Source organism: Salvelinus fontinalis, chromosome 19, assembly GCF_029448725.1.
Source record: "Salvelinus fontinalis isolate EN_2023a chromosome 19, ASM2944872v1, whole genome shotgun sequence".
NCBI classification, from domain to species: Eukaryota; Metazoa; Chordata; class Actinopteri; order Salmoniformes; family Salmonidae; genus Salvelinus; species Salvelinus fontinalis.
The window spans coordinates 22,330,229-22,439,522 of NC_074683.1; the positions used below are offsets into that span (position 1 = coordinate 22,330,229).

At 42.8% G+C, this 109,294-nt stretch overlaps 2 protein-coding genes across 5 annotated transcripts; one reads left to right on the forward strand and one right to left on the reverse strand.

Annotated features, from left to right (window-relative positions):
- The first annotated feature begins 8,828 nt into the window (after nucleotides 1-8,828).
- Nucleotides 8,829-86,140, forward strand: LOC129816495 (TSC22 domain family protein 1-like). 4 transcript variants are annotated; one of them, XM_055871046.1, is made up of 3 exons: nucleotides 8,839-12,189; nucleotides 83,152-83,203; nucleotides 84,526-86,140. In XM_055871046.1, exons 1-3 carry the CDS (start codon nucleotides 9,557-9,559, stop codon nucleotides 84,793-84,795), a joined length of 2,955 nt encoding a protein of 984 aa, XP_055727021.1. In that variant the 5' UTR covers nucleotides 8,839-9,556; the 3' UTR covers nucleotides 84,796-86,140. The 4 variants fall into 4 exon arrangements, with proteins under 4 accessions (XP_055727022.1, XP_055727021.1, XP_055727023.1 ...); XM_055871048.1 differs by lacking the exon at nucleotides 8,839-12,189 and adding an exon at nucleotides 70,295-70,581; XM_055871050.1 differs by lacking the exon at nucleotides 8,839-12,189 and adding an exon at nucleotides 82,272-82,612.
- An 8,280-nt stretch (nucleotides 86,141-94,420) lies between these two features.
- On the reverse strand, nucleotides 94,421-99,753 carry LOC129816496 (stress-associated endoplasmic reticulum protein 2). Its single transcript, XM_055871051.1, has 3 exons — nucleotides 99,521-99,753; nucleotides 95,096-95,168; nucleotides 94,421-94,891 (listed from the first exon to the last, which is right to left on the reverse strand). The coding sequence occupies exons 1-3, from the start codon at nucleotides 99,602-99,604 to the stop codon at nucleotides 94,851-94,853; spliced, it is 198 nt and encodes a 65-aa protein (XP_055727026.1). The 5' UTR covers nucleotides 99,605-99,753; the 3' UTR covers nucleotides 94,421-94,850.
- Nucleotides 99,754-109,294: the final 9,541 nt, after the last annotated feature.

Genomic DNA, 109,294 nt, shown 5'->3' on the forward strand with positions numbered 1-109,294 from the left:
CTATGAATTACTCATGATTTGGGTCTGACCCAATCATGGGCTGGTACCACCAAGTGTAAAAGTTGGTGATACCAGTGGAAAATGTTAGTCTGGAGCCTTGTAATAGTAATTAACACTCATGGAAGGTGTTGATTCAGGGGAACATATATGACAGGCACTAATTTGCAATATTGCCTAAGTCGTTAGCTTGACGTTGATAACGTATAAGGCTTAAGCAGACAGGCAGAGAACAAGAAGAAGTACATAGTGACAGCAGAGAATATGTTGAGACAGACAGCACAACAGGGAGGCAGACAAACTGTCTAGAGCAGAGGAACAGTTATAGTTGTGAGCTGTATCTCCAGTGGTGTTTTTACATATTGTATTAGTTTTAAACATGAGCTAGATAAAAAAGTGGAGGTCCCTCTCACCAGTCACTTGTACAGAAATGGTTGAGAAACACTGTACAGTAATTTTATGTGTCAGCACTACTGCCTGTGTCTAAAGGCGTATAGGGTCAGGGTGTATGTGTGGGGATGGGGTGTTTGTGTTTGGCTGGTGGCCCACCGGGGGTATGGAGGTGATATGAGTTGACGGTGCACACAGTGATATGGGATGGTGTAGATAAAATGCTGAATTTTTGTCCCAGTCCGCCCCTGTGCTATTCAACTAAAGAATTGATAAAGATACCAAATATTTTAGTATATTCTGTAGCACTGTAGCAGTGGTGCTCTATATACTACACTAGTCAGGGCTATAGCCTACTTGAGAAGAAAAAGTAATGAATGAATATGCGGGGCTATAGGGTATTTAAAGTACTGAGTACAACAGACACATTTTCTGGTAGGCGGACTGCTCAACGAATAAGACATTGGTTTCCATTCTCTCTCTCTCTCTCTCTCTCTCTCTCTCTCTCTCTCTCTCTCGCTCTCTCTCTCTCTCTCTCTCTCTCTCTCTCTCTCTCTCTCTCTCTCTCTCTCTCTCTCTCTCTCTCTCTCTCTCTCTCTCTCTCTCTCTCTAACACACACAACACACACACACACGAGAGAGGTTGAGTGCACACAAGGTCTAGACAGAGGGCCTGGGACTGGCACTGACACTCTAGCCCATATCACTGGGCATTGCCCGCTCTTCTCCCGACCCTAAGCCCCTGTTGTTTCAGGAATTCCTCTTCTGTTCACCAGTATGCTGAACTGAACTACATCCACAACAGCCTCCCTAATATCAAGAGCTGTGAAATGCAGTAAAGCCTATTGGTTTGCCTTTGAACACATTGAGGTGTTATTTCTTGTGTCCAGCAACGTGTTGATTGACTGACTGTCCTGTGAAGGTTAAAAACCTGGGTTACAGAGGTGCCCAATTTACAGTAGACCTACTGTTGTGTTGCATGTTGAGTAATACATCACAGAGAGATCATACATGTACAGCACAGGAACACCTTTGCCATTCCTATCAGAGAAATTAGTGTTTACAAAATGAAAGCCGTGCCAGGTGTATACATTGAGCATTATTGTTAGGGCAGGACAATAGTGCTCAGTGTGTTTTGTTGTGGAGTGCCAGTGTGATTTAAAGCTGCTGACTGCACCAGACGCTTACATTGCACTCGCCTCTCACTGGCTCTCTCTCTCCCTCCGTCATTTGTATGGATGGACACAGTCTGTCTGCCTGCACGGTTTGGTCATAGCCTGCTGTTGCCTGCCTGCCTGCCAATCACCCACAATGGGCACATGTTCTCTCCCTCTCTTTCTCTTTGTCTCTGTCTCGCTATCTCCCCCATATTGCATTTCTCTGATTCTCTCATTATTTCATTCACTCACTTAATCTTCCTCTCTCTTCTCTCTCCTCCAAACACATACAGTATCTCTCTCGACAACTCGCTCATATGCTCCATAAAGCATCCCACAGTGTAACAATCCAAAAGGCCTTCTGGTGTTTTAATTAACTAGTTGGTGGCTGTGACTGAGTCAAGGAGTTAGGGATGGGAGGAGGTGAGAGGAAAGAGAATAGGAGGAGGAGAGGAGAAGGAATAGGAGGAGAGGAGAATGTCTTGACGAAACAATAGTCAGAGAGGGTTGCCAAACAAAGCACATCCAGATGGGATCAGACTATCTGCTGTTATTCACTAAGACATTCACAACAACAGGTGGGCCTGTTCTGATAAAGCAGAAAGCACAGGAAACCAGGGAGGTTGAGGCACACATACACACACACACACACATACACACACGTACACACACACACACACACATACACACACACACACACACACACACACACACACACACACACACACACACACACACACACACACACACACACACACACACACACACACACGTACACACACACACGCAGGCACAAATACACACACAACCAGAACACACTTCCTGGTAATGGGAGGGGTTGTTGACCTGGAGTACCTACACAACACACACACACACACACACACACACAATACCTCAGCCTGGTCTCATAGACTACACATAACATAGTAAATGTAAAGCCGAGATGCTCAAATTAGTATATGTTACGTTTGGTTTTGTTACATAAGCTCCCGCTGGGCTCCCGAGTGGCGTAGCGGTCTAAGGCACTGCATCTCAGTGCAAGAGGCGTCACTACAGTCCCTGGTTCGAATCCAGGCTGTATCACATCCGGCCGTGGGTGGGAGTCCCATAGGGTGGTGCACAATTGGCCCAGCATTGGCCGGGGAAGGTTGTCATTGTAAATAAGAATTTATTCTTAACTGACTTGCCTAGTTAAATAAAGGTTAAATAAATAAAAATATATACACTGCTCAAAAAAATAAAGGGAACACTTAAACAACACAATGTAACTCCAAGTGAATCACACTTCTGTGCAATCAAACTGTCAACTGAAGCAACACTGATTGACAATAAATTTCACATGCTGTTGTGCAAATGGAAAAGACAAAACGTGGAAATTATAGGCAATTAGCAAGACACCCCCCAAAACAGGAGTGATTCTGCAGGTGGTGACCACAGACCACTTCTCAGTTCCTATGCTTCCGGGCTGATGTTTTGGTCACTTTTGAATGCTGGCGGTGCTCTCACTCTAGTGGTAGCATGAGACGGAGTCTACAACCCACACAAGTGGCTCAGGTAGTGCAGTTCATCCACGATGGCACATCAATGCGAACTGTGGCAAAAAGGTTTGCTGTGTCGGTCAGTGTAGTGTCCAGAGCATGCAGGCGCTACCAGGAGACAGGCCAGTACATCAGGAGACGTGGAGGAGGCCGTAGGAGGGCAACAACCCAGCAGCAGGACCGCTACCTCCGCCTTAGTGCAAGGAGGTGCACTGCCAGAGTCCTGCAAAATGACCTCCAGCAGGCCACAAATGTGCATGTGTCTGCTCAAACGGTAGGAAACAGACTCCATGAGGGTGGTATGAGGGCCCGACGTCCACAGGTGGGGGTTGTGCTTACAGCCCAACACCGTGCAGGACGTTGGCATTTGCCAGAGAACACCAAGATTGGCAAATTCACCACTGGTGCCCTGTGCTCTTCACAGATGAAAGCAGGTTCACACTGAGCACATGAGCACATGTGACAGACGTGACAGAGTCTGGAGACGCCGTGGAGAACGTTCTGTTGCCTGCAACATCCTCCAGCATGACAGGTTTGGCGATGGGTCAGTCATGGTGTGGGGTGGCATTTCTTTGTGGGGCCGCACAGCCCTCCATGTGCTCGCCAGAGGTAGCCTGACTGCCATTAGGTACCGAGATGAGATCCTCAGACCCCTTGTGAGACCATATGCTGACACATGCACATTTGTGGCCTGCTGGAGGTCATTTTGCAGGGCGCTGGCAGTGCACCTCCTTGCACAAAGGCGGAGGTAGCGGTCCTGCTGCTGGGTTGTTTCCCTCCTACGGCCTCCTCCACGTCTCCTGATGTACTGGCCTGTCTCCTGGTAGCGCCTGCATGCTCTGGACACTACGCTGACAGACACAGCAAACCTTTTTGCCACAGTTCGCATTGATGTGCCATCCTGGATGAACTGCATTACCTGAGCCACTTGTGTGGGTTGTAGACTCCGTCTCATGCTACCACTAGAGTGAGAGCACCGCCAGCATTCAAAAGTGACCAAAACATCAGCCAGGAAGCATAGGAACTGAGAAGTGGTCTGTGGTCACCACCTGCAGAATCACTCCTGTTTTGGGGGTGTCTTGCTAATTGCCTATAATTTCCATCTTTTGTCTATTCCATTTGCACAACAGCATTTGAAATGTATTGTCAATCAGTGTTGCTTCCTAAGTGGACAGTTTGATTTCACAGAAGTGTGATTGACTTTGAGTTACATTGTGTTGTTTAAGTGTTCCCTTTATTTTTTTGAGCAGTGTATATACAAAAATAAGAGATGGTTACGAGTGTGAGTCTCATCACGGACAAATGTAGCAATTTAGCTAATTAGCACCTTTTCAATTACTTATTACCTTTTTGCGGCTTTGCAACTACTTGCGACTTTTGCAACTACATGTTAGCTAAACTTAACCCTTTTAGCTAACCCTTCCCCTAACCTTAAAACCTTTTAACACAGGGGTGGGGAATTCCAGTCCTTGAGGGCCTGATTGGTGTCACAGTTTTGCCCCAGCCCCAGCTAACACACCTGACTCCAATAATAGCCTAATCATGATCTTCAGTTTAGAATGCAATTTGATTAATCAGCTGTGTTTGCTAGGGATGGAGAAAAGGTGTGACACCAATCAGGCCCCCGAGGACTGGAGTTGCCCACCTCTGCTTTAACCTATCTCCTAAACTTAACCCTAACCTTAAAACTAACCCCTAGCCTAGCTAACGTTAGCAATCTGGCTAGAATTCATAACATGATACTTTTTCAAAATTTGTAACATATAGTACTTTTGCAAATTTGTAACATATCATACGAATTGTAATTCGTAATATATTATACGAAATGGGTGATGGACATCCACAAATGAATACATACCATACGAAACTTAATATATCTACCCAAGGACGTCAGAGGACAAAAATCAGTTAATCGCCTAACTGAGGAACTCAATTTAACCTTATGCAATACCCTAGATGCAGTTGCACCCCTAAAAACTCAAAACATTTGTCCGAAGAAACTAGCTCCCTGGTATACAGAAAATACCCGAGCTCTGAAGCAAGCTTCCAGAAAATTGGAACGGAAATGGCGCCACACCAAACTGGAAGTCTTCCGACTAGCTTGGAAAGACAGTACCGTGCAGTATCGAAGAGCTGCCCGGTCATCCTATTTTTCCAACTTAATTGAGGAAAATAAGAACAATCCTAAATTTATTTTTGATACTGTCGCAAAGCTAACTAAAAAGTAGCATTCCCCAAGAGAGGATGGCTTTCACTTCAGCAGTAATAAATTCATTAACTTCTTTGAGGAAAAGTTCATGATCATTAGAAAGCAAATTACGGACTTCTCTTTAAATCTACGTATTCCTCCAAAGCTCAGTTGTCCTGAGTCTGCACAACTCTGCCAGGACCTAGGATCAAGGGAGACACTCAAGTGTTTTAGTACTACATCTCTTGACACAATGAGGAAAATAATCATGGCCTCTAAACCTTCAAGCTGCATACTGGACCCTATTCCAACTAAACTACTGAAAGAGCTGCTTCCTGTGTTTGGCACTCCTATGTTGAACATAATAAACGGCTCTCTATCCACCGGATGTGTACCAAACTCACTAAAAGTGTCAGTAATAAAGCCTCTCTTAAAAAAGCCAAACCTTGACACAGAAAATATAAAAAACTATTGGCCTATATCGAATCTTCCATTCCTCTCAATTTTTTTTGAAAAAGCTGTTGCGCAGCAACTCACTGCCTTCCTGAAGACAAACAATGTATAGGAAATGCTTCAGTCTGGTTTCAGACCCCATCATAGCACTGAGACTGCACTTGTGAAGGTGGTAAAGGACCTTTTAATGGCGTCAGACCGAGGCTCTGCATCTGTCCTCGTGGTCCTAGACCTTAGTGCTGCTTTTGATACCATCGATCACCACATTCTTTTGGAGAGATTGGAAACCCAAATTGATCTACACGGACAAGTTCTGGCCTGGTTTAGATCTTATCTGTCGGAAAGAAATCGGTTTGTGTAAAGGCTGTCTCTCTCCTCATCCTCAGACGAGGTGAGGAGAGAAGGATCTTCAGACCAAAATGCAGCTTGAGGGAAATAAGCCATCTTTTTATTTATAACGCTGATGGCAACACGAAAAAACAAAACACTTTCAAAAATACAAAACAAGAAAACGACGTATACGAAACCTGAACATAAACTTACATAACTAACACGTAACACTTACGGACAGGAAACATACTACATCGAAACGAAACGAAACGAACAACCGAAACAATCCCGTATGGTGTAAGACATAACACAGACACAGGAGACAATCACCCACAAACAAACAGTGAGAACGCCCTACCTAAATATGACTCTTAATTAGAGGAAAACGCAAACCACCTGCCTCTAATCAAGAGCCATACCAGGCAACCCAAAACCAACATAGAAACAGATAACATAGACTGCCCACCCAAAACTAACGCCCTGACCAATTACACATACAAAAACAACATAAAACTGGTCAGGAACGTTACAGTTTGTCTCTGTGAATGGTTTGTCCTCTGACAAATTAACTGTACATTTTGGTGTTCCTCAAGGTTCCATTTTAGGACCACTATTGTTTTCACTATATATTTTACCTCTTGGTGATGTCATTCGAGAACATAATGTTAACTTTCACTACTATGCGGATGACACACAGCTGTACATTTCAATGAAACATGGTGAAGCCCCAAAATTGCCCTCGCTAGAAGCCTGTGTTTCAGACATAAGGAAGTGGATGGCTGCAGACGTCTACTTTTAAACTCGGACAAAACAGAGATGCTTTTTCTAGGTCCCAAGAAACAAAGAGATATTCTGTTGAATCTCACAATTAATCTTGATAGTTGTACAGTCGTCTCAAATAAAACTGTGAAGGACCTCGGCGTTACTCTGGACCCTAATCTCTCTTTTCAGGAACATATCAAAACTGTTTCAAGGACATTGTTTTTCCATCTACGTAACATTGCAAAAATCAGAAACTTTCTGTCCAAAAATGATGCAGAAAAATGTATCCATGCTTTTGTTACTTCTAGGTTAGACTCCTGCAATGCTCCACTTCCCGGCTACCCAGATAAAGCACAAAAAAAACTTCAGTTAGTGCTAAATAAGGCTGCTAGAATCCTGACTAGAACCATAAAATGTGATCATATTACTCCAGTGCTAGCCTCCCTACACTGGCTTCCTGTTAAGGCAAGGACTGATTTCAAGGTTTTACTGCTAACCTACAAAGCATTACATGGGCTTGCTCCTACCTATCTTTCCGATTTGGTCCTGCCGTACATACAGTGGGGAAAAAAACTATTTAGTCAGCCACCAATTGTGCAAGTTCTCCCACTTAAAAAGATGAGAGAGGCCTGTAATTTTCATCATAGGTACACTTCAACTATGACAGACAAAATGAGAAAAAAAAATCCAGAAAATCACATTGTAGGATTTTTTATTAATTAATTTGCAAATTATGGTGTGACCTCCAGCAGGCCACAAATGTGCATGTGTCAGCATATGGTCTCACAAGGGGTCTGAGGATCTCATCTCGGTACCTAATGGCAGTCAGGCTACCTCTGGCGAGCACATGGAGGGCTGTGCGGCCCCACAAAGAAATGCCACCCCACACCATGACTGACCCATCGCCAAACCGGTCATGCTGGAGGATGTTGCAGGCAGCAGAGCGTTCTCCACGGCGTCTCCAGACTCTGTCACGTCTGTCACATGTGCTCATGTGCTCAGTGTGAACCTGCTTTCATCTGTGAAGAGCACAGGGCGCCAGTGGCGAATTTGCCAATCTTGGTGTTCTCTGGCAAATGTCAAACGTCCTGCACGGTGTTGGGCTGTAAGCACAACCCCCACCTGTGGACGTCGGGCCCTCATACCACCCTCATGAAGTCTGTTTCTGACCGTTTGAGCAGACACATGCACATTTGTGGCCTGCTGGAGGTCATTTTGCAGGGCTCTGGCAGTGCACCTCCTTGCACTAAGGCGGAGGTAGCGGTCCTGCAGCTGGGTTGTTGCCCTCCTACGGCCTCCTCCACGTCTCCTGATGTACTGGCCTGTCTCCTGGTAGCGCCTGCATGCTCTGGACACTACGCTGACAGACACAGCAAACCTTTTTGCCACAGTTCGCATTGATGTGCCATCCTGGATGAACTGCACTACCTGAGCCACTTGTGTGGGTTGTAGACTCCGTCTCATGCTACAACTAGAGTGAGAGCATCGCCAGCGTTCAAAAGTGACCAAAACATCATCCAGGAAGCAGAGGAACTGAGAAGTGGTCTGTGGTCACCACCTACAGAATCACTCCTGTTTTGGGGGGTGTCTTGCTAATTGCCTATAATTTCCACCTTTTGTCTATTCCATTTGCACAACAGTATGTGAAATTTATTGTCAATCAGTGTTGCTTCCTAAGCGGACAGTTTGATTTCACAGAAGTGTGATTGACTTGGAGTTACATTGTGTTGTTTAAGTGTTCCCTTTATTTTTTTGAGCAGTGTATGTTAACCACATAAAATGTTATCCAGTAAAGTTGCCCAAGGATAATTGGAATATTCTGCAAGAGTCATTTAGTCCCATCGTCTGTGTTCATCGGTATTTTCCGGAACATGATCTATTCTAGGTCTTCTGAAGCGAGTTGCCTGCCTGTCTCTCCCCTGTTCTCCCCCACCCTCTTATCCCCAGACTGCTTTATGTCTGGCTAGTCTGGGCGTCAGTGAGCATGCGCGGTCGCCATGTTAGCAAGTTCTCTCCTCCCCCTTCGGTCTCGTCACACTCCTTCAGCTCGAGTCACAGTGCAAGAAGGCGGACTGGCTGTAGATAGCTCTTGGAACAGGGAGTGATACAGCAAACATTGGACTATAACAAAGACTTGTCTGAATGGATTAAACTGTTTTGCGAGACATTTAAGTGGATATATTCTCCTAAGGATAACCTTATATCGGTAAAAGATTGCTTGTTACATTTTTTTGCTTCTGAGAAATTAAATAATGCGACTCTCCACAGTGTGTGGATAGTGATGGAGCGAGCTAACGTTACACTTCTATCTCAGCTCTCGCTTTGGATGTGTACTGCATACTCTCTTTGTGTTATTATAGCAATTTATTTTAGATAGTTACCTATTGAGATAAGATATTAAACGACGAAATGCTGGCTTGTGTGTGAGAACATACGCGTATGTGACTGGATAACAAGCCCATCAGCTGACGTTAGTCCAGCTAACTAGCTTGTTAGCATTTCTGCTCGCCAATCGACTGTCAAACGCGAGCATTCTCCGTCACGAGAGGGGACGTTTATATACCCATAAAAGCTAAATAATCGAACCTTGTATTTAAGACGGATTTATTTATTGTCAGCTGATATTATATTGTTAAATATCAGTCTTTTGACCCAATCTTTGTCAAAACGGCGGCCCCAAAACATTGTAACGTTAGACGAGACTATCAGAGGCTAGCCGCTACCCCCTGGAATCTTTCAAAATGCACCATCCTGATTCTGCAGGAGACTCTGGCAGCGTCAGAAAGATGGCGCACCCGGCGAATTTTCCTAGAAGGGGTAGTAACATTAACACTGGCGCCGGGAGTGGCCCCATGTCAACACCAGCTAATTTGGCTGTTAGCAACAGCCACGTCCCCGCTGAAGACTACCAATCACCCCTCCTGATGCAGTCTCAACCCCTTGTTGGATCATCCTCCCCCGGGCCTCAGCACCCTCCCCACAGCCTGAACCTGCACTCCCAGCCACAGCCCCAGGCTCTGTCCTCTGGGTCACAGGTGAAGAAGAAAAGCGGCTTCCAGATCACTAGCGTGACCCCAGCCCAGATTTCTGTGAGCACCAACAACAGCATAGCAGAAGACACAGAGAGCTATGATGATCTGGATGAGTCTCATACGGAGGATCTTTCCTCTTCAGAGATCCTGGATGTCTCCCTCTCTAAGGCCAATGACATGGCTGGAGGTGAGAGGAGTTCCTCGGAGGAGACACTGAATAACTTCCATGAGGCGGTCACACCCGGGGCAGTCTCCCCCAACCAGCCCCCCCACTCCTTAATCCAGGGACCCCAGCACGGAGGGATGGTTAATGGGAATGTGCACCACCACCATCATCACCACTACCAACATCAGCAGGGGCAACATAATCATCCTCACCAGGCCCTGGCTCAGCCTCCTTCCTCAGCCCCCCACTCAACCCCCACGTCTGGAGGAGCTGGTGGTGGCTCAAAGATGCCTTCTGCCATGGGGGTCCTTCTGGAGAATGTTTCAGTGGGTTCTGCCAGTGTTGCTGCTCAGCCTGTAGCAGTTGTCCCTCTCCCTGGAATGCATGACTCTACTGCTGGTGCTACCATTAGCATAGCTAATCCCCTGACCAGCAATATTAGTATTGTGGATATGTACATCTCTTCCAATGTGCCTGTGATGGGGGGTGTTAGCACCAGCGCTAGCAGCAGTGGTGGTGGCTTCCCCCCTAGTGTGATGAGTAGCAGTGGTGGGGTTGGAGGTTTGATGGGGAGTAACTTTGGCAACACCAACCCCAATATCAATTTGATACAAAATCAAAGCTCTGGAACTGTGAACTCGAGCATCACTATGAATTCTGCTGCTGCCACTGCCTCCGTGGTGTTGGGGCCCTCCAGTGGCACCCAGGGTGGAGGAGCTGCCATGCCCCAGCCAGGGAAGAGCTCTGGCATGGCTTCAGCCTCAGTCCCCTCCCAGCCAGCCCCAACACTAGCTCCTGCCACCACCAGCTCCCGTTTCAGAGTGGTCAAGCTTGACTCCAGCTCGGAGCCTTTTAAAAAGGGCAGATGGACATGTACTGAGTACTATGACAAGGAGACCCCAGGTTCAGCCCCTGCCCCCTCGTTCTCTGAGGTTTCTCTTCCTAGTGGACGGGGTGTGGAGAGCATGCGACCGTGCGGGCCTGAGATTGTGACAGGGGGGTCGGAGAGAGAGGGCATCAGTGGGAGTTCAGTGAACAGCACAGTCAGCACACTGAGTCACTACACAGATAACGTTGGCAGTGGAGAGGCCGGAGGCACCCCATTACTCCAGCCCCAGTACCAGGATTACTCCAACCCCCCTAAGGCCTTCCAGACCTCCCACCCCAGCCTCCCCATGGGGGTGTCCCAGCCTCACCTGCTGACCACTGTGGCTCCCTCAGTCCCCGCCAGTGCTCATCACCCTGCCCCCATCAACATGGCTGGCCTCAAGACCACCCTAGGCCACCCTACCACTCCCATGCCCCAACAGCCGCTCACCTACGCCCAGGCAGCCTCTATCCAAGCCCCAGCCTCAGCTCAGGGACTAGTGGGGGTGCATCAGCAGCAGATGAGCTATGCTCTTCCCCAGCAGCCTTCTGTCCCTTCCCATGCAGCCCCAGTGCACAGGCTGAGCCAGGTTGGAGGTATGCATCCAGACTACCCTCATCCCCAGGCAGGCCTACCCAAACCTGCTCTCCCACAGGCCCTGCCTGGACCTGGGCAGATGGGAGTCCCGCAGCAGCAGGTGGTTGGCTCCATACTCCAACCCCAGGGTCTTCAACAGCAGCCCCAGCAGACCTCTCTCCAGGTCTCTGCAGCAGGAACGGGGCTAATGCCTCAGATGGGCCCAGGAGTGCCCGGGTTTGGGCAGCAGCCACAAGGACACCCTCTCTCCCTGGACCACCAACATCAACAACAGCAGCAGTCACTCCCAGGCCAAGCCCAAGGACTTGCCACCCAGCTGCCTGTCCCCCCTAACCAGGGCTGCCTAGCCTCCATTGTGCCTCATTCTAACCCCCAGAACGACCCCCAGCCCCAGAACAGCAGTGGACTGGCCCAATCTCAACTCCAGTCCCAGCCACCCAGGGTCAGCATGCCCCAGGCTGTGGCTACCCAGGCCAGTGCCCTGTATGCCAGCCTGCCCTCCTTCACCACCACCCAGCTGGAGGATGCCCAGCGCCTGCTCTTCCAGCACCAGTCTGCCTTGCTGGCACAGGCCCTGCCCAAGCTGGCTGGGGAGGGTGGCTCTGAGATGGGCACAGGGCTAGGGACTGAAAGTAACCCTGCCGCCACCGCGGTCAGTGCCTTAACCGCTTCTGCCGGACTCTTCAAAGCTGTGGACGGAGACGATGACGGGTGAGTCCCAAATATAAGCCTTTAGTATAGGTTTTTGATCAATTGCTTGATTTGATTTTGGGGTATAGAACAATATTTCTTAAACATATCCATTAATCCACTACAGTAGTAGGCCTGCTGATACAGACAATATAACTAAAGAGATGGTCCCATGTTTTGTCATTTATCCGCAGCAAACAGTTTGTTCCCTAGTGTTGTTTCTGATGTGCTGAATGGCATTCAGACCATAAAATGTTTAGTCAGTGTTGGCCTTAAAACACAGTGTTCTGATCATGACATTGCATTCTAGCCTTGTAGCAGTGAGTGCACTTTTTAGAGAGGAATAGGGCAACCAGGGTACTCCCAATTATGTATATTTACACTAGATGACTGATTGGGCACGCTGTGTTGAAGCCACGTGCCTCCATCTTGGCACTCCCCCACCGTTTGTAATTAAAAAAAAAAAAAGACAAATGCAATTGTCTACTTTAGTTTTTGCCACATGTGTTCTATTACAGACACCTTAATGCATGCTTTAAAATGATATAACGTGAGCTAAACATCAAATAAAACACATAATATATAATAACATTTTCCTTAAGTATTTTGTTTATTTTACTGTCCCCAATACAACAACAAATACTTAAATACATGTAATTTTGTCCTTTAAATGTTGAACTGAAATACTGTAGAATTCCATTAATTCCTACTGGGGAGTATCAATATGGCTGACCGGTGGTTTCAAAGCCTCTCAATGGCCAATATATGGCTTTGACAATCCAGGGTTTATATACAGTACTTTCGGAAAGTATTCAGACCCTTTGACTTTTCCCCAAAAATTTTATGTTACAGCCTTATTCTAAAAGTGATTAAATTAAGTATTCAGAGCCTTTACTCAGTACTTTGAAGCACCTTTGGCAGCGATTACAGCCTCTACTTCTTGGGTATGACGCTACAAGCTTGGCACACCTGTATTTGGGGAGTTTCTCCCATTCCTCTCTGCAGATCTTCTCAAGCTCTGTCAGGTTGGATGGGGAGTGTCGCTGCACAGCAATTTTCAGGTCTCTGGCTTGGCCATTCAAGGACATTGAGACTTGTCCCGAAGCCCCTCCTGTGTTGTCTTGGCTGTGTGCTTAGGGTTGTTGTCCTGTTGGAAGGCTAACCTTCGCCCTAGTCTGAGGTCCTGAGTGCTCTGGAGCAGGTTTTCATCAAGGATCTCTCTGTACTTTTCTCCGTTAATCTTTCCCTCGATCCTGACTAGTCTCCCAGTCCCTGCCCCTGGAAAAACATCCCCACAGCATGATGCTGCCACCACAATGCTTCACCGTAGGGATGGTGCCAGATTTCCTCCAGACGTGATGCTTGGCATTGTCTTGGTTTCATCAGTCCAGAGTAGAGGTCGACCGATTGTGATTTTTCAACACCGATACCAATTATTGGAGGACAAAAAAAGCCGATAGCGATTAATCGGCCGTTTTTTAAAATATATATATATCATACACACACACACATTTTTGTAATAATGACAATTGCAACAATACTCAATGAACACTTATTTTAACTTAATATAATACATAAATACACACACACACACACACACACACACACACACACACACACACACACACACACACACACACACACACACACACACACACACACACACACACACAGAGCTCTGAAGTGACAATGATACTGAAGAGTGCTTAGGAGACAAATACTCTCAACTGTTTGAATAAAAATACAGTTTAAGTTAATTGTGATGAATGTTGAAAACAAAAACTGTCATTTCTATATGCAGGAAATCCTATTTTAATAATGGGCATGGTAAGAATTGACAACCAAAGTGCGAGTCATAATTCCCATGACACCTTCTAGCAAAATCTGAAAAGTGGTTCCTTCATTTATTCCATAGGATATTTTTAGATTCACTTAAAAGGCGGTTTAAGCCTGCACGAAACACAGACCTTATTTGAAGTAGATCAAGACATTCTTTATGGAAGACATGAACGGTAAAATAACGAAGGAACCCCTTTCAAGTTCAGCCGCAAGTTATTACAGGAATTATAACGCGTCGACTATTTCTCTCTAAACCATATACCTTTGACTAATCCGGAAACTATCACCTCGAAAACAAAACGTTTATTCCGTTCCATATTTTATCTAACGGTTGGCATCCATGAGTTTAATTATTCCTGTTACATTGCACAACCTTCAATGTTATTTCATAATTACGTAAAATTCTGGCAAATTAGTTCGCAAAGAGCCAGGCGGCCCAAACTGTTGCATATACCCTGACTCTGCGTGCAATGAACACAAGAGAAATTACACAATTTCACCTGGTTAATATTGCCTGCTAACCTGGATTTCTTTTCGATAAATATGCAGGTTTAAAAATATATACTTCTGTGTATTGATTTTAAGAAAGGCATTGATGTTTATGGTTAAGTACACATTGGAGCAATGACAGTCCTTTTTTGCGAATGCGCACCGCATCGTTTATATGCAACGCAGGACACGCTAGATAAACTAGTAATATCATCAACCATGTGTAGTTAACTAGTGATTATGATTGATTGATTGTTTTTTATAAGAAGTTTAATGCTAGCTAGCAACTTACCTTGGCTTCTTACTGTGTTCGCGTAACAGGCAGGCTCCTCGTGAGGCAGGTGGTTAGAGCGTTGGACTAGTTAACCGCAAGATTGAATCCCTGAGCTGACAAGGTAAAAATCTGTCGTTTTGCCCCTGAACAAGGCAGTTAACCCACCGTTCCTAGGCCGTCATTGAAAATAAGAATGTGTACTTAACTGACTTGCCTAGTTAAATAAAAATGTTTTTTAAAAACTCTGCAAAATCGCAGTCCAAAAATACAGATTTCCGATTGTTATGAACACTTGAAATCGGCCCTAATTAATCGGCCATTCCGATTAATCGGTCGACCTCTAGCTGTAACGTAACAAAGTGGACAAAGTCAAGGGGTCTGAATACTTTCTGAATGTACTGTACATCATTGGGTACTTCCTAGTGGAATGGTGCAACCTGCTGAGTGTCTGTGGTTGCTAGGACTTGTGCTGTGGTGGTTGAGCTAGTTTGGATTGGGGGAATCCAGGTCGCCACAGCAGCACCGTGTGTGGGTGAATGAGACGGTAGAGAAAACATTGTGTGTGCGCACCCACTGTCTGAGAGAGCTTTATGCTAATCTGCCCCTCCTTCACCTTAGACACTAGACAGTGCAGTGCTCAGCTGGAGGTGACATTTTGACTACTTCAGACTGCATTTAGTGTATGTATGTATATTTCTATTTTTTACGTGTCAGCTTTTGACAGACATCACACACACACACGTGCTTACACACTCATAGTGCCCCAGTCGTGTCAGCTTTTGACAGACATCACACACACACACGTGCTTACACACTCATAGTGCCCCAGTCGTGTCAGCTTTTGACAGACATCACAGACAGATCCATCCTTGTCTGCTGCACAGACCACTTTCTGCTACCACAATATTGTTTTCACCCTTTCCAATCAGTGCAGATGAGAGGAAACAAGGAGAGGTTTGATTGCCATACACACTCAGCACTTTGATGTCTTACTGCAGGGAAAAGGTGGTTTAGGGTCCATGAACATTTAATGATCTGATACAAGCCATTTAATGATCTGTTAGAGGTAGGATAATGCAGGTGGATGCAATACTGGAGGGAAACTTGCTACTTATGTTATGTTAAATAATGTAATGTTGTTGATTTGAATGTAAAGGTTTGCACACTAGCAGACAATCTTTCCTGCTTTATCTAGAAGACCATTGAATTAAAAGGTGGTCACTCAGACCATTGGTCAGTGAGAGCGGTATGAGTGGGAGGGAAAGTAAATGGAATTTCACTCTTTAATACGTTTAGAAGTCCGTGTTTGAGATTAGTGTGGAATTATTTGTTATGTGCTTTGCAGCTGAAATTTAACAGATTTTAGGTTCTTAAACTTTTTTACTTTGTCTAGAGCCGGAGTTTAGGTGATGGTTCTGGAATATGGTACCTCAGTGATCAGTTTAGAGCACGCCAACTTTGTAGAGAAGTGTAGTGAACCAGTGTTTTGGACCAACAATACCTTTGTCTTAATCGTTTTGAGTATTCTACAGCCAGCTAGACGTGGTCATATGGAGGTCTTTGCTACTGTTAGAAACCCCTGGGCTGCGGCTCACCTCCCCAGCCGTAGCTATATTGGACCTGAGGGATGGCTACTGCTGTCACATGATGGTTACTCTGAGGAATGTGTAATCTAGGAGGATAATGTGGATTATAGTCTTTAATAAACGCAGCATTTGAGCTCGCAGCCCAAAGCCCTTTTCACAAATGAGCAGATTGTCTTGGTGAATTAGCCTCCTAACCAGCGGTTTACCTTCTGTAAATAATTAATAACTTTACATTGACTTGTATTGAGTTTAGCCTTAGTCACCTCCAGGATAATCAAGGAGTTTTTGACCAATAAATACAATTACATTTTCTGCAAATGGGGGTAGGATGGTCATTGATGTTGTTTAGATGTATAGGCCTAGTTTTTTTTCAGTACTTGACAGAGCTCACTGTAACAGATGTCAGTAGGATGATGTTGTTGATAATGATGACTGGCTGTGTCAGTGACACGCCTAAACAGCCCAGGCAGCTCCGCTGTCAGAGTTAATCAGCACAACCAACCAGCGCGGGCAGCGGGAAGGAATGAATGCTCACTCAGTGTAGGGTTGGGCGATGTCAAACTTTGTCCCATTGTGATTTGTACCCATAAAACATTGATATATGAAGGTATCGCCCTATATTGGCCAATATTTGTTTGGTTAAAAACGAAACAGAAAAAGACATCTTAAAAGGACCGCTAGCACAAGCTCACATGCTACGGGCGGGACTAGAAAAATCATGACAAAATATATTTTGGAGCCAAATCTTTTTTTATTAGCCTTCCTTCTTTTGGAGCTGTGGCACGAAAGAGGTGTGTGTCTGTGTGTGCTGACCTGCAAGTGACAGTCAAGAAGCCTAAATGGCTGTGTGATGGGTTGTAAATCATCAAGGTCCCGGGTGCAGGCAAACAACTCTGATTTCCCCAGAACTGGATAATTATTCAATGATTTGCATTTCCTCTCTTATCAGGCCTTATTGCCTAATTCTATACGTGGTAGGTAGGTTGTAGCCTATATTACTAATAGTAGGCTATGGAAATAGGCTGTGTAGAGTTGGTCTTTAATCAACAAAACATTTTTGTCACATGCTTCGTAAACAACAGGTGTAGACTAACAGTGAAATGCTTACTTACGAGTTGAAAGTAAAGATAAAAATAATAATTGGGCCTCCCGGGTGGCGCAGTGGTCTAGGGCACTGCATCGCGGTGCTAGCTGCGCCACCAGAGTCTCTGGGTTCGCGCCCAGGCTCTGTCGCAGCCGGCCGCAACCGGGAGGTCCGTGGGGCGACGCACAATTGGCATAGCGTCGTCCGGGTTAGGGAGGTTTTGGCCGGTAGGGATATCCTTGTCTCATCACGCTCCAGCGACTCCTGTGGCGGGCCGGGCGCAGTGCGCGCTTACCAAAGGGGGCCGGGTGCACGGTCTTTCCTCCGACACATTGGTGCGGCTGGCTTCCGGGTTGGAGGCGCGCTGTGTTAAGAAGCAGTGCGGCTTGGTTGGGTTGTGCTTCGGAGGACGCATGGCTTTCGAGCCCGTACGGAGTTGTCGCGATGAGACAAGATAGTAATTACTAGCGATTGGATACCACGAAAATTGGGGAGAAAAGGGGAAAACATTTTTTTTAAATAAATATACAAATAATTGAAATATTGACACATGGAATAAATACACACTGAATAACGAATAGCAATAACGAGTAAAAACATGGCTATATACAAGGCGTACCAGTACAGAGTCTATGTGCAGGAGTACGAGATAATTGAGGTACCTATGTTCATACGGTGCCTTCAGAAAGTATTCAGACGCCTTTTTGCAAATGTATAAAAACAAAAAGTTATGTCAAAATGGCATGTGTATATTGATTAGGATTTAAAAAAAATCAATAACATAATACCCCATAATGACAAATGTTTTTAAACACATTTGCAAAAATGTATAAAAAAGCAAAAACAGGTTCATTATGGGGTTTTGTGTGTGATTGTTTTCTTAAATCCATTTTAGAATAAGGCTGTAACGTAAGAAAATGTGGAAAAAGTCAAGGCGTCTGACGGCTTTACTTTTTCCACATTCTGTTTTTCTCAGAAATATACCCACAATACCCCATATTGACAAAACATGTTTTTAGACAAAAAAACATACCTTATTTACGTAAATATTCAGACCCTTTGCTATGAGACTCAATTTAAGTCGGGTGCATCCTGTTTCCATTGATCATCTTTGAGATGTTTCTACAACTTAATTGGAGTCCACCTGTGGTAAGTTCAATTGATTGGACATTATTTGGAAAGGCACACACCTGTCTATATAAGGTTTCACAGTTGACAGTGCAGCATTGAAGATCCGTAAGAACAGTGGCCTTGATCATTCTTAAATGGAAGAAGTTTAGAACCACCAAGACTCTTCCTAGAGTTGGCCGCCCGGCCAAACTGCGCAATCGGGGGAGAAGGGCCTTGGTCAGGAAGGTGACCAAGAACACGATGATCACTCTGACAGAGCTTCAGAGGTCCTCTGTGGAAATGGGAGAACCTTCCAGAAGGACAACCATCTCTGCAGCACTCCACCAATCAGGCGTTTATGGAACGTCAGCCCGTTTGGAGTTTGACAAAAGGCACCTAAAGACTCTAAGACCATGAGAAACAAGATTCTCTGGTCTGATGAAACCAAGATTGAACTCTTTGGCCCGGATGCCAAGCGTCATGTCTGGAGGCAACCTGGCACCATCCCTACGGTGAAGCATGGTGGTGGCAGCATCATGCTGTGGGGAGGTTTTTCAGCGGCAGGGACAGGGAGACTAGTCTGGATTGAGGCAAAGATGACCGGAGCAAAGTACAGAGAAATCCTTGATGAAGACCTGCTCCAAAGTGGACCTCAGACTGGTGTGAAGGTTGACCTTCCTACAGGACAATGACCCTAAGCACACAGCCAAGACAATGCAGGAGTGGCTTCTGAACAAGTATCTGAATGTCCTTGAGTGGCGCAGCCAGAGCCTGAATTTGAACCCGATCTAACATGTCTGGAGAGACCTGAAAATAGCTCTGCAGCAATGCTCCCCATCCAACCTGACAGAGCTTGAGAGGATCTGCAGAGAGCAATGGGAGAAACTCCCTAAATACAGGTGTGCCATGCTTGTAGTGTCATACCAAAGAAGATCGAGACTGTAATCCCTGCCAAAGGTGTTTAATCAAAGTACTGAGCAAAGGGTCTGAATACTTATGTGAATGTGATATTTCACTTTTTATTTATTTTACATTTTTATACATTTGCAAAAATGTGTAAAAACGTGTTTTTGCTTCGTCATTATGGGGTATTGGGTGTAAATTGATGAGGGGGAAATAAAAAAGAATAATTTCAGAGTAAGGCTGTAATGTAATAAAATATGGAATAAGTCAAGGTCTAAATACTTTCCGAATGCACTGTAGATAATAGAAAGTAGAAGCAGCGTATGTGGTGAATGTGTGTGTGGCGTCAGTATGCATGTGCGCGCATGTTGTGTGTTTCAATGCAGGTATCCCGGATAGCCATTTGATGAGCTATTTAGCAGTCTTGTTTAGCAGTCTTATGGCTTGGGGGTTAGAAGCTGTTCAGGGTCCTGTTGCTTCCAGACTTGGTACATTAGTACCGCTTGCCGTGCGGTAGCAGAGAGAAGTCTATGGCATGGGTGGCTGGAGTCTAGGGCTGGGCGATATATTGAATTAATTCGCACAACAACCACGACGAAAGATCACTTCTTCCTCTCTGACAACAAGCAGTTTAAACTCTATTTGCTTTTGAGGTTTGGTCCAACAGAAACAGTCATATGGACACTGAAACAGAGACATTATTTTACTGTAATAGAGAAGTTAACCTTTCTAATGATACCCTTTTTATGTAGAGCAGACATACCAAAACGAGAGTATGAATGAACATGTTTGCGGAAAATGTACTCAGTTTCTGTTGCGCGTGGTATTGCGGTACCACTAGCAGCATTTTTGCCATAGACTTTTTTGCTAGCTGTCTAGTCAGTGTTTTTATAAATATGCAATGAGCAATAAAATACTAGTTTATATCAGGAATTGGAAATCTGTTCCAATTCTGAGAAATAAGCATCTTCTTATCCAGGTAGGCCACTTGATTTCAACAATCTAAACAAAGTAAACAGGCTATGTTGTTCGAACAGTTGGAGACCGACAGGAGGATGTAAGCCTATTCATAACAGTTCAACTGTTCTACCTTGTTAGCAAGCGAATATATCAAAGTTGGCTTGGCTGGCCCATCACTAGCACGTTAGCTTGTGCTTTAGAGATTGTTTGAGACCTGTGTTCATTTTCTATGCCTGCTACAAGACGTTGGTCATCATTAGTGGATGTGCATGGTTCTGGTTAAATTTGTAATAAAAATTGTCCTTTTCATAGACTTAAAAGTAAGATCAGTGATTATTGAAAAAAAAGCAGGTTAAGCTATTTTGGTAAAATCATTAAATGATTAGTGGGTCTTATGGTTGAAGGGTTATATTTAGCCTAGTTATAATTTTACAAGCCCTGAATTCATTACATTATTTCTGACTGTTTGAAATGCAGTGTATTGACCTTTTTAATTGTGCAACAAAGCTTATTTGGAGCTAACGTTAAAAATCTAGATCCAGAAAGTATTCATAACCCTTGTCTTATTCCACATTTTGTTGATACAGCCTGAATTCAAAATGGATACAATTATTTTGCTCACCCATCTAAACACAATACCACATAAGGACAAATTGAATTTTTTTTTTTTTTCAAATGTTTGCTAATTTATTTGAAATGTAGTAAAGAAATCTAATTTACATAAGTTTTCACACCCCTGAATTAATACATGTTAGAATCACCTTTGGCAGCGACTACAGCTGTGGCTCTTTCTGGCTAATTGTCTTAAGAGCTTTCCACACCTGGATTGTACAATATTTGCCCATTTTATTATTTTCTAAGTTCTTCAAGCTCTGTCACTCAGGAAGATTTTCTGTCTTCTTGGTAAGCAACTCCAGTCTAGATTTGGCCTTGTGTTTTAGGTTATTGTCCTGCTGAAAGGGGAATTCATCTCCCAGTGTCTGGTTGAAGGCAGACTGAACCAGGTTAACCTCTAGGATTTTGCTTGTACTTAGCTCCATTCTGTTTCTTTTTTATCCTGAAACTCTCCTGTCGTTAACGAATGCAAGCATACCCATGTCATAATGTAGCCACCACTATGCTTGAAAATGTGGAGAGAGGTACTGGCCCCAAACATAACACTTTGTACTCAGGACAAAAAGGTAATTGTTTTACCACATGTTGGCAGTATTACTTTAGTGCCTTGTTGCAAACAGGATGTATGTTTTGGAATATATATATTCTGTATAGGCCTCCTTCTTTTTACTCTGTCAATTAGGTTAATATTGTAGAGTAACTACAATGTTGTTGATCCATCTTCAGTTTTCTCCTATCACAGCCATTAAACTCTAACTGTTTTAAAGGCCACGATTGGCCTCATGGTGAAATCAATGTGCGGTTTCCTTCCTCTCCGGCAAATAAGTTAGGAATGATGCCTGTGTCTTTGTAGTAACTGTAGTACACCATCCAAAGTGTAATGAATCACGTCACCATGCTCAAAGGGATCTATTCTAATCAATTTTAAATTCATGCTGTAACACAACAAAATGTGGAACATTTCAGGGGTGTGAATACTTCCAGAAGGCACTGTATATATTGTGAATTACTCATAAATTTGAACAAATTTAGATATGATTTTCAGGCCATATCGCCCAGCCCTACTGGAGTCATTGACAATCTCTGACATCGCCTGGTATAGAGGTCCTGAATGGCAGGGAGCTCGGCCCCAGTGATTTATTGGGCCGTACTCACCACCCTCTGTAGCGCCTTGCGGTCGTGTGCCTTGCAGTTGCCGTGGTGATTCAGCAAGTCAAGATGCTCTCAATGATGCAGCTGTAGAAGTGTTGATGATCTGAGGGTCCATACCAAATCTTTCCAGCCTTCTGAGGGGGAAGAGGCGCTGTTGTGCCCTCTTCACAATTTTGTAGGTGTGTTTGGACATTAGTGATGTGGACGCTTGAAGCTCTCGACCCGCTCCACTACAGCCCCATCGATGTGGATGGATGTGTGCTCGCCCCTCCGTTTCCTATAGTCCACGATCAGCTCCTTTGTCTAGCTGACATTGAGGGAAAGGTTGTTGTCCTGGCACAACTCTGCTAGGTCTCTGACCACTTTAAAGAAAATGTATATGCTGCCTCGTCGTCGGTGATCAGTCCTACCACCGTCGCATCGTCAGCAAACTTGATGATGGCGTTGGAGTCCTGTGTTGTCATGCTGTCGTGGGTGAACAGGGAGTACAGGAAGGGACTAAGCAAGTGATGAACTTGGAGGGGACTATGGTGTTGAATGCTGAGCTGTAGTCAATGAGCAGTGTTCTTGCATAGGTATTCCTTTTTTCCAGGTGGGTGAAAGCATGTGGAGTGAGTGAGTCATCTGTGGCTCTGTTGGGGTGGTATGGGAATTGGAGTGGGTTCAGGGTGTCTAGGATGATGGTGTTGTGAGCCATGACAAGCCTTTCAAAGAATTTCATGGCAAAAAATGTGATTGCTATGAGGTGATAGTCATTAGGCAGGTTACCTTGGCGTTTTTGGTCACGGGGACTATGGTGGTCTGCTTTGAACAAATTGGTATTACAGACCGGGTCAAGGATAGGTTGTCAGTGAAGAAACTTGCAAGCTTGTCAGCGCATGCTTCAAGTACCCATCCTGGTATTCCGTTTGGCCCGCGGCCTTGCGAATGTTAAGAAATGTTTTTTTCTCTTTCAATGTCTGTTGATCTGGGCCATATAGCTGAAACCTATTACATGTTTTTTTTTTATAGTGGACACTCCAGAGTCTAATTATTTGAAATGCCTAATTTTGTCATTTTTATTATAGTCTAAGCTTTGCTTCATAAGCTTTGCTCAGCTTTTACTTGTCCATATATTTTTCTATCTTGATATTTTTTGCTCAATTTCACATCTTGTTGCATGTGATATTTGTCATTCAGAATAAAGCTGTGATAGAGAATCGCCTATAGACTCTGACTTTCACCCCCATTTGAAAGCTGCAACTTGAAGACACTAAACACTATTAGAATAGACTATTTGGGAAATGCTCTTAACTTTACCTTGTCTTTATGCTTTTGATAAGCTATTTTATTTAGTATGGCTTTTGGCCATTTGGTTTGCAACGACAAGAGGGATGCATGCATCATTTCTTGTATGGTAGACTGTGATTTGCTCAACTGTAAGGTTTGTTCAAACTACTCGTTAGATTTTTCTATCTTTCTGGGGTTTGTTCTACTTCTCTCATTATTAAGGGAAAGGGGGATACCTAGTCAGTTGTACAACTGAATGCCTTCAACTGGAATGTGTCTTCCGCATTTAACCCAACCACTCTGAATCAGAGAAGTGTGGGTGGCTTCCTTAATCGACATCCACGTCTTCAGTGCCCGGGGAACAGTGGGCTTAACTGCCTTGCTCAGGGGCAGAACAACAGATTTTTACCTTGTCATCTCAGGGATTCGTTCCAGAAAACTTTCGGTTACTGGCCCAACGCTCTAACCACCAGGCTATCATGTTTTTAGGTTATTCAAAAGCGACTTAACTTTCTGAGAGCGCATAGCTCGCCGTTAGATAAATGTATTGTTTGATCATGAGGTATCACGGCCGGAGAAAGTCAGCATGCATAACAACTGAAGTCATATTCGTATCCAATGGAGATAAAATACAAAATTTGACTTTTAAAATAAGTAGACACTTGAGCGTCCACAAAACAAACAAAAAAAAGGTTCCAACTATATGGCCCAGAACATCTGACATTGAGAGAAAAACAGAACACATTTTCTGACTGGAAATTTTGCGCTGCTTTGGTGAAAATCTTAGCTCGGTGTACATTGTTCTGTTGCATTCTGCTCTTTACTGCATGGTGCCAGTCAAGTTGAAATAGGCTATTCATCGTCTGTCACATCACAATGTCGTCACCATCGACGATGGCTGTCAATAATCTTTGATATCTGAAACTACTATAATATTGTTCAACCCTAAGTCAGTGGTAACCTCATTACATTTGCTGTACACTCAACCAGGCTGTTAGTGTTAGGAGAGAGACAGCAAATGACTGCCTACTAGGACTGTTCTGCCTCTATTGTACTAGATGACTGTTCTGAATGACTGTTCTGCCTTGATTGTACTAGGCTAATTGACAACATGCCTTCCACCGTTTTCCCTCTTGTCCTCGTAATGCTCATAGTGGCCTGATGTTTACCACCGTCAAATGCAAGGCATATGGAGTCATTATTGCTGATGTTTTTTTCTTAGTTGGACCCCATTCAAAACACAAGGTTTCATCGCGTTATCGTCTTTTTGGTTGCAAATCCTGCAAGTACCCACAGCTCTTGTCCTTAGCCAATAATAGACACATTGGATTGTTCTTGTGCCGGCAGATTCCTCAATTTCACTGATATGCATCACTTTATTAGGACCAGGATTTTTCCCACAACATTCACAGCCCTAACTCTGTTGGACATAATGATGATAACCTCTCACAGTGAATTGCGGTGTTGTTAGGTTGGGCTATTTTGAAGTTTCTTCTAGTTTACCATGACTGATACAAGTGGCAGTCATTGTTTTGTAAAGGACATGTCACTCCTCTTCCATGTAGACCAGAGCTGCCCAACCCTCTTCCTGGAGATCTACTGTCCTGTGGGTTTTCAGTTCAACCCTAATTTAACACACCTGATTCTACTAATTAGCAGATCAACAAGATCTTAACAAGCTGAATCAAGTGTGTTAAATTAGGGTAGGACTGAACCTCAAGAACAGTAGATCTCCAGGAAGATGTTTGAGCAGTCATGATGTAGGCTAATGGCGCTGTGAAAACCAATTTAAGGCATAAGAAGAAAAGGTCACCTGAAGAAGACGTCTGTGATGCAAGTGTTTCTCCATGTAGACTATAAATTACTGTCGTAGAGCAGCCAGCAACACTGTCATAGGCCAGGACTCCTCTTTGTTCTAATGAGCAGAGCCAGGCCATTCGGTCTTTGTCCGGTCCAACAGATTAATGACCGCTAGACAGCCAGGCAGGACAGGGCAGGCAGCTTGTAATGTTTGTTTTAATGGCCTGCTCTAACCTCACTGTTGCTCATCTACAGTCCACTGTTAGTGTCTTGTCTTCATGTGGGGATCTCTCCTCTCGCTCTCTTTCTCTTCCTCTGAGCCACTATGTAGATTTGTGAGTGTTGCATGATGTGTGTGACTCTTAATACTACATTAAGAGGTGGTTAATGGAAGATGTTGTAGACTGAAAGTGGTATGTAAACTCAGCAAGAAAAGAAACATCCTCACTGTCAACTCTGTTTATTTTCAGCAAACTTAACATGTGTAATATTTGTATGAGCATAAGATTCAACACTGAGACATAAACTGAACAAGTTCCACAGACATGTGACAAACAGAAATGGAATAATGTGTCCCTGAACAAAAGGTGGGTCAAAATCAATAGTAACAGTCAGTATTTGGTGTGGCCACCAGCTGTATTAAGTACCTGCAGTGCTTCTCCTCCTTATAGACTGCACCAGATTTGCTAGTTCCCGCTGTGAAATGTTACCCCACTCTTCCACCAAGGCACCTGCAAGTTCCAGGACATTTCTGGGGGGAATGGCACTCGCCCTCCGATCCAACAGGCCCCAGACGTGCTCAATGCAATTGAGATCCGGGCTCTTCGCTGGCCATGGCAGAACACTGACTTTCCTGTCTTGCAGGAAATCATGCACATAATGGGCAGTATGGCTGGTGGCATTGTCATGCTGGAGGGTCATGTAATTACACTTAATCATGGAATTACTGAAAAATCTTAATGTGTTCGTTTTCTTCCAGACCCCCCCAAAAATGTAAGCGTTGACATGAAATCAGAAAATCCAATTTCATTGTTTCACTATGAACAATTGTAATTTTAAGAGTGAAAAACAAAATCTTAAAGCATATATATTTTCCCAAAATATGTTCAGTAAAAATGTAATATAATTTTTGGCGATATGGCCAAAATATATGGTGTTTTTCAAATTTGACAGTATTTTATGTTTTTGATTAATTAAAGTTCTACATTTGCTCTGAGGCACGTATTGTGACAGTGTGCATTTCCATCAATTTCTGCATTTCCTACACTCATTTGAGATCATTTCCACACTGTCACAATATATATATATGTATTCTAAATTATTTCAATGGAACTTTCTCCATTCAGCTTGTTTTATACTGTTAAATTCAACTTCAACCTCAAATCATTTCATGCATTTCCATCAATTTCTGCATTTCCTGCACTCATTTGAGATAATTTCCACACTGTCACAATATGGGCAAAAATACTAGGCCTTATTTTTAACCAAATGTTGCAATTGCGTTTTAGATTAAAAAAACACTTGGGTGAACTTTTGGAATCATGAAAATATAATGTTTATTATAATTCTATAGTTAGAATATAAATAATAGTTGGCACTTTGAATATAGTGTTTGACATGAGAAGGAATGAAAATACCATGGATGAGTTATTGTGAGAGGGTAGGAACCTTAGTGATGTTCAGTGTTTCCTATGGGACCCTATAGTCTTTGGCTACATTAAATCTTTATTCATGCTTTGCCTATTCCTCTTTGATTTAGAAGATACTCTTGCACAAACAACATGCTTGATTTAGGCCTCCACCAGTACTGGTGTCAGGCTGTATTAGCTAGCTACGTTTGCTCTGGCTCAGTAATTTTATTAGCTAGCCAGCTAACTAGCGATTAGCATTAATGGCTAACACGATTTAGCTTAACTTGCTAAGAAAATACAATCTAGCTGTTTGCAGATGTAAGAAACACAAACTAATATTGTAATTATAGAACGCTTGTCGCATTATATTAAGATCAAAGTGGAAACAACATTGTTGTCATCAACATTCTTGCATGTGCTGCATTGACCATGCAGACTGAACGAAAGTGTCTTGTGGTCAAGCAACAACATGCGCTCCTTGAGTGATGAGGTGGGACTAGGTCTGTGTGGAAAGCTGCTTGGAAAGAGAGGGAACGGAGAGGATGACTCAAGTAGCGTAAACTATAAAAATGGACGTTACATACGGCGTATTACATTTAACAAACCAAACATTTAAAATACCGTTATAGAAGGTAAAGTAGAAACCCATTCTTTTACTAGGTATATTGACAGAACAGTGCGCTACTTTCTCTTGTACATTAAGGACATGGGAAGAGATGTAGAGGAGAAGAAAACAATGTGCCTATTTGAAAGCTAGATACAAATAGGTAGCGTGCGACGTTTCATAAAAAAAAAAAAGTAGCTTCCATGCTAGAGAAGGTTGGAGACCCCTGGTCTAGTGTGTGCGCGTAGTTCCAGTGCAATATGGTCAGTGCAGATAGTTTGGGTTCCGTTAATTGACTATCAGTTTATGGCTTGGGGGTAGAAGCTGTCTCGGAGCCAGTTGGTCCGAGAGCCGACGCTTCTGTACTGTTTCCCGGGCAATAGCAGAGTGAACAGTCTTGCTTGGGTGGCTGGAGTCTTTAGAAATTTTTGGACATTGCCTGGTATAGAGGTCCTGGATGCCAGGGAACTCAGCCCCAGTGATCTACTGGGCTGTCCTCACCCCTCTGTAATGCTTTGTGGTCTAGGGCAGTGAATTTGCCATAAGAAGTGGTGATGCAGCCAGTCATGATGCTCTCGATGGTGCAGCTGTAGAACTTTTTGAGGACCCGAGGGCCAAATCTTTTCATCCTCCTGAGGAGGAAGAGGCGCTGCCGTGCCTTCTTCGTGACTGTGTGGGGGTGTGTGGACCATGTTAAGTCCTTACAAATGTGGACACTAAGAAACTTGAAGCTCTCTACCTTCTCCACAACACCCCAGTTGATGTAGATGGGTGCGTGCTCTAACCTCTTTCTCCTATAGTCCACGATCAGCTCCTTGGTCTTAATGACGTTGAGGGAGAGGTTGTTGTCCTGGCACCACACTGCTAAGTCTCTGACCTCCCTGTAGGCTTATTCATCGTCATCAGCACACAGCACACAGTCCTGGGTGAACAGGGAGTATAGCAGGTGACTAAGCACACACCCCTGAGGGGCCCCCGTGTTAAGGGTCAGCATGGTAGAGGTGTTATTACCTACTCTTACCACCTGTGTCCGACCTGCCAGGAAGTCCAGGATCCAGTGTCAGATAAAGGGGTTCAGTCCCAGGGTCCCAAGCTTGGTGACAAATTTGGAGGGGACTATGGTGGTGAATAGGGAGATGCTTATCTGTGTTGTCTCTGTTGTGAATGTGATGTGGCAGTAGGGCAGGGAGCCATAGGAGTGAGTCTCTTTGAGGCTGTCATTGTGTGGAGATCATCTAGATTAGCTCCCAAATTAACACCAGGGACAGAGAAAGTGGCTCGGGTCAGCCCAGTTTGGACCAGTTTAGTCCAGTACTGAGAACTTGGAATAGACTGGAGTGAAGTGGGGAGCATGTCATCAGATGGTCACTAACTGAAATATGCTTCTATTAGCCTACTAGTTGGTGGGTGTCGCCTACCATAAAGCTTTGCGGCTTCACCTACCACCTAGCTCTGAATCACTTCCACTCTGTCATTCAACAGATAAGAATAGATGATCTGACCCAGCAGTAATTGTCTGACTGAGGCCACAGCCTCATCTGTTTCCCTTTTTAGAACGCTAATCCAGCAAATGAAAATGTATTTGTCATATGCTTTGTAAACAAGTGTAGACTAACAGTGATGGAAGAAAAAAATAATAACACAAGGAATGAATACGGAGTAAGGAAAACATGTATACAAGAGGTAGCAGTAACGAGTTGCTGTACGAGGTAATTGAGGTAGATATGTACATATACAGTTGAAGTCGGAAGTTTACATGCACTTAGGTTGGAGTCATTAATACTCGTTTTTTCAACCACTCCACAAATTTCTTGTTAACAAACTATAGTTTTGGCAAGTCGCTAAGGACATATACTTTGTGCATGACACAAGTAATTTTTCCACCAATTGTTTAGAGAGATTATTTCACTTATAATTCACTGTATCCCAATTCCAGTGGGTCAGAAGTTTAAATACACTACGTTGACTGTGCCTTTAAACAGCTTGGAAAATTCCAGAAGATGTCATGGCTTTAGAAGCTTCTGATAGGCTAATTGACATCATTTGAGTCAATTGGAGGTGTACCTGTGGATGTATTTCAAGGCCTACCTTCAAACTCAGTGCCTCTTTGCTTCACATCATGGGAAAATCTAAAGAAATCAGCCAAGACCTCCACAAGTCTGGTTCATCCTTGGGAGATCAGAGGTTTACAGTTTACATTACTTAAGCCATTTTGCCACAACTTTGGAAGTATGCTTTGGGTCATTGTCCCTTTGGAAGATCCATTTGCGACCAAGCTTTAACTTCCTGACTGATGTCTTGAGATGTTGCTTCAATATATCCACAATTTTCTTTCATCATGATGCCATCTATTTTGTGAAGTGCACCAGTCCCTCCTGCAGCAAAGCACCCCCACAACATGATGCTGCCACCCCCGTGCTTCACGGTTGGGATGGTGTTCTTCGGCTTGCAAGACTCCCGCTTTTTCCTCCAAACATAACGATGGTCATTATGGCCAAACAGTTCTATTTTTGTTTCATCAGACCAGAGGACATTTCTCCAAAAAGTACAATCTTTGTCCCTATGTGCAGGTTCAAACCGTAGTCTGGCTTTTTTTATGGCGGTTTTGGAGTAGTGGCTTCTTCCTTGCTGAGCAGCCTTTCAGGTTATGTCGATATAGGACTTGTTTTACTGTGGATATAGATACTTTTGTACCCGTTTCCTCCAACATCTTCACAAGGTCCTTTGTTCTGGGATTGATTTGCACTTTTCGCACCCAAGTATGTTCATCTCTAGGAGGCACAACATGTCTCCTTCTTGAGTGGTATGACGGCTGCGTGTTCCCATGTTGTTTATACTTGCGTACTATTGTTTGTACAGATGAACGTGGTACCTTCAGGCGTTTGGAAATTGCTCCCAAGGATGAACCAGAACTGTTGAGGTCAACAAACATTTTTTCTGAGGTCTTGGCTGATTTCTTTTGATTTTCCCATGATGTCAAGCAAAGAGGCACTGAGTTTGAAGGTAGGACTTGAAATTCATCCACAGGTAACCCTCCAATTGCCTCAAATGTTGTAAATTAGCCTATCAGATGCTTCTAAAGTCATGACATCATTTTCTGGAATGTTCCAAGCTGTTTAAAGGCACAGTCAATTTAGTGTACGTAAACTTCTGACACACTGGAATTGTGATACAGTGAGTTACAAGTGAAAATCTGATTCTAAACAATTGTTGGAAAAATTACTTGTGTCATGCACAAATTCGATGTCCTAAATGACTTGCAAAACTATAGTTTGTTAACAAGAAATTTGTTGAGTGGTTGAAACACTTAGGTTGGAGTCATTAAAACTAGTTTATGTTAACTTCCGACTTCAACTGCACGTACGGTCACTGTAGGTCGAGGCACCGATAACTGACTGATTTGGTGAACTCCTCAATGTTATCTGATGAATCCCTGTACATATTCCAGTCTCTGCTTGCGAAACAGTCCTAAAGCTTAACATCCGCTTCATCGGACCACTTCCATTTTGATCGCGTCACTGGTACTTCCGGTTTGATTTTTTTTGTTTGTAAGCAGTAATCAGGAGGATAGATTTATGGTCGGATTTGCCAAATGGAGGGCGAGGGAGAGCTTTGTATGCATTTCTGTGTGTGGATTAAAAGTGATCTAGAGTATTTTTCGACTCTTTGCACAGGTGACATGCTGATAAAATTGAGGTAAGACAGGTTTCAGTTTCCCTGTGTTATGGATACAGGTATCCTGGGGATATTTGTATTTCTCCTCTGTCCTAGTAACATGTGGCAGTCATCAGTCGCATCAATCTGAAGACACCTCCTCCTGTTTCCCTTACCCAATCACATCCCCTTTCCCTTGGTTTAAAAACCCAGTCAGTTGTTTTCCCAGAGTCTCTCGCTCTTTTAATTTGCTGAAGACCACATTCTTTCATACCCCACAGTTTAGTTTGTTTGTGTGGATACATCTCACATTGTCTGTTATCATGTGAGTATGTACTGCTGTGGTGTATTATTGTTGGTTTGTTGGTGGGAAAAGGGGATAACCAGCCAAGTCGCCCTTGGGCATACATTACCCGAAGGAAAACTTTGTCTAAATACCCTAGTTAGAACTGGGCGGACCCACCCACTGTATTTTATTGGTTAGTTAGCTAGCTGTTCTGTACCCAGTAAGACTAGCTTAGGGGTTTTTGGATATTTATTATTTCTTTTTCCCACACCCCATTACCGTGTGTTTGACAATAAACCTAAAGTGTTTGACGGTAGGTTTAGATTGTCTGTAGTTTTCTTTCCGTTCTCACTGTTGTGATTTGCATGAGATATGTTACGGGTCTCGTTCCCCCCCCCCCCCCCCCTAGACTACTGGGAAAAGGGGGTTCGTAACACCCTGCTTTAAAATCACCGGCCACCAGGAGCGGTGGTTCTGGATATCCTTTTTCTTGTTTGCTTACGGCCGTATACAGCTCGTTGAGTGCAGTCTAAGTACCAGCGTCTGTTTGTGGTGGTAAATAGACGGCTATGAAAAATGTATTTCTCTGTAAATATTATGGTCTCCAGTTTATCGTGACGTATTCTAATTCAGGCGAGCAAAACTGAGACCTTTAATTTTAGAGATTGCGCACCAGCTTTTGTTAACGAGATACACACCTTACCTGAAGCTGCCGTTCAGTCTTGACGAGACATAGAAAAACCAGCTAGATGTGTATTATCCATTTCTGTGTTCAGCCATGACTCTGAGAAACATAGGATATTACAGTTCCTTACGGTCCTGTTAATTAATAGGATAGTCTTGAACGGAGCTCGTCAAGTTTGTTCTCTAGTGATTGTATGTTCGCCAGTAGAACAGACGGTGGAGGCAATGTTTTTACTCAAAGTAGTCTCGTCAGGGAGGCCGCTTGTTTGCCTCTCTCGCTCCATCTCTTTCGAGTCCTTTCGAGTCCTAGGGATTAGGGCCTGGTCCAGGATAAGCAGTACATCCTCAACTGCCGAATCGTTGAAGTAGAAACCAAATCGAGGTTAGCGATCGCTGATCTGATGTCCAGAAGCTGTTTTTGGTCATAGAAAATTATAGTGGAAATATTATGTACAAAAAAGTTGATCAGCGTAAAAAACACAAAATAGCAGAATTGTTTAGGAAGCCTGTAAGACGGCAGCTAACCATCTCTGCAGCGCCATCTTTTTTTAGTCAGTGGGAATGTCTTCAGTCATATTCACATTTGTTTCACTCAGAGGGGGTTGAAGTCATCTCCCAATGATGCAAATGTGACTGTCTGAATGTGTGTCCATGTTTTCACCTCCGCTACAGACACTCTCTGTGGGTCTGAAAAGAGCTTCCTGTCTCTGCTCTCCCAGGAGCCTTTGCTTTTCAATGATGTCATTGGGTCAATCTCTTCCTGGTGTCTTTTGTTCCCGCTGCTCTGAGGTGTGTGTTCGTGCGCGCCATTAGCTTTCAGAAATCAACATTTTCAAAATGCAGACCATCAGAATAACATTTCACCTGCGTTTCATATTGAAAGTCAAGTGTTTTTTTGTTGCTTCAATAGAGTGATAAGGTGTATGCAACTAGTTTTTCTAATACATTAGTGAAATGCATTTGGCAGATAATCGTGTTCATAAGATGACAACAGAAGTCCAATGCTATTTGGCGTTCTTCGCAAAAACAGTGCATGGCCATCATAGAAAGAATGTAGCCTGCTCCATGTCCTAATGTTTCCTTGAAGTTAATCTTGCATTTATCTTGCTACCGGAGAAAACTAGCCTAGTCCGAGCGCTGTCTGGTGATCCAATGATGAGAGAAAATATATTTCATCTGAGTGGAAATGTGCAACTGAAGCACAAAATGTGTCCTTTTACATGTATGACTTGATTTGGAGACTGAAGCAGAGTCGAATTTACAATAAGAAGCATTTTAGATCTGCGTTTATCAAACACAGCAAGTTCTTTTTTTCCTCCGAATTATCTTTCCTTTTCAGCTTGAAAACACAGAATCCTGAGTTAGGCTAACACAACCCATGGTCTGTGTCTGGCTGTGTGTGTCTTTGTTCCTGGAGCGCTCTAAGACAATTGACTGCTTTATCAGGACTGAAACATGATCTGGGACCCAAAATGGCATCAGCAGTCTCTCACTGTCACCTGTCCTGACTGTCTTGTCCCAGCTGTGTGGACCGCAGTATTGGATTTTATAAGCTGATTTATGTGTTTACCTCTTGTGTTTAGATCCCTGGCTTTATACTAATTATTTCCTCTGCTTTATTGGATACTAAAAAACTTGTCATGGTCTGCAAACATTGATTATAGGCCTTCTACTAAGCTACCATAGCAGCATGCACATTGTGCTTGGTAATACAGGGTGTAGTGGCTAGAGACTCCCTCATGCTATATTTATGGTCCTAGTTGGGAAATAGTTTTGGATTATTTATCTTCATGCAGCGTACGTGTTGCTCTCTGTAAGTATTCTACCAGTTTCCGTTTGCCAGTAATAGCCGGCTTTTGGCCTATTAAAAAATAAAATGGCGAACAAAGTAAATTGCCGCCGGCCAATTGTCCGGGAGAAGAAAAAAATCCCATTGCAAAATAATGCTTTTTTTGCCTATTAATTGATGGAAATACCAGTCGATGTAAATACATTTGTTTGGTCATGCTTATCAGTCTATAGGTTAATTTGCATAATTTAGTGGAATTAAATTGGCATGTGTGTAGGCTACAGTGTATCTTATTTCACACCCATAAAGCAAACAGAGCCTTTGAGTGGAAAATCTGTCAGACAGTGATAGAGCTGCTGCAGCATCTCAAATGGCAGCAGAAGGCAGTCTTCATCAATGCGTCACGCACCACTTTGCAATGAGCTGCTGGCAGTAGGCTATGCATTTTGAAAATGTATACTTATTTGTTTGAAACCTGCATGTTTTCATACATATTATGTGGCATGTCTTACCTTGCTTCAAAGTAACCTATTATTAGATATCCTCTCTTTCTAAACACACGTTATTCAATCATTGCATCCAAACTGCTTGCGCGTGTCAATGAGCATCTGCGTAGCCAGGCGCTAAAATGGTACTTGGTTTTATTTTTGACGCTGCAAGTCCCACCTCTCCCATCTCCTCATTGATTTTTAGGAGCATATACCCACGTGGCTGATTGAAAGTTGAACTGAGGTTCACACTCTAGTCCAGTTGTTGGTGGTAATGCACCTTAAAGTTGGTTGCCGACCGCCATATTAAGTCCAAAGATTAAGATTTGAATAAGGAGAGATTACTAGAAACTAACTAGGTTTACTGTTTTATCTGTGGATTAATTGTCGGAGTAGAGGACCTTGTGCATTTCAGGTAAAATAACGACCCGGTGTTTATATCCCAGGACAAATTAGATAGCAACAGCAAGCTAGATAAATTGCCATGAATGTTTCATGTGTTTTGACTTGTCCCCAAATTAATATAGTTGGTTCAGAGTTAGTTTTGATATTTCAATCTGCGTGTCCTGGTTGCATCTGGTGTGGATGGACAAAACAACATGCGTGCGATGGCGCATGCGTACGGGCGTGCGTGCCCGGTCTACGCGGCATGTCAGCTCGTCTGGGCATGGACTCTACAGGGTGTTAAGTATTCCACAAGGATTCTGGCCCATGTTGACTCCAATGCTTCCCACAGATGTATCAAGTTAGCGGGATGTCTTTTGGTTGGTGGACCATTCTTATTATAAGAGTGCGCAAAGCTGTCAAGGCAAAGGGTGGCTACTTTGAAGAAATATATTTTTTTAATTTGTTTAACATTTGTTTCGATAGTACATGATTCCATATGTGTTATTTCATAGTTTTGATGTCTTCACTATTATTCTACAGTGTAGAAAATAGTAAAAATAAAGAAAATCCGTTGAATGAGTAGGTGTGTCCAAACTTTTGACTGGTACTGTATTTGTTTACATCCCTGTTAGTGAGCATTTCTCCTTTGCCAAGATAATTCATCCACCTGACACGTGTGGCATATCAAGAAGCCGATTAAACGGCACACTAATTACATAGGTGCACCTTGTGCTGGGGACAATAAGGCCACTCTATAATGTGCAGTTTTGTCACACAACACAATGCCACAGATGTCTCAAGTTGAGAGGGAGTGTGCAATTGACATGCTAACTGCAGGAATGTCCACCAGAGCTGTTGCCAGATAATTTAATGTTAATTTCTCTACCATAAGCTGGTTTTAATTTAAGGTATCTGTGACCAACAGATGCATATCTGTATTCAAAGTAATACAAAATCCATAGATTAGGGCCTAATACATTTATTTCAATTGACATATTTCCTTATCTACTGTGACTCAGAACAATTTCAAAGATTTTACTATGTTTCTATTTTTGTTCTGTGTGTGTGTCAGAGATATTGATATTATTTTTTTAATGGGTTGGGGTCACCCCCGCCTCATGCTACGCACCTGCCTATATCAATAAGGTAATTATAACTAAGAAATCTATAAATTATATCCAGCTCAGGGCTCCAGCTATGCATTTGGTTTGCCAACTCAGCCTTTTTCTTAAAGTATGGGTCGCAACCCAAAATGGATTGCGACAAGTCAGAGTAAATTAATAATTATTTCATTTATTACTGGAATTGATTTGGCCAAGTGCATCAGCGCTCTCTGTCCAGTGCGCTCTCTGTCCAGTGCGCTCTCTGTCCAGCAGCGCTCTCTGTCCAGCAGCGCTCTCTGTCCAGCAGCGCTCTCTGTCCAGCAGCGCTCTCTGTCCAGCAGCGCTCTCTGTCCAGCAGCGCTCTCTGCTCAGCAGCGCTCTCTGCTCAACAGCGCTCTCTGCTCATGCTAGCCACAAGTTCTGACTGAGCTCAATTGTCATGAACCGCAAATACAGCGATGAGTTTCTCTCTTTCATACAAACTTATAACGAGGAGCGCCCACAATGTGTTTTGTTCGGGGTAGTGCTTCGACATTGGAAAAGTAAGTCAGCTAGCAAGGCGTTGTCATTTTAACAGGTGATGATAAGCAGAAATAAGGGAGTACTAACTAACTCTCATAGTAGTTGAAGTGAGTTCTTCTTTCAAACAATCCCCTGGCCTTGTACACAGCTAATAGCTAACATTAGCCAAAGCAAGCTAGCTACTGTGCAACCCTTAGTAACAGTATAGATGAAAAATGATCAGGCCTACTGTAGATCTTACTGTAGAAATTATTGTTAACTTCTTTGGGCTGCAAGCCCGAAGCCGGGCACAATATGACAACAGCCACTTCAAGTGCAGGGCGCGAAATTCAAAATATATTTTTAAGAAATATTTAACTTTCACACATTAACAAGTCCAATGCAGCATATGAAAGATAAACATCTTGTGAATCCAGCCAACATGTCCGATTTTTAAAATGTTTTACAGCGAAAACCCCACATATATTTATGTTAGCTCACCACCAAATACAAAAATGGACATACATTTTTCACAGCACAGGTGGCATGCACAAAGCCAACCTAACTAACCAAGAAACAACTTCATCAGATGACAGTCTTATAACATGTTATACAATAAATCTATGTTTTGTTTGAAAAATGTGCATATTTGAGGTATAAATCAGTTTTACATTGCAGCTACCATCACAGCTACCGTCACAAATAGGACCGAAGCAGCCAGAGTAATTACAGACACCAACGTCAAATACCTAAATACTCATCATAAAACATTTCTGAAAAATCGATGGTGTAGAGCAAATTAAAGACAAACATCTTGTGAACCCAGCCAATATTTCCGATTTTTTTTAAGTGTTTTACAGCGAAAACACAATATAGCATTATATTAGCTTACTACAATAGCCTACCACACTACCGTATTCATTCATCAAGGCACGTTAGCGATAGCAATAGGCACGTTAGCGATAGCGAATAAACCAGCAAAAGATATATAATTTGACTAACCTTGATAAGCTTCATCAGATGACAGTCCTATAACATCAGGTTATACATACACTTATGTTTTGTTCGAAAATGTGCATATTTAGAGCTGAAATCAGTGGTTATATATTGTTCTAACGTAGCATCTTTTTCCCAGAATGTGCGGATATTTTTATGACACTCAAACTATTCTGACCAAATAACTATACATAAACGTTACTAAAAAATACATGTTGTATAGGAAATGATAGATACGCTAGTTCTTAATGCAATCGCCGTGTTAGAATTCTAAAAATAACTTCATTACGATATGCAGTTTACGTTATGGCGAGAGCGTGCCCAAAACCTGGCCGCAAACATGTTCGACAGATATATGAAATAGCATCATAAAATGGGTCCTACTTCTGACGATCTTTCATCAGAATGTTGTACAAGGGGTCCTTTGTCGGGAACAATCGTTGTTTGGATTTAGAATGTCCTCTTCTCCAGTCAATTAGCACGGAAAGCTAGCAAAGTGGCGCGAAGCTCTCCTTCCTGAACAAAGGCACACAACGCAACACGCCTAACGTTCCAAAAAAAATTCAATAATCTAATAAAACTATATTGAAAAAACATACTTTACGATGATATTGTCACATGTATCAAATAAAATCAAAGCCGGAGATATTAGTCGTCTATAACGACAGCTTATCAGAAGGCAAAACCAGGTCCCTTCACGCGCTCTCCAGAAAACAGGAAACTGGTGACACGTCATGCCGAGAGCTTTTATTCGACCCCAGATCAAGTTATACACTCCATTTCTTCTCTCACTGCCTGTCGACATCTAGTGGAAGACGTATGAAGTGCATGTATTCTAATAAATATCAAGGACATTTATAGGCAGGCCCTAGAACAGAGCATCGATTTCAGATTTTCCACTTCCTGTCAGGAAGTTTGCTGCAAAATGAGTTCTGTTTTACTCACAGATATAATTCAAACGGTTTTAGAAACTAGAGAGTGTTTTCTATCCAATAGTAATAATACTATGCATATTGTACGAGCAAGAATTGAGTACGAGGCCGTTTGAAATGGGCACCTTTTATCCGGCTACTCAATACTGCCCCTGCAGCCCAAACAGGTTAAGTTAGTCTAGGTTGGAACTGTTGCTGTTAAAATACAAGTACATTTGATTCTTAACTGGAATAAACTGATTGAAGCAAGATGCTTTTTGAGGCAAACCCACTCACACAGTTCTGGGTTGCTCATCTACAGCAGGAAGCGGTCTCCTGACTGAGAAAGCAGTAGATGTTCTGATCCAGTTTGGCACCACATACCTATGCGAGTCAGTGTTGCACTGTCAAAAACAGAGCTCAGAATAGACATGCTTGTTGAAAACTTCAACCAGCCACACACCTCTCATTAGGACTGTGTGTCGTGTGTGTCTGGTCTACATCTGTGTGATGTGATCTTTCAGTTTATTCCAGTTCAGAATAGAAAATATGTGTTGTATTTTAACAGCAACAGTTCCAACCTAGACTTTCTTTCAACAATAATTTTTTACAGTAAGCTGTACAGTAGGTCTGATAATTTTTCACCTTGTTCAACTGTTACCATGCACATGCAAAAATGATTGCTCAGATGTGCGAGTGCCTTTTTGAATTTAGGCGTAAGTGCAATGAAATGTACTGGTATTTATGTATAGTTGCTTATTTTCCTAAGCTTGGGTCCCAGGAAAAAACAGAATTTCTAATTTGGGTCCCATGCTGAATTAGTTTAAGAACCCTTGTGCTAACTTGCTGGCTAAGTGGCTAGATGTCAAGGTCAAGCTTCTTGATTACAGCAGAGAAATTAAATCAGAGATCCTATTAAATTACTATTAGTATTCTAATTCTTAATTCTGTGCATTAAACCACCACCTGGATCGAAATCCCTGTTTCCTAGTTTTGTGTGTCTCCACAATTAAAAAATAAATAAATGGTCCCCCTTGTCTGCACATTCAGTAAAACCGTATACCCCGGTATGATACAGAAACGGTATGAAAATGTGCATACCGCCCAACCCTATTAAGTACTCTCGGCCAGGAAACGCCATTGGTGTGTCTTAGTAAGTACTGTTATAATACTCCACTGTCTGTGCTGCTGCAGGGCTCTGTTAATAGAATCAGACCTAGCCAGCCTCTCTCTTTGGAAAGCGCTTCAATGTAAACAACATTTATTATGCTGAAGCCTCTCTCTCTCTCGTCGTCTCTCCCTCTTCTCCTATACAACACAGCCCAGAGAACACAGCAGAGCAGCAACGTGTTTGTGTGTTGCATCATATTAGTAGACAATTATTACCACTATTTGATCCAGGTGCAGATGTGCCTTTGCTTTCTGATGTTTTATCTCTCTCTCTTTTGATGATTTCTGTTTTTATTCTAGCCATTAAGGGGATCAATTGGTGTGCGCGTGTGTAGGCCTTGTTATTGCTAATGGGTTATAATGGACAATAATGGCCTGTGTTTGTAGTTGACCTTTCATCTCAGAGGCCTTAGAGCTTTAGATAGCATAACACCCTCCTTCACCAACAGATAGGAGTAGGAGGAACCACCTTTATATCAAGTAGATGTGGGACACCATTTTAGTCAAGCTTTTCAACAGGCACAGCTCCTCCTTTTAGGCCTAGCCTTTTTCCTCCTTGATGGGGTTTGATCACATTGTATTGGAGCTCTTCTAATTTGAGCAGTGTTTCATTTAAACTTCAGTTATTGTGAATAAAGCTCAGGTGTCAGTCATTCGCTCTGTCCCCTCTCGGTGTCTGTCTCGCTCTCTGTCTCGGTCTCTCCTTCTGTTGCGCTCTGGTTCTGTCTCGTTCTGTCTGGTTGTTGCGCTCTCATTCTGTCGTGGTCGTGCTCTGTCATCGCGTCTGTGGTGGTCCGCTCTGTCGTGCGGTCGCTCTCTCCCTCTGTCTCCCATGCCCTCTGTCTCCCATGCCCTCTGTCTCGCTGTCTGTCGCTCTCTCTCCCTATATTAGTATTGAGAGGTGTTGATGAACTCTACTAGTCTGTCAGTTATCCGAACATGTTGTAATGTGCTGAATCATGCCTGAAATTCCTGTGACCAATACGCTGTCCAGTTAGGACCAGGAATGTACACACACAGGCACACACACACCTGCAATTAATGACTTTGCACATCACACACTGTCTCGATCTGCCTGAACCCCCCCCCCCCCCCCCCGTCTCTGTCTCTGTGAATGTGCTGCAACCTTAAATGAGTGCTCATGTGGCTCTGCTGATCTAGTGACTAGGCACAATGACATTTCTCCTCGTGTCACTGGCTGGACAGGCCCAGTCTAACCAAGCCAGGGAGCCCTCCTTAACGGCCTGTCCTGCCCGGCTTAGCCTGGCCCAGCCATATGAAATTAGGTCACTGGGAGACAATGGCTTGGTCTGGCACAAAATTATTTTATCCCCCTCTTTCTTCCTCTCCCACTCTTGTCTCTCATTGCCTAACCTGTAGTCCAAGAAAGTTATTCTGAATTTGCAAACTCCCATATTTTCCCTCCTAAATGAGCTGCTTCAAATCGGTAGTACGTAGTCACACATTCTTGAAGACCTGTTTGGGTTTTAGCTGCCATTTAGATATTAGATACCACGTCATCAAGCAACAGAACAGTGTACTGTCTACACTCGGTTTGTTGTTTTTATAAAATAGTTTTCATTTAATGGTTTTTAATCATAGCTGAAGTTTGTATTGCTACTGGTTCTGCGACGTGGTCCGCCTTTACAGCTGGGAACGCAGGATTGTGTCCGGGATTCCTGTTAAGTAGCAGTTAGTGTTAGCCTGCTCCATTTTCATGATGGCTAACAGCTATCTGTCCTAGCCCACCAGTGTTTTTATCCACGGCTGGGCACAAATGCTTCAGGTGTGAGATGATCTCCACACAATCACAAGATGCAGATAAGGTGGAACTGGAAAATGGACAGAGATTTGTCTGCCCTAAATGCACCACCGTCAAGCATCTTAGGGAGAGATCCTCCGGCTGTTAACTCGGCTGAGAGAAAAGGAAAACCTGCTTTCTAAGTACACCGACCTTGCCGTAACCCAGGCAAACCCAATATCAGTGTTAAATTCCTCCTATAGCAAAGCTTTTGAGTCCAGCGGTATTGATCTGTCCCAATCAAACGCTTAGATGTTAAGCTTGGAGACTGGACACTCGCAAGCCGTAGGAGAACAGGGAGGCAGTCTTGGCCACCCATCCCGGAAGTCAGCACGGATCCTTGGTGTATACCAGCCGCCGGCCGCCCAGTGGCACCCTTTTGGCCTGCTTACTGTCTGTGGACCGACCCAGGAGCACGTGTTATTGCCCACTGTTCTGACCAACTACTCCAATATTGACACCATTGTCACTCACACGGGTTTTAACAACCTTTGTTTTAGGCGATATGAGGGTGGACTACAAACATATTTTTTAACGACGCTCGCTAGCACAAGGAATATTTTTTTATGGCCCCCTTTCATGCTACCCGAAGGGGTTCGGAACGCTTTAGCTGACTCTTTGCCTTAAACAAGTACCTAAATAAACTTTGGAATGATAGGAATGTATCTTTTTGTGTCAACTTTGATTTGTTGTGGGAGCAACCAGCACTTTTTAAAAGAGACCAGCAACATCACAAACTGTTTGATAGTGCTACAGTTCTTTGTCAGAATAAGCAACAGAGGACTTGGAAACCATATCAACTACTATAGAAATGGCACTATGGTTATTGTGAGTGACCTAATTTATGTTCCTAGTGAGTTTATACAAACTCATCTCTTACCATTCTCATAGATTGAAGACGGTCAAAAAATGTGGTTGTAACGTTAATTATTTGGTTGTTATTCTATTGGTTACCTCGGCAGATACCACAGAAGCATTGAATATGGCACTGTCAAATGTTAGAGCAATCACTAGTTAAACCATTCTCGTGAATGACCTCATTACTGAGCGCAAAGTTGATTGCGTGTTTCTAACTGAAACATGGCTGTCTTCAGACTGTAGTGCCGCTCTTATTGAAGCCTCGCCCCCGGACTACAGCTGTTCATACTGTAACAGAAACGTTGAAAAGGGGTGGGGGGCACCCTCTATTTTTACTAGTGTTCTCTGCTTTAAGGGCTTTTCATTTGGCGACTTTTGATCTTTTGAGCATCTTGCTTTACTGTTTAAATATCAGCCACCATTGCTGGCCATAACCTTGTATAGGCCACCAAAGCACTGCAAACTTTATTGATTTCTCTGAACTATTGGCTATTGTTCTTGAGAACTATGATGAAATCATTGTTGGGCGATTTTTAATATTAATGTTGACAAAGAGACTAACTCCAAGGCCATTGGATTTATGAATCTTTTGAGCTCCATGGACTTTATCCAACATGTTATTGGGCCCAACCATAACCGCAGCCATAATCTGGACCTGGTTATTACCAAGGGACTTTCTACTGACATATCCTCTATTGTTGATGTTGCTTTATCTGATCACCACTGTGTTTTTTACTAGCTTGTAGCCCACAGCACAGGGTATTACTGAACACATTATTAAGAAACACCATCTTACCTCTGAAGGTAGTACATATTGTATTGAGTGTATGAACAATACTCCATGACCTATTCTGCCTTCCTCTTGTGATGATTTAGTTAACTTTAATAGGAATTAAAGGTAACTGTTGATACCATAGTTCCAGTAAAGTTGAAAAAGGACTCATCCAAACGGAGACTCCTTGGATGAGTGAGGAAACTAATCAATCAAAGAGAAATTGCAGAAAAGCAGAGTGGAAGTGGAGAAAGTCAGTTACAGGTCCATTATGATATTCTGAGAAAGCAACGTGGCATATACAGTACCAGTCGAAAGTTTGGACACACCTACTCATTTTACATTGTAGAATAATAGTGAAGACCTCAAACTATGAAATAACACACGTGGAATCATGTGCTAACCAAAACAAGGGTTTAATATATTCGATTTTAGATTCTTCAAAGTAGCCACCCTTTGCCTTGATGACAGCTTCGCACACTCTTGGCATTCTCTAAACCAGCTTCACCTGTAATGCTTTTCCAACAGTCTTGAAGGAGTTCCCACATGCTGAGCACTTGTTGGCTGCTTTTCCTTCACTCTGCGGTCCAACTCATCCCTAACCATCTCAATTTGGTTGAGGTCAGGTGATTGTGGAGACCAGATCATTTGATGCAGCACTCCATCACTCTCCTTCTTGGTCAAATAGCCCTTACACAGCCTGGAGGTGTGTTGGGTCATTGTCCTGTTGTTAAACAAATGATAGTCTCGCGAAGCGCAAACCAGATGAGATGGCGTATCGCTGCAGAATGCTGTGGTATCTAAATAAATCACAGACAGTCTCACCAGCAAATCACCATCACACCTCCATGATTCACGGCGGGAACCACACATGCGGAGATCATCCATTCACCTACTCACCATTTTACAAAAACACGGCGGTTGGAAACAAAAATCTCAAATTTGGACTAATTTGGACTCAGGCCAAAGGACAGATTTCCACTGGTCTAATGTCCATTGCTCTTGTTTCTTGGCCAAAGCAAGTCTCTTCTTCTTATTGGTGTCCTTTTAGTAGTGGTTTCTTTGCAGCAATTTGACCATGGCCTGATTCACACAGTCTCCACTGAACAGTTGATGTGTCTGTTACTTGAACTCTGACGCATTTATTTGGGCTGAAATTTCTGAGGCTAGTTAATCTAATGAATGTATCCTCTGCAGCAAATAAAATTTTCTTTGTCACATATACATGGTTAGCAGGTGTTAATGCGAGTGTAGCGAAATGCTTGTGGTAACTTTGGGTCTTCCTTTCCTGTGGCAGTTTCATCATAGCGCTTGATGGTTTTTGCAACTGCACTTGAAGAAACTTAAAAAGTTCTTAAATTTTTCCGTATTGACTCGAGGTCGACCGATTTATGATTTTTCAATACCGATACCGATTATTGGCGGACCAAAAAAAGCCGATACCGATTAATCGGTCAATAAACAATAAAAATATATATTTTTATTTGTAATAATGACAATTACAACAATACTGATTGAACACTTATTTTAACTTAATACATCAATAAAATCAATTTAGCCTCAAATAAACAATAAAACATGTTCAATTTGCTTTAAATAATGCAAAAACAAAGTGTTGGAGAAGAAAGTAAAAGTGCAATATGTGCCATGTAAAAAAGCTAACGTATAAGTTCCTTGCTCAGAACATGAGAACATATGAAAGCTGGTGGTTCATTTTCAATATTCCCAGGTAAGAAGTTTTAGGTTGTAGTTATTATAGGAATGATAGGACTTTTTCTCTCTACCATTTGTATTTCATATACCTTTGACTATTGGTTGTTCTTATAGGCACTTTAGTATTGCCAGTGTAACAGTATAGCTTCCGTTCCTCTCCTCGCTCCTATCTTGGCTCGAACCAGGAACACATCGACAACAGCCACCCTCGAAGCACCGTTACCCATGCAGAGCAAGGGGAACAACTACTCCAAGTCTCAGAGCGAGTGACGTTTAAAACGCTATTAGCGCGCACCCCGCTAACTAGCTAGCCATTTCACATCGGTTACACCAGCCTAATCTCGGGAGTTGATAGGCTTGAAGTCATAAACAGCAGAGCTGCTGGCAAATACACGAAAGTGCTGTTTGAATGAATGCTTACGAGCCTGCTGGTGCCTACCATCACTCAGTCAGACTGCTCTATCAAATCATAGACTTAATTATAACATAATAACACACAGAAATATGAGCCGTAGGTCATTAATATGGTCGAATCCGGAAACTATCATCTCGAAAACAAAACATTTATTCTTTCAGTGAAATACGGAACCGTTCAGTATTTTATCTAACGAGTGGCATCCATAAGTCTAAATATTCCTGTTACATTGCACAACCTTCAATGTTATGTCATAATTACGTAAAATTCTGGCAAATTGGTTCGCAACAAGCTAGGCGGCCCAAACTGTTGCATATATATACCCAGACTCTGCGTGCAATGAACGCAAGAGAAGTGACACAATTTCACCTGGTTAATATTGCCTGCTAATCTGGATTTCTTTTAGCTAAATATACAGGTTTAAAAATATATACTTCTGTGTATTGATTTTAAGAAAGGCATTGATGTTTATGGTTAGGTACAGTCGTGCAACGACTGTGCTTTTTTCGCAAATGCCCTTTTGTTAAATCATCCCCCGTTTGGCGAAGTTGGCTGTCTTTGTTAGGAAGAAATAGTCTTCACACAGTTCTCAACGAGCCAGGCGGCCCAAACTGCTGCATATACCCTTGACTCTGTTGCAAGAGAAGTGACACAAAGAAATTCATGTTAGCAGGCAATATTAACTAAATATGCAGGTTTTAAAAATATATACTTATATTGATTGATTGTATTGATTTTAAGAAAGGCATTGATGTTTATGGTCAGGTACCTTTTTCGCGAATGCGCACCGCATCGATTATATGCAACGCAGGACACGCTAGATAAACTAGTAATATCATCAACCATGTGTAGTTAACTAGTGATTATGATTGATTGTTTTTTATAAGAAAAGTTTAGTGCTAGCTAGCAACTTACCGTGGCTTCTTACTGCATTCGCGTAACAGGCAGGCTCCTCGTGGAGTGCAATGAGAGGCAGGTGGTTAGAGCGTTGGACTAGTTAACCATAAGGTTGCAAGATTGAATCCCCGAGCTGACAAAGTAAAAATCTGTCGTTCTGCCCCTGAACAAGGCAGTTAACCCACCGTTCCTAGGCCGTCATTGAAAATAAGAATGTTATCTTAACTGACTTGCCTAGTTAAATAATTGCCTAGTTAAAAAATTGATTGTTGTGAATCTTGATATCGGCCCTAATTAATCGGCCATTCCGATTAATCGGTCGACCTCTAGTATTGACTGACCTTCCATGTCTTAAAGTAATGGACTGTCGTTTCTCTTTGCTTATTTGAGCTGTTATTGCCATAATATGGACTTGGTCTTTTACCAAATAGAGCTGTCTTCTGTATACCCCCCCTACCTTGGTCACAACTCAATTGATTGGCTCAAACGCAAATGCATTCCAGGTCCCTACCTCATGAAGCTGGTTGAGAATGTCAAGCTGTCAAGGCAATGGGTGTCTACTTTGAAGAATATTAAATATATTTTTAACACTTTTTTGATTACTCCATGATTGCGTATCAAATCAAATCAAATTTTATTTGTCACATACACATGGTTAGCAGATGTTAATGCGACTGTAGTGAAATGCTTGTACTTTTAGTTCCGACAATGCAGTAATAACCAACGAGTAATCTAACCTAACAATTTCACAACAGCAGCCTTATACACACAAGTGTAAAGGGATGAAGAATATGTACATAAAGATATATGAATGAGTGATGGTACAGAATGGCATAGGCAAGATGCAGTAGATGGTATCGAGTAGAGTATATACATATGAGATGAGTAATGTAGGGTATGTAAACATTATATTAAGTGGCATTGTTTAAAGTGGCTAGTGATACATTTTTTACATGTATGGCAGCAGCCACTCAATGTTGGTGGTGGCTGTTTAACAGTCTGATGGCCTTGAGATAGAAGCTGTTTTTGCACCTGTACTGACCTCGCCTCACTACCCTCTGGAGAGCCTTACGGTTGTGGGCGGAGCAGTTGCCGTACCAGGCGGTGATACAGCCCGACAGGATGCTCCCGATTTGTGCATCTGTAAAAGTTTGTGAGTGCATTTGGTGACAAGCTGAATTTCTTCAGCCTCCTGAGGTTGAAGTGGCGCTGCTGCGCCTTCTTCACAACGCTGTCTGTGTGGGTGGAACAATTCAGTTTGTCAGTGATGTGTACGCCGAGGAACTTAAAACTTTCTACCCTCTCCACTACTGTCCCGTCAATGTGGATAGGTGGGTGCACCCTCTGCTGTTTCCTGAAGTCCACGATCATCTCCTTTGTTTTGTTGACGTTGAGTGTGAGGTTATTTTCCTGACACCACACTCCGAGGGCCCTCACCTCCTCCCTGTAGGCCGTCTCGTCGTTGTTGGTAATCAAGCCTACCACTGTAGTGTCGTCTGCAAACTTGATGATTGAGTTGGAGGTGTGCATGGCCATGCAGTCGTGGGTGAACAGGGAGTACAGGAGAGGGCTCAGAACGCACCCTTGTGGGGCCCCAGTGTTGAGGATCAGCGGCGTGGAGATGTTGTTACCTACCCTCGCCACCTGGGGTCGGCCCGTCAGGAAGTCCAGGACCCAGTTGCACAGGGCGGGGTCGAGACCCAGGGTCTCGAGCTTGGAGGGTACTAGGGTGTTAAATGCTGAGCTGTAGTCGATGAACATCGTTCTCACATAGGTATTCCTCTTGTCCAGATGGGTTAGGGCAGTGTGGTTGTGATTGCGTCGTCTGTGGACCTATTGGGGCGGTAAGCAAATTGGAGTGGGTCTAGGGTGTCAGGTAGAGTGGAGGTGATATGGTCCTTGACTAGTCTCTCAAAGCACTTCATGATGACGGAAGTGAGTGCTATGGGGCGGTAGTCGTTTAGCTCAGTTACCTTAGCTTTCTTGGGAACAGGAACAATGGTGGCCCTCTTGAAGCATGTGGGAACAGCAGACTGGGATAAGGATTGATTGAATATGTCTGTAAACACACCAGCCAGCTGGTCTGCGCATGCTCTGAGGACGTGGCAAATGTGCTATTTCATAGTTTTGATGTCTTCACTATTATTCTACAATGTAGAAAATCATAAAAATAAAGAAAAACCCTGGAATGAGTAGGTGTGTCCATACTTATGAATGGTACTGTGTAACAAGGCATTTAGAAATGCCAGACGGGCTCATTTTTCACTCAATTAGTGCTCTTCTCGACCATTGATGTCCTGATAAATCCTTCCCCCGCAAACCTATGTGAACTTTCCTCCACATCTAAATGTAATGATTTTGCAGCATATTTCAGAGATAAGATGACAAACATTCGGCTGGGTATCAGTCAACCAAGACCTGCCCTAGCCTACCACGCAAAGGCACTATGGATTTATTTTCCCTGGTTGACTCAGACATGCTCAGCAAGGTGATATCACAAATTAAGCCTGCCTTTTTCGTTTCTATCCTCTTCACCCACTTTAACAGCTTTTAATTGCATATCTGAAGAAGTGCAAGCTACTGTTAATCACTCCTTTTTCACAGGCACGTTCCCCACTGCACTAAAACCTTCTAAGGTGAAACACCTTCCCGAAGAAAAGTAATCTAGATTATTCAGCTCTTAAAGTGGTAAATGATCTTTGAGCCAACACAGAGGCCTAACAGCTCTCTGTCCTTGTGCTCTTGGATTTAAGGGCTGCATTCAACACTGTTGACCATGTCCTTCTGGACAGACTGGAGAGGTGGGTTGGCCCTACTGGTCCAGTTCTAAATTGGTTTAGGACCTATAACCGGTCGAGAGTTTCCTGTCACCCTTGGTGAACATTACTCAGAGAAAATAAAAATCACGTGGCGTTCCACAAGGTTTGATTTTGGGTCCGGTACTGTTCAGTTTATATGTTAGCCCTTGCCTCCGTTATCAGAAAGCACAGCATTGATTTTCACTGCTACGCAGACGATACACAACTTTACATTTCTTGTCACCAGAGGATTTTAGCACCACGTATAAATTATTAGACTGTATTAGTGATTTAAATACTTGGATGGCTCACAACTTCCTCTAGCTAAATCAAAACCAGACGCGTTACTTACTGTTGGAGGCAAAGCACAGAGATAGAATCTGGTCGCACGTTTTAATTCACGGGTAATAAAGACAAAACACCAGGTAAATAACCTAGTCGTTATTTTAGATTCCGAATTCCATTTCGAATCCCACATTAGGAATGTGACCAAAATATATTTTTACCATCTGAGGAACTTTGCCACGGTGCAGCCGTTTCTCTGGCCTTTTAACTATCCCAAAGCCTAGGACAAGGAGGCATGGAGAAGCATCCTTTAGTTACTGTGCCCCCAGCCTCTGGAATAGGCTGCAAGAGAACCTGAGGGGCTCTGGAAAAGGCTGCTAGGGAACCTGAAGGGGGCCAAAACTGGACATATTTAAAATCTCTTAAAACACGTATTTTTAGCATGTCAGCATTATCATACAGCGCAACCATCTGTACATTAGCCTTTAGCTTACCTCTCTGTAGCATGCTCATCCCTTGTTCTTGCCTTCAGCACTGAGTAGCCCTTGTTCTAGCCCTTAGCTTAGCATTCAGTCATTGTTTTAGTATCAGTGCTGTGGCTGCGAGGTCCTCACCCTTCACCACACCACTGACTACCCACTCTTTCTCCCTGGCTGGCCAGCACTACTCCATACCCCTTTGTCTGTGTCTCCAATGACACCCTATTCCACATATAGTGCACTATGTTTGACCAGAGCCATATAGGGCAAAACATTTTGTGCACTATATGAGGGATAGCTAGTCATGAGTTTTTTCAGCCTGTCTGAATGAGGTAAGATGGCAGTGGGACAGACTGTCTGTCTGTCTGACTGGCTGGCCTAAAGCCCCTAGCACAGCCATTCTCCAGCCAAGAGTGACTGCATCACCCTCAACAAGCCTCTACACACACACACACACACACACACACACACACACACACACACACACAGAGGCAGCAGCACCACCTCTCAATGTCCCAATCACGCTTCATGCAGAATGGAAAATCTCCTGGATTATGTTTATGCATAGTGTATAGACGGGTGGGTTGTTTAGCAACAAAACCGATGCGTGCACAACAGTGGAGAAAAACAGGCGCGGTTGGCTTAGAATTAAAGGACTGTTGACAACATGTAAACTTTCCTCCAAATCTGTATTGAAACCATAAATACATTTGCATAATGATCACTTGTTGTCTCAAATACATTGTTACGGAGAGGGGGAGTGAAGAGGTGCTTCAGGGATTTGTTGGCTGCTTGTCCTCATAAGAAGGCAGGGAAACCTATGTGTGTTCTGCCATGGCATGTTTAAAAGTGCGGCAGCTTCTATTCTTCTACAGTATATCTTCAATCGCCTGGGGATTGTCAGCCATCTGACCCCCATCTACACTCCAACCCTTCAGAAGCCTGTTCAGTGAGTCAGCAGGTTTAACCAGCCTCTGATGATGATGATGATGATGACAGGGCTGTTCTGTCTGTCTTTGCCGGCATAGGTCTCTCTGACAGGTGCCATTTACTGTAGCGTTGCCCCGGGTACATCTTACCGTACCTGCTTATCTGGGCTCTCTGCCGAGTTTGTTTCTCCCATACTTCCTCACATCCTGTAATTACCTTTTTATTTGTTCTTTCACTCAGGTGCTTTCCACCGCTGCAACCGCAACTGCTTTGAGTTATTATCTAAATTAAGAGGGTGGTGACCGCTTCTGTATAACAGAAGGCATGACAGTCATTCTGATCTTTGCACTGCAGTGGTGTGTGTGTGTGTGCGCTGGGTCATAAATTGAGATAGGAACTTTTCAATCAATTGTCATCGTTTCTGGTTCCATAGCAGGTGTTATCTGGCTGTACCCAGGTCCTGGAGCTCTTCATATTTAGAATGTATAAAACCACATGTTAGTTCTGTTATTTTACTCTCAGTTTATTGTTATGATGACTAGTTTGCATGGTACCCAGTCTCTTGTGCCACATCGTACACATACGTACGCAGACACACTGACATTCAGCGCTCCAGTGCCAGTATCATGCAGTATTGATGGGGGGGGTGAAGATATCAACAGATATAAAATATACATCACCTCAGCTGCTCTTTCACAACTGTTTAGTGTTGCATCAGATACACATGACTAGGAACAGGGTGTATGTAGGCTATGTCCTGCAATAACCACGATACAGGTTGTTTTCTTAAAGCTACTGTTTAGTCTCAACCACACACTGACGTCATTGGCAGTGAGTCGTGCTGACCTCAGTCAGAGCTCATTAAAGTCCTAATATTACACAGATCCATTGTCAGAAATCATATGTCCCAACCTGGTTCATTCTTAGTGGTGTGAGTGAGAATGGGTTTTGTTTGTACATGTCTTTTCAGCTGACAGAACACACCCACAAGCATAGAGCAAACTGAAGGCACTGGGTTCTTTTCTAAATCTGCATGGATTGGACACACCCACCTAGCTACACCCACAAAGCCCTGTGGTAAGAGAGAGGTGTATGTAGTAGAGGAGCAGGATTCCCCCTCTCATGTCTCGGATTCCCCCTCTCATGTCTCGGATTCCCCCTCTCATGTCTCGGATTCCCCCTCTCATGTCTCGGATTCCCCCTCTCATGTCTCGGATGGATGTGTTGTGTTCAGAACAAGGAGACGTTTTAACATTAGACTTTTTAGGGCCGGGACGGTACCAGCAATCGCGGAACCAAACATGTCATCCTTTTATTTATTTCCCAAGCTGTATCACACACTATTTTACATACAGCAGGTTTTTAAAGAGCAAAAGAGTGAGATCTGCTTCGTGTTTTCAATTTTGCCATGGAAACAACATTGTGACACTGATATTGTCAGAGCCTTATTACTTTATTTTTGTTTTGGAACCAGCTAGTTCAGGTTACATTACATCATCCTGTACTTACTCATGCGCACATGAATAGTCAGTGAAATTATAGTTCCTCAAAACGTTCATGCATCACCTACACTGAGTACACAAAACATTAAGAACACCTGCTCTTTCCATGACATTGACTGACCAGGTGAATCCAGGTCAAAGCTATGATCCCTTATTGATGTCATTTGTAAAATCCACTTCAATCAGTGTAGAAGAAGGGGATAAGACAGGTTAAAGAAGGATTTTTAATCTGAGACATTTTAGACATGGATTGTGTGTGTGCCGTTCAGAGGGTGAATGGGCAAGCCAAAATATTTAAGTGCCTTTTGAATGGGGTATGGTAGTAGGTGCCATGTGCACTGGTTGAGTGTCAAGAACTGCAACGCTGCTGGGTTTCTCACGGTCATGTTTCCCATGTTTATCAAGAATGGTCCACCACCCAGGCACCCAAAGGACATCCAGCCAACTTGACACAACTGTGGGAAGCAGTGGAGTCAACATGGGTCAGCATCCCTGTGGAATGCTTTTTATACCTTGTGAAGTCCATGCCCTGACGAAATGAGGCTGTTCTGAGGGCAAAACGGGGGGTGCAACTCAATATTAGGAAGGTGCTCCTAATGTTTTGTACACTAAGTACTAAGTACAAACAACTCATTAACTATTTAGTGAGTTTTATAAAGGCACGGTGATGCATTACCTTGCCGACTCTTGCTAGGTCTCTGTTACTATAACTCTTTTCACTCATTACATGCGCTACTGCTTATTATCTATCCTGCTGCATAGTCACTTTACCCCTACCTATATGTACACTAACGTTCAAAATTAACTTAGAAATGTCATTGTTTTTTAAAAGAAAAGCACCTTTGTTTTGTCCATTTTTAAAATAACATCAGAAATAGTGTCGACATTTTAATGTTGTAAATGACTATTGTAGCTGGAAACGGCACATTTTCTATGGAATATCTACATAGGTGTACAGAGGCCCATTTATCAGCAACCATCACTCCTGTGTTCTAATGGCACGTTGTGTTAGCTAATCCAAGTTGATTTTAAAAGGCTAATTAATTGTTAGAAAACCCTTTTGCAATTGTTAGCACAGCTGAAAACTTGTGCTCATTAAAGAAGAAATAAAACTGTCCGCCTTTAGACTAGTTGAGTATCTGGAGCGTCAGCATTTGTGGGTTCAATTACAGGCTCAAAATGGCCAGAAACAAATAACTAATGAAATTAGTCAGTCTATTATTGTTCTGAGAAATGAAGGCTATTCCATGCGAGAAATTGCCAAGAAACTGAAGATCTCGTACAGAGCTGTGTACTACTCCCTTCACAGAACAGCACAGACAGGCTCTAACCAGAATAGAAAGAGGAGTGGGAGGCCCCGGTGCACAACTGAGCAAGAGGACAAGTACATTAGAGTGTCTAGTTTGAGAAACAGACACCTCACATTGGCAGCTTCATTAAATAGTACCCGCAAAACACCCGTCTCAATGTCAACAGTGAAGAGGCGACTCCGGGATGCTGGCCTTCTAGGCAGAGTTGCAAAGAAAAAGACATATCTCAGACTGGCCAATAAAAACTGGCCAGTTGAGGACTTAAGGCCCCTGCACTCGGTGCTGATACCCCTTGTATATTACCAAGTTCTCATTACTCATTGTGTATTTCTTCCACATTTTATTATTTTTCTACTTTTACACTGAACTAAAATATAAACGCAACATGTAAAGTGTTGGTCCCATGTTTGATGAGCTGAAATAAGATCCCAGAAATTGTGCAGAAATTTGTTTACATCCCTGTTAGTGAGCATTTCTTCTTTGCTAATATAATCCATCCAACTGACAGATGTGGCATATCAAGAAGATGATTAAACTGCATGATCATTACACAGGTGCACCTTGTGCTTGGGACAATAAAAGGCCTCTAAAATGTGCAGTTTTGTCACACAACACAATGCCACAGATGTCTCAAGTTGAGTGAGCGTGCAATTGGCATGCTGACTGCAGGAATGTCCACCAGAGCTGTTGCCAGAGAATTTAATGTTCATTTCTCTACCATAAGCCATCTCCATTGTCGATTTTGTAAGTACGTCCAACCGCCTTCACAACCGCAGACCACATGTATGGCGTTGTGAGCCAGCGGTTTGTTGATGTCAACGTTGTGAATAGAATGCCCCATGGTGCCAGTGGGATTATGGTATGGGCAGGCAAAATCTATGGACAACAAACACAATTGCATTTTATCGATGGCAGTTTGAATGCACAGAGATACCGTGATGAGATCCTGAAGCCCATTTTTTTTTAAGGTATCTGTGACCAACAGATGCATATCTATTCCCAGTCATGTGAAATCCATAGATTACAACCTAATGAATTTATTTCAATTGACTGATTTCCTAATATATGTACTGTACAGTGGCTTGCGAAAGTATTCATCCTCCCTTGGCATTTTTCCTATATTTTGTTGCCTTAGAACCTGGAATTAAAATAGATTTTTTGTGGGGGGGGTTGTATCATTTGATTTACACAACATGCCTACCACTTTGAAGATGCAAAATATTTTTTGTAAAACAAACAAGAAATAAGACAAAAAAGCATAACTTTAGTGTGCTTAACTATTCACCCCCCAAAGTCAATACTTTGTAGAGCCACCTTTTGCAGCAATTACAGCTGCAAGTCTCTTGGGTTATGTCTCTCTAAGCTTGGCACATCTAGCCACTGTGATTCTTTCCCATTTTTCAAGGCAAAACTGCTCCAGCTCCTTCAAGTTGGATGGGTTCCGCTGGTGTACAGCAATCTTTGAGTCATACCACAGATTCTCAATTGGATTGAGGCCTGGGCTTTGACTAGGCCATTCCAAGACATTTAAATGTTTCCCCTTAAACCACTTGATTGTTTCTTTAGCAGTATGCTTAGAGTCATTGTCCTGCTGGAAGGTGAACCTCTGTCCCAGTCTCAAATCTCTGGAAGACTGAAACTGGTTTCCCTCAAGAATTTCCCTGGATTTAGCGCCATCAATCATTCCTTAAATTCTGACCAGTCACTGCCGATGGAAAAAAAAAAACATCCACACAGCGTGATGCTGCCACCACCATGTTTCACTGTGGGGATGGTGTTCTCAGTGTGATGAGGTGTTGTCTTTGCACCAGACATAGCGTTTTCCTAGATGGCCAAAAAGCTTTTAGTCTCATCTAACCAGTGTGCCTTCTTCCATATGTTTGGGGAGTCTCCCACATGCCTTTTGGCGAACACCAAACCTGTTTGCTTATTTTTTTCATTAATCAATGGAATTTTTCTGGTCATTCTTCCGTAAACCCCAGCTCTGTGGAGTGTACGGTTTAAAGTGATCCTATCGACAGATACTCCGATCTCTGCTGTGGAGCTTTGCAGCACCTTCAGGGTTAGCTTTGGTCTCTTTGTTGCCTCTCTGATTAATGCCCTCCTTGCCTGGTCTGTGAGTTTGTGGGCGGCCCTCTCTGGCAGGTTTGTTGTGGTGCCATATTCTTTCCATTTTTTAATAATGGATTTAATGGTGCTCTGTGGGATGTTCAAAGTTTTGGATATTTTTTTTAATGCAACCCTGGTCTGTACTTCTCCACAATTTTGTCTCTGACCTGTTTGGAGAGCTCCTTGGTCTTCATGGTGCGTGGCCGTGCCCCTTGCTTAGTAGTGTTGCAGACTGAGGCCTTTCAGAACAGGTGTGTATATACTGAGATCATGTGACACTTAGATTGCACGCAGGTGGACTTTATTTAACTAATTATCTGACTTCTGAAGGTAATTCGTTGCACCAGATCTTATTTAGGGGCTTCATAGCGAAGGGGGTGAACACATATGCACGCACCACTTTTTTTAATTTAATTTTATTCTGTGAAACAAGTAATTTTTTTAATTTCCCTTCACCAATTTGGACTATTGTTTTGTGTATGTCCATTACATGAAATCTAAATAAAAATCAATTTAAATTACAATTTGCAATGCAACAAAATAGGAAAAATGCCAAGGGGGGTGAATACTTTTGCAAGGCACTGTAACTCAGTAAAGTCTTTGAAATTGTTGCATGTTGCGTTCATATTTTTGTTCAATGTATATATATTTCTCTGCACTGTTGGGAAGGGCCCGTGTAAGTGAACATTTCACTTTTAGTCTACACCTGCTGTTTACAAAGCATGTGACATTGATTTGATAAAGGGTGGGTAAAATGTAAAATCGTTCACAAAATGTTTGTTTGGGGAGAGGAGCATTTTGCTAATGTGTAGAGGAATGTGTAGAGTGGACTGGGTCTGTAGGGTCAGTAGAGCTTTTAGGTACAAGGTCAGTATTATCCGCAGACTCGACAGGACTCAGAGACTCGGAAGGTAATGGATCTATGACAAGGCAGGACTGAGGAGAGACCAAGGTAATGGGTCTCATTTCAGCCATGAGTCACTTCTCTACTGAAACGTGTGTGTTTGGTAGTCTATGGTGACATCTAGTGGCTATTTGGCTGTCAGGATTCGTTTTTTTCCCTAAGCAAGCAAAATGCATTGTTGGCTCAAGTTAGTGGTTCTCAAACCGTTCTGCATTGTGACTCATCTAATGTTCCTAGTCAAAGCTTGAAGCCATAAATGCCTCACCACCTGAATGAATCAGTGACTGTTGTTCAAGCGCTATTACTGTTTGTACAAGTGATTGGAATTGTAACCCTGGTCATTTATGTGAATTGTTATCCTACATAACTGTTATGATTATTTTGTTTTCCATTGTCCTCTAAAACCTCGGTTTTTATCATTGGCAGAAATCTTGGGCTTGAGATCAAGTTGATGTTGGCAGGACAACCATCGTGTGTGTCATTGTCATCTAGGGGAGAACGACTGCCCCCTCTCATTGAAGCCACGGGTGTACAAGGCCAACCGCGATACTGCAGGCATTGTTAGCAGAGAACAGAATCCCGCAGTATAGTGAATGGAAAAATGGCACTCTTCATGTAAATTTTTTGTTTTTAAGACAATCCTGGTATCAATAATTGCTTCCAATTCACCAGATGTATGTCCTTGAACCAATTTTATTTTAAAATCGTACACAGAAGAAGTTAAAAGGATAATTTATTTCTAATGGCAGTCTGCAGTACCCTGGTCGACCTTCAACTACTCAATGAGAGGGGGGCACTGAGCTAGCCTGCAACGTCACTTCCTGGTGTAACTCAAACTGCGCATGTTATGTCTCCTTGACACACCGTAACCAACTTAATTTAGCTTCAATGCGCTATTGAGTCTTCACAGAAATAAATTGTGGCATTGTCCATTCATACAGACGGGTTGGTTGTTTAGCAATAAAAATGACGCGTTCGCAACTATGGGGCAAAACAGATGAGGTTGGCTCAGATTGTTGACAACATGTAAACTGTTTTGTCTCCAATGTTTATTGAAAACATAAATATGCTGAGCACTTGTTGTCTCAAATACATTACAGTTGTTGGTTAGCTAGCTATCAAATCTGAGCCATATTGGCATAATGTGACATCATTCAAAACACCTGAAAACAAGATAAAACTAGTTGAAACAAGCCACCTACAATTCCCCATATGGCAACTTCTTGGCATTCTGGGTGGCCAGATAGCTAGCAACAATCGCTCAACACACAGACTTCTGCCCCATTGAAGCATGCACATCGCTTTCATTGACGCTATTCAATCCATTGGCGATTTTAGCATGTACATCTTGGTGGTGCAAACAAAACAAAAAAATGGGGGATGCATGCCAGCAAAGCCACTACACAACACTAAACAATACATGAATTGCACTAGAACGGTGCCAAATGGTGCCCACAAACTGTTAAGGCCTACATAAAGCTGTCCCAACAGCAGTCCCAACATCTTACCACTGCTGCACCTGGCTATCAGCGGAGCCTTGTCTGGCAGCGAAGTAGTTCATTCAGCTTAATTTACTGCCTTTAAAAAAAACATACAGTGGGGCAAAAAAGTATTTAGTCAGCCGCCAATTGTGCAAGTTCTCCCACTTAAAAAGATGAGAGGCCTGTAATTTTCATCATAGGTACACTTCAACTATGACAGACAAAATGAGGGGGAAAAAAACAGAAAATCACATTGTAAGATTTTTAATGAATTTATTTGCAAATTATGGTGGAAAATAAGTATTTGGTCAATAACAAAAGTTTCAATACTTTGTTATATACCCTTTGTTGGCAATGACAGAGGTCAAACGTTTTCTGTAAGTCTTCACAAGGTTTTCACACACTATTGCTGGTATTTTGGCCCATTCCATGCAGATCTCCTCTAGAGCAGTGATGTTTTGGGGCTGTTGCTGGGCAACACGGACTTTCAACTCCCTCCAAAGATTTTCTATGGTTTTGAGATCTGGAGACTGGCTAGGCCACTCCAGGACCTTGAAAAGCTTCTTACGAAGCCACTCCTTCGTTGCCCGGGCGGTGTGTTTGGGATCATTGTCATGCTGAAAGACCCAGCCACATTTCATCTTCAATGCCCTTGCTGATGGAAGGAGGTTCACACTCAAAATCTCACGATACATGGCCCCATTCATTCTTTCCTTTACACGGATCAGTCGTCCTGGTCCCTTTGCAGAAAAACAGCCCCAAAGCATGATGTTTCCACCCCCATGCTTCACAGTAGGTATGGTGTTCTTTGGATGCAACTCAGCATTCTTTGTCCTCCAAACATGACGAGATGAGTTTTTACCAAAAAGTTCCCATTTGTGGCCTGCTGGAGGTCATTTTGCAGGGCTCTGGCAGTGCACCTCCTTGCACAAAGGCGGAGATAGCGGTCCTGCTGCTGGGTTGTTGCCCTCCTACGGCCTCCTCCACGTCTCCTGATGTACTGGCCTGTCTCCTGGTAGCGCCTCCATGCTCTGGACACTACGCTGACAGACACAGCAAACCTTTTTGCCACAGCTCGCATTGATGTGCCATCCTGGATGAACTGCACTACCTGAGCCACTTGTGTGGGTTGTAGACTCCATCTCACGCTACCACTAGAGTGAGAGCACCGCCAGCATTCAAAAGTGACCAAAACATCAGCCAGGAAGCATAGGAACTGAGAAGTGGTCTGTGGTCACCACCTGCAGAATCACTCCTGTTTTGGGGGGGTGTCTTGCTAATTGCCTATAATTTCCACCTTTTGTCTATTCCATTTGCACAACAGCATGTGAAATTTATTGTCAATCAGTGTTGCTTCCTAAGTGGACAGTTTGATTTCATAGAAGTGTGATTGACTTGGAGTTACATTGTGTTGTTTAAGTGTTCCCTTTATTTTTTGAGCAGTGTATATATATATTGCTGTCATCGGAAAACTCTAAACTGTGCTGTTACCTCTAACGTCCACCCGATGTCAGTGGCATTCCTTTAATCAGCCTCCTCCCTCTGCTGTTCATGTGTTGAGTTTGTCTGCTGGTTTTGGGGAGGGAGAGAGAGAACCGTAGACTTATTCTGTGTAAATATTCCCCACTGGGTCTGTTGAAGTGGTTTATAAAAATAAATAATTATGTATGCCATTTAGCAGATGCTTTTAAGCGACTTGGTCATGTGTGCATAGATGTATGGTTAGAGATTTGCTGTACTGGTGTGAAGTGGGAGGAGACCAGTGGACAGTTACCTAATGATGTTACTTTGAGTAACAATGACAACCACACCACGGCCTCTGAATGTATGGAACACATAGCCTTACCTAGTCATGGCCTAGAGGTATAGGCCTGTTTATGGCTATGGTGTAGTGTTGATTTAGATTAGGCTGGGTGAGGATAGGTCCTATGGCTCTGGGTTGAATGTGTCAGCAGGCTTGGTGACTATAGAGAAACCGAGAGAGGGAGCAAGAGGGTGTGCGTGTGTGGGGTGACTTGTGGCACGGGTATCTATACTACTATGGGCATTTATTAAGAAGATATTTTCTATTGTGTAACCGTATAATGTAGCCTACACACAGGCTCTACCAATAATTGTTTTGCTATACCCTCCCTTTTGGCTTAGTCACTGTTCCTGCCCTAACCTTCACCTTGACTAACCCCACTATGTACCTGTGTATTACTTACACACACAGACACACACAGACAAAATACAATTTGATTTGATTTGAGACACACACACACACACACACACACACATACAGAGAGCCTACATTCACTGTAAACCTACAGTGCATTCGGAAGGTATTCAGACCCCTTGTCTTTTTCCACGTTTTGTTACGTTAGTCTTACTCTAAAATTGATTAAATTGTTTTTTCCCCCTCACCAATCTGCACACAATACCCCATAATGACAAAGCAAAAATAAGTTTTTACGACAGGTGGACTCCAAGTTGTAGAAACATCTCAAAGATGATCAATGGGAGCGGGTTACACCTGAGCTAAATTTTGAGTCTCATAGCTAGAGTTGCACATTTTGGTGAATATTCAGAAGTGGAAACTTTCTGTGGGAATTAACGGGAATATATGGGAATTACCGTGAATATATGGGAATTAATGGAAATATATGCAAATTGTTATTAATACCATCTAAATGTAGATGTTTTTTGCATTGGATATATGTACCATTTCATATGGAGACAAACATAAGCCGTTTACCTTATCATAAGTAGACGTAATTGCAAATGATTAAATAAAAAACAATTTAGTTACGAATTGAACTTTATTTAAACGAGTTGACTATTCACATGGGACGATTTCACTGAATAACAAAAGAAAGGGAATATTGAATGATCCCCAATGGTCCATCTGAACGTTTTTAACATCTGTAAAATGATAGTCTAGAAACTAAAGCTTTGGTTGTCTTCCTCTCTGACTTCCATGTCTTCTGGACCTCCTCAATGTCCACCTCTTGAACATCAGACTCTGAGGCCTCATCTTCACTATCACTTTCCAACCTTCTTGCGGATGGCTCGTTGTCATGCTCCAAAAGCCTCAAATTTGCCCGGATGGCCACCAATTTTTCAACCCTTGTATTGGTCAGCCTGTTGCATGCTTTGGTGTATGTGTTCCCAAACAAGGACCAGTTGCGCTCTGAGGTGGCTGATGTTGGTGGGATTTGGAGGATGATGGAGGCAACAGGGGAAAGAGCCTCAGATCCACAAAGCCCCTTCCACCAGGTGGCTGATGATATATGTTGGCATGACTGCCATTTTGCATCTCCATCCCAAAGCCCTTGCTTGGAAGTGTACTTCACCAGACTGCCAAGAACCTTGTCCTCATGTAGACCAAGGTGGTGAGACATGGTAGTGATGACACCATAGGCCGTGTTGATCTCTGCACCAAACAGGATGCTCGGGCCAGCATACTTGGGGTCAAACATGTACGCTGCGGCATGTATGGGCTTCATGCAGAAGTCTTTGCGCTTTTTGATGTATTTCAGAACTGCAGTTTCCTCTGCTTGGAGCAACAGTGAAGTGGACAGGGCAGTACGGATTTCTTCCCTTACATCTGCAAGCAGAGTCTGAACATCAGACATGATGGCATTGTCTCCCTCAATCTGTGCAATGGCTACTGCTATAAGTTTCAGGAGTTTGAGGCTGCTTACCACTCTCTCAAAAATACATCATCCTGAAGGATCCTCATTTCTTGGAGAGACTCCTTCCCCTCCAGGAGACTGTCAAACATGATGACACCACCCCTAACGGGTGTTGCTGGCCAGCTTCAATGTGGTGCTCTTATTTTTCTCACTTTGCTTGGTGAGGTAGATTGTTGCTTTAACTTGATGACCATTCACATACCTAACCATTTCCTTGGCTCTCTTGTAGTGTGTATACATTGTTTTCTGTGCCATGATGTCCTTGGAGTAGATTCAATGCATGAGCAGCACAGCCAATGGGTGTGATGTGAGGGTAGGACTCCTCCACTTTAGACCAAGCAGCCTTCATGTTCGCAGCATTGTCTGTCACCAGTGCAAATACCTTCTGTGGTCCAAGGTCATTGACTGCCTTCAGCTCATCTGCAATGTGGAAACCGCTGTCTGTTGTCCCTTGTGTCTGTGCTCTTGTAGAATACTGGTTGAGGGGTGGAGATGTAGTTAAATATTCCTTGCCCACGAACATTCGACCACCAGTCAGAGATGATTGCAATAGTCTGCTTTCTCTGATTTGCTTGACCTTCACTTGATCTCTGTTGAACTCTGCATCCAGTAAATGAGTAGATAAAGCATGTCTGGTTGGAGGGGTGTGTGCTGGGCGAAGAACATTTAGAAATCTCTTCCAATACACATTGCTTGTGAGCATCACAGGTGAACCAGTTGCATACACAGCTCGAGCAAGACATTCATCAGCATTTCTCTGACTACGTTCCTCCATTGAGTAAAAAAAAACTTCTGATCCCAGGAGGACCATGATCTGTTGCTATCGATAAGGTGTCCAGTTCATCATTTTCATCTAGAATAGAAGTAGAGGGAATTTTGTCAGGTTGCTTGTTGTGAGCTGGAGCGCGATGAGACAAGGATATCCTTACCGGCCAAACCCTCCCTAACCTGGACAACGCTAGGCCAATTGTGCGTCGCCCCACGGACCTCCCGGTCGCGGCCGGCTGCGACAGAGCCTGGGCACGAACCCAGAGTCTCTGGTGGCACAGCTAGCGCTGCGATGCAGTGCCCTTGACCACTGTGCCGCCCGGGAGGCCTCTAAACTCTATTTCTGATCAATTTGATGTTGTTTTAATGGGCCAAAAATGTGCTTTTATTTAAAAAACATGGACATTGGCAAGCGACCTCAAACTTTTGAACGGTAGTGTAAATCTGGTAGTTTAGTAAGTGTTGGGACAATAGGGGTTAGAATGGGGACGTTCTAGTTGAAGAGATTACAGATCAACACTAGAACTTTCTGTAAGGACTGGCCTCACTTCTCTGAAATATCAGACTTTGGACTTTACAGTCAGTGTACTTCGCTAACTTCACTATTCTGTCTTCTCTCTTGTGTATTTGAGTGGGGGAGGGGTTGTGTGTTTTAGTGCAGTATTTATGCTCTGAAGCTGCTCTCTGTTACCAAGAGGGATTACTCTTGTTCAGTAGAACATGAGTTGCACAGGAGTACACAGCACATCACACAAACATGAACAGCCACACGCATGAACACACATGCATTAACACACACACCTCATTTAACAGAGAAACATTCCTTATGCAGGAACACAATGTTCCCAATTTATAGGACATTTGAGGTGTGTCTCTATTGCATTTCAGTGGATGTGGGTAAAGCTGTTGGCTGGTTTACACTCTACATGAACTGTACACGTCTGACCTCCGATTAACCCTCTTATGGCAATATGAATGTAAGGGATGTGTGTGTGAGAGCCTGTGTGTGGCGCATTGGTCTGTGAATGTGTGAATCCTATCAGTTGATTACTGACAGTATATTGATGAGGACCTGTGCTATGTTACATCACTTACAAATACTGTTCTTTTTTGATGACTTTTCAGCTTTTATATTCCAGGAAATAAAAACTATTGATAGTGTACAGTATGTACTAGATGGTGGATTATGATCTGTTATCTGGTAGTGTGAAGTCCTGGTCTGTTTGGAAACAATCAAACCACCCATCTGTCCCATCTGTGTTTGGGTATGTGCGGACAGTAAGTGTCCTGAAGATAAGTGTGTGTGTGTCTCCTGAGGTTAATAGTGTGAAAGTGCCAACCAATCATGTTTGATTAAGACTATCATGCCGGGGGTCCACATAACGCACTATAACATGACTATGTGACTGACCCAAACAGCACATATTCATGTGATTGTACAGTATCATACATCCAGCTCAGCCCTCCCAGTTCACTCAACTGCTGGAGTGGAAGTAATGTTCTGGCTTGGCTAGCCGTCTGGAGCTAGAACATCATGTTCCAGGCCAATGTACAGATCCCCCTCCTCTCTTCCTTCTTTCGCTTTCCTCTATCCTCATTGCCCCCTCTTTCTCTCCCATCGCCCCAAATTGGACAGCTCTGCTATTGTCTCTGGGGATAAGCCCCAGTTCACACCGCAGTGACCGCACACACGCACAAACACACACTAGAGTGGTCCAGCCGTGTTGATGGTTGCGTGTGGAGGGGAACATCAGTTGGTTCTAGGCTCCAGTAAAGGCTTCTAACATCACCCCCACCCCCATGTGTCACTTCTCATCAACAGCCCAGTGACTCCACACAAAGACTGATGAGGGAGACTACTGTTACAGCCGCAGGCACGACTGACTCTCGCTCTCTTTCTCCCTCTTTCTGTCCCCCTCTCATTCCCTCTCCCTTTCTGTCCCCTCTCTCTGTCTCTCTCTGCTTTCTCTGTATTCTGTCTTTTGCCCCTCTTTTCATGGTTCATGTAAGAATCTCTAGTCTTTCTGCAGCTTTCTCTTTGAGCGTATTCAAAATGTCTTTGAGCGGTGCATCGTGCCCCAGAATGATGTGTGGGAGTGTTTTGTGTGTGTTAGACCTGCTAATGCCTGGTTTCACTTTACATTAGTCATACCTGTGGCCTTTGTTTTTCTCACACACATCTATGTAATGGCCGCTGTGTGGATCAGCACACGCTTTGTCAGACACCTCTCATTGGGCTGAGAATTGCTAGGGACCTCACAATACAATATTGTCACGATGCTTACAGTTGAAGTCGGAAGTTTACATACACTTAGGTTGCAGTCATTAAAACTTGTTTTTCAATCACTCCACAAATTTCTTGTTAACTTCTTGAGAATACAGGGGGTGCTGTTTTCGCATTAGCATAATTTCCTCTACAGATTAAATTGCCTCTTATTCAATTATTGCTGTTACTATATGCATATAACCATATACCATTGGATAGAAAACAAGCTATGGTTTCTAAAACCGTTTCAATTTTGTCTCTGAGTGAAACACAAGTCATTTGACAGCACTTTCCCTGAGCAAGAAGAAGATTGCAAGATGTGTATGCTCGCTTCAACGCTCTGCCTATATATGGTAAAGCCACCTATGACCCGAAACACAATTCATTCGTCTTCCTCTGGGTGTCAGGAAGACGTCAGAGGAGACATTTTTTGTTTATCTTGTACTGACGTGAAATAAGACCTATTTCTTTAGCGTGACCGACAACTTCAGGTTTTCTGAAACGCGTGTTTTAGAGGTGCAATTGTCTTTTTGTTATGCTGCCGTTACGGATGAAAACTATCTCCGTCTCGAAGTTTGTTTGATACATGTGACCATATCATCTTAATGTATGTTTTTTCAATATAGTTTAATCAAATTATTTGAGTTTTTTCGGGAGTTTTGCCGTGTTCCGTTCTGTGAGTTTTTTAACTTTGGACAGAACCGTGCTAGTCGACCAGTACCTACGCTAAATGAAGAGGGAAAGTTGCCATTGTGAATGGATTGAACGACTCATCAGGACTAAGGACACCTTTATCAACATTCTGATGAAAGATCAGCAATAGTAAGACCCAATTTACGATGTTATTTCATATATCTGTCGTGCATGTGAACTGGTCGGGCGCGCCCAGCTGGTTCTGGCTGGCGTGGCTATGCTAATTTAGCGCTACATTTTGTTTTCGCTATAAAACATTTAATAAATCTGAAATATTGTTTGGATTCACCAGATGTTGGGCTTTCAATATCTGTACGCTGTGTATTTTTTCTGAAATGTTTTAAGACAAGTAATTAGTTATATGAAGTTGGTCTCTGTAATTGTTCTGGCTGCATCAGCACTATATCAGATTGCAGCTGCAATGTAGAACTGTGATTTATACCTGAAAAATGCACATTTAAAAAAAAAAAAACTATGCTATACCATAAATATGTTATCAGACTGTCATCTTATGAATTTGTTTGTTGGTTAGTGGCTATATATATTTTCATTTAGTCGAATTAGTGATAGCTACTGACGCAGGAAAAAACTTGGAGTAAAAAAATGGTGTCTTTTGCTAACGTGTTTAGCTAATAGATTTACATACTGTGTCTTCCCTGTAAAACATTTTAAAAATCTGAAATGGTGGCTTTATTCACAAGATCTGTGTCTTTCATTGGGTGTCTTGGACTTGTGATTTAATGATATTTAGATGCTACTATTTAATTGTGACGCTATGCTAGCGATGCTAATCAGTGTGGGGGGGGGGTGGGGGGTGCTCCCGAATCCGGGTTAGGTACTCGGTAGAGGTTAACAAACTATAGTTTTGGCAAGTCGGTTAAGACATCTACTTTGTGCATGACACAAGTAATTTTTACAACAGTTGTTTACAGAGATTATTTCACTTATAATTCACTGTATCGCAATTCCAATGGGTCAGACGTTTACATACACTAAGTTGACTGTGCCTTTAAACAGCTTGAAAAATTCCAGAAAATGATGTCATGGCTTTAGAAGCTTCTGATAGCCAAATTTACATCATTTGACTAATTTGGAGGTGTACCTGTGGATGTATTTCAAGGCCAACCTTCAAACTCAGTGCCTCTTTGCTTGACATCATGGGAAAATCAAAAGAAATGAACCAAGACCTCCACAAGTCTGGTTCATCCTTGGGAGCAATTTCCAAACGCCAGAAGGTACCACGTTCATCTGTACAAACAATAGTACACAAGTATAAACACCATGGGACCACGCAGCCGTCACACCGCTCAGGAAGTAAACGCGTTCTGTCTCCTAGAGATGAACGTACTTTGGTGTGTGAAAAGTGCAAATCAATCCCAGAACAACAGCAAAGGACCTTGTGAAGATGCTGGAGGAAACGGGTACAAAAGTATCTATATCCACAGTAAAACAAGTCCTATATCGACATAACCTGAAAGGCCGCTCAGCAAGGAAGAAGCCACTGCTCCAAAATTGCCATGTAAAAGCCAGACTACGGTTTGCAACTGCACATGGGGAAAAAGATTGTACTTTTTGGAGAAATGTCCTGAGGTCTGATGAAACAAAAATAGAACTGTTTGGCCGTAATAACCATCGTTATGTGTGGAGGAGAAAGGGGAGTCTTCCAAATGGACAATGACCCCAAGCATACTTTGAAGTTGTGGCAAAATGGCTTAAGGACAACAAAGTAAAGGTATTGGAGTGGCCATCACAAAGCCCTGACCTCAATCCCATAGAAAAGTTGTGGGCAGAACTGAAAAAGGGTGTGCGAGCAAGGAGGCCTACAAACCTGACTGTTACACCAGCTCTGCCAGGAGGAATGGGCCAAAATTCACCCAACTTATTGTGGGAAGCTTGTGGAAGGCTACCCAAAATACTTTACCCAAATTAAACAATTTAAAGGCAATGCTACCAAATACTAATTGAGTGTATGTAAACTTCTGACCCACTTGCAATGTGATGTTAAAAATAAAAGCTGAAATAAATAATTCTCTCTACTATTATTCTGACATTTCACATTCTTAAAATAAAGTGGTGATCCAAACTGACCTAAGACAGTACATTCTTACTAGGATTAAATGTCAGCAATTGTGAAAAACTGAGTTGAAATTTAGTTGGCTAAGGTGTATGTAAACTTCCGACTTCAGCTGTAGGTGCCAATACAATATTTATTGCGATTCTCTCGATTCCGTATGTATTGCGACTCGATATTGCGATTTGATGTTTCAAACATATTGTTCACTAAATGTTTGACGAGAGAGCATGAGAAACGAGTTTTGATTAGTGAAGTAAATAAAAGTGCTGCAAACATGTTGGCTTAATATTTAAAAAGAAGATGAAGTGCATGCTATAGGATGAAACATACTGGCGTTTTTGCACATGTACAGCCGAGTAGCTTACGCTACCTAATCATCCCCAGCTTACAATCAGCTCATTCATCGCCCCTCTCCCCTGTAACTATTCCCCTGGTCGTTGCTGTAAATGAGAATGTGTTCTCAGTCAACTTACCTGGTAAAATAAGGGTTAAATAAATAAACCTACAGTAGCAAGTTTATTATTTGTATCTTTTTTTATAAATATAATCGATACTTGGAGTAAGATATCGATATATCATCCCGAAATAATATGACGATATGTAACTATCGATTTCTCCCCCCCATCACTACTATCCAGTGATCCCTATCAGACCATACATACACATAGCAGAGCACCTTTGAGAACTCAGCTTAGTAAACCTGTACGTATCTTAGTAATGTTTGGGGATATTTGTTGAATGGTGGGCTGTAAAACGCTATCTGAACCTTTTCATGAACTATTGGATCCACTTGACCACATGTTACATATGGGAATTACTATAAACTAGGAATGTAACATTTTACCCGGTTTGTCCCCGGTTCAAATGTTTAAGAGATGTCTGTGGGAGCCCAAACCAATCCAAATTTAAGCATGCATCGGTCAGAAAACAGATTATTATATTAGGAATTGACCGTTTTTACTCATTCAGATTTTATTTAGGTTGTTCAGGTTCACAGTAAGAAAATAGTTTTGGTAATTTTGCTTTAAACAGTTTGTGTATTTGGTCATTTTTACATGTACAGGGTAATTTTGTAAAGGACAGCTATAAATTTGCTTTCACGGAACAAGCTCTCTTAACTTTACAAACGTTCTAACCATTCACTTTCGAGACCAGGGTAAAATCCAAAGGTGCATTATATGAATTGGCTAAATTCCATGCTAATTCCTAAATATAAATATTGACTTACTGTAATACTATCTCAAAACATTTTCAATCTGCAAAAATGACAAGTTAATCAGTGGGTGATGGCGAGACAATAGTAGTAGGCCTGATTACCAACAATGATGAGACGGGAAGGTGAGAGCCCTGGCGGAAGGGTGCCAGGAAAATAACCTCCCTCAACGTCAACAAAATGAAGGGGCTGATTGTGGACTACAGGTGATAGCAGAGAGAGCACACCCCATCCACATTGACGGGGCCGCAGTGGAGAGGGTCCAAGCTTCAGAATCCTCTGTGCACATTACTGACAACCTGAAATGGTGCCTTCATGCAACAGCGCCTCTTCAACCTCAGGAGGCTGAAGAAGTTCAGCTTGGCCCCTAGGACCCTCACAAATTTTTACACCATTCAGAGCATCCTGTCAGGCTGTATCACCGCCTGATACAATAATTGCACCGTCCGCAACTGCCGTGCTCTCCAGAGGCTGGTGCGGTCAGCCCAACATCGCACGGGGAACAGTATCCATGTACTTCATACACATCTATCTCTCTCCGCCTCTCTGAGATGGTGTAACGTGCTGATGCCGTGTATCTGGTCCATTCTTCTTTGTTGAGAGAGAGCTGGAGAGAGCAGGACTCAACTCTGTTGTGTGACCTGCTGCTCTCATTCCAAATATTCAAATGGCACCTGTCTCTCTCCTTCTCCCTTTCTACCTCTATTTCATGTAGAAGCTGATGGACATTCTCCAAATCTTTCACAAAATAAATGGCATCACCATCATAGTCAGTGAATGGTTTAGGACTTGCTATTTATAAACTGGTCGTTGTGTAAGAAGTAGGCTACACATTCATACACGTTGGGTTGACATATATACACACACACACACACACACACACACACACACACACACACACACACAGATGGTAAGGATCAGACTGGCAGATCAGGGGTAGCATCTTTAGCCCACTATTTCCCAAATCCCAAATGTACCAAACAATAGAATATGACTGGATCAATCCCCTCAGGGTTAATTTAACCAGGCATAATCAGCAACACAATTACAATACAGTATGTTGCTCTATAACATACTGTGTTCCACCCCATCACCATCTGTGGGCCTTCACGTGAGTTTACCAACCAATCACAGCACTTGTAGACATAAAATGTGTCTTAATCAATATGGTATAAGTTATTAGATGGCTTATTAAGTGTGTGTAGTCAGTTGCGTGTGAAAGAGGTTGATGTCCCATCATGTGTCAAGTCTGTATTCTTCAGGCTAATGTAAACTGCCCCAGTTGGACATCTGAACAATAGAAAGCCCACTCTGACTCAGGCCTCAGTGTATCTGAACAGGTAAATCCCTCTGCTTTGTCCTTGTCTGTGTTGTTGTTCCCCTAACCCAGGCTGCTGGCTGACTAAGTTTGCAGACGCGTGTGTGTGTGTTGTACTCTTTCTGTGTGTGCAGGCGTTAAGCCCCCCATTAGCTCACCCTGTTGATGAGAAGTGACAGGATAAGACCTGGCTCAAATACAGGGGCCAGACTCGACCCTCCTGACATACCCTGCCTTTGTGGGGTGGGGGGGGGGGGGGGGGATCTCCTAAACACAGAGGGGGGTCCAAAACCACCCTGGAGGAAGGGAGAGGGCGAGTGAGAAGAGGTGAATTTTTGGAGGACGGTGGAGTAGCGTGAGAATGGTATCCACCTCTTGTCTGTTGGAGGGTAGTAGACCCAGGGCTCACCAGGGAGGGAAGGAGAGAGGGAAAGGGGAGGTTACGAGGAGGAGAAGTGCTCATCAGGGAAGAAGCTAATCTGTTTTGATGGTTTATGTAACACTAGGTCACATGACTGCACGCAGTACTGTGATGTCACAGGTGCCCTACTCTTGTTTTTGCTCAATCAGTCGCTAGTTCGCCTGCCTTGGAGAAGCACACAGAGGCTAGAGACATACATACGCAGCCCTGGCTTGTCCCCACATCTGCACCAATGCTCTCCAGACTGGTGGAACTCAGAGAAGGAATATACAGTGATTTTAAAAGAGAGAAAGGGACCAAGGGACTAGAAAATAGGAATATATCTGATTCTATTGGAGGAGAGTTGACGGACAGCCCGATGAGAGAGCTGGTGGTCCGGGTGCAAAGCCGGGACGAGATGGCCATGAAGCTGCTGTTCAGGGAACTGGAGCAACACCTCAAGAGGTAAACGAAGACTCATACTGGAGCTAAACAATGCTCACTTAGTCCTCCCTTACTGGAGCTAGTCTACTGTTGACAATACTTACCTAGTCTCTTTGTCTACCGTGTCTGCTAACAACAGGGTTAGTCTCTTAATACTGTAACTGAAGAGGTAGACTCTGTCTGTCTGCTCCAACTGTACAGGAGTCTGGAAACAAGCCATTGGAAGGAAGACACTAAGCTGCATTGTCTCTATTGCTCTTGGCTTTGTCAGTCTAACCATTGGTTTAACGATTGGTATTACTTATTTCATTTGAAACATGAATGGTGATTTAGATTTAATACAGTTGTAGAATTGGAATGTGGGCATGTCAGTATTTAATTTTTTTTTGACGATGATAATGTTTCGGAAAAACTATGTATGGTACATAGTAAAGATATGTAGGGTAAGGGTTAATTGTTTGTCTTATTTTTTACAGAACAAAATGAACTTAAGCAGGGCAGATATTGTGTATGCTTTTGTGTGTTGATAGTTGTGTGCATGTTCAGTTGTTTTAGTAGTTGCATGGTTTAGGGGACTGATGTTGTCACTTTGTCAGTTGACAGTTTGATGGTTGCTTAGTTGTTGGCTGCTGGTTGCATGGTATTGGTCAGTATGTAGTTGTTGCATGCATGCATGATGTAGGTGAGTGTATTGGATTGGGGCCAGATCAGATCCTTACTGTGTCTTCAGTAGGTCTTCTACCTAACCATGTATGATACAGCAATATGGCACAAAGTACATCGTCAAAATGTAGGTTAGCTTATCTTAGATATGTGTTTAACATCATCTACCATGCCACCATCACATTGAATGGACAAGAAAAGCAATATTGTCAGAATTGGTGTGCGAGTACATTAACCAAGTTAGTAAGTAAGCCTTGTCTGAGACATTAACTGTTTGTAATTTTTCTATTATAAATATTCTTGGAGTTAAGGGTAGGGTTTATTTTATACACAGTTGAAGTCGGAAGTTTACATACACCTTAGACAAATACATTTAAACTCAGTTTTTCACAATTCCTGACATTTAATCCCAGTAAACATTCCCTGTCTAATGTCAGTTAGGATCACCACTTTATTTTAAGAATGTGAAATGTCAGAATAATAGTGGAGAGAATGATTTATTTCAGCTTTTATTTATTTCACATTCCCAGTGGGTCAGAAGTTTACATACACTCAATTAGTATTTCGTAGCATTGCCTTTAAATTGTTTAACTTGGGTCAAATATTTTGGGGAACCTTCCACAAGCTTCCCACAATAAGTTGGGTGAATTTTGGCCCATTCCTCCTGACAGAGCTGGTGTAACTGAGTCAGGTTTGTAGGCCTCCTAGCTCGCACACACTTTTTCAGTTCTGCCCACAAATTTTCTATGGGATTGAGGTCAGGGCTTTGTGATGGCCACTCCAATACCTTTACTTTGTTGTCCTTAAGCCATTTTGCCACAACTTTGGAAGTATGCTTGGGGTCATTGTCCATTTTGGAAGACCCATTTGCGACCAAACTTTAACTTCCTGACTGATGTCTTGAGATGTTGCTTCAATATATCCACATAATTTTCCTGCCTCATAATGCCATCTATTTTGAAGTGCACCAGTCCCTCCTGCAGCAAAGCACCCCCACAGCATGATGCTGCCACCCCCGTGCTTCACAGTTGGGATGGTGTTCATCGGCTTACAAGCCTCCCGCTTTTTCCTCCAAACATAACGATGGTCATTATGGCCAAACAGTTCTATTTTTTGTTTCATCAGACCTGAGGACATTTCTACAAAAAGTATGATCTTGGTCCCCTTTTTCAGTTGCAAACCGTAGTCTGGCTTTTTTTATGGCGGTTTTGGAGTAGTGGCTTCTTCCTTGCTGAGCGGCCTTTCAGGCTATGTTGATATAGGACTCGTTTTACTGTGGATATAGATACTTTTGTACCCGTTTCCTCCAGCAACTTCACAAGGTCCTTTGCTGCTGTTCTGGGATTGATTTGCACTTTTCGCACCAAAGTACGAGGAGATCGAACGAGTCTCCTTCCTGAGCGGTATGACGGCTGCGTGGTCCCATGGTGTTTATACTTGCGTACTATTGTTTGTAGAGATGAATGTGGTACCTTCAGGCGTTTGGAAATTGCTCCCAAGGATGAACCAGACTTGTGGAGGTCTACAATATTTTTTCTGAGGTCTTGGCTGTTTACTTTTGATTTTCCCATGATGTCAAGCAAAGAGGCACTGAGTTTGAAGGTAGGCCTTGAAATACATCCACTGGTACACCTCCAATTGACTGAAATTATGTCAATTAGCCTATCAGAAGCTTCTAAAGCCATGCCATAATTTTCTGGAATTTTCCAAGCTGTTTAAAGGCACAGTCAACTTAGTGTATGTAAACTTCTGACCCTCTGGAATTGTGATACAGTAAATTATACGTGAAATAATCTGTCTGTAAACAATTGTTGGAAAAATTACTTGTGTCATGCACAAAGAAGATGTCTTAACCGACTTGCCAAAACTATAGTTTGTTAATAACAAATTTGTGGAGTGGTCGAAAAACGAGTTTTAATGACTCCAACCTAAGTGTATGTAAATTTCTGACTTCAACTGTATTTTTTACCTTTATTTAAGGATCTGATCTGGCAAGTCAGTTAAGAACAAATTCTTATTTACAGTGACGACCTACCAGGGAACAGTGAGTTAACTGCCTTGTTCAGGGGCAGAATGACAGATTTTTACCTTGTCTGCTCTGGGATTCGATCCAGCAACCTTTCCGGCACAATGCTCTAACCACTAGGCTAACTGCTGCCCCAGGTAGAAAAAAGCACTTCTGTGATTGGAAAATGCTGGGACCAGGTAGTTACAGCCTACCTCCATTATATGTTGCTTGTCATTGGCTGGGGACCTACAGGTCAGTGAACAGAACATTGGTTAAGCACAGCTTCCTGGAAGCCTGTCCTAGTATGGCCCTAGTGCTTTATGAATGGAGCCCAGTATAGCTCAGGGCGAAGTAGCTTTGGTCGCTGTGTGTGTGTGGACTGAGGTCAGGCTGAGCACTACCCAGGTATATATTTGGGTCTGTGTAATAGGTTAAAGCCACCTCCAGTCAAAGGACAGGAAGAGAGAACAGCGCATTGAGACTCTTACTGAGCTGCAGGGCCTCAGTGGGAACAGTGCTGCTGTAATTAGGATCACTGTTGGATGGACTCAGTACAGTACTGGGCACCTCAGGCTAACCACAAGCCAAGTTCTGCTGAACTAGATAAGGTTTTGTTAAATTGTGTGTGAAGATGGACGCCTTTCCCATGACTGAGGGCACGACAAAATCTATTCCCCTCAGGAGACTGAAAAGATTTGGCATGGGTCCTCAGATCCTCAAAAGGTTTTACAGCTGCACCATCGAGAGTATCCTGACGGGTTGCATCACTGCCTGGTATGGCAACTGCTTGGCCTCCGACCGCAAGGCACTACAGAGATTAGTGCGTACGGCCCAGTACATCACCGGGGCCAAGCTTCCTGCCATCCAGGACCTCTATACCAGGCAGTGTCAGAGGAAGGCCCTAAAAATTGTCAGACTCCAGCACCCTAGGCATAGACTGTTCTCTGCTATCGCACGGCAAGCGGTATCGGAGCGCCAAGTTTAGGGACAAGAGGCTTCTAAACAGCTTCTACCCCCAAGCCATAAGACTCCTGAACATCTAGTCAAATGGCTACCCAGACTATTTGCATTGCCCCCCTCCCCCTATGCTGCTGCTACTCTGTTATTACCTAGGCATAGTCACTTTAATAGCTCTACCTACATGTACATATACTCAGCAAAAAAGAAACGTCCTCTCAATATCAACTGCGTTTATTTTCAGCAAACTTAACGTGTAAATATTTGGATGAACATAACAAGATTCAACACCTGAGACATAAACTGAACAAGTTCCACAGACATGTGACTAACAGAAATGGAATAATGTGTCCCTGAACAAAGGGGGGGTCAAAATCAAAAGTAACAGTCAGTATCTGGTGTGGCCACCAGCTGCATTAAGTACTGCAGTGCATCTCCTACTCATGGACTGCACCAGATTTACCAGTTCTTGCTGTGAGATGTTACCCCACTCTTCCACCAAGGCACCTGCAAGTTTCCGGACATTTCTGGGGGGGAATGGCCCTAGCCCTCACCCTCCGATCCAACAGGTCCCAGACGTGCTCAATGGGATTGAGATCCGGGCTCTTTGCTGGCCATGGCAGAACACTGACATTCCTGCCTTGCAGGAAATCACGCACAGAACGAGCAGTATGGCTGGTGGCATTGTCATGCTGGAGGGTCATGTCAGGATGAGCCTGCAGGAAGGGTATCACATGAGGGAGGAGGATGTCTTCCCTGTAACGCACAGCGTAGATATTGCCTGCAATGACAACAGGCTCAGTCCGATGACGCTTTGACACACTGCCCCAGACCATGACGGACCCTCCACCTCCAAAACGATCCCGCTCCAGAGTACAGGCCTCGGTGTAACGCTCAGTCCTTTGATGATAAACGCGAATCCGACCATCACCCCTGGTGAGACAAAACCGTGACTCAACAGTGAACAGCAGTTTTTGCCAGTCCTGTCTGGTCCAGCGACGGTGGGTTTGTGCCCATAGGTGACGTTGTTGCCGATGTCTGGTGAGGACCTGCCTTACAACAGGCCTACAATCCCTCAATCTAGCGCCTCTCATCCTATTGCGGACAGTCTGAGCACTGATGGAGGGATTGTACATTCCTGGTGTAACTTGGGCAGTTGTTGTTGCCATCCTGTACCTGTCCCGCAGGTGTGATGTTTGGATGTACTGATCCTGTGCAGGTGTTGTTACATGTGGTTTGCCACTGTGAGGACTATCAGCTGTCCGTCCTGCCTCTCTGTAGCGCTGTCTTTGGCGTCTCACAGTACGGACATTGCAATTTATTGCCCTGGCCACATCTGCATTCCTCATGCTTCCTTGCAGCATTCCTAAGGCACGTTCACGCAGATGAACAGGGACCCTGGGCATCTTTCTTTTGGTGTTTTTCAGAGTCAGTAGAAAGGCTTTTCAGTGTCCTACGTTTTCATAACTGTGACCTTAATTGCCTACCGTCTGTATGCTGTTAGTGTCTTAACAACCGTTACAGAGGTACATGTTCATTAATTGTTTATGGTTCATTGAACAAGCATGGGGAACTGTGTTTAAACCCTTTACAATGAAGATCTGTGAAGTTATTTGGATTTTTACTCATTATCTTCTTTGAAAGACAGGGTCCTGAAAAAGGGCCGTTTCTTTTTTTGCTGAGTTTATTACCTCAATTAGCTCGACACCGGTGCCCCCACACATCAACTCTGTACCAGTACCCACTGTATATAGCCCCACTATTGTTATATTACTGCTGTCTTTAAATATTTGTTTTAGGTATTTTCTTAAAACTGCGTTGTTGGTTAAGGGATTGTAAGTAAGCATTTCACTGTAAGGTCTACACCTGTTGTATTCGGCACATGTGACAAATAAAATGTGATGTGATAGATCTGTGAATAACTGGATGAAATGGTGGCCTTACTATGTAGTAGCCTGTTTTGTACATTTAGTATTGGATCTTAGTGCAGTAAAAAAAACTTGATTGTCCTGTGTTCTTTATATATATTTCCACACTGGGGTTGAAATAATACTGTTAAAATGATAATGTACTATGGTGGGATGGAGTTTTGGCGAGGGTAAATTAGTTAATAGACCAAATAACAAAGAGCGTTCCAAACCCCTCTGCCAACAACAGCTAGTTTTCACTTTTCTCCTCCAGACCACTCCCAGAAATTTCTACAAACATTATTGCTTAAAAATGTATCTTTGCTAAAAAGCTATTTTTGTTTTCAATTAGTATGGTAAAAAAGAAAATCCCAGTAATGTACTTAATTGTTACCCTGAAATTATTTAATGTTGAGATCAAAATTGCTGTATTGGACCTTTTTATATCCTGTGATGATATTGCACCACTTCTGTGCATGCCCAAACACACTTGAGCCTTTGTCTTTCCTATGAAACCATACGACCCTACATTCTATTCTCTGTGTGCAAGACTCTGGCTCTAGTGTGCCTGTAACTCTGTGTCTCTGGTATTAATCCCTACACCCTGCTGGAAGGATTGACCATTCTTCAATAGCAGCAATACCTTTCCCTCCCTGTACCCCACCTTTACTCTCTCCCTCCTTTCCTCCCAGGTAGGGTGTGTAAAAGAGGGCATCAATAAATCACCCCAGCTCCGCCTATACACAGAGAGGTCAGATTTCTTGTGTGTGGAATGTAAGAGGTGGGTTGGGTTGAGGTGTGAATGGAATCTATTTATGAGAAGTGTTATGGCTGCATGTAGGGGTAATGTGTGTTTTTGAGGTACAGTTGAAGTCTGAAGTTTACATACACCTTAGACAAATACATGTCAACTCAGTTTTCACAATTCCTGACATTTAATCCCAGTAAAAAATCCCTGTTTTGGGTCCGTTAGGATCACCACTTTATTTTAAGAATGTGAAATGTCAGAATAATAGTAGAGTGATTTATTTCAGCTTTTTTTTCTTTCATCACATTCCCAGTGGGTCAGTTTACATACACTCGATTAGTATTTGGTAGCATTGCCTTTAAATTGTTCAGCTTGTGTCAAACGTTTCGGGTAGCCTTCCACAAGCTTCCCACAATAAGTTGGGTGAATGTTGGCCTATCCCTCCTGACAGAGCTAGTGTAACTGAGTCAGTGTACTCGCACACACTTTTTCAGTTCTGCCCACAAATGTTCTATAGGATTGAGGTCAGGGCTTTGTTATGGCCACTTCAATACCTTGACTTTGTTCTCCTTAAGCCAATTTGCCACAGCTTTGGAAGTATGCCTGGGGTCATTGTCCATTTGGAAGACCCATTTTCGACCAAGCTTTAACTTCCTGACTGATGTCTTGAGATGTTGCTTCAATATATCCACATAATTTTCCTGCCTCATAATGCCATCTATTTTGTGAAGTGCACAAGTCCCTCCTGCAGCAAAGCACCCCCTCAACATGATGCTGCCACCCCTGTGCTTCACGGTTGGGATGGTGTTCTTCGGCTTGCAAGACTCCCGCTTTTTCCTCCAAACATAACGATGGTCATTATGGCCAAACAGTTCTATTTTTGTTTCATCAGACCTGAGGACATTTCTCCAAAAAATTACGATCTTTGTCCCCATGTGCAGTAGCAAACTGTAGTTTGGCTTTTTTTATGGGGTTTTTGGAGCAGTAGCTTCTTCCTTGCTGAGCGGCTTTTCAGGTTATGTTGATATAGGACTCGTTTTACTGTGGATATAGATACTTTTGTACCTGTTTTTTCCAGCATCTTCACAAGGTCTTTTGCTGTTGTTCTGGGATTGATTTGCACTTTTCGCACCAAAGTACGAGGAGATCGAACGAGTCTCCTTCCTGAGCGGTATGACGGCTGCGTGGTCCCATGGTGTTTATACTTGTGTACTATTGTTTGTACAGATGAACGTGGTACCTTCAGGCGTTTGGAAGTTGCTCACAAGGATGAACCAGACTTGTGGAGGTCTACAATTTTTTTCTGAGGTCTTGGCTGATGTCTTTTGATTTTCCCATGATGTCAAGCAAAGAGGCACTGAGTTTGAAGGTAGGCCTTGAAATACATCCACAGGTACACCTCCATTTGACTCAAATTATGTAAATTAGCCTTTCAGAAGCTTCTAAAGCCATGACATCATTTTCTGGAATTTTTCAAGCTGTTTAAAGGGACAGTCAACTTCTGACCCACTGGAATTGTAAGTGAAAAGGTCTGTCTGTAAACCATTGTTGGAAAAAGTACTTAATTTTTCTTCCCCCCCAGTAGTGTTAAGATGGCAATACTCAAGCCTTGAAGGCCTTTTCTGCTGCACATATGTAGGCCAGCCATAATGCTCATCCACATCATTCTCATTTTATAGTTTGGATTGCATTCAAATGAATATAGAAACTAGGATTTCTACACTACAGTTGTATGGTTCACTCAATCATTTTCTCAGCCAAAACTTTTAGCAAACGAAGAGAAGCTTTTTCTTTGACTAACTCCAGGCTATTTTACTGACAGTTACTGTAGATGGATTACCACAAATTTCATATTTAAAGACAACCTTTAGGCCTTTACTGTAACTTCTGTGATGAGCAAGGCGTGTCCATGTGTATTCTGCACATCCTAGTACTGAAGTTATATAACAAGAAAACTTATATTTATTTGACTTGCACTCAGTGGCCAGTTTGAGGCACACCCATCTAGTACCAGGTCGAACCCACCTTTGCCTTTCAACACAGCCTGAATTCTTTGGGGCATGGACATGTTGCTCAATTGGTATCCAGGGACCTAACGTGCGCCAGGAAAACATTCCCCATGCCACTGCCACCAGCCTGTACCATTGACACCAGGCAGGATGGGGCCATGGAATCATACTGCTTACGTCAAGTCCTGACGCAACAAGAACCGGGATTCGTCGGACCAGGCAATGTTTTTCCACTCCTCAATTGTCCAGTGTTGGTGATCACGTGCCCACTGGAGCAGCTTCTTCTTGTTTTTAGCTGATAGGAGTTGAACCCAGTGTGGTCGTCTGCCGCAATAGCCCATCAATGACAAAGACTGACGAGTTGTGTGTTTCCTGAGATGCCGTTCTGCACACTACTGTTGTACTGTGCCGTTATTTGCCTGTTTGTGGCTTGCACAATTCTTGCCATTCTCCTTCGACCTCTCATCAACTAGCTGTTTTTGCCCACAGGACTGCCGCTGACGGGATATTTTTTGTTTGTAAATCCTAGACACTGTTGTGTGTGAAAAGCCCAGGAGACCGGCCGTTTCTGAGATGCTGGATTCGGCCCGCCTGGCACCAACAATCATACAACGCTCAAAGTTGCTTAGGTCACTCGTTTTGCCCATTCTAACGTTCAATTGAACAATAACTGAATTGCCTCAATGCCTGTCGGCCAACTTTATATAGCAAGCCACGTCCACGTGACTCACTGTCTGTATAAACCATTTTCGTGAACGGGGTGGTGTACCTAATAAACTGGCCACTGAGTGTATATTTCTATAGTTTGGTGTAGTTAAGAATCCACTGTATCAGCAGCACTGAACAGATATTATCCAATGATGGCTGATGTGTGATGAGCTTTCTCTGGCGTAAAATTAAGCAATAAGGCACGAGACAATGCTGTATCATCAATACAATCACAGGTAAACGGCGTTATTCAGCCCAACGTGATAGTCTTATTGCTTGAATTGAACTGTTACCAACATATTAAATAACAGTGAATTGCGTATTTTCATTAAATGGTATTTTGATAAGTAAATTAGCTAATAATGTTTAATTCTTTCACCAGAAGATATAGAATGGACAAAAATCTGGTCCTTAGTTCTTTCGGTCAGGTTGCTACAGATGCGACCCAGTCGCTGATTATTTTTGCATAGTTGATGTGCAAAAAGACTGGTCGTCCGTTCTAAACAAAATGGTATGCAGGCTGGATATCGTTCTTGTCACTTGCTAGCTAGCCAGCCAAATTCCGCTAACTCAGTCAGGTCAAATTTAACCTGGGATGTCGGTATGCACTAGCTGCATTTCCGTTTGAGTTTTTTTTCTGTTGGCATTTATTTGGATATGTCCCATGATAATGACGATGTGTAATTTTGAATGGCTCAGAAAAAGTTGTCTGGCACCGTTCACTCTGTATGGTACTACAGAGATCTAAATTCAAAGGTGAAACATTGTTTCCGAGGTCGGACAGGCAGATAGTGAGGCTTATATTACCTCCGCTGTACCAAACTAAAAGCTAGGCTGGAAGCAAGAGGAAATAATGTGCAAGTTGAGATAAATACAAGAGATTATTCAGACAGCAACATTAACATGATATTCTTATGGAGGCGCAGTGATCATTTTCAGATGGAACTGTTAGCAGGCATAGGTGTCTGTGATGGCCAATACACCACGGCTTGAAACGCTGCTTGTCCAATCAGCATCCAGTATCCAAACAACCAGTTGTATTATGGCTACCATGACATCACTCAGTTGCTTGCTACACTGAGGTGTGTTTCTTTGCCCCATACAATAAAAAGTGCTTGGCGCATCTGAACAAGTGCTATTTAAAACCAACCCCTTAATTGAGTTAATGGACATCTCTTACTTTCGACTGAAAATATCTAAAGGCTAGCTATAGCTTGGGGTCAGGGAGAAGCCACAGGCACTAGCCTATAACATAGTTTCTGAGTCTGTAAATACGAGGAAGTGAGCAGAGAAACAGAAATTTTATTTAAAACTGCTAAATGTTCTCTCAGCTCCATTTGTAGAATTGCATGAAATGTTTTAAAATTGCATCATTTTCTCTCAGCTGTATGGCAAAATGTGTAGAATTGCAGGTAATTTGCTTTAAAACGTTAACAATTTATCTCAGCTCCATGGAGAGATGTTCTGTAAAATTCAGCCTGCCACACCCGCCACCTAAGCTTTTTGTTCCAGAAAAAAACCCTGTGATGTACTGTACATGGCTAATTTATCGAATGATGTGATTGACGATTAGGTGACCACTTTGGATCAACTTTGCTAGTTCTGGAATACAGAAAATAAGTGTACAGGCTCGGGGTGCTCAATGAGATGTTTGGAAAACACTGGTTCTGTTTCTACGTTTTTCTCCAGAACATTAATAAAGTTATCCACTATCCATCTTGCCAGTCAAGTCACTTACCCACTTCTTAGTGTTTTGCTCACAGTCAACAGGTATTTTGTGAGGCTACATTGTTTTTGTTTGGAGACTGACGCATGACATCTCTTCTCCTAATTTCTGAAGCACAAAAAAATGTAGCACATGCGTCTCTGGCTTGTCTCAGTAATTTGAGGCATGATGGATGGAGGGCTTCCCTCACGTGAATTGAGTTAGTGTCTGACTCATCTGTAGTCAGTCTGGCAATCCTGTGTACCAGGCAGACATACACAACTTGTGCTGGAAGAGATCTGAATGAATCTGTTTACTTGTTGTTATTGGTATTTTATTAATTGGTTGGAGTAAACCCTGTGTGGACTGTCACTGGAGTGTTATCTTTTCCATACATTTTAACTCTGCATTGTTGGGAAAGGGCTCATGAGTAACCATTTCACAGTAAAGTCTACACCTGTTGGGTTCAGCACATGTGACACAATTTGACTTGATCCTTGTCTTGTGTGGGACTCTTGTTCTCATAGTAACCGCCAGGGGGTGGTGTGTCAACATTGAAGTCTTTTTTTGTTTTTGCACCTGCAAAGGTCTTGAAATGTTATTTTCTACTATATGTAAATGAGTTCTTAGTTTTTGTTTATAATATCCACTTTCATCGGGTTTACAGTCATTTTGGTTGTTGTAAATGCACAAAATACATCCGTTCATTGTCACCTTTCTCGTGTTGTGGCTGCCAGTAATTCATGGTATTCAGCCAATTGTTGGTAGCCTAATTCTTGACAAGTAAACATCCCTTTGTGTCTTGGAGGGACTGTTGTGTTCCTCCTCATCTCATCCGGTTTTTCCCAGTTTCTGCGGGTGAGGGCGCATCTCTGAATAATTTATGATAATGTATCGGCTGAGCCGCAGGTAGGGGCGTTCCTACATATATTATGCTAATATCAGTATCCCTCCACCAATGGGGTGCATCGGAGCCCTGTTTTTCTTAGATAAATTATGCAAATATCTCAGGCTGCAGATTTTCTGCGGAGCTGAGATGAACTGACCTTGGAGATTCTTTGTGGTGCAGCGGTAGATGTACAGACTCCCCGGGATAGGATGATTTTCTGACGGGACACAAAGTGCCTAATACCGCCTCTCCGAACCACGGAAGTAGAGAATGTGATACACGATAATCGTCGAGTTTTCCGTTGGTTAAAGCTTAGTTTATCTGTGATATAGCATGAATACTCCGTGCTATACAACAGTGGCGATGGATCTCGGTGTTTGCCAGCTAAGGAATTTTTCTATTTCGTTTTTATCTTCGTTGCTGAGCGCGGATAGTTCGCCTGTCAGGCTCGACAATAGGTAAATATAGCAGTGACTTGCTGCAAGGAGGATGCCTAGTGTGGGCAGTTTATAGTCTGTATGCTGAAAGAAACCCTCGTTTATACACTGAGTCAATCTATTATAGAGAACTTTATCATTGAAATACAAGTATAGTCTAATGATGCTGCCATTTTTTTATTGGGTTCAGTAAGAGAGAGAATGTGACTTGTCGTCCTGATGCGTTACCGGGATGGCTTCGCTTACTGTTGCCTCGGGAGATGCTGTACCTTAAATGTACACATCACCCATGGTTAATTTTTACATGGATGACAATGAAATAACATATTTGTATTATTTAGGAGGAATATTTTTTACGGTCATTTCAGTACACCCTGAACACTTTGCTCCAGAATGGTCTTTAGCGGAAGTGGTCACCTGTATAAGGATATTTATACTGTATTCCACTGTGTATTGAAATGGCTGGTATTAGATCTGCAACATCGACAGTATGTCTGCCTTTTAATCATTCATTCTTACCGATGCAGTGTGTTAAGACTTTTTTCTTTTCATTCTTCCAGTTCGTCAGGAGCCAGTGTGGTGGCCATAGACAACAAAATCGAACAGGCTATGGTAAGTTGATATATTATATTAACTCAACTTTCTTGTCTGCTATCTATACTACATAAATCACATGCATATATAACGTTTTTCGAAGAACACATGCGGAGAATGATCAGTTCAGAAGAAAACGTTGCATCAATCAGTTTAATGAATGGATTACATAACCAGTAACCGACCAGAACTGGGAAGTCACGCAAAATACAGACGTATTGCTGATTCTCTTTACAATATGCCTACTACTGCAGTTAAAACATCATGTCGCTCTTGATTTCCTCGTTTCTTTGTAACCAATTTTTTGACGCTGTTACATAGATGATGGCTCGTGAATACCTTGATGCTCTGGCAACTATGTAGCAGCATATGGTGTTATGTGCCTTGACGTCAGTTTAATACGTCGTTTGCCAAAGTGTATCTATGGGGGCATTAACGTTAGCCAGGTATCATCATTGAAAGTCGTATCAAGATGACATGCACTTTTACCATCCAGTTTACCGTGGTAGCACAATCACTTTATTTAAATTTTGGCAATCTTTAGCAAGGATTCAGTTCTGTAAAACATTCAGTTTCGATTTCTACCTGAAGCTACCATTTATTTGAATAAACTCGTTGACACAGGGAGATGAGCGTGCGTGCAGACTTTTATTTTCAGTTCTTCATGGTTCTAGTGTTTTATTGTCCCTGGATCCCCGCCTGCTGAGGAAGCTCTCTCTCTCACGCCATCTCGTGCTTGGCATGCCGTTGTTGCTAGGCAAACAAAGTCTTTGACGCCTGGGTATAAATATCGCGGGCTCCGATTGGCTAAAGCCTATATGTGGGCCGGCCATTTTGTGTGTTTGGTGACGTTGCGTCCTGGCTTAGAGGAAGGGGAGGTTTAGACCCTAGGACTATTTGTTTTATTATCTACAGAATCTTTCTTTTGATTTTCACCACATGTTCAACAGATTGTGTTAACATCAGACTCACTTCTTATATTAAAACAGACCACAGAAGCTAGCTACAATAATACACAATATGTTGTATTACATAGTAATTCTCATAGAAAGGGCAGTAGTAATGCTATGCTTACATTTTTATCATCATATCAAGAGTATGATATAGGTTTTAGGTCATTTAAAAAAAACAACACAAACTAAAAAAAAAAAGTGAGTTTGTAATTATGGTCACATTATGCATTTCATGTATGGGTGGCCCCAGGAATCAAACCCATAATCCTGGTGTTATAAAGAGACATTCCCTACCAACTGAGCCATACAGGGCCTTTGTATTTTTTGTGTGTGTGTAATTATTGCCATGTTAAACTCTGTGTTCTCTGTTCCTCTCTGTGCCTTTAGGACCTGGTGAAGAGCCACCTGATGTATGCAGTGAGGGAGGAAGTGGAGGTTCTGAAGGAGCAGATCAAGGAGCTGATTGAGAGGAACTCTCAGCTTGAGCAGGAGAACAGCCTTCTAAAGACCCTGGCCAGCCCAGAGCAGATGGCTCAGTTCCAGGCCCAGACCCAGGCGGGCTCCCCTCCCACCTCCACACAGCCACCGACCCAGGCACCAGCCCTACCCCCAACCCAACTGCAGCCAACCTCACACAACTTTGGACCCTCCGCATAGCATCACCGCCTACCCCGGGAGAGGGGTGAATGACGCAACCTATCAACCAACCAGGGTCTGACTGACTGTCCTCAGACATATTCTGTTCTAACACTGCAGAACAACCAGGCCTCCACTGCAGGAGGCTACGCTGTTAAGACAAGAATTTGCACATATTTAACTCTGGGAGCGGCCACGGGTGGTGTTGTCGTTTCAAGGCGCTTTAAAACACACTATCAAAGACAATCTACCTAGGAGAGGAGAAAAGTAGGCTGTTATAGGAGAATGAACATTGTCCAAAAATACATGGAAGTAAAAGTGAACATGACTCAAAGAATCACTGTGCCTGTATCAATGGATTTTAGGTGATGTCGACTTCAGTGGTAAAAATGATGGAGGGAAATAGTGATGGGAGTCACCGTGCTTCGCTGAGTCCTAATAATGTAAATAAATGCAGCTGTTCTCTTTTTTTCTGTGCGATACAGAGAGGGACAGACAGAGAATAGAGCATCTCTCATTGTGACAACTTCAATAATCTCTGAGGATTTATCATCGTGTAATAGTCCCCATCTGGCATGGGGCGAGAGGAGAGGAGGTCTAGAGGGAGAACACAACACTTTCATTGACGTCATCATTTTAACTGTGAGGTTGAAGGGAGTTGTAGCCTACATTTGCTTATTAAAGGATGATGATAATGAGGGTTTTTCCCTGTATTTAAGTTTGAGCCCCTCAGCCCTGCACCCTGTTATTTTGGTGGATTCTCTATTCATGTAATGAAGCTAAGGGGTTGAGATGTTAGGCTAAGCTGCATTTTCAAAGATGAGTTGATGGCCTTTCTACATGATGTATATCTCTGTATATTTAGTGTAAGTACTGTGTAATATAGTGATATAAGGAGAGAAGACCAGATGCTATGTAGGTGAGGTACAAATGAAGAGGGAGCTAGTAATGGGCTGGCCTGAAGATTTGTGCAGTCTCTTTATAATGCTGTAATTCAGGAGTATGGCGAGCTGTGGAGGTTATTTAACAGACAGATGACTGTATCCACTATTCATATCCTGGGTTACAACATTAACGGTTACTGTAAACCATTGTTCACTTGAAGTATTGCACCCCTCGTGAAGTTTTATTTCAATTGATTTCATTTTTTGACAGTGGAGTACTTCCTGATCAACTCTTTAACTTAACAAACACCATACTCTGAATATCATAAAGAAAAACAAATGGATTTTTTGCTTTCTATGTATAAGTTGTAAGCTCATGGTCTGTGCATGTTTCCTCAAACCAGATGAGGTATTGTAAACATACATAACACAATTACAGTTGCACTTCACAACTTTCAATAAAAATGTTAAAGGAATCAGAATCCACTTGTTCATGTCTCTTCTTGCGATTCATGATTCTATAGTTAAATAGATAACCTTCATTTACATATGTAATTTAAATAATTTACTTTATTTAATCTGTAGGATATATTTTGTCAAAGTCTGTCTCGTGAGATTTGCGAGAGGATTAAAAAAAAAAGTCTTTTTTTTGTGAGTTTATTTTATTCCTGCTTGCAGCACCCACGTAATCAATTAGGAGCGCAGCCGATGGAAATGCCCATGGTCAATTTGGTTGGACATTCGATATCCCAATGGGGCTAGTTAGGAACCAGCAGTAAATTACACAATTTACATGGGACAATATTTTAAAAGGTCAAAATCGCCAAATTTCAATGACTTAAAAATATCAAACCAACTATAAATTGTAGAAATTCTTATCCAAATATTGAAAGTGTTTAGTGAAACAACTAAAAGATGTGCAACATGAAAATAATGTCCCATTTTACATTGTGTAATGTATTGACGGTCCCTAACTATCCCTAGAGAGGGGCTATCCAAAGTCCAGGGTTGGATATTTTTGCTGGTAATGGATAACAGTTACTGTTTATTTGTAAACCCTTACATGTAACGGATTACATGTAAAGGTTTACAAAAAATCAGGAACTGTAAGCTGTTACCAGCAAAAATATTGTAATCAGATTCCAGATACTTTTGAAAACCTAGATGAGTACTGAGAGGATTACTTTTAAATTCAGAAAGGATGTTTGCGTGTCTGACCACAAGTCAGAGACTACTATGATGACACCAAATGTGTTTGATCATTTGCGGGAAAAGAGAACGAATAGGCTTTTGTAGGCTACAGTCCAAGCTATATCTTCCAATTGTGTGACTGCTGTCAGTATCCAAAGATTATGCAGTGGTGTAGTCTACTGCAATACGGATAAACATTTGAAGTCGGAAGTTTACATACACCTTAGCCAAATACATTTAAACAGTTTTTCACAATTCCTGACATTTAATCCTAGTAAAGATTCCCTGTCTTAGGTCAGTTAGGATCACCACTTTATTTTAAGAATGTGAAATGTCAGAATAATAGTGGAGAGAATGATTTATTTCAGATTTCATTTATTTCATCCCATTCCCATGGGTTCAGAAGTTTACATACACTCAATTAGTATTTGGTAGCATTGCCTTTAAATTGTTTAACTTGGGTCAAACGTTTCTGGTAGCCATCCACAAGCTTCCCACAATAAGTTGGGTGAATTTTGGCCCGTTTCTCCTGACAGAGCTGGTGTAACTGAGTCAGGTTTGAAGGTTTCCTTGCTCACACACCCTTAAGTTCTTCCCACTAATTTCCTATAGGATTGATGTCAGGACTTTGTGATGGCCACTCCAATACCTTGACTTTGTTGTCCTTAAGCCATTTTGCCACAACTTTGGAAGTATGCTTGGGGTCATTGTTCATTTGGAAGACCCATTTGCGACCAAGCTTTAACTTCCTGACTGAGGTCTTGAGATGTTGCTTCAATATATCCACATAATTTTCCTGCCTCATAATGCCATCTATTTTGTGAAGTGCACGAGTCCCTCCTGCAGCAAAGCTCCCCCACAACATGATGCTGCCACCCCCGTGCTTCACGGTTGGGATGGTGTTCTTCGGCTTGCAAGCATCTCCCTTTTTCCTCCAAACATAACGATGGTCATTATGGCCAAACAGTTCTATTTTTGTTTCATCAGACCAGAGGACATTTCTCCAAAAAGTATGATCTTTGTCCCCATGTGCAGTTGCAAAACGTGGTCTGGCTTTTTTTATGGCGGTTTTGGAGCAGTGGCTTCTTCCTTGCTGAACGGTCTTTCAAGTTATGTCGATATAGGACTTGTTTTACTGTGGGTATAGATACTTTTGTACCCGTTTCCTTCAGCATCTTCACAAGGTCCTTTGCTGCTGTTCTGGGATTGATTTGCACTTTTCGCACCAAAGTACGTTCATCTCTAGGAGACAGAACGCGTCTCTTCCTGAGTGGTCCCATGGTGTTTATACTTGCGTACTGTTGTTTGTACAGATGAACTTGGTACCTTCAGGTGTTTAGAAATTGCTCCCAAGGATGAACCAGACTTGTGGAGGTCTACAATTTTTTTTATGAGGTCTTGGCTGATTAATTTAGATTTTCCCATGATGTCAAGCAAAGAGGCACTGAGTTTGAAGGTCAGCCTTGAAGTACATCCACAGGTACACCTCCAATTGACTCAAATCAGGAGCTTCTAAAGCCAAGTTAAATAATCTGTCTGTAAACAAATGTTGGAAAAATTACTTGTGTCATGCACAAAGTAGATGTCCTAATTGACTTGCCAAAACTATAGTTTGTTAACAAGAAATTTGTGGAGTGGTTGAAAAATGAGTTTTAATGACTCCAACCTAAGTGTATGTAAACTTCCGACTTCAACTGTAACCACATAGCGCATTGATGTGAATCACACTGCTGCTCTCTCATTTAACTATTTGCGCCTTGGGGATTGTGGTTGTTGTGGATGGCTGTTCACACATCTAAATGTGTATTTGAACCCAATAATGGTTGAATTCAAGAAGTTTAAGCTGCCTATCAATCATTGTTTTTGAAACCAGCATAGTGCTGTCGTGTCTTTGGCTATGCCAGATTAATTGCTATGACATGCTACTCTATAAAATAATTTCTCCGTAATTAATATCACCTGATTGAACTAATCATGTAAATGTAATTAACTAGAGAGGGACACCACGAAAGAATATTTATAGAGCTGTTATCTTCCGAATAAACTCTTAAAGATTTAGTAATATTTTACATCCATAGCCGTCAATATTAATCGTCATCTTACTTCAGTCTCATATTCTGAAAGTTGTAAGTTCTTGGTTATCTGCGAGAATCCTGGCTAACAAGTTGAATCAGCAATACAAAATTGGGTTTAATTATTTATTTACTAAATACCTAACTAATCACACAGAATCATACATACACAATTAAATCATAACTTGATTACAAATTGCCGTCATAAAGGAAAACGTCCCTAGCGGGCGGAACAGATATGACAGCTTGTTACACAAAGGAAAGGGGCGGGATTTTTGTGAAAGAGCGGGAGACTGGAACAGAGGCGAAGCTGTGCTCTCGTAAATACAGTATCTTATGCATTCTAAATTACCGCCCATTTGGAAAAGGAAAATGCAATAAATATTTACTCTGAGCTGCGCTTCAGTAGGTTGGTGGTAGATGGAAGACCGGGTTGCCAAACCGAGTCCTCTGTCCTTTGAAGAATGTCTCTGGTGGTCACTGTCGTAGTAACGTCGTTGTGTAGTAGACGGGATACTCTGACTGTCCTTCCTAACCTGCGTTTGTAGCAGCTGTTGCTAACTCAACGGCTAGGAGGTATCACTTCTGTAGTGAATACGAGTTCAAAGTTCATACCATTCACAACCAAAGTCCATGCTGATGTTGGCTTAGTTCTGTAGTTATTATCTGAACCATTCTGACATCGGATCGTCATCCTAATGTACCCGGAACAGAAAGTTATATTTTTGTCAATGGCTTTATATAGTGGAGGGAGAGGGGTGTGTCTGAAAAGTTTATTACCCATGTCTCTTCACTGGGCCGGGCCACTGGTTGAGCAGAGGCCCAAACTTATGCAAACCCAAATCTCTCATTTGGAAGCTAAAATTACATTTAATCTCTTCACAAATAATTATATATTCAAACATTTGAATTAAACAACAATTCCATGGGAATCCGATACCTCTGATGTTTAGACTTTCCACAGTAGAGTTTATGTCATTCTATCATTGATGAGAATGTGTCAGAGGGCAACCGAACTGACATAATATACCTTAAGTACCACCGCATATGTTCAGTTGGTCGGATTACCAGAATATCTTTAATTTCCCCCCAACTTCTGATGTTCCCAGAATCTCTATGTTAACCAAGGGGTTTTCTTATGTCACATCAGTAGGGAAGAGAAACAGGGGAGGGGGGAAAGAGGTATTTATGACTGTCATAAACCTACCCCCAGGCCAACGTCATGACAGTGCGGATCCCAGCCTATGGAATAAAAGTGGGGATTTTTTTGCTCAATCTAATTCATGCTGATAAAATAAATGAATCCATAGGCCTAATGGACACATACACAAAATTGCACACTTTTTATAGACTTAAAGGGGCAATCTGTAGTTGCTACATCCATTTTTGGACTTATAAATTATATATATATATCCATTGATTCTTGAAGAATATAATTTATAAATGCATCATGCTTAGTTGAACTGTCACACTCCACGAGAACCCAAAATATAACCTTGTTTTTCTCCAATGTTTGTAAACATTGTAAATGTAAACAAACACTGTGTAGCATAACATGGTTAAAACAATCATTTTGATATCATGGATGGTCAGTCCTTGCATCCATAGCTCTGTCTATTAATCTGAGAGTGGTTATATTTCTCCAGGGCCATCCCTCAGAGGCGGGACGCCCATTTTGTTATTGCTCCATCTGGATTTGCCCTTTAAATAGCTGCATATTATCAAGATATCAAAGTGTCACCAACAAAAAGGTCAACAATAGGCCTATAGCAAATGCAGCATATGTCATTCATTTTTCACATGTAAAATCATTATTTCACATATAAAATTTCCGTAGTGCTCAGCGCATGCCATTCCATAAGCACAACATTTATTTTTGAACTCGAAGCAATGAGCTCAATCAGTCCTCTATGACAACAAAATCATAAACAAGAGTAGAGCTGGCTAATAAGTCCTTTGTTTTGGGGTTATGCTCAGGTAAAATAATTTGGCCTATCTATGCTTCCATATTCCAAATCCTAGTCTTGAAGATCTTAGGTTTTTATTGTAAAGATATCATTTAATCATATTATTATATGTAGTAGAAAGCGATGGGTTCGAAGAAGTCTATATAACCAACCCATAAATTAAAATGTATCATCCATATATGGCCAGCTATGTAAACTTTAACATTGATTTATCCTGCAATAGATGTTGTTCACTTGGTAACATACATATTTGTCTTCTTCTAGTGCTTCTTATGTGGAAAGTAATCTAAAAGTAACTAAATGTAATCAGATTGTTACCGAGTTTGGGTAATCCAAATGCTACGTTACCGATTACAATTTTGTACAGGTAACTAGTAACTGTAACGGATTACATTTAGAAAGTAACCTACCCAACCCTGCCAAAGTCACACCAACTTTTCCACGGTCGCACACCAGCCTGGTTGAAGCTAATTGGCGAAATGATTTGCTTAACTATTCCCAGCTGCGAACACACACAAGACACCCGCATCAAACCACACCCCGAAACTAACTCGTGTTTGAATTCAGTCATGGCCACTAGCATGAACCAAATCTAAAACGAGGCCAAATCAGGAAGTCACCCTTTAACCATTATGGAGGGAAAATTACAAACTGGCCTTAGATCAGTGTCTGGACTAGAGCAACATCATCCTACTGTACACTGAAGAAAGAATATATGAAACAGACTGCTGCACTGCCTGTATACTGCGAGCTATTGGTTGAGCTCTTCCTTGCTTCCTGCTTTTCACCAGGGTCGGCCTTAGCTAGCAGCTGCATAGATTACATGGTCCACAAATCACCCCAACTTCCGAACAACTGGGAATGAAAAGCGCCTTGCTCAGGCTGATGATTCATGTGAACAAACAGCGATTGTATAACTCCACACCTCACTGAACAGCATTCCATTCAAATGAAGATCTGCCACCTGCCTTGAAGTAGGATGGTTTGGGGAGACCAATTGTGTAAAGTACTTAAGTAAAAATACTTTAAAGTACTACTTAAGTAGATTTTTGGGGTATCTGTACTTTACTATTTATATTTTTCACAACTTTTAATTTTACATCACTACATTCCTAAAGACAATAATGTACTTTTTACTCCATACATTTTCCCTGACATCCAAAAGCACTAGTTACATTTTTAATGCTTATCAGGACAGGAAAATGGTCCAATTCACACAATTATCAAGAGGGCATCCCTGGTCATCGCTACTGCCTCTGATCTGGTGGACTCAGTAAACACAAACACTTCCTTTGTAAATTATGTCTGAGTGTTGGCGTGTGCCCCTGGCTATCCGTAATTTTTTTTTAAATTAAAAGATAATTGTGCAGTCTGGCTTGCTTGATATAAGGAATTTAAAATGACCTATACTTTTACCTTTGATACTTAAGTATATTTTAGCAATGACATAAACTTACGTATCAAAAGTAAATGTAATTGCTAAAATATACTTAAGTATCAAAAGTTAATTTGAAACCAAATACTTCAAAACTTTTATTCAAGTAATATTTTACTTCGGTGACTCACTTTTACTTGAGTTGTTTTTTATTAAGGTATTTGTACTTTTACTCAAGTATGACAATTGGGTACTTCTCCCACCCCAGAAGGAGACATAAGGTTGAGAAGCTGAGTAATAAGACATACCCGTTTAATACAGATACTGTATGTTAGTTGGAGAAAGGGCATGACATTAGAATCCTGGTAATTAGTCATGGTAATTTAGCACCTGGAATTTAGACACCTGCATTCCGCAAGGGTGTGGTTCCATGATGATAAGTTACAGTGCATTCGGAAAGTATTCAGACACCTTGACTTTTTCCACATTTTGTTACGTTACAGCCTTATTCTAAAATGGTTTCAATTGTTGTTTTCCCCCCTCATAAATCTACACATGATACCCCATAATGACAAAGCAAAAACGGGTTTTTAGACATTTTAGCAAATGTATTAATACAAAACTGAAATATCACATTTACATTAAGTAAAGTAGACCCTTTACTCAGTACTTTGTTGACGCACCTTTGTCAGCAATTATAGCCTAGAGTCTAATTGCGTATGATGCTAGAAGCATGGCACACCTGTATTTGGGGAGATTCTCCCATTCTTCTCTGCAGATCCTCTCAAGCTCTGTCAGGTTGGATGAGGAGCGTCGCTGCACAGCTATTTTCAGGTCTCTCCAGAGATGTTGAATTGGGTTCAAGTCTGGGCTCTGGCTGGGCCACTAAAGGACATTAAGAGACTTGTTCCAAAGCCTCTCCTGCGTTGTCTTAGCTGTGTGCTTAGGGTCGTTGTCCTGTACGAAGGTGAACCTTCTCCCCAGTCTGAGGTCCTGAGCACTCTGGAGCAGGTTTTCATCAAGGATCTCTTTGCACTTTGCTCCGTTAATCTTTCCCTCAATCCTGACTAGTCTCCCAGTCCCTGAAAAACATCCCCGCAGCATGATGCTGCCACCACCATGCTTCACCGAAGGGATGATGCCAGGTTTCCTCCAGACGTGATGCTTGGCATTAAGGCCAAAGAGTTCAATCTTGGTTTTATCAGACCAGAGAATCTTGTTTCTCATGGTCTGAGTCCTTTAGGTGCCATTTGGCAAACTAAGCGGGTTTTCATGTGCCTTTTACTGAGGAGTGGCTTCCGTCTGGCCACACTACCATAAAGGCCTGATTGGTGGAGTGCTGCAGAGATGGTTGTCTTTCTGGAAGGTTCTCCCATTTCCACAGTGGAACTCTGGAGGTCTGTCAGGGTGACCATCAGGTTCTTGGTCATCTCCCTGCCCAAGGCCCTTCTCCCCCGATTGCTCAGTTTGGCCAGGTGGCCAGCTCTAGGAAGAGTCTTGGTAGTTCCAAACTTCTTCCATTTAGAGACCACTGTGTTCTTGGGGACCTTCAATGCTGCAGAAATTTTCCGGCACCCTTCCCCAGATCTGTGCCTCGACACAATCCTGTCTCGGAGCTCTACGGACAATTCCTTCGATCTCATGGCTTGGTTTTTGCTCTGACATGCACTGTCAGCTGTGGGACCTTATATAGACAGGTGTGTGCCTTTCCAAATCATGTCCAATCAATTGAATTTACCACAGGTGGACTCCAATCAAGTTGTAGAAACATCTCAAGGATGATCAATGGAAACAGGATGCATTTGCGCTCAATTTCGAGTCTCATAGCAAAGGGTCTGAATAATTTTGTAAATAAGGTATTTCTGTTTTTTATTTGAATTAAAACCAATTTTCGCTTTGCCATTATGGGGTATTATGTGTAGATTGCTGAGGATTTAAAAAAAAAATCTATTTTAGAATAAGGCTGTAACGTAACAATGTGGAAAAAGTCGAGGGGTCTGAATACTTTCCGATTGCACTGTATATAACACACGTACTGTACACACACCAGGAAACAAATAGCTAGGAATCCCCAAATTAACCACACTGTAAACAGGCTTAATTTGCGGACAACATGCACTGGGATAGGAGCAGCCAAAGTGGAACTGAAACCAGACATTTCCCAAACAAAGTCACATTTATTTAAAAAAAGGTTCTCACGCAACACAGATAAATATAGAAACACAGCAGTATGGCACATTGTCAGCAGCCAGTCACATCTTGGACTGCACACACTCTCTCACACACACATACACTCACACATATGAGCAGTTAGAAGACACACTGTACAAGGTTCATCCAGCCAGTTGTTGTGGTTCAAACTGTCAGTAGAAAAGCTTTCATCTTCCTGCCCTGGAACTCTGTAAACGTGATCGAGGACGGCAGGGGCAAAAGGGGGTGGTCCATTCCTCTCCCAGGCCTTCCCTGATGGACAAAGAGCTGTCCTGAGTCAGGCCTCCTGGAGGTGTTAGGGACGTAGGGTGGCGAGCAGCCCCAGGTCTGGTGAAGGGGTGTGAGGGGGAAAGGGGAGTCTGGTGGGGCCTCTGGATCACATTCCCATCCTGATGCTCTGGATGATCTGAAAAATGGCTGAGAGAGAAAGTGGCTGTTGTTACACAGAACAACATCCAGTCAGGTGAAGTCACTGAGCAGAAAACTGAAGAGACCCTGAAATCTGGTTAGTTCCCTATGTGAGTAATATCAAGGCTAATGTGAAACAGAAAGTTGAACTCCTGATTGAATGAATGAGTTTCCACAGCTCTCTCACACATCTCCACAGAATCTGGGCATTACCTGATCCACAGACGACGAAGACGAACAGAGCCAGGAGCCACGGCCCCACGGGATACTTCTCCTCCTGAGGTCGCTGAGAGGCAGTGGGGAGAGAAAACAACAATGTTCAACCACTGAGACATATAGGTCAAATGTCATTGAAACTTCACTATGTGATATGTGTTGTCTTTGGTGCTGAGCGATTAGTGCCATTTGAGGTCGGTTTTTGCAAATTATCACGGTTTTTCGATTTGTTTCAATAATTGTTTTAAACATTAAATGCATTATGTGGGTTGAATGCTGTAACAACACAGAATAAAACTATTAATAAAAGTCCATGACGGTAGAGTAGGGTATTCATTTATTAATCCCAACTTGGGAAATTGTTTTATCACAGCATGCATCATCAATAACTTACAAGTACAGGACACGTAACAATGACGGACACATAAAAAAAAAACATTGACACATGAAGGTATATGCACCTCAGTATCTGTAAAATAATAAAGTCCATTTCAAGTGCTGTTTTCTATCTTACTCAGGAGGAAAAACAAGCAAAAACACTGCTCACAATAGGAAGACATCAAACTGTTAATCAATTACACTCGTTATAAAGCCTCATGGCTGTGGGTAAAAATGGCCATCTTAACCTCTGTGGAACTTCTGGGCAGGATGAACCTGCTACTGAAGCTCATCCTGTGTTGCGTTACGAGTGCTGTGGAGTGGGTGTGTGTCATTGTCCATGATCATGTGTGTTTTTGCTTGCAGCCTTTTTATAAACACGTCCCGCATTGATTCCAGGCTGCAGCAAATTGTAGCACTGGCTTTCTTGATGATTTTGTCAAGCTTGTTTAAGTCCTCCTTGGCTAAATGTCCTTTCCAGCACACAATGGAATAGCTCACTACACTCGCCACAACACTGCTGTAGAAAATCTGACCATTACTCCTTGTCACTTATTGACCATCAGTTATTCACATTACTTTAATAAAATATTAATGTTGTGTTCTATTACATGTGTTTTATTTGATGACTTTATTATTTAATTCCAAGTCATCATCTCATATCTATAGAGAGGCTGCCTATGCTGTCTGACAAAATCACTACTTTTAGGACTTCTTCAAAGTAAATAAGGCATACTTTTATGACGGCTGAATACCAACTATCAATCACTTAGATCATATATTTTCAGGTAGACGCCTCGCAAAACAACAGCTCTCAATCCCACTTTCTTCTATCTCCTCTCCCTCTGTGTCTTCCCCACACTAACCGAATGTAGCAGGCATAAAAGAAACACATGGGAGGCGTTCGATAGCTTCGAAACTGTGGCGTATCATGGGTAAATTGTGACAGACTGACTAATCTACAAATAATATTGAGTAGTTATTTACGATGCAAGGTGATTTGTAGATCAATCAGTCTCAATTTGCCTTTAAAGTCGGCTTCAATGATGAACTCGCCCACAGACTGGCCAGTAGGCGCGCAATGGATTATGGTCATTGTAGTTAATTACCACGTTTTCTGTGCTAAACTATGTAGAATATTGGCCTGTTGGAAACTACAATTCAGTTGGGCATGATCTGATTTATCTCTAGAGAAACTGTGCAATGTGCACATTGCGCTCATAGAAAAAAGAAAAGAAAAATGGTTGTTTAAAAAACCCAAAATGTTGGTTGATGTTGGCCACACACACCGAACACAAGGTCGGACATAAGGTTAAAGTTAGTATGACGATCAAGGCCAGACGTTGTTTAAGGGCGGTCAAATCATGGCAGAATATGGCCCTGCAGGAAACAGAACTTGGTGGAGGAAGACCAACCAGGTTGAACAAACATCCAAGGGAGGAAGGTTCTTACAATGTTATTATCTCTAGACTTACATCAAGAGCAAGTGCTGAATAGGGCAAGTTTCCGACCAGGTTATAAACCCTGCACTCATCACTGTGTCGGTGTTTTTACACAGTCACACCAGAATAGGCCTGAGTGGATCTAATAATAATCTGAGTTATGCAGAGTTAGCATGGCTGTCTAGACCTGTAGCACATGACTCGCCAACATAAACTATTACAAGGTCTGAGTGATGTCATACAGTTGGACAGATCTGCAAAACCGATGTCAAAGCAAACGTGCATACCTATATAACGTAGGTAGATGATGTAATGACGCCACGAAAAATACAGCCCTACACAGAACAAAAGCAGAAAAATACTAGGCGCACACTTCCAACAACTTAACAAGTTCAAGTCCAGCAGTCATTTGAAAGAGTAAGAACATTTCAGCGAGACAACTCAAAGGCGAAATCCACTAACGCCAAGATAATGGAATTCATTGCCCTTGACAATCAACCGTCCTCTGTCGTGGATGATGCTGGCTTTTGCCGACTGGTCGATCCCCGGCATACACTATTTTTCAGATGTTGCCCTACTGGAGTTACACAGTATTGTTGAAACGTACATCTATGAGCTACTTGCTATGGGCGTAACTGTTATTAGATTCACGACTGACAGTTGGGCCAGCGATGTCAGTCCCATGAGCATGCTGATTCTGACAGCACAGTGGGTCGACGAGGATTTCGTACTGAGGAAAGCCGTATTGCATGCTCAACAATGTGCTGGTTGTCATACCGCTGCTGCCATTTCAGTGGCATTTGAGAACATGTTTGAAACTTGGAAACATGAACACACTCCTAGCTCCATTTGAACAACTGACTTGAGAAATAAGCTAATCAACTGCGTCTGCAGCAGACCTGATATCCTCTGTCATGGCACTGAAACACCTGCTCAACAAAACTGCCGACAGACCGTGGGGTTAAAACATACAAAAGTACTAGAGGCTGTGAACAAGCGATTCGGTGGCATTCTCTCTGAGCCTCTTTACTGTGTCGCCACCATGCTCGATGCTAGGTACATGGACCGCTACTTCGATGCAGACAAGAAACAGGGTTTACGTGAAATGTTACAGACACAGCTGGACAAGATGGAAACAGACACGGTGACAGTGTGCACCGAGGAAGAGAGGCCACGGACAGAGAGCTGAAACCTCACTGCTTGACATTTATGATGAAATCCTGGTTGAGAATGAAACGACTGAACAAATGAACAACGAAACAGCAAGTAAGTGAAAGAAATAGGCTTTGATTATGTTTTACTGGTAATGGGGACATGCGTAAATGACAAAAAAATAACTATTTGGTCAATGTGGTGTGTGTGTGTAACCTCTATTTAACTAGGCAAGTCAGTTAAGAACAAATTCTTATTTACAATGAAGGCCTACCCCGGCCAAACCCAGACAAAGTTGGGCCAAATGTGCGCCGCCCTTTGGGACTCCCAATCACGGCCGGATGTGATACAGCCTGGATTTGAACCAGGGACTGTAGCCTCTTGCACTGAGATGCAGTGCCTTATTCCGCTGTGTCCATGTGTGTGTTAACTATTTAACTGTACTAGAATGCTTAAAAGGCCACTAAAATTTTCAATGTTGGGTATCGATATCAGGTTTTTTTTGTCAAGGAAAATATCGGACATCGGTATCAGCCAAAAATGTCCTATCGGTGCATCCCTAATGACAACGTAATAAAATGACTCACACCTCCCATTTCCCTAAGGCTATAGGCTATTACAGCACACAATTTAACAAGTGTACAGTATCTCTATCTAAACTAATACAGGACAGTGTAACCTATTCATATCAGGAAGGGAAACCTACATTCCAGGGTTACATAATAATCAGTATCACTATCTGTCATATATCCTTTGTGTGTGCCCGTATGTATGTATGTATGTATGTATGTATGTATGTATGTATGTATGTATGTATGTATGTATGTATGTATGTATGTGTGTGTGGGGGGGGGCCTGGTCAGGATACAGATGGACCATAGAGTTCATCAACAACCTCAGGCTCTCTTTATGGACTGAACATCCAGATGATGACACCATCCATATTGACAGTCTAGACGGTTATCTACGTGGCATTGATTTCTCAGAAATGATTGATCAGGAGAATCCCGGGCTGTAAACCGTGTGGCAAACCTCCGGTTTGAGCATGAAGACCACCAGACTATAAAGGTAACATACAGCCATCAATGATCAACAAACCAACACGTTAACCTATGGCCCATGAATAACAATACATGGAGAAGGGCTTAAACTCACGTTTATTGGGCCCTGTGGTTTGTGATTGATCAGAACCATTTAAAATTAATCATATGAAATACAACATGCCGAGTCTAATGTGACGAGAGACATGAGCGGCGTTATCGATAGCCAATTTGAGCCATAACATAACATCAGATAAACAATTAATAATTTATCATTATGAAATGGATGGGTCACATTTATTGAAATTATGCCATTCTAAGTGACGATGAACTGAATCGGTGTCATCATGCTTGCACCCCCTTCGTCTGACGACGGAACCCACACAGCCTGAAGAAAAGCGGCGCCTCACCAGGGTCTTTGCAACGTTGCCTCTCTGCGTGATGTTTTTGCTGTGCTTTTCGTTTGCCATACGGATCCTTTGTTTTGCTACCATCTTCTGAGAATGTTATATTGATGTAAAAGTATTATATACCGGCGTTATTTTGATGCAGTGATGATGAAGCCACGAGACCTCACTTCTCGCTGTCTGCACCTGCTGACGTGCGTGTGGACGGAAGTGCGCTTCCATGGAGCTGGGCGCGCGCGCGCTGCTAAACAAATTTTTTTCTGCCTCACCTCGTAAGCTAATCAGCCATTTAGTAAAACTATTTATTGTTGAAAAACGTAATGGATTAATAGTTATGCCATTTGCCAGAGAAAAACACGTTTAACTGTCAGATTTGACGGCTATCCTCATCAGTTTGTTATGGACTCGAGGCTCACCTTACGGCTATCCTCATCGCAGTTGTCACCAATGCACAATCAGTGGTCTATTAAGTTCTTCTACCTTTCTCAGACAGAAGCTGTTGTCAGGGCCTTGCCTTTGAGCTGCACATGCCTGGGGTGTCTGGAGAAAGAGCATCACGTGTTTATTTGACAAACCTTACATACAGTACAGGACAGTGACTATGGTGGTCTAGAAAATTATGCAAAATTAGGTTAGAAACATTTAAGTGACCTGTTTATTTTATTTTAAATACACAATAGTTTAAGTCTGAATTTCAACCCTCTTCACCACTTATAACTAACATATAACTAACAGCTTCTGTTTTTTTAATACTCACAAAATGATATCATATCTTTAGATGTGATTATGTTGGTAAAGTATGGATACAGCTTTAAAACACCGAAGTGCATTATGGGCAACGTAGTAATTTAACTTTAGTTTTGACCCAGTTGTTGTGGTGGTGGAGATGTAACCAAACTGTGAGCTACGCGCTTTTTGCTCCGTTTGCCCACTATTTTATTTTGTCATTCAGACTTCCTCACATGGTGTACAAGTTTAATAAATGTCAACACTTAAGTGGAATTCCAGACAAACTCGTCATTAGCAGCGGATAAGATTCACAAAGGTGGGAATTACCCCAGAGCATCTGTGAATTGCTCTGGCCCTGGAGCTAGCAAGTGAAAGCTCCCCTGAGCCGTCTCGACTGCAGTCAGGAGGCGAGGCAGGAAAGGTAACACTGGGGGCTCGTCCAGGATGAAGGAACCAGAAGGTCAACTGGCGAAGTGGCTCGAGAAGTTTGGGTAGTATAACTTACATCGTCCAGGACGCCACCACGAAAATGCTAAAGTCCTGTTCAGGAGGCCCTGCCGCCAGACTTGCCCCTGCACTATACAGGACCAAACCCAGAACAATGACTGTTGCAGGCACCAGGAAGTGCAGTGTGGCCTCCGCCCCAGCATAGCTGATTACACTGTGGAATCAATCAATCAAATGTATTTATAAAGCCCTTTTTACATCAAAGCCCTTTTTACATACACCATGCCGAGTCTGATGTGACGAGAGAGATGAGTGGCGTTGTCGATAGCCAATTTGAGCCATAACATAACAACATCAGATACAGATACACAATTAATAATTTATCATTATGAAATGGATGGGTCACATTTATTGAAATTATGCCATTCTAAGTGACGATGAACTGAATCGGTGTCATCATGCTTGCACCTCCTTCGTCTGATGATGGAACCCACACAGCCTGAAGAAAAGCATCGCCTCACCAGGGTCTTTGCAACGTTGCCTCTCTGCGTGATGCCGCCAGACTTGCCCCTGCACTGTACAGGACCAAACCCAGAACAATGACCATTGCAGGCACCAGGAAGTGCAGTGTGACCTCGGGCCCCAGCATAACTGATTACACTGTGGAATCAATCAATCAAATGTATTTATAAAGTCATTTTTTACATCAGCCGATGTCACAAAGTGCTATACAGAAACCCAGCCTAAAACCCCATACAGCAAGCAATGCAGGTGTAGAAGCACGTGGCTAGTAAAAACTCCCTAGAAAGGCATGAACCTAGGAAGAAACCTAGAGAGGACCCAGGCTCTGAGGGGTGGTCAGTCCTCTTCTGGCTGTGCTGGGATGAGATTATAATGGTACATGGCCAAGATGTTCAAACGTTTATAGATGACCAGCAGGCTTAAATAATAATAATAATCACAGTGGTTGTAGAGGGTGCAACAGGTCAGCACCTCAGGAGTAAATATCAGTTGGCTTTTCATAGCCGAGCATTTAGAGTTAGAGACAGCAGGTGCGGTAGAGAGAGAGTCGAAAACAGCAGGTACGGGACAAGGTAGCACGTCCGGTGAACAGGTCAGGGTTCCATAGCTGCAGGCAGAATAGTGGAAACTGGACAGGGCCAACCAGGCAGGATATAACCCCACCCACTTTGCCAAAGCACAGCCCCCACACCATTAGAGGGATATCTTCAAACCACCAACTTACTACCCTGAGACAAGGCTGAGTATAGCCCAGGAAGATCCCCCCTCGGTATGAACCCGAGGGGGTGCCAACCCAGACAAGAAGATCACGTCAGTGACTCAACCCACTCAAGTGGCACACCCCTCCTAGGGACGGCATGGAAGAGCACCAGTGACTCACCACCCATAATAGGTTTGAGGCAGAGAATCCTGGTGGAGAGAGGGAAACTGGCCAGGCAGAGACAGGAAGGGCGGTTCGTCGCTCCAGTGCCTTTCCTTTCACCTTTACACCCCTGGTACAGACTACACTCAATCATAGGACCTACTGAAGAGATGGGTCTTCAATAAAGACTTAAAGCTTGAGACAGAGTCTGGGTCTCTCATAAATAGGCAGACCATTCCATAAAAATGGATCTCTACGGGAGAAAGCCCTGCCTCCAGCTGTTTGCTTAGAAATTCTAGGGACAATAAGAAAGCCTGCGTCTTGTGACCGTAGCATACGTGTAGGTATGTATGGCAGGACCAAATCGCAGAGATGGGTAGGAGCAAGCCCATGTAATGCTTTGTAGGTTAGCAGTAAAACTTTAAAATCAGCCCTAGCCTTAACAGGAAGCCAGTGTAGAGAGGCTAGCACTGGAGTAATATGATCAAAGCTACTTCTATGAAGCTCCACTCAGTGGGGGTAGATGGCTGACTCTGACATGGGCCCCATGAAGAGGTGGCTTGAGAAAGGACAGGAACGCCAATCGTGGGGGGGATGTGTCGCCTTTCGGGCCAGCGACTAATGCCTATTGGAGCCAGTGGAAGAGACTGTATGTCAAGGATGGCATTCTCTTACGGCGCTTCTACTGTATCGAAGGTGCAGTGTTTTACAGACAGATACTCCTACCTCGTGTGTTCCGGACGGACAGAATGAAGCAGATGCATGACGGCCCAGTAACCAGTCACTTTGGCGTGGAACGCACACTTGCCCGGCTGCAGACAAGATACTACTGGTACTGAATGAGAGAGGATGTCACACTATGGTGTCGTACATGTACCAGCTGTGCCGTTAAAGCCAGACCTTTGACGAAGCCCCAACCACCTATGGGCACTGTTCTCGTGGGAGTACCTATGGAGAGGATTGCCCCATGAACAAGACAGAACGCTAGAATCGCTACATATTGGTGGTTCAAGACTATTTCACAAAGTGGGTGGAAGCCTACCCTCTACCCAACTATCAAGCTGCAACAGTGGCAGAAGTTCTGACAGCTGAATTGGTGTGTCGCTATGGAGCCCCACAGACACTCCACAGCAACCAAGGTTCCAACTTCGAATCTGAAGTCTTCCAAAGAATGCGTGAACTGTTAGGAATCGAGAAGACTCTCACAACCCCTTTCAGATGGCAATCTGACAGGCAAGTCAAAAGATTTAATGCCATTCCACAGAAGATCTTAGCCACTACCACAGAACGTTGTCATTGGGACTGGGACCTCAAACCCCCTGAAGTATGTGAGTCTGTAAATTCTGACTGTTTTATATTCTATGCATTGAGACGTGGACCATGTTTTGGGAACTGTGTTATTTTGTATGGGAAGAAAGACAGGTATTTTTGTAAACAGAAGGAAAAAAAATTGAAATATAACAGTTGTTGTGAGTTGCAAGTGCTAACCTTTTTACTTTTCAGGAGAAATAAATAGGGGTCCTGCATTCACACTGGAATTACATGTGCAAGCCCCACAGTGGACTGCTAGGTACTGGAACCACTGACTTGCCTTGCTTTCTCTAGGTATCCTCACCTGAAACCAACAGCCTTTTGGGTGTCAGGTAGCCTAGTGGTTAGAGTGTTGGACTAGCAACCAAAAGGTTGCCAGATCGAATCCCTGAGCTGACAAGGCAGTTAACCCACTTTTCCTAGGCCGTCATTGATAATAAGAATTTGTTCTTAACTGACTTGCCTAGTAAAGTTAAAATAAATAAAACGTGCTCCCCACCACTCCATGTGCTTTTAGGGAATATGGACTGTATAGACTACTGTATAGACAGGACAGGACAAGTTCAGAGGACTTTATTGACTGAAAATAATAATAATTTAAAAAACATTGTTCTGGCAGGAAAGGTAACAATTTGCTTAAGTACTGAGAAAGAGAGGAGAGAGAAGAAGAAGATGAGAGCAGAGAAAATATAATGGTGCCAGAAGGGATGGCTGATGTTTTAAGGGCTCCTAACCAACTGTGCTATTTTGATTGTTTTTTCGCATTGTTTATAACTTATTTTGTACATAATGTTGCTGCTACCATCTCTTATGACCGAAAAGAGCTTCTGGACATCAGAACAGTGATTACTCACCTCGAACTGGAAGAATATTTTTATTTAATGAGTCCGACGCGAAGGATATACTGCTTTGTCAAGACAAGGCCCAAATCTCCATCATCAGCGTGAAGAAAAGACGGAAAAGGAAAAGGAGAAGGAGGGTGGGGTGCCTTGTAAGAATTTGCAGACGAGTAGGTAAATCACCACTTCCCTGTGTATTATTGGCCAACGTGCAATCATTGGAAAACAAACTGCACAATCTACAATTAAAACCTCTTTGGGGAAGGTGGGACGCTAGCGTCCCATCTGGCCAACATCCGGTGAAATTGCAGAGCGCCAAATTCAAATTACAGAAATAGTAATAATAAACATTCATGAAAATACAAGTGTTATACATCGGTTAAAAGATAAACTTCTTGTTAATCCAGACGTTTTTTCAGGTTTCAAAAAGGCTTTACGGCGAAAGCATACCATTCGATTATCTGAGGACAGTGCCCCGCTTACAAAAGCATACAAAAGCATACAAACATTTCCAACCAGGTAGAGGAGTCACGAAAGTCAGAAATAGCGATAAAATTAATCACTTACCGTTGAAGATCTCCATCTGGTTGCAATCACAAGGGTCCCAGCTACACAATAAATGGTTGTTTTGTTCGATAAAGTTCCTGTTTATATCCCAAAAACTCAGTTTTGTTGGCGCGTTATGTTCAGTAATCCACTGGCTAAAAGGCGGTCAAAACATGCAGACGAATACATCTTAATAGTACCGGTAAAGTTCGTCATAACATGTCAAACGATGTTTATAAGTAATCTTCAGGGTGTCAATATCTAAATAATCGATAATATTTAAACCGGACAATAGCATATTCAATAGAAAGGAAAAACAACGAAGAGTGCGCACACAGTTACGTGCGCAAACCTGTACTGCATGATTCCATAGTCCCCTGACCAAAAGGTCTCATTCTTCTTCATTTTTCAGAAAACAAGCCTGAAACCATGTCTAAAGACTGTTGACATCTAGTGGAAGCCATAGGAACTGCAATCTGGGCCCTAACCCATTACATAGTCAATAGGCATTCAATTGAAAACCCACTCACATAAAACAAAATCCCACTTCCTGGATGGATTTTCCTCGGGTTTTTGCCTGCCATATCAGTTCTGTTATACTCACAGACATTATTTGAACAGTTTCAGAAACGTCAGAGTGTTTTCTATCCAAATCTACCAATTATATGCATATCCTAGCTTCTGGGCCTGAGTAACAAGCAGTTTACTTTGGGCACGCTTGTCATCCAGACGTCAAAATACTGCCCCCTAGCCCAAAGAAGTTTTAAGACTATCCTACCATTGGGACATAAAAAAACGGTAATATCTTATGTTTCAACGAGAGGTGCCTGAACGACGACACCGATAATGTAGAGCTGTCTGGCTTATTCGTGCATCGGCAGGACAGAGCAGCTATGTCTGGTAAAATGAGGGGCGGAGGTGTGTCTCCTGATTCCTGCTTACAAGCAAAAACTAAATCAGGAAGTACCAGTGACTCGCTCAATACGAAAGTGGTCAGATGACACGGATGCTGAGCTACAGGACTGTTTTACTAGCACAGACTGGAATATGTTCCACGATTCATCCAATAGCATCGAGGAGAGTACCACCTTAGTCACTGGCTTCATCAATAAGTGCATCGACGACGTCGTCCCCACAGTGACCGAACGTACATTTCTCAACCAGAAACCATGGATTACAGGCAACATCCGCACCGAGCTAAAGGCTAGAGCTGCCACTTTCAAGGAGCGGGACACTAATCTGACTCTTATAAGAAATCCTGCTATGCCCTCAGACGAACCATCAAACAGGCAAAGCGTCAATACAGGACTAAGATTGAATCCTACTACACCGGCTCTGACTCTCGTCCGATGTGGCATGGCTTGAAAAATATTACAGACTACAAAGGGAAACCCAGCCCCGAGCTGCCCAGTGCCGCGAGCCTACCAAATTAGCAAAATGCCATTTATGCTCGCTTCGAAGCAAGCAACATTGAAGCATGCATGAGAGCACCAGCTGTTCCGGACGAATGTGTGACCACGCATAGTCAATGTGAGCAAGACCTTTAAACAGGTCAACATTCACAAAGCCACGGGGCCAGATGGATTACCAGGACGTGTACTCAAAGCATGCGCGGACCAACTGGCAAGTGTCTTCACTGACATTTTCAACCTCTCCCTGACCAAGGTTGTAATACTTACATGTTTCAAACAGACCACCATAGTCCCTGTGCCCAAGAAAGCAAAGGTAACCTGTCTAAATGATTACCACCCCGTAGCACTCACATCGGTAGCCTTGAAGTGCTTTGAAAGGCTGGTCATGGCTCACTTCAACACCATCATGCCAGAAACCCTAGACCCACTCCAATTCACATACCACCCCAACAGATCCACAGATGACATAATCTCAATTGCAGTCCACACTGCCCTTTCCCAACTGGACATAAATAACACCTGTGTGAGCATGCTGTTCACTGACTACAGCTCAGCGTTCAACACCATAGTGCCCACAAAGCTCATCACTAAGCTAAGGACCCTGGGACTAAACACCTCCCTCTGCAACTGGATCCTGGACTTCCTGATGGGCCGCCCCAGGTGGTAAGGGTAGGCAACAACACATCTGCCATGCTGATCCTCAACACGGGAGCCCCTCAGGGGTGCGTGCTTAGTCCCCTCCTGTACTCCCTGTTCACCCACAACTCTGTGGCCAAGCACGACTCCAACACCATCATTAAGTTTGCTGTTGACACAATAGTGGTAGGCCTGATCACCGACAACGATAAGACAGCCAATAGGGAGAAGGTCAGAGACCTGGTCGTGTGGTGCCAGGACAACAACCTCTCCCTCAATGTGAGCAAGACAAAGGAGCTGATCGTGGACTAAAGGAAAAGGTGGACGAACAGGCCCCCATTAACATCGACAGTCCTGAAGTGGAGCGGGTCCAGAGTTTCAAGTTCCTTGGTGTCCGCGTCACCAACAATCTATCATGGTCCAAACACGCCAAGACAGTTTGAACGAGGACACGACAACACCTTTTCCCCCTTAGGAGACTGAATAGATTTCAGAAAGTTATACAGCTGCATCGAGAGCATCCTGACCGGTTGCATCACTGCCTCGTATGGGAACTGCTTAGCAACTGACCGTAAGGCGCTACAGATGGTAGTGTGTACGGCCGTGTACATCACTGGGGCCAAGCTTCCTCACACGCCAGTCACCCAAGTCAAAGACTGTTCTCTCTTCTACCGCACGGCAAGCAGTACCGGAGCACCAAGTCTAGGACCAAAAGGCTCCTTAACAGCTTCTGTCCCCAAGCCATAAGACTGCTGAACAATCAATGAAATGGCCACACAGACTATTTACATTGACCCCCCCAAATGACCTCGACTAACCTGTACCCCCGCACGTTGACTCGGTACCGTACCCCCTGTATATAGCCTCCTTATTGTTATGTAATTTTCTTGTGTTACCTTTAGATTCATTTTTATTTATTTTTTTACTTTCATTTAGTTAGTGAATATTTTCTTAAGTCTATTTCTTGAACTGCATTGTTGGTTAAGGGCTTGTAAGTAAGCATTTCACGGTCAGGTCTACACCTGTTGTATTCGGCGCATGTGACAAATAAAATGTCCATGTAGTCAGCAGTGCTACAATGGGACCCATGGTGCTAGTGAGTGGTTGCCTAGCAACTGCATCTAGGGGTGGGCCAGCCAGGGTTTCACAGCAGCACTGTGCCTGGGCAGGGAGGACTTCAGACATAGCTCAACCCATATATGGATTCCATTCTATTTACTTTACTTTATTTATATACAATTAATAAACGTCTAATAACATTGTTTTGTCTATTAAAAGTATGTTACAGCCTATGTAAGATTTCCAGTAATTTCAACCAATGAATTGTGTGTTCTGTGTTCACAGTGTATAATGTGGACTCTGTTTTATTAATCGTGTTGTTCTGGTGTCGCACAACTGAACATTGTTAAGTCAAATGCATCAGTTGACTTTGCAACAACAGTTTGTCTCCTCTTCCCCACAGTATCTGGGCCTATATTCAGACAAATTGCAGCGCAACAACCTCCCATAGGAAGAACTCAGCTTTGACACACTTAGATGTGTTGTTGTGTGATTATTGTGACTATGCAGTGAGTGTGTGTGGTCTACCTTGCTTCTGTATGTGGAGGGCAGTCTCAGCCCAGCCCAGCCCAAGGACATACGGGAAGCAGAGGACAGGCTTAAAGGAGAGGAGAGCAGCAGACGAGGTGAGGAGATCAGGGGAAAGGAGGGAGGGGAAGAAAGAGGAGAGGGGAGGAGAGGAGGGAGCAAGGAAAGGTAGAGGATAAAAGGCCGCACTGAGAGATGAGAGAGAAAGCGAGAAAGAGCGAGGGAGAGAGAGACATAAAGATAGAGGGAGAGAGAGAGAGAGAGAGACATAAATAGAGAGAGAGACAGAGAGAAAGAGAGAGAGAGAGAGAGAGATTGGAGATTGAGGTCCTACATGCCTGCTCCTATTGAGGATCCATTACTATATTGGTTATTCTACTCAGGCATGTCCCAGCCTACCTCAGCAATGAGGAGCATGCCAATGACTCCTCTCGTGTACAGAGAGGCTGAATGTGACCTCTGTGAGTTTACCTTGTGTGTTTGAACCATATGAATTCAACATGCTTTGGCGGGAAGTCATTATATCTGTGTCCCAGGGCTCTAATCAATGGGAATGAGGATGGATTTCACAGCAACATACTGTGTTGTTATTGTGCTAGTAGGACCCTCTCACCTGGTTTAACAGACTCACATAATAGAGTAGAGTCATTGCCTGTGGAAATCATCTCATTGGTAGTCTGAACATTGTTAATGCTTGATGGTATGTTGGCCAACAGAAACTCAACCCTGGTTTTGTGACAGTTCTATAAGTAGTCAGTGGAGTCGTCTTTCAACCTGTAGTTCCCTGTAGCCTTTGTTGTCTCTGATCAATGGCTGTCAGACCTTTTATTTACTATATGACTGCTTAAATCCCATTCTAACCCCTCTAACACTATGGAATGAGGCC

What these genes read in the sequence shown, in the direction of transcription:
- LOC129816495 (XM_055871046.1), top strand. Translation starts at nt 9,557, where the DNA reads ATGCACCATCCTGATTCTGCAGGAGACTCTGGCAGCGTCAGAAAGATG. An exon ending in GTGGACGGAGACGATGACGG is followed by an intron (nt 12,190 to 83,151) that starts GTGAGTCCCAAA and finishes TCATTCTTCCAG; the next exon opens with TTCGTCAGGAGCCAGTGTGG. An exon ending in ACAAAATCGAACAGGCTATG is followed by an intron (nt 83,204 to 84,525) that starts GTAAGTTGATAT and finishes CTGTGCCTTTAG; the next exon opens with GACCTGGTGAAGAGCCACCT.
- LOC129816496 (XM_055871051.1), bottom strand. Translation starts at nt 99,604, where the DNA reads ATGGTAGCAAAACAAAGGATCCGTATGGCAAACGAAAAGCACAGCAAA. An exon ending in GCAACGTTGCAAAGACCCTG is followed by an intron (nt 95,169 to 99,520) that starts GTGAGGCGCCGC and finishes ACTGCCTCTCAG; the next exon opens with CGACCTCAGGAGGAGAAGTA. An exon ending in CTTCGTCGTCTGTGGATCAG is followed by an intron (nt 94,892 to 95,095) that starts GTAATGCCCAGA and finishes TTTCTCTCTCAG; the next exon opens with CCATTTTTCAGATCATCCAG.